At 47.8% G+C, this 133683-nt stretch overlaps 20 protein-coding genes, 1 long non-coding RNA gene, 2 other non-coding genes and 1 pseudogene across 29 annotated transcripts; 13 read left to right on the forward strand and 11 right to left on the reverse strand.

Moving 5' to 3' along the window:
* Positions 1-2473: 2473 nt before the first annotated feature.
* Positions 2474-6287, forward strand: LOC112884126 (receptor-like protein kinase HSL1). The gene is made up of 2 exons (XM_025949466.1): positions 2474-5365; positions 5456-6287. Exons 1-2 carry the CDS (start codon positions 2668-2670, stop codon positions 5908-5910), a joined length of 3153 nt encoding a protein of 1050 aa, XP_025805251.1. The 5' UTR covers positions 2474-2667; the 3' UTR covers positions 5911-6287.
* Positions 6288-6307: 20 nt separating this feature from the next.
* Positions 6308-10925, reverse strand: LOC112884127 (hexokinase-5). Its single transcript, XM_025949467.1, has 9 exons — positions 10627-10925; positions 9610-9760; positions 9340-9522; positions 8641-8715; positions 8317-8472; positions 8065-8163; positions 7847-7977; positions 7095-7176; positions 6308-7010 (listed from the first exon to the last, which is right to left on the reverse strand). The coding sequence occupies exons 1-9, from the start codon at positions 10923-10925 to the stop codon at positions 6663-6665; spliced, it is 1524 nt and encodes a 507-aa protein (XP_025805252.1). The 3' UTR covers positions 6308-6662.
* A 12131-nt stretch (positions 10926-23056) lies between these two features.
* Positions 23057-25820, forward strand: LOC112887115. The gene is made up of 4 exons (XM_025953210.1): positions 23057-23765; positions 23852-24173; positions 24679-24837; positions 24942-25820. The coding sequence occupies exons 2-4, from the start codon at positions 23871-23873 to the stop codon at positions 25554-25556; spliced, it is 1077 nt and encodes a 358-aa protein (XP_025808995.1). The 5' UTR covers positions 23057-23765; positions 23852-23870; the 3' UTR covers positions 25557-25820.
* A 1470-nt stretch (positions 25821-27290) lies between these two features.
* On the reverse strand, positions 27291-29802 carry LOC112885239 (probable pectinesterase 53). Its single transcript, XM_025950885.1, has 5 exons — positions 29378-29802; positions 29113-29302; positions 28794-29000; positions 27643-27878; positions 27291-27549 (listed from the first exon to the last, which is right to left on the reverse strand). The coding sequence occupies exons 1-5, from the start codon at positions 29800-29802 to the stop codon at positions 27402-27404; spliced, it is 1206 nt and encodes a 401-aa protein (XP_025806670.1). The 3' UTR covers positions 27291-27401.
* Positions 29803-32232: 2430 nt separating this feature from the next.
* On the reverse strand, positions 32233-35004 carry LOC112887012 (annotated as a pseudogene).
* A 310-nt stretch (positions 35005-35314) lies between these two features.
* LOC112884787 (protein cereblon) lies at positions 35315-40153 on the reverse strand. Its single transcript, XM_025950346.1, has 10 exons — positions 39612-40153; positions 38863-38948; positions 38709-38786; positions 38023-38135; positions 37871-37936; positions 37458-37559; positions 36804-37359; positions 36445-36650; positions 35858-36021; positions 35315-35724 (listed from the first exon to the last, which is right to left on the reverse strand). Exons 1-10 carry the CDS (start codon positions 39779-39781, stop codon positions 35541-35543), a joined length of 1725 nt encoding a protein of 574 aa, XP_025806131.1. The 5' UTR covers positions 39782-40153; the 3' UTR covers positions 35315-35540.
* Positions 40154-40697: 544 nt separating this feature from the next.
* On the forward strand, positions 40698-46843 carry LOC112884788 (pseudo histidine-containing phosphotransfer protein 5-like). 4 transcript variants are annotated; one of them, XM_025950350.1, is made up of 7 exons: positions 40698-40911; positions 41031-41213; positions 44544-44674; positions 44744-44812; positions 45631-45702; positions 46172-46244; positions 46342-46713. In XM_025950350.1, exons 3-7 carry the CDS (start codon positions 44652-44654, stop codon positions 46393-46395), a joined length of 291 nt encoding a protein of 96 aa, XP_025806135.1. In that variant the 5' UTR covers positions 40698-40911; positions 41031-41213; positions 44544-44651; the 3' UTR covers positions 46396-46713. The 4 variants fall into 4 exon arrangements, 3 of the variants coding, with proteins under 3 accessions (XP_025806135.1, XP_025806133.1, XP_025806134.1); XR_003227173.1 differs by lacking the exons at positions 40698-40911; positions 41031-41213 and adding exons at positions 42650-44049; positions 46731-46843 and having other exon boundaries at positions 46342-46648; XM_025950348.1 differs by lacking the exons at positions 40698-40911; positions 41031-41213 and adding an exon at positions 42630-44049.
* Positions 46844-48911: 2068 nt separating this feature from the next.
* Positions 48912-56290, forward strand: LOC112886583 (kinesin-like protein KIN-14K). The gene is made up of 21 exons (XM_025952531.1): positions 48912-49169; positions 49552-49706; positions 49809-49922; positions 50515-50752; positions 51007-51104; positions 51196-51279; positions 51359-51436; positions 51517-51609; positions 51705-51734; positions 52062-52403; positions 52482-52563; positions 52653-52748; positions 52834-53013; positions 53121-53227; positions 53319-53494; positions 53618-53782; positions 53858-54111; positions 54229-54392; positions 55181-55548; positions 55697-55797; positions 55884-56290. Exons 1-21 carry the CDS (start codon positions 49130-49132, stop codon positions 55952-55954), a joined length of 3036 nt encoding a protein of 1011 aa, XP_025808316.1. The 5' UTR covers positions 48912-49129; the 3' UTR covers positions 55955-56290.
* A 324-nt stretch (positions 56291-56614) lies between these two features.
* TRNAF-GAA lies at positions 56615-56687 on the reverse strand. Its single transcript has one exon. It is a non-coding gene; the product is annotated as a tRNA-Phe (tRNA).
* A 418-nt stretch (positions 56688-57105) lies between these two features.
* On the forward strand, positions 57106-57178 carry TRNAK-CUU. Its single transcript has one exon. It is a non-coding gene; the product is annotated as a tRNA-Lys (tRNA).
* A 4067-nt stretch (positions 57179-61245) lies between these two features.
* On the reverse strand, positions 61246-62499 carry LOC112883987. The gene has a single exon (XM_025949268.1). It carries the CDS (start codon positions 62349-62351, stop codon positions 61482-61484), a length of 870 nt encoding a protein of 289 aa, XP_025805053.1. The 5' UTR covers positions 62352-62499; the 3' UTR covers positions 61246-61481.
* A 3051-nt stretch (positions 62500-65550) lies between these two features.
* Positions 65551-66139, reverse strand: LOC112885240. The gene is made up of 2 exons (XM_025950886.1): positions 66101-66139; positions 65551-65973 (listed from the first exon to the last, which is right to left on the reverse strand). The coding sequence occupies exons 1-2, from the start codon at positions 66137-66139 to the stop codon at positions 65551-65553; spliced, it is 462 nt and encodes a 153-aa protein (XP_025806671.1).
* A 253-nt stretch (positions 66140-66392) lies between these two features.
* On the forward strand, positions 66393-67740 carry LOC112887930. The gene is made up of 3 exons (XR_003227660.1): positions 66393-66520; positions 66948-67383; positions 67459-67740. It is a non-coding gene; the product is annotated as an uncharacterized LOC112887930 (long non-coding RNA).
* A 4591-nt stretch (positions 67741-72331) lies between these two features.
* Positions 72332-74414, reverse strand: LOC112884142 (GATA transcription factor 12-like). Its single transcript, XM_025949492.1, has 2 exons — positions 73900-74414; positions 72332-73569 (listed from the first exon to the last, which is right to left on the reverse strand). The coding sequence occupies exons 1-2, from the start codon at positions 74209-74211 to the stop codon at positions 72703-72705; spliced, it is 1179 nt and encodes a 392-aa protein (XP_025805277.1). The 5' UTR covers positions 74212-74414; the 3' UTR covers positions 72332-72702.
* A 4206-nt stretch (positions 74415-78620) lies between these two features.
* Positions 78621-87610, forward strand: LOC112886127 (probable peptidyl-tRNA hydrolase 2). 3 transcript variants are annotated; one of them, XM_025951918.1, is made up of 10 exons: positions 78621-78767; positions 78846-79061; positions 79343-79403; positions 79646-79682; positions 80294-80371; positions 80484-80556; positions 80927-80966; positions 81141-81186; positions 83279-83390; positions 86986-87610. In XM_025951918.1, the coding sequence occupies exons 1-10, from the start codon at positions 78717-78719 to the stop codon at positions 87322-87324; spliced, it is 1053 nt and encodes a 350-aa protein (XP_025807703.1). In that variant the 5' UTR covers positions 78621-78716; the 3' UTR covers positions 87325-87610. The 3 variants fall into 3 exon arrangements, with proteins under 3 accessions (XP_025807703.1, XP_025807702.1, XP_025807701.1); XM_025951917.1 differs by lacking the exons at positions 78621-78767; positions 78846-79061; positions 79343-79403; ... (3 more) ...; positions 80927-80966; positions 81141-81186 and adding an exon at positions 82169-83029 and having other exon boundaries at positions 83279-83359; positions 86986-87119; XM_025951916.1 differs by lacking the exons at positions 78621-78767; positions 78846-79061; positions 79343-79403; ... (3 more) ...; positions 80927-80966; positions 81141-81186 and adding an exon at positions 82188-83029.
* A 656-nt stretch (positions 87611-88266) lies between these two features.
* On the forward strand, positions 88267-94324 carry LOC112886126 (dolichyl-diphosphooligosaccharide--protein glycosyltransferase subunit STT3A). The gene is made up of 23 exons (XM_025951915.1): positions 88267-88468; positions 88569-88631; positions 88906-88961; positions 89067-89138; positions 89226-89331; positions 89414-89464; positions 89993-90088; positions 90169-90228; positions 90297-90410; positions 90503-90589; positions 90999-91102; positions 91282-91377; positions 91638-91758; positions 91839-91919; positions 92009-92149; positions 92235-92468; positions 92555-92698; positions 92793-92979; positions 93060-93157; positions 93293-93372; positions 93521-93608; positions 93715-93804; positions 93897-94324. The coding sequence occupies exons 1-23, from the start codon at positions 88337-88339 to the stop codon at positions 93951-93953; spliced, it is 2358 nt and encodes a 785-aa protein (XP_025807700.1). The 5' UTR covers positions 88267-88336; the 3' UTR covers positions 93954-94324.
* Positions 94325-94600: 276 nt separating this feature from the next.
* Positions 94601-97836, reverse strand: LOC112886129 (probable transcriptional regulatory protein At2g25830). The gene is made up of 7 exons (XM_025951919.1): positions 97653-97836; positions 97428-97543; positions 97050-97111; positions 96454-96610; positions 95946-96226; positions 95435-95555; positions 94601-95103 (listed from the first exon to the last, which is right to left on the reverse strand). Exons 1-7 carry the CDS (start codon positions 97747-97749, stop codon positions 95011-95013), a joined length of 927 nt encoding a protein of 308 aa, XP_025807704.1. The 5' UTR covers positions 97750-97836; the 3' UTR covers positions 94601-95010.
* A 527-nt stretch (positions 97837-98363) lies between these two features.
* LOC112886125 (chaperone protein ClpB1) lies at positions 98364-102033 on the forward strand. Its single transcript, XM_025951914.1, has 6 exons — positions 98364-99870; positions 99998-100279; positions 100374-100714; positions 100812-101091; positions 101190-101387; positions 101484-102033. Exons 1-6 carry the CDS (start codon positions 98533-98535, stop codon positions 101784-101786), a joined length of 2742 nt encoding a protein of 913 aa, XP_025807699.1. The 5' UTR covers positions 98364-98532; the 3' UTR covers positions 101787-102033.
* Positions 102034-102411: 378 nt separating this feature from the next.
* LOC112888025 (glucan endo-1,3-beta-glucosidase GIV-like) lies at positions 102412-103042 on the forward strand. The gene has a single exon (XM_025954362.1). It carries the CDS (start codon positions 102646-102648, stop codon positions 102895-102897), a length of 252 nt encoding a protein of 83 aa, XP_025810147.1. The 5' UTR covers positions 102412-102645; the 3' UTR covers positions 102898-103042.
* A 190-nt stretch (positions 103043-103232) lies between these two features.
* Positions 103233-107606, forward strand: LOC112887295 (periodic tryptophan protein 2). 2 transcript variants are annotated; one of them, XR_003227545.1, is made up of 8 exons: positions 103233-104506; positions 104858-105109; positions 105194-105286; positions 105451-105822; positions 106222-106566; positions 106651-106878; positions 106982-107281; positions 107354-107606. XR_003227545.1 is itself a non-coding variant. In XM_025953435.1 (7 exons), exons 1-7 carry the CDS (start codon positions 103313-103315, stop codon positions 107150-107152), a joined length of 2655 nt encoding a protein of 884 aa, XP_025809220.1. In that variant the 5' UTR covers positions 103233-103312; the 3' UTR covers positions 107153-107606. The 2 variants fall into 2 exon arrangements, 1 of the variants encoding a protein (XP_025809220.1); XM_025953435.1 differs by having other exon boundaries at positions 106982-107606.
* Positions 107607-107871: 265 nt separating this feature from the next.
* Positions 107872-115361, forward strand: LOC112886334 (vesicle-fusing ATPase-like). The gene is made up of 21 exons (XM_025952205.1): positions 107872-108177; positions 108867-108962; positions 109048-109132; positions 109210-109260; positions 109439-109609; positions 109703-109857; positions 109936-110044; positions 110542-110641; positions 110723-110778; positions 111360-111425; positions 111522-111604; positions 112186-112319; positions 112595-112805; positions 113389-113520; positions 113603-113663; positions 113748-113807; positions 114013-114071; positions 114177-114264; positions 114416-114538; positions 114756-114821; positions 114904-115361. The coding sequence occupies exons 1-21, from the start codon at positions 108002-108004 to the stop codon at positions 115045-115047; spliced, it is 2226 nt and encodes a 741-aa protein (XP_025807990.1). The 5' UTR covers positions 107872-108001; the 3' UTR covers positions 115048-115361.
* A 738-nt stretch (positions 115362-116099) lies between these two features.
* LOC112885241 (metalloendoproteinase 4-MMP-like) lies at positions 116100-117191 on the reverse strand. The gene has a single exon (XM_025950888.1). It carries the CDS (start codon positions 117189-117191, stop codon positions 116100-116102), a length of 1092 nt encoding a protein of 363 aa, XP_025806673.1.
* Positions 117192-125720: 8529 nt separating this feature from the next.
* Positions 125721-131596, reverse strand: LOC112884132. The gene is made up of 11 exons (XM_025949474.1): positions 131273-131596; positions 130973-131130; positions 129837-130313; positions 128096-128386; positions 127802-128015; positions 127593-127702; positions 127323-127522; positions 126978-127081; positions 126664-126851; positions 126383-126582; positions 125721-126172 (listed from the first exon to the last, which is right to left on the reverse strand). The coding sequence occupies exons 2-11, from the start codon at positions 130992-130994 to the stop codon at positions 125933-125935; spliced, it is 2046 nt and encodes a 681-aa protein (XP_025805259.1). The 5' UTR covers positions 130995-131130; positions 131273-131596; the 3' UTR covers positions 125721-125932.
* Positions 131597-131908: 312 nt separating this feature from the next.
* Positions 131909-133503, forward strand: LOC112887175. The gene is made up of 3 exons (XM_025953282.1): positions 131909-132214; positions 132468-132699; positions 132941-133503. The coding sequence occupies exons 1-3, from the start codon at positions 131963-131965 to the stop codon at positions 133354-133356; spliced, it is 900 nt and encodes a 299-aa protein (XP_025809067.1). The 5' UTR covers positions 131909-131962; the 3' UTR covers positions 133357-133503.
* Positions 133504-133683: the final 180 nt, after the last annotated feature.

The following is a 133683-nucleotide window of genomic DNA, read 5'->3' on the forward strand; positions in this document are numbered from 1 at the left end:
CCCGGTAGACCTCCGAAGCTCGACTGCTATCCACGACCCCTTTTTTACAAAGAGTAAAGTATATTGGGTAAAAATGTAAAATTAGCGGCAAAAGGTCATCAATTGCTGCGGTGGTGACGGCCTCTTGACGTCCTGAGTGAAAATCACACAATGATATTAATATCAAATTTTGATGACTCCTTACGGTGTTCTAGTTTTTCTCCTTTTGCAGTTAGGTTGCTATACTGCAAAGCTTCTAGATGGCGACAATGTTTCATAGACCTTTGGACTAAAACCAGAGACTAAGCACAAGCTTAAAGCTCAGTTTGCGCGGAAATCAGTTCGTTACAGAATTACTCAGTAGAGGTTTGCATTCTAGAAGCTGTCTGTTTTTTTTTTCAGCCATGGTCCCTTATCCGAAGTGCGTCCCATCTCGACATCCTGTCCGCTATCCTTCTAGACGCCAGAGAATACGGCAGCTTGACGCTTGAGGTGGACAGATCGATTCGTGGACGTACTCGTACCTCTCCTCTGTGTAGCCTCGCGCCGTCGTGCGTGCGTGCGGGTGGCTGTCTCTTCACTTCTGCAATCTAACGAGAGAGAGAGAGAGAGAGAGAGAGAGAGAGAGAGAGAGAGAGAGAGAGAGAGAGAGAGAGAGAGAGAGATGTACTCTTCCTCTTCGTCTCTCGAAGCAAATTAACTTTTCAGTCCATGGAATGGATGGACAGTGTGGACTTGCACTGGCACTGGCACCATATTTCCATACCGCTTTGTCGCTTTCCAGAAAGATAGAACAAAAGAATGGTCAGGATTGTCGGATTCGCTGTGAAACCGCATTTACTTGCTTCTGCGGTGCAGAAATTTAGTGTGTATTGCTGCAAACCATACCAGTGGTGGCCATTGCTGCATAATAAGTGTTATCAGAGAGACAGAGACATGGTTCAGAGACTGTTCCATGCTGAAAATTTTGACCCCAAATACAGTAGCTCACAGGCCAAGAAGGCGTGGCAGCCTGTACAGTCAGTTCAGTTGCGATCGAGAACAAGGCAGAGACGCAGAGTTGGTAGGTGCGCTGAGAACAGCGGGCGCTAGCTAGTGATGAGACCTTTTTGTTCCCGTGGAAAGCCAGTATAGCTCTGCGAAGCCGGTCCACGCACGGCGACCTCGTGATGGTCAGCAAAGGCGAGCCCGCCTTGGAAATTTTCTTCGGCACCTGACGTTGCGCGGCGACGCTTCCCACCCCTTTCCTTCCCTACCCTACCCTCCTGCACCACCAGCTCACCTCCGGATCACGGGACGTCTGGTGGGATCGGCACTTGGCCATCTCTGTGGGAGGGAGACCAGTCAATGGGCGCCAGCGATCGATCAATCATTTGGTGGTAGCGTTCTAGAAGCGGGGCAGTTAATCGGCGTGGAAAACTATTCCGCCGCTGCGCCGCCGTCCTACACACTTTGTGTCGACTTCTAGAAGATGAGAACAGGAGAGCTGCACAGAAACTGTAAGCATATCTCGGTACGTACTCGATTCCTTGTTCTCGGAATTGTTTGATCCGCCAGGACCGCCACGGTGAACATCGACCTGAACCTAAGGGCACAATCGCCTCGAGTCCAGCCAGGAAAGGTGCCCGGCCAATAAAAGAACTGGAGAAAGTGATCGATCGTGAATGCTAGTACGCATGTATTTGCCATGAAGCACGTGTGGTATGTGTGCGGTCCGTTCGATTTTCGCTTTCTGTTTGTCGACGACCGACCGTGTAGTATGCCCAGTCAAAGTGTCAGACAACCAAACATGGGGGCCCGCCGCGATCTTATCTTGGACTTTCCCGTTTGACTCGCTTTGGCCGGACCGACCAGGTGGGGCTGACGTGGGAGGCCCACTCACAGTGGGTGCAAATGTCCAATCTCTGCGGCGGTAGCTTGACAACGACTCGATTTGACACGTGCTGAGGACAATTTTACCAGTGAGTGAGCCAACTAGAAAATTGGCACGAGGAATTTGCAACGCTGATTGGACTGACAGCTACCTGCATGATCGTTTGAGTTTCAGACCATCCTTCGTTGTCGCAAGTGATCGACCACCACCTAGCTGCAGCGGAATAGTTTGACCACTCCGCTTTCAGACAGGCAGCGAGCCGCCACGCCCTCCTTTTCTTACAGTAGTATAGCTCAAAGAGCAAGAGCATATCGTACTCAAGATCACCAAAAAATCAACGATGTTTATCAAACAGTACACGGTACTTGAAAGTTGCCACAAGGCCACGTAGCTAAGTTTGGTCCGTAATTTAGCCGCCACATCGAATAAAATCATTCCCGGACATGTCCCTTTCAAACTAAGCTAAAATTTGACCCGTCCAAACTCCAAACCCGGGAAGGAAACAGCTCGCAACCGCCAGTACCACATGATGACACCAGCGGAGCCGAACTCTGAAGCTTCCAAGCAACCATCACCCACCGATTTCCCCCAAAACGACAGGATAATTAACAGGGATAACGCAAAAGGGCCCGGCGCCACCGTTCCCACTGCTACATAACAACGCGCCCGCGCCCGCTCCAGGGTTCACACGGCCCAGGATGGCAGGCCACCACCACCAGCGCACCCGCCGGGCAAACTGAACGCACGCGCGGTCGGCGGCGGCGGCGGCGGGAAACCCCGCGGAACCAGAGCCCCCCAAAAGCCACGCCGAGACCATGGCACCCGGGCGACGCGGCCACGCCTGCCTCCGCGCCCTGCCCCTGGCGCTCGCCTTGGCGTTGGCGTGCCTCCTCCCGCGCCACGCCGCGGCGCAGCAGGCCGACGAGGCGGCGCTGCTGCTCCGGATCAAGCGGGCGTGGGGCGACCCGGAGGCGCTCGCCTCGTGGGGCGCCGCGGTGGGGGCCTCGCACTGCAACTGGACCTACGTGGCCTGCGACGCGGCGGGGCGGGTCGCGTCGCTGGCGCTCCCCAACGTGACGCTGGCGGGCGCCGTGCTGCCCGACGACATCGGCGGGCTCGCGGGCCTCACGGTGCTCGACCTCTCCAACACCAGCGTCGGCGGCGGCTTCCCGGCGTCCCTCTACAACTGCGCCGCCATCGCGCGCGTCGACCTCTCCAACAACCGGCTCGCCGGGGAGCTCCCGGCCGACATCGGCCGGCTCGGGGGCAGCCTCACCTACCTCGCCCTGGACCACAACAACTTCACCGGCGCGATTCCGGCGGCGCTGTCCAAGCTCACGAACCTGACGTACCTCGCCCTCAACGGAAACGAGCTCACCGGCACGATCCCGCCGGAGCTCGGTGAGCTGGTTAACCTTGAGACGATCAAGCTCGAGAATAATCTCTTCGGTGCCGGCACGCTGCCGGAGTCGTTCAAGAACCTGAAGAAGCTGACGACCGTCTGGCTGGCGAACTGCAGCCTCGGCGGCGAGTTCCCGACTTACGTCACGCGGATGACGGAGATGGAGTGGTTCGACCTGTCCACAAACAGATTCACCGGCAACATCCCGCCCGGCATTTGGAACCTCCGGAAGCTGCAGTACTTGTATCTTTACACCAACCTCCTCTCCGGCGAGATCACCATCAACGGCCCGATTGGAGCAGCAAGTTTGATAGAGGTTGACCTGTCGATGAACCAGCTGATCGGAACCATCCCAGAAAGTTTCGGGAGCTTGCTGCAACTAAAGCTCTTGAACTTGCAACAGAACAATCTCACCGGCGGGATACCGCCGAGCATTGCCCGGCTGCCATCCTTGGTGTTCCTGTGGCTGTGGGACAACTACCTCAGCGGAGAGCTCCCGGCGGAGCTCGGGAAGGAGACGCCGCTGCTAAGAGACATCCAGATCGACAGCAACTACTTTGTCGGGCCGATACCGGAGGGGATTTGCAGCCACCAACAGTTGTGGGTGCTCACCGCCTCCGGTAACCGGCTGAACGGTTCGATCCCGACCGGTCTCGCCAGCTGCTCTGCTCTCATATTTCTCCAGCTCCAAGATAACGAGTTGTCCGGCGAGGTGCCGGCCGCTCTGTGGACGGTGCCGAAGCTTCTGACCTTGTCTCTGCAAAACAATGGGCAGCTGAGCGGAAGCCTGCCGGAGAAGCTGTATTGGAACACGACGAGCATATACATCGACAACAACCGATTCACCGGACGGATTCCGGCATTGGCCACTCGTCTCCTGAGGTTCCACGCCAGCAACAACTTGTTCTCCGGTGAAATACCGGCGGGGCTTGCCGCGCCCGATGGGATGCCACTGCTGCAGGAGCTGGACCTGTCGGCGAACCAGCTCTCTGGGCCAATCCCAGAGAGCATTGCGTCGCTCACTGGCGTCGCGCAGATGAACCTCAGCCATAACCAGCTCACCGGCGAGATTCCGGCAGGATTGAGCTCCATACCGGTGCTCAACGTGCTGGACCTTTCGTCGAACCAGCTTTCCGGTGCCATACCGCCGTCTCTGGGATCGCTGAGGTCTAGCCAGCTTAACTTGTCGTCCAACCAGCTCACCGGCGAGATCCCGGCGGCGCTGGCCAACCCCGCCAACGACCAAAGCTTTTTGCGCAACCCGGGGCTCTGCGCCGCCGCATCGTTGGTTGGGAACCTCAAGGGCGTGCGCTCGTGCGCGGCCCGGCCAACCGACCATGTCTCGCCGCGTCTCCGCGCGGGCCTCTTCGCCGCGGGCGTCGCGCTCATCGTCGTCATCGCGGCGCTTGCCGTCTTCGTCGTCCGCGACATCAGGAGGCGGAAGCGGCGGCTCGCGCAGGCCGAGGAGCCCTGGAAGCTCACCCCTTTCCATCCCCTGGACTTCGGCGAGACCTCCGTGGTGCGCGGGCTCGCCGACGAGAACCTCGTCGGCAAGGGCGGCTCGGGCCGCGTGTACCGCGTCACATACACCAGCCGGAGCAGCGGCGGCACGGGGGGCACCGTGGCCGTGAAGCGCATCTGGACCGGCGCGAAGCTGGACAGGAGCCTGGAGCGCGCGTTCGCGTCGGAGGTGGACGTCCTCGGCCACATCCGGCACAGCAACATCGTGAAGCTTCTATGCTGCCTCTCCCGCGCGGAAACCAAGCTCCTCGTCTACGAGTTCATGGACAACGGCAGCCTGGACAAGTGGCTGCACGGCCACAAATGGTTGGCCAGGGGCACGATGGCGAGGTCCCCGTCGGTCCGGCGGGCGCCGCTGGACTGGCCGACGAGGGTCAAGGTGGCCGTCGGCGCCGCGCGCGGGCTGTACTACATGCACCAGGAGTGCTCGCCGCCGATCGTGCACCGGGACGTCAAGTGCAGCAACATCCTGCTCGACTCGGAGCTCAACGCCAAGGTCGCCGACTTCGGCCTCGCAAGGATGCTGGTCGAGGCCGGCAGAGCTGATACGGTGACCGCCGTCGCCGGATCGTTCGGTTACATGGCTCCCGGTACGTGCCTCGTCGTGATCGTCTTGCTGATCCTAGATGCCAATTTCTAGCGGCACATCGACTTAATTTTTGTCACGTTCCTCTGTGCAGAGTGCGCGTACACGAGGAAGGTGAACGAGAAGGTCGACGTGTACAGCTTCGGGGTTGTCCTCTTGGAGCTGACCACCGGCAGGGAGGCCAACGACGGCGGCGAGCACGGCTCCCTGGCCGACTGGGCGTGGCGGCACCTGCAGGCCGGTAAAAGCATCGCCGACGCCGCGGACAAGAGCATCAGGGACGCCGGGTACGGTGACGACGTCGAGGCCGTCTTCAAGCTCGGGATTATATGTACCGGCCGCCAGCCGTCCACGCGGCCGACGATGAAGGACGTGCTGCAGATACTGCAGCGCTGCGAGCAGGCGCACCGGAAGACCGCCGACGAGAAGGTCGCCGACCACGACGCCGCCCCGCTACTACAGGTGCGAGGAGGCAGCCGCCGGAAACAGCTCTCCGATACCAAAGTGAGCGACGATGGCGGGAAGGGCGGTTTCGACTGCAACGTCTGAAGAAAAGCAGAATGGGTAAATCAATGTCTGTAGGAACCCTGACCTCCTACTGAGGTTAGGATCTAGGACGGTACGGTAGCAGCCAGCCTTGTGCAGTGCTAGGTGATCCAAGCAAGTAAAGGATGGTCGCAGCTCACTATACCACTTCTTTTGGTTGCGGCCGACTGGGCGGCCCCTAAGATTTCCGAGTCTTAGAAGAGCAGAGCAAGGATAGTCACAGTTCAGTAGCTAACCTCAGCACCACTTCCTGCAACAACACTGATGGACAGACAATGCAACAGTGGCAGTTCCATCTTATAGGTGTGTGTATATGTACTGTAACTGCAACCATATAATTTTTGAAGCCATGAAACTAAATTCAGTGATATATATTTGAGGAAGCATTGAAGAGAACACATGGTTAAATTCGTTCGTGTCCTCCTCTTTATTGCCAACACAAAAAAGGTTAAAATTTTTGATTGGTTTACAACACCATACAAGGGGAAAAAATGGGCAGAACATGAATGGCATTGTTCAACCTCCAATTCTATGCTCCTGCCGTCCAAACATTTATGCCATCAGAGAACCTCCAAACTCATCGGTTCTATACTAGCTATATCCCGCTGCAGAGAACTTGGGTGCATCCAGAATAGCCAAGAAAGGAAGCTGAAAATTTCCCCGAGGAGAGCCCGGAATATAAGGAATGTTTGAAGGGAAAAAGGAAAAAAATGAGAAACTACACTCAAAAGTTTGATCCATGCTTGATTTCAAGACTAGTCGACATCGGCATATTGGGAGTGTGAGGCTGCAAGAAGAGCTGCTCCAATGCCAGAGCCATCGTTGGCCAGCTTGGCAACCACGGAGGATGAGGCCTCTTCACCGAGCAAGTCTGTAAGAGTAGTTTCTACACAACTGCTGAACTTTTTGTAATGTTCATACAGCCCACCATCCAAAGCAATGACGGTCCTCGGCATTTTACTGCCATTGCTTGGTACTTTGTCCCGGCCTATCTTCTTCAGGATGCTATATATACCAGCAGCGGCTAAGCGTGCCCCACGCTCAGCAACAAGGTCGCAGATGTGTCGAGTAATATATCTTACTTCCAGGGAAGTATCCGCAACCTAAACATGAGATTAAAATATGTCATAAGTGATCAATAGTCACTAAATCTTTGTGATAACCAAATTGGCACAAACAAGTAATACCCCAACAATATCCTTCAGCTTAGCTCCCAGAATTTTGAGGTCATGTGAGGAGTCATGATGCATGGCTGACATATCTGGTGTCCTGTGATACCACAATTAATGTATTCATAAAAATCGTTCTATAAAAACATAATATTCAGAAGTCTAACTTACTAAACATAATATAGAACAGGAGAAATGTCAAGACTATATTAGTATTGGCATGGGGACTTCAACTTCATCATGTCGCAAATAAACTATACAGCACATACCATTTATCTATCAAATTAGGAGTTCCAAGGTGTTTGTTTTTTGTCCCACACAAATAAATTATTAGCCTTCAAATACAATATAAAAATATCAATGAAGCAACACACAACTTCTCATGCCATCCAGCTAGTTAGTCAATATTTACAGTGTATCAGAGACTAATTTTAGAACTGCAACCACTTGAAACGAAACAGAGAGTTGACCAAAAATATTCTGAGATGTCACCTTCTTTGGATTACTTATTGATGTGACATGTAACTTTATAAGACACGCAACTTCCCTGTCTATTCATGTACGACTTTATTGCCACAAACTAAAAACTATCATGGGAAAAGACATCAAACTCTTGATGTCAGATGTGCTAACATTCAATGTAGATGATCATGGAAGTCGAGGAAACTTCTAACCAGCTGGGTAGCCAATGAAAGAAGAAGAAGAAACGACTTTGCCATACCAGCAAACAGGCATGAACAGCTCGGTGACAATAGATCAAGAAAGCATACCTCAGTACAAATGGCTGCTCCAGCTTAGATGGAACAACATCCCCAAATAGAGAAGCATCATGTGCCAACTTCAGTAAAATTCTTCGCACAATCTCTCCTAGATACATGCCAGAAATCATTTTTTCGTATATCTGTAGGAAGGCGTACACAAGTTATCCACATATACTCATGCAGTTCACCTAAAGAAAAAAAAAATTAAACAACCACGGTGACAATACCTGTTCTCCAGGGTTCAAACTTTCAAAGTCCATGGCTTTATCGTATTCTGAAAGAGGAAGCTTGTCGGATTTGAAGCTCCCCCATTCCGTATTAATTACCTAAAGCACCCAGAATGATTTCAAGGTTACACATTTCTCATGTGGACTGAATTCTACAACAGCGAAAATATAGTGCTAACTGCGTAAGACCATACAATGGTTCCATAACTTTGTTATTCCCATTAATAACTAATAAGGAGTTCGAGCACTAACCATGTTCCCAGATTTAGGCAGTAAACCAGTCCATTTAGGAATTGCATTTGCGTGCTCCACATATGCTGCATTTGTACCAGTGCCCAATATTACAGCTGCAACTACATCGTTATCCATATATCTCCCACCGGCCAATGTGCCAACTGTATCATTAACCTACAAAATATCAATACTCAGTCTAAATATTGGAGATATTTAACCATTTTGCATTATGTCAACATAAAAAAAAATCTGAAATAGACTTACTTGAGGCATTTACCATATGAAGAAACTGACAGTGTTTTCAATACTGTGCAAATTTGAATAAAACTGATAGTTACTTACCAACGCCGTAACTTTCATATCTAGCCCCTGCCTCTCCATGGCCTTGCTCAACTCAGATACAACATCTGCACCAACCTGATTCCGGGGAAATCAATTACCCGAATAAGAAAAATTGTTTTTTATTATAGAACACTTGACAACCAACATAGACATCATTCAACAGACAGACATGGTATTCTAATAGAGTCTAAGAAATGTGCTTCCAACGAAGATAACCTGAATTACTTTGAGATAAACAATTTGTTTGATCATAATCTTTAATATGGAAAACAAAAGAGCCGAGCAGGTAACTTTGTTTAAGGGTAAGTAATTCTACATGAATCACATTAACACAAAGACAACAATCAAAATTCAAACTGACATAACTGCTACAAAATTGTAGTGTAACTGAGAGCTTGTCCCTGAAGAAACGAGGAAATGCCAGAATCTCCACACTTTATATCAAACCAAATTCTATACTAGAAAAAAAAATGTAGGAAAAACTACATGTCATGTCTTTGTGGAAGGCCAATACATGGTAATGACTTGAAGCACTATAACCTGATAGTATACACAAAGATACATGTGTAGCCTTTAAATTGGGTCTGACAGGGAATATTTGACAGAAACTCATGTACTATCAAGAAATTTCGCTTCAATCCCAGCTTCCTGAACTACAGAAAGGAGTTCAATTGATGGGGTTATGTTAAAGTATTTTACCGTGCCGTTGACAGAAAATCCTTTTGTCCACTTGATGAGTGTTCCTGACGATATTGATATTTGGTTCACTGGGAAGGAAAAGGTGAAACCAAGTTCTCTCTGCCTACCCTCTGGGAGATGGAAATCTTCACCTTCAGTATCAACAAATTTGGCCAATGCAGCAGCAATAAAATCGAATAGTTCCTGTATCAACAATTCAAGATACATAAGGGGAACAGCATTGAAAACACGTACAACTTGAGAAAATAAAAGCAGAACATCGATACTCACCATGGAAGACCCGACCATCAGATGTGGTGGAATGGAAACCTCCTCATACTGTTGTTTGACAACACGTTTCTCCCTTCCTCCTAGCTGGACTCGCAGCACACGGAAGTTTGTGCCTCCAAGATCCAGTGCATAATACAGCCCATGTTCATCCCTGCAGAAGCAAGACCCAGATGATTAATGGATGAAGTGCAGCACAAGTGTTGGGGTTAATATTCTTCACTCATGAGTGGATTGCCTAAAACAAACTGTGGTGAAAGAATCATTACATTTAATAACCCTCATTTTACTGAACATCATTGTGACAATTTAACTACAGAATACAGATATTGCTTCTTAAGAGCACCATGATTCTACCAATTTAATGCACCAGATAAGTTCAGTTAGTGGATATAAAAATTGGTCAAACTGCTAAAAGAAATAACAAGGCAGACGGCCACATATTCACATTTCTACAGAATAATTACAGTCGGAGTGGGAGTAAATGTAATAAAAATATGTGCCATAAATTAACAGTTAAGCGTCAACGCCGAGAATTGCATTGCAAACACCATCCAGAGCTCGTCAGAATGCCTGCAAAATCGGTGCCATTCTCATGGATTTCTGTAACAGCAGGGCTATAGCTAGCTCGCTGCACGCGATCTACGATGTAACAGACATCGAAAGCTCATGCAACAACGATAATACCCATTTTAGCCCATGAGTCATGGAGAACCAAAGGAAGATAAGGTAGGAGTGGAGTACTCCCAATGCCGCTTAATCACGACAGGCGCAACCTCCCCATAAAAATCACAACAAATTCGTAGATCTCCACCCAACTTATCAAAAATCAGTCCATTCTAAGCAAAACAATAGAAAATCCCATACTTACGCGATCAGGAACGCACGTGCAGATCACGTCCGTATGCGACCTTTCCCCGAGAAGCCGGGCATCTCTCGGATCACAAAGCTCACAGCCCAGATCACAGCCCAAAGGGAATGAAAGGAGAAGCGAGATCAGATCGGAAGCGTAGCCTTTACCCGGTGGGGAGGTTGTCGACGTAGCTGATGAGCATCTTAAGCTGCGAGTGGATGTCCCCGCGCAGGCCGCGCTCCATCTCAGACACCATGGCGTCCGCGATGCTCCGCAGCAGCGCGGTGGGCGTGGAGAGGCTGCGCTCCACCTCCTCGATCACGGCGGCCGCCCGCCTCTTCCTATCCGCCTCTGCGGACCCCTGCAGCTCGGCCTCCCGCCGGCGCCGCCTGCGCGCCACCACGACCGCCACCCCGACGGCCGCGCACACCACCACCGCCGTGCCCACCGCCGCGGCCTTCCCCATCACTGCCGATCCCGGTCCCTACCTCGCGCCCGCGCCCTCACAGCGACCGATCCGAGCGCCGCAGTAGCTCCGCGTTCCGGATCCGAGGGCCAAACACCAGTGGATCACCTTTCCCGTCCTGCCCCGGCCGCGTAGGAGAAGAGGAGGACGGGGAGCCACTGGCACGGGCGTTTTAACCGGTAGCCAACCACCCCTCGGCATTCCGCATTTCACGGGTCCACCCTCGGGTTCGGACGGCTGGGATGCCTCCGTGGTCGGGCTGGACGGGCCGGATCGGAGCGTGGGGTAAACGGATCTGGGGGGCCTGGCTGGTAATATAGCTTCCGGGACGAGAGGATATGTGCTAATTACCGTATGGGTACGAGATTAGTTTGAGGATGGAAACAGATAAGCGTTTGTTCCCGCAAGAAATGTCTCACCAAACAAATCGGGTGAACTGTCGTGCTAGCCAGTGGGAACTGACGTGTGGTCCCAGTGAGCAGAGGCCCACGCTCCAGCGAGAGAAGTGGAGGTTGCGTTTGGCCGCGGATCCCAAATCGGAACGTAATTAGATAGGGATACGGGCATTGAAAGCGGGGAGCTCATCCCACGTGGACTGCCGGGCCCGGGCCCAGCGGAGATTCCTGACCTGACCTGAGGACGGGATGTCTCGCGGGCCTCTCGGAGATTCGTGCAGGACGGAGCCATCCGAGCGGCAGTTGCAGGGTCAACCGCCAGCAACTGTCCGCGGAGGTGGAACAGCTCCTCTTTCACCTCTCGAACGATCGCTCACGGGGAAACGGGAAGCCTAGTATCGTCCACCACCGACACCACACCGTGCAGCTCTCTGAGGTTGACATATACGGTGACTTTTTTTCAGATTCCCTATCCATGTGTTTGATTATGGGTCGAAGTGGGTTGGGATAGATTCGATCCACTTCGAATTTGGTTGCAATTTTATATAGGTTGGGATAAATTCAGATGAGAATTATATGGTTGCGGGTTGGGATGATCCCATCAAAACGGAAGGGACCATTCTAACCCACTTCGTCCCCGTCTTCTTCCGTCAACGCAAGCGAGCGGGCAGTACGGGCGGGCGGCGCGAGCAGGGGCACGGGGAGCAGTTGCTGGCCGCGAGTGGGCGGGGCGAGCAGGGGCGCGGGGGGAGCAGCGGGCGGGGCGAGGTCCGTGGCGGCGCTGTGCGATGCGCTGCGAGCCTCAGAAGTGGATTTTGCCGCACGCTCCCTAGCACGGACAGAACATGTGCACGTCTCGTCGACTTGGTGGCTTGCCGCTCACCACGGCCATATCCAGCCGGCGCAGTACTATCCCCTTGCAATAATGCATCGTCATGCGGCTGCCAGCGGGGACGGCGTGGAGTGAGGAGAGGAGGCCGAGATGCATGAGCGCGACGAGTGTGCAGCTCAGCCAGCATAGGCCGGGGCAGTCCGGGGGCACGTGGCAGGCGGCGGAGCCTTGGCGCGCAGGCCGGCGGCGCATGGCGGGCAAGGACAGATGCGTTTCCTGAAGAAGGAAGAGCGGAGGAAGAAGACGAGAATGACTACATGAGATATTGATATGCGGGTTCCACATGCTTATGGTGAGATATTGACATGCGGGTTCCACGTACTAACGGTGTGAAAACGGTCATCTCAACCTGGATTCATGTTCCTTGAACCAAATAAAAAATTAGGTTGGATCCAATCTCTCTACCAAACACTAGTAGGTTGAACCTAACTAAAAAATAGGGATGGACATGACGCATCTCCAAACTAAATACATACTAATTTATTATACTATACATACTCTCTCCAGTTCAAAATGTAGGTCATTTTAGTATTTCTAGATTCATATATTTTGCTACGTGTCTAAATATATATATATTATATCTAAATATATAGCAAATACTATAAATCTAGAAAAGTTTTTTCTACAAATTTTTCTTAGCGGATAAGTGCAGGAGTAGAGACATGACAACGCATCGATAGGGAATTAGAAATAAAAAAGAAGAAAAGATTGACACGGAATGAATAGAGAAGAAAAAATGAAACAAAAAGGAAGAATTGTATCTTGCATAATTTGAAAGTGGCTTGGACATAGCATTTTGTTGATTGGAAAAATCGATTTGGCCTACATTTTATTCAATAGATTGAAAAATTGCTGCATGTTCTATACCAATATATACTCTTATATATCCAATGGTTTACTTTTCCCTCATCATACATGCAGGTTAGACACCCCGTATATTTCAATCTAATTTTAAACAGATTACTTATTTCTCTTTCTAATAAAAAAATATTTTTTAATAGATTTTGGTAATAGGATATGCTCCAGCAGATTACCAATTCCATCGTTAATATAAAAAAAAATTGATGGTCGCCAAAACACACCTCCCTCTTGCTCAAATGTAGGGAGATTATTTTCAGCATCCTATCTTCCTATTTGTTGAGTAATCTGCTATGGCACTCACTATCAAAAATATAAAAAATGTTATTAGTAATGGAGAGAGAAAATATACAGGATACGAGAGATAAGTAATCTGTTGGAGATGCTCTAAGCATTTATTTTTAGTGTTGTCTTCCAAACAGCGTAGGTATACTCCTCGTTATAACTATGTTTCCGTTCCTGTGAGTGCTTTCAGACATGCTGTGACATGTGCTTGATAGAATACTTGGGAACCGTAAACTGCCGGCTATTAGTAGTATTTTGTGCTGAGCACGCAATGCAACATTTCTGTAGTTGCATGTATTGGTGTGTTCTGAATCATCTGTCATTTTATTGATATAGTACTCCTACAGACAGTTGGCAGGAATTTTAGGTCACATAAAACACCCATAGTTGACAGCCATTTTGACTTAACAACTGAAATAAAGAAGATGATATTATTAGAGAACAAAAGCAAGCAGCAGACAAGGTAACCTTTTTCACTATAGCTACAGTGTCGTAATTTCATAGCATACATACCATGTAACTGGGGTACTCTCTATTTCTTAATGATCATGTTGTGCGGTGCTCTCATTGCTCTACCGCTCGGATGGATTTGGATCTTGGAGGAAGAAAGAGAGGAGCCGCATCTTTCTTTGGAGTAGAAGCAGAGGAAGGATTTGCATGTATGTAAGGCCGGCAGGGTGCCCTGCAGATAGGGCTGGATCCCGAGCCGGCGGTTTGGCTCGGTTCAGCTTGGTCTAGCTCGCTAGCCTAACGAGTCAGCTCATCTCGGCTTATTAATAAAATGAGCAAAAATAGCGGCTCAGCTAGGCTCGTTAATAGCTCGAGCCAGCTCGTTAGGCTCGCGAGCCAAATAAAAAATAAGGGATTACTACCTTGAGATAGGTGAAATATAAAAGGTATATCAATTATAAAGTTTCAAACTTCCAAAATGCACCACGCATGGAGCATGTGCAAACCGCAACCGAAATAGTTTTCTAATTATATTTGTTCTAATTATTAGACTTCAATGATATAATGACAAAATTATAGAAAAAGAGCCAATACATAAATTTTAACCAAAAACTTTAGACAGATGGTACTTTGAAAGCCGGGCGGATTGAGTCGTTTCGGCTCGGCTTCCTTGGCCCCTCCAACTTGGTTAGCTCGTGAGCAGCTTGCGAGCTGGCTCGAGCCTACTCGTTAACACAACGAGAAAAACAGCTGTTCGGCTCGTTAAAAATCCATCCAGCCGAGTCAAATTGAGCCGAACAACAACCGAGCCGAGCCAGCTCGCTAGTTTTGAGCTCGTCGTCCAGCCCTACCCTGCAAGGAGCTGCTGTACCTGGACTAGGCAAGAATCGATTGACAAGGAGAGAGAGGCCTGGGCTGCTCTTTTCTGTTCCTGGCCCACTTAGCCCAACTAACGCACGGCCAAGCCCATTCAGCAACTAACTTATGGGCTTCTGGCTGTCGTCAGGGAGGCCGGCCGAGCTTGTTGCTCGCTCAACTGACGCCCGTCCCAGACTGGCTGTCGTCGTCTCGCTCGGAACCGAAAGCCAAGCCGCCGCCGCCGCCGAATACACGTCTCCGATCCGACTCCGATTCCGCCTCCGCCACCTATATATACATGGAGAATACACAGGTGGGCTATTGATCATATCGATCCGTTTGATCTGTGCCGTGGTTTCGTTCTTCTCATAAATGCTGCTGCCGAATCCTCATGTGATGCAGCAGATGAATGCTGAGGATTTGATGCAGCAGATGAATGCTGCTGCTGCTTCCCGCAGGCCAGGCTATGGGCTCCTGATTTTCCTTGGCCCGGGGGGCTCCGTCTCGCCGATGCTGCAGATGCCTGTGTACATGTTCGGTGAAGATCTAGCCGCCGGCACCGGTTTTTTTCGAGGAGGACTATGCTTACCTCCCACGCCGCAGCAAGCGTGCTCGCGTCGCCGCCACCAGCGAGGCCATCCTCGGCCTGCAGGAGGTGACACCTCGCGAGGGGGAGCAGTACGCCGTGTGCCTGCAGGACTTCCGCGCCGACGAGAAGCTCCGGGCGATGCCACCAACACTGCATCTCTGAGTGGCTCCGCCGTAGCGTCGTCTGCCCTCTCTGCCGCCACCAGCTGCCCACCGAGGAGGACGAGGAGCAGATTGCTAGCTAGTTGAGCAAGCATGCTTGCATGTGCTGGTGGTGGGGCCTTTTGCTGCTTCTGGCAATTTCTCTTGTACGGTTGTACCCGGCCGCCAGAGGAGAATTATGTAATATTACCAAATACGTTGAAACTGTCTATCCCTCCCCACCTGATGAACTATCCTGGATACTACACTACGCGGTTAATAAATCGCGGTCAATCCGTCCATAGCTTTAACTTCAATGAGTCGAGATTACATAGTAGGATTAGAATGCCACACAAGTAGATCCTAGCTGTTTGTTAGGTTCAGTGTGCTGGTACGTGATTTACCTTGGCGTCTTTAAGGAAAAAAAATAATATAGGCGAAGGTAGTACGACATGTTTCACGTGTGCTTATAAAAGAAAGAAATGTAATAAGAAGACACGTGCACGCCATACATCATCACTGGGTGTGAAACTTGTGACGAATTTGTGATGAAGGTCCAAGCCTATACTCCGTATTAAGCTCAGGTAGTGCCGGGTGCCCCCCGTCTTCATTTCTGCGTACGTGAAGCTGGAGCAGGCCCAAGTCGGTTAGAAACATGATGGGATATGAATCTCATGTTTTCACCAGCCCAGTGGGCCTTCCACCGCCCGGTTCCGTCTTGTCGCAACGAATCGATCGAATCCTCCGAGCGTGGATCAACGTTTGTTGATACCTGTGGCGTGGCGTGCGTACGGAACGGAACTACGCTTGCCTACTTACTGCTGCCCCTTCGTTTTTACACCTTCCCCTTCGTGGTGAAAAAAAAAACGGCGCAACGAAGCGCCGTCCGCCCGCAGGGAGAGCTGGAGCACTGCCGCCGCCGCGGAAAGGTTGCGAGTGCAGCGCTTGCTTCGCCTTGCTGCCGACCACAGTGAGCGCGTGCATCGTAGTAGCCCGACACTAGCAGCCTAGTAGGAATAGTACCGTTCTGTTATCTGCATGCGTCTTGAATGCGGCTCCAATGTTACCGCGCGCGGCGGCCGCACCGCCCGCTCATGGCTTCATGCGACGCGCATGCATGGCCATGGCAGCCGCAGCGCTGCACGTCTGCTCTGCCTCTGCGTGCGCTCTACCAAACGGATGGCCTGCACGGTGCAGGGGGCGCTCGCTGCACAGCTCGTCGCATCGCAGGGCCCCCCTCCTCCCCCCCCCCGTTAGCGTGTTTGGATCCCTCGACTTTAACCCTATCACATTAAATATTTAATTGCTAATTAGAAGTGATAAAAATAACTGCATAACTTTAAGACTAATTCGCAAGATAAAATCTATTAATACTAATTAATCTATGATTAGCTCTGCTACAATAAATATATGTTAATTATGGATTAATTAAGTTTAATAGATTCGTCTGGCGAATTAGCTTTAGGCTACCGCAATTAGTTTAATAATTAGCTCGTGCCTTTTGGGAACCAAACACTCCCTGAACTGAATTGAACACGACGCACTTATAGTTGTCCAGAAAGCCCGGAGCTCGACAGCCCGCCTATAAGAACGACTTTTTCGCCCGGCCCGGCCCAACCTCCAACATGCCCGAGCTAGCTCAGCCCGCTAGCTAATGCCGGGTATGGGCCGTTACCCCACACGCCGGGCGGCCCGGCCTGGCATGCCGGTAACCGGCCAACCCGGCTAAGGCCCGCCTGCCCCCAATGGTCGGGAGCCTAGGAGGGGGGCATATATAATCTGCCCCTCTCCCTCGCAACCGTTCCCCACGCCACACGCACCCAATCCTAATCCCTTTCCCAGCCACCTCCTCGCCTCTCCGGCTCTCTGCGACTCTGCATCTCTCTTGGCTCCTCCGCAGCGGCTTCTCGTCTCCAGTTCGGCCTTCCCCCTCATCTCCAGTGAGTAGATGTAGATCATGTAGGCCTCGCCGTGTAATACCCTAGGTATTTAAAATTCTAAGCAAGAAAATTTAACCATAGCATCATGCATAATAAATAAGAATCATCGAAACAATGCATTTAATTATGTGTGTGCATATGCATGTGTATGTGTGTGTATATGTGACTTTTTCCTTTTATGTTTATAATCCTTCATGTTCCACTTTTTATGATAAATGTAGTATAAAAATATATTTATATTTTAGTGCCTTACAAATTTACTTAAACAGCCTTTTGCAAATTCAAAATTTAAACGTAGAAAAAGACCAGAAATTCAAATTCTAGTTGTCTTAAATTTAAAATAACTTTTAAACCATGGCTCTAATGAAATTTTGCCTGAAAGCAAATTTGTAGGGTTATAAATTCTCAAAAACTTTTGTGTTCATAGTTTTTTGATTTTTTATATAAAAGTTTAAGAAAAATTGAATTTAAAATTGGCTTATTTTGTTTCTCTCTTTCTCTTCCCTCCCCTCCCCTGCTCTGCTCCAACAGCAACAGAGGCCGCCGGCCAGGTGGTCGGCGATTCCTGCCACCACGCCTCGCCAAGCTAACCACAGCCCAGCTTCCCAACCAACAGCGCCATCTTCCCCTCGCCCATGCCAAAATCTCCGGCACCCAGCCAGCCGTGTCCACGTGGTGTCGGATTCTCGACGTCTGCGCCGTGACACCGCCTCTGCTCGTCTCGCTGGTGCTTGTCCACCGCCCCGGCCATCCAATGGGTGGCAGCTCCTTCGCCAAGACGCCCCACCCTCTCCCCTCCTCATCCCGTGCTTACAAAAGCAATACCCAGGTCTCCCCTGCCTCGCGCACGAGCTCTGCACGGCGGCACCATTGCCACTACTCGACCACCTCACGCCAAGCTCCTGCCTCCGACCTCCCTCCACCAACATCAACCCCCAGGATTGGTTCCCCTCGACCCACTGAATTTCCCCGGCCCGGGCTCCCTCACCAGCATCACCGCAGCACCGCCGCCCGCCACCTCTGCCTGCCGGCGAGCAAGGTTCCCGCAGCCAACTACCCTCCCACCATCCTAGCCCCAACCAAGACCACCGAAAGGTAGCCCTTGTCCCCCCCTGCTTATCCACCCCTTTCCCATCGCCGCCGACGAGCGAGCTCGCCGGATTTCGGCCGGACAGAGCTTCCCCCACCATGAACAGTGCCTAACGACCCATTTGCTTTGATTGCAAAAGTTCTAGGATCCTTTCTGCAAGAACTAGAGATCTATCCGCGAAGCCTTAGTTTCAAATCTTGAAATCAAACAGTGAACTTGTAAATTCAATTAAAAATTATATAAAAATCTTAAAATGCAAACTAAATTTTGTTGAGATCCTCTTGATGAACTCTACAACTTTCGCAGATGACCAGTTGCGAACTAAAATTTGATCTAAATTAAATCTCGTGATAAATGACTCATAAATATATCTTCTGTTTCAGATAGTACTATGAATGATTTTTGGATAGTAGGTTAGTTTCTTGACCTTGAGTCTTGTGTAAAACTTTCAAGGCCAGAAACAATCTCTAAGGTAGTTCTGTTTAGATCTTGTTTGATGCATATTTTAATAGATTTATTTGTTAATGTTGTTCTGCTGAAACAATAAAGTTGAAACTTCTCCAGTAGGGTTATCGTGTTGCATAGATATTTTAGAAAAAGTTTAGAACTTTATTCTTCTGTCTAACATGCTCATATGTTTTAGTTAGGAATAAAATTATTAAATAAGTATAATAGTCCCTGTGCTTTGAAAAATATGAAATTGTCAACATAGTCTATTTTTGATAAGTTAATCATGCTAGAAAAGTTTGAGGATATGGTTCGTGGTACATGCTGGTGTAGGTGTGAATGTATGTTCGCGGTGATGCCCTTATCACTGTTGTTTTATATTCGAGGCCACTGTTGTTTTATATTCGAGGCCACGGTCGTCGACTCGTCCTCCGATGATGCTGTAGATGCTCCGCGTCGTCATTCTTGATTGATGCAAGGTCATCGAGGCTCTTTTCTTTTTACTGTGTTAGTTCGTGTTCTCTTGTTGGCCATAGCATCAAACATTCCTGCATGTTGTCCATTAGCGATGCAACAGCAGAAGTGACAGGAAATATAAAGAAATAGATTGAACTCAAGTGAGTTCGTGTCCAACGCAGCATTCCTCAATGCCGGTGAAGAACACTAAGGTCCCTTCAAATTCCAACTTTTTACACTCTTTCTCCATCACATCAATTTTAAGACACATGCATGGAGCAGTAAATGTATGTAAAAAAATAACTAATTGTACAGTTTAATTGTACATCACGAGACGAATCTTTTTAGCCTAGTTAGTCTATGATTAGATAAAATTTGTCAAATACAAACGAAAGCGCTACAGTATCACCGCTTGTAAAAATTTGCAATCTAAACAAGATCCAAGTGGATGATTACGGCGAGGAGAACGGATAAATCGCATCTGCCCGCTGAACGCTGATGACACCTGACGACGGCAAAGGCATCGCCGCCGAGTGCAGAAGCAATGCCGCTTCTCTTGTAGTCTTGTTCCCACTTCGCCTCTTCTTGCAGATGATGCCGATGGCTTCGCAGCGAGCGCACGCGTCGTGGAAGATCACAGTGTATCACCGCTGGCGTCTACAACTTATTTTTCTCGTAGTCGGTGCTAGATTGTTGAAGAATATGGTCGTGATAGAAGCGTGTGCCATCGTTGTCGTCGCTGGCGAGCGGCCGCGGTTCTTTCGAATTTCTTCTTGGGAAGTAGAGAACGACGTGAAGATTTGATTTTGCTGCCTGTTTTCTCGATGGTCAGTGAGTGGCCGGCGCGGCGGCTTTTGTTCCTGGCGTGAATTCCCCGGCAGATCTGCCACCGCCGTGACGTGAGGCCTGGAACTGGAAGGAAGCCGATTTCGTCGTCCTCGCCGAGACCTGGTGAATGGTGCCTCATCTCTTCTCGTCTATTTCTTGTTGCAGATGAATTTGTTGTTCGGCCGCCGATCTTGCTTTTCTCTCTGTTCTTGCAATGGATGCCGGTGGCCTCCCGTTCTTATAGCTGTTCTCTGCTAGTCTGTTTGTGACCGAACTCAGAGATTCTGAGCATGCGTGGCTGTCGGCGAGGCGAGCGGCACTCCGGCAACGATGAAGCCTCGCCGTGGCTGATATTCATGCGGTGATGGCAACTGGCAGCGTGCCGTCGGTAACACATGATGCGGTAGGACCGATTCTTCTCTTCTTCTCTTCTCCTGCCCTTAGGGAAGAGCGTGCTCATGAAGTGTTAAAAGTGAAGGTAGAGACTAAAATAGAATGAACAAGTAATTCATTAATTGATTGAACAAATAATTTATTAAATGATTGACTGAACAGTGTGATTACATATTTATACATGATGAAAGAGTGTCCAAAGAATATATCCTTCGAAAGTTTATGCACTTTCCTGAACAATTATACGTATCTACTAAGAGGTATCTTTCTAAAAAAATGCAAAGTAATTGATCACTGATATAAATTTAATTCTAATAAAATCGAAGCGGGTGCGCAGGATCGGGACTTGATGACGGCGATCGTGTTCGTGGTGCCGTTCCGGCCTGCCTCGACCTTTATGGCCGGGCCGGGCAGGGGCAGAGCAGGGATCTCGTAGCTTTTATCGTATCGTATCGCGGCCTTGACTGCACCTTCAGTTCCGCTCCTCTTTTTTTTTTCTTTTGGCGAAAGAAAAGCCGTGCTGGTGATCTTGTTGGCCCTTCAATCTTTCTGCGGCCCCTCGTAGTGCTTCCCGGCCGGGGCGGGTACCACGCGCGCGTACAGAGCAACGTACGTTGGTACTGTAGTAGTAGGCACTACTTCTCTTCGCGTACATGGCGTCGTGGGCGTAACTGCTTGCGCTGCCACGCCATGAATCCCGAGCGAGATCCCACCGGTCCCCGGCGGGACGGCGAGAAAGGGCACCGCATCACCGGCCGGGCGACAGGCGTAGTGTACCGACTGGGGGCACGGATCAGATCGCTGCGCGGCTGCGCGCGACCGGGGGGCGCACGCGACGCGAGCCAGTGATCCTCTGGGCCCCATGTCTCGTGCTGCGACCTGTACGCCCGGCCGCGAGCTCCATCCAGGACGGGCACGCGCACATACGGTAGGGTAGACGCCTATACAGTGTGCCGTCGGCAGAGCTGTGCCGCTACACGCCGGCAGCCAGCGGGGCCCGCCGTACAGAGCCCCAGGTCCTGCTCTCCGAAGCCCTGGACCCTCTCGGCCCCTCCTCTCCCTCACCAGGTCGCAAGTACGGCGAGCCCACGCTGCGGCCGCAGTCTGGAACCTTATTCCTCGTCGGGATGACATCACCCGCCGTCCGGTCGCCTCGGCAACCGTGCCGAGATAAGTTTCGGCGAGTATTTTTTTTTTGTCCGGCGAGGCCGTGGCTTGTTTAAAAAGCTCCTTTCTACTGCGCCGCACGCGCCCGCCGCGTCACGCGTTTCGCGTCGCGGCGAGGGACGCGAACTAGGGAGGGGAGGGACCACGTGCCCGTTGTGGTTGCGACTACTCGAGGACGGAGGGCCATTATGTCCGTTTGGGTTACGGACACGGGCGGAGGGACCACGTGACCCTTCGGGCATCGGCTGCTGAAGATTTGTGGAATCTGAAGCAGCTAAAATGGCCAGCAACCATACTAGCGACGTGATTTCAAATTCGTTAGTAAAACATGGCAGCACTATACCTGTTTTCAAATTCGTTCGTGCAGTGCTGTGAGCAACCGGCAAAGAGACCACACCGCATCACAACAGGCTACTACGAGTAGTACATGATACGTCAACAACCGGCCATTAAACCTCCCGTCCGAGGGTCCCCGTCGCCCGTCGGCGATGCTACCACACGGAGGACGGAAGCCACGAGCCATCGTTCTCGCATTGGCCAGTGGATTCGGCAACAGGCAGGCTTTCCCAACAATGCTCATGTACTCCGCGGCATTTATGGACGGCAGTACCGCGACGGGCTCCCTCGTACGTGCGTCCGGCCTGCAGCATGGTCCAGCCCCGGTATCCGCGACTGCAATCGAACCGAGCCCCCAGCCCTATATAGCGCGCTCCCCGCCGGCCGCTGCCGCACCCGTCGACGGCGCAACCGCACAAGGGCGATCCGGCTGCTCGCACATTTACTCGGCCGGATCGGCGAGTACCCAGTACCGGCCCGCGCCGCGCGCCGTGCTGCTGGTACACGCCTACACGGTTCAGTGAACTCCCAGCTATCAGAGCATCATCCCCCGGTGCGCCTCCAGTGTAGAAAGGGGTGGGGTTTCAGCCGGGGAAGGCCCGAACAGCCGCAGCTCGGCCTCGTGGGCTCGTGGCCTCCCAGAAAGAAAATCATTTGCCGGATCGGATCTTGGCACGGCCCCTTGGCAGGACGCGGCCGCGCCAGCCAGGGCCGGCCGGCTCCCTCCAAAAGCCGCGCCCCGGGGCCGCTCCGCTCCGCTCGCGGCGGCTGCCTACCGCGCCCGCGCCTCGCCGCCATCGTCGTCCCTTTTGAGGTGCGAATGATTGCTGGCCTCGCGTCCCCACGACGGCGGCGTCCTCCCCGCCTCGTGCCGCTCGTGCCGCGCGTGTTTTGAGCCCTGCCCTCGGTGGCCTTGGCTTGGCGTCGCCCGCCTTGTTGCCTTGCTCTCTCGCCCCTCGGGCGGCTGCCGGGCTCGTAGTCGTCGTAGCCTAGGCTAGGGGCGCGAGGCGAGCAAGCAGGGGGAATCTTTTTCCCTCCCCCCGCCGAGCCGGCTGCGCCTGCGCCGTGAGAACACACGGTGTGTTGCGTCGCCTCCTCTCTGCGTTGGAACAGTGGCTGGTCTCCAATTTCCATCTCCTCTGACCTCTGCTTGCTCGGTGGTTGTTGGCTGCGGCCTGCGGGAAAGGTTCTCGGGAAAAGGTTTCCTCTTCGGGGGCATCACGTAGGCCTCGCCGCTTCCCTTCCCTTCCCTTCCCTTCCACTACTGGCTGGCACCTCTGCGAGCTCCTGCTCCTGCTGCTACCACCCACTCCGCTCGTTCTCCTCCCTTGGCGCTACGCTTCTGCATTTACTCTGCCGGGCTCTGGCGAGGCCCTCCCGGTTTTGGCCTCTCTGCTCAGTCCCTCCCACGTTTCTTGGCTGCCTGCAGCAGGCCTCTGTAAAAAGCTTCTTCCCGTTTCTTCTGGTGAAGCTTCTTGCCCTCTTCGAGTTCCTCATCATCCCCCGTCCTTGTATTTCCAATTGCAAACCTTTTGTCTAGAAGTTCTTTTGGTTTTGAAAATATTAAAAATCTTGTTTCGACCAAGGGTTGAAAGTTGAAACTGCAAGTTTTGCCGTTTGGTCCTCTGCATCTGCACTTTGTAGCTTTCAGAAACTCCCGAGAGTTCCCATACTGTAGTCGAGCGGTCGAGCCTCTACTCCTGCAGAGACCTTTTTGTAATCTCGTTGCTTCCCAGCCAGTTCCTTTCCTGCATCCTTTAAGAAGCTTGCTTCTCTTTTTGAAGCATCTTCTCCCCCTGCAGGTGCAGCTAGACGCACGCCATGGGCCGCGCGTTGAGGTGGCTCAAGAAGGTGCTCACCGGCACCAAGAAGGAAGGGGAGAGGGGCCGCAAGGAGCACAATGCCGCGTGCGCCAGCGGCGGCCTCGGCCTCGGGCCGCCGCCGGTGGAGAAGAGGCGGTGGAGCTTCGCCAAGCCGAGGCACAGCGTGGCTGACGGCGGCCGGAGGCCCTCGGTGACCGCCGTCGCCGCCGGGGAGCTGTCGCAGGTGCGCCCGTGCAACTGCGGCCTGGAGCGTGAGGCGGAGGCCGCCGTCGTGATCCAGAAGGCCTTCAGAGGGTACTTGGTAAGTTGCTGTAACCCAATCCGGTTCTTCGTGTTCATGATTTGCTGCATTTTTCTCCGTTTCATAAAAAAAAAGTTTCCGCTGCGTATCTAGCACTGTTTAACTGAAGAGTTGGGGTGATTTTGGCCACTCTTTTCCTTTCCGTCGGTACGGTTCTTTCAGTTCTGGGCAACGAATCGATGAACTCTGGCCGATTCTTCTGCATTTGCATTGGACAAGAGATTTGACTCCACGAACTGCTGCCATGCCATCCATGGCTGCTTGCTGTTGTTCCTTTCCGTTGAGTCGTTAGCTACTGCCCATTGTTTAATCTGCTTTGATTATTCACAAACTTTTCGCGATATTCTTGTTATTGCTAGAGCAGTAGACCGCTTCGTGAACTGCACAGTGTGACGCACCTAGTCGTCATCGCAGCTGTTTAATGCCCAATTCTTTTCGGTTTCCGATGCATCCTGAGGCGTTCCGATGTGACTGTAAAAATTTGAATTTTGCAATGCATGTGCAGGCGAGGAAGGCGCTGCGTGCTCTCAAGTCGCTGGTGAAGCTGCAGGCTCTGGTGCGTGGCTACCTCGTGAGGAAGCAGGCGGCCACGACGCTGCGCAGGCTGCAGGCGCTCATGAGGCTCCAGGCCAAGACGGCGTCGTCGCGGAAATCCGTTGAACAAGTGAGGATTTTGATACTACGTGATGGCCTTGCACAAGTATCATTCATATTTCCCGGGATGAACGTAATGAAATTTTAAAATTTTTCATCGTTTTTTGTGCGTAGGAGCGGATTGTTGCGCCCACGAAGCCGCTGGCGCTGCCGATGGTGCACCGCCGCCGGCTGTCCGACGGCGGGGACACTGGGTTCGACCGCAGCCCGAGGATCGTGGAGATGGACACGTGCCAGCTCCGGTGCCGGTCGTCCCGCATCACGAGCCGGTACGCCGCCGACCCGCCGGGCGCCTCTCCGCTGCTCTACTTCCTCAAACCCGCGTCGCGCCTCCAGGGGCAGGAGCTGGACCCGCCGCACCCGAAGACGACCCACAACACGCCCCGTCTCGGCGCGTTCCCGGGCTACCTCGGCTCGCCGGCGGCGAAGCCCGGCCGCGGCGCCACGTGCCGGGACGCCGGGAGCAGCCCGCGGTACATGGCGGGCACGGCCTCGTCCGTGGCGCGCACCCGGTGCCAGAGCGCGCCGAGGCAGCGGCAGGGCGAGCACGCGGCGGCGCAAGCGCAGGCGGCCGAGCCGAGGCCCAGCGTCGGGTCCAGGAAGCAGGCGCGGCCGCAGCCGCAGGCGCTGGACAGCTTCAGCTTCAAGAGCTCGGAGGCCAGCCGCGTGGAGGACTCGGAGCTCAGCGACGAGGTCACCAGAGACTACTACCTGGACCGGCTCTGGTGATTCCGCTTCCGCCATGGCACCACGAGCTGGTTCGGGAGAAGAAAAGCTTTAACATTTTGGTACATACTAGCGTTAGGATTATTAGGATCAAGATGGCTTAGGCCACGGCAAGATCTGACTACTAATCTAGAAGGATCATTATGTAGCTCAACCGAGCATCATCATCAGATCGAGGGAAATAAATTCTGTTCTGCCTATGACCATCCGAATTCTGAAATGTGGAGAAGAAAACAGTGACGAAAATGCCACAGCTCGTGATTGCCGATTGCGTGCTCCAGTTCCGAACTTCTGACTCCGTATCCCCTGCAGCTTCAATACTGATTCGAAGGATCTGATGCGCCTATAGTAGCAGCACGAATGGCACGGAGCTTGGAGTTGGAGCGAAGGAAATGAAGGCTGTGGCTGGCTGCACGGATGAGTTCTTGGCATGGCACTGGCAGGGATCCCTTGCAGTGAAGACAAAGGTTGTGGCTGTCCGGTCAGTCCTCCCAACTGCATCGCGTTTATGGATCGCAGATGGCTTAAATGTTGACGTGCCGTGCTCTGGCGTGAAGTATCAGGCACGGATCGTGAAAAATTGAAAAGGTGTACGTCTGAAACTGGTACTGGAGCTTGGTTGCGCCTGCAGCTTTGCGTACGAAGGCGTCTGTTGAGCGTTGACACGGCGGAGCCGGTTTCGGCTGCAAGGGTTTGCGAAAAAAAATAAATCCAATGCCCCTTCACGTTTGGGAGTGGCCTGTAGCCGACTACTGCAGTGTACCAACGATGTACACAGTTTGGTGCTAGCAAAACTCCAAGATTTCGGCAATGGACGCCCGTAACGACAGGGTCAACATTACCAACATTTCGAGCAAAGCAAGGCAGAGAGCATTTCTGCATGCAAACTTTTTTTTGGGCTCCCATGCTTTTGAGGCGACGAGGCCCGACGCGACGCCGGAGGCACGCGACGAAACCAGAAGGACCTCCCCGTCGCAGACGGCATCACATGACCCCGCAGCTGTCGGTTTTGTCCGGGACGGCGGCGTGACCCGTCGGAGTTGGGATTTGTTCGCACCCGCACGCCGCGACGCCGTCGCCTCGATCTGGATCCCGCAGCTACCCGGGCCGCGACAGCCCAGCGTGGCCCGATCCGCCCGCGCCAGCTGCGTGCTGACGCGCTGTGAAGTAAGCGTGTACGCGAGCGCTTGACGGTGCCAGTGGGCGAGTGGCTCAGGTCAATGCGGGGGTCAAATGCCGTGGTGGCCTGTTGATGGGAGTAAATGCTGGTGCCGTCGCTGGGTCTGTGGAAGAAATGGGGTGAATTCTGGGGAGTCTTTTGTGTTTGAAAAGTTGGAACGTGTTGGGACTTGGAACGGACAAGGGGGTAGCTGACCGAGAGGACTGTAAATATGAATGCTCAGCTCGAGTACTTCTCTGTTCTCTCTGCGAAATGCTCAGTTTTTACTGTATTTTTTTGGTTGCGGACCTGCAGTGAAGTTTCGAAGAGGCCAGTGTTGGGCTGGGCTGCAAATGCTTTCTTACCGGCGGCTAAAGCTGTCGGGCCTGATGATAGTCGGACGAAGAAGGCTGGCAGCAGGCCCTTGCTGTGGGGGAGAGAGGGCCCAGACCAGGTCTTAGGCCTTCCGAGTCCACAAAGGCCCGCGAGTGTAGCCGCAGCACCGCTGCACAGCACAGGGGCAACCAAACGAGAAGTCGAGACCAAGGAGGGAGATTGCTGTGAACAACAATCAATCTCGTGCAATTGCAACAGTGTGGGATTAGTATTTGCGTTATGTTTTCTCTCTCTTCACAAATCACAACAATCCAAGTCATGGCGTGTCAATGAGCCCCCTAGCTCCCGTGCTGCTACAACCGGAGCCACTCGAGCCCGTCGATGAAGTCGAGCGAGATGAACGGCTTGGCCTCCTCGTCGGTGAGCTCCCGCGACCACTGCACCCGGCCGGCGTAGTTGGCGCCCGGCCCCGTGCACTTGTACTGCCCGTAGAACACCGTCCTGCAACCAAGAGGAGCAAGCAAAGCCAGACCGGCGTCAGCTATCGGCGACACGAGCAGGTTGGAGAAGAAGGAGAAGCAAGCAAGAACCGACATCTCCCGGGTTGGGTCGCCCCAGTTGTACCACCCGCGCGGGATGATGATGTTGTCCATGTAGGTGTAGGCGAAGACGACCCGGGAGAAGGTGCCCCAGGCGCGGCCCAGGTAGAGCGCGCCGGACCCCGTCACCCGGCAGTTGACGAACGAGAACCCGGTGTCCTCCAGCAGGCTCTGCCGGCTCTGCGCCGTCAGCGCGCCGTAGTTCCGCGCGATCGCGTGCACATGGCAACCCTGCATGTTGTCACAGAACAGCAGCCATGGGATCGGAACACAAGAAGAAAGCAAAAGGCGAAGCAGGCAGGTAGGGGGAGGCGACGAGCGCGTCCAGCTGCGGCGTCACGGGCGGCCGTGCCCCGTGGCGTGCTCGATCGGCCGGCACCCCGGGGCCAGGCCAGGCCGCCCAGAGGAACCTGGCAGGCCTCAGGAAACCGCATCGCCGCAACCGTGCCGGCGCCAACGACAAGGGAGCCACATGAAGGGGTGAGGGTTCACCTCACTCCACTGACTGTGCCCCATTAAAAACTGAGAGGCTTGTGCATTACTTAATGGGCATCGACGACATTCCGTTTGCACCTGCTTTTCAGCGACTCCTTGGCAGTAAACCTGGTGGTGGGAGCACAACACTGTTGCCTACATGCCATTAGCCTATAATAATGTGCCCGTACTATACCATCCTCTTGTGATCTTGTCCGTGGCTGGACGTGCTGTAGAATGTAGTGTTACCATGTAGGGCCGGGCAGTCACAAGGCCGGGCCAAACGAGGACAGAGCACGGGGGGGATGCGGATGTGATGCGGTGAGCGGCGCATCGGTGGCGCTGGGTGGTGCACGGGCATGGCGCTGCACGGGGCTAGTGGGAAGGCACTTTGTCCCTGGGGTTGGTGCTTTGCTGGGACAGGGTCACAGATTCACAGTCCCATGCCTGGGAAGGAGGAACTCCACTTCGCCCCCGGGTTTAACAGTGTCTCTTGTCCCGGAGAGACTGCGATGACGGCCTCCGTGACTTCTCGGACACTGCCTGCCACGCAGCCCACAAGAAGATGCTCCGCTGCGCGGAAGCTGTGGCTGCTGACATCGTGCCTTTGGTTTAAGCTGTAGCTCTGTCTGTCCGCGCAAGGCAATGGAAGTGGAAGGAACGTGCGCGTACCTCGTAGAGGGAGAGGGCGTTGCCGAAGATGAAGTCGACGGAGCCCTCGATGTAGCAGTCCCTGTAGTAGTGCCGGCCCAGGTGGTCGTACAGCGTGTCCTGCGCGCCCAGGAAGTTGCACCCCACGAACGCCGCGTTGTCCGCCGAGATTCGCAGCGCCACGCCCTGCTTGCCCAGCGCGCCGGGCCTCGGCACGGGGGCCGTGTTCTGGGCAACCGGGAAACGGATGTCAGGTCAGGCCAGGCCCTCGTCGTGCGTATGTACGTGCCATCCGTTTCCACAGGATAGCTAGACAGGCGCGTCGAGGAACGAGCGAGACCTTGAAGGTGATGTTCTTGGCGACGAAGAACATCGAGTTCACGGCGAACGTGGCGGAGCCGAACGTGCCCATGGGCCTGCCGAGGGACCCGACCGTCTCCGCCGTGTCGCCCCACTGCACCACCGTCCTGTCAGCGCCGGCGCCCTCCACGGTGATGAACGCGCGCATCGGCGATATGTTCACCTTCTCCCTGCAGCCACGCTAAGCGCTGACTACAAACCCAAGGAAGAGCAAGGGAAGCAAAGAGGCGGCGCAATGTACGTACGTGTAGGTGCCGGCATTGACCTTGATGACGACGCGGGCGAGGTTGATGAGCGGGAGCGAGTCGACGGCGGCCTGGATGGACGTGAAGTCGCCGGCGCCCGGGGTCCGGTCCACCACGAGCGTGCGCGTGGGAAGGAGCGCGCGGTTGAGCGCCCGGCTGTAGCTGCTGTGCCCCGGCGCGCCCATGAATCGCACCCACCGCGTGAACTGCCGCTCGATCGCCTCCACCCGCGTCGCGTTCACCGGATACGGCTTCGCGGCCGCCGCAGCCGCCGCGCCGTCCTTCCCCGGCCGCAGGCGCCTCGTGTGCGTGTGCCGCGGTTTCCCGTGCCCGTGCTTCCCCCCGGCCGCTGCCACGCCGGCGAGCAGCGCCGCGGCGACGCAGCAGCAGAGGAGCAAGAGCCGCGCCCGCGGCAGCGCGGCCATCGTCTCGTCGAACAATGGCAGCCGCGCGCGGTGGCGGTGGCGGTGGGGCTGTGGTCACCGGCGCGCGAGCTGCCTGCTGCGACACAATAACTAGCAAGCGTCCAGGGGGGCTATAAATTCCGGGACGGGGATAGCGCCGTGGGGGAATTTATGGGGATCACGGGCGTGGCGTGGCGCGGCGTGGCGAGGCGGAGGAGGGAGCGACGAGGAATGACTTGGCTCACGAGCCGCGCCGGGGGAGCCGGAGGGGGAGGGACGCCTCTGATATGTTGGTTGGTTGCGGCCGCGTGCGCGCGCATCTAGCCGGCGGCGGCGTGGCGCTCGCATGTGCCCTCGCGTCCTCTGCCCGCGAGGCGCCCTGGCCTTACTACTAGCAAAGATGGGCATCCTGAAAGGAAGGCCGCACGGCACAGTGCCGCCGCGCTGCCTCCGTGCCTCTCCTCGGCAGAATTTCTCGTGCAGGAGTTGTCTCGGAGGCCGTGACAACACCAGGAAAAGCCGCCGGAATAACTAGCTGCTGGGGGTTGGTGGTGTGTACGGACCCGAGCGTAATGCGTTTTACTTTTACCCCGTGATTGAATTTGTTTGGAGTACTGTTCCTTGCTACGTATATGTGCCTGCTGCGTCCAATCTTTTCTCTTGCGGCGTAGTCGTCACGGTGCCCGCCCAGCGGCTCAAAGATCACGGGCTCAATTCACATGAAACCGGCAGTAAAGCACGAGATCGCTGCCGGTTTCACTCCAAGACCAGTTGGATCGCTCAGACGTAGTGTCCTGGACAAAAAGATAGGTTGCCGCTTGGAACGTCTCCTCCACAATCAGAGACATCTGGTGTGCCCGCACATTCCTGCCACGCTTACTATTTTTTTCTCCTGGAGAGCCAATATAAGAAAAGAAAAGAAAAGAAATTATTTACAACCCGCGAAACAAAAGAGCTTACGGAACACATTAGGCACTAACCTGTGCTAAGAAGCAAACAATACCATGCTTACCACTGATCGGGTAAATCGACGCATTGCTGTTAAGCAAGCAGAGTCACAAATTTACTCCTGTAGCCTGTCGTGTTCTCAACACCTCTGAACATGTCCAGCGAATCGTGAAGGTTAGGTTAGGTAGATACGGACGCGGGGGGAAGTGCTTCCTCTTTAATTCCCCCCATCTGATGGATTCCTCTCCAGTCAGTGTTTCCATGGCCTTAACTTTCTGTTCGTTTCTTGCTGCGCGCTTGCTGCCACCCGTGACCGCGGGCTCGCTCCGTGCGATCGCTAGCGGCTCCATAGATTCTGCCTCAGGGGAAGAGGACAACGCGAGGAATCGCTATGTGCCATACGCGTTGGCTGCTGCTCGCGGGCTACCGAGGCTTTACGTGGGCGCCATCGGCTGGCCCCCAGCGCGAGGGCTAACATGGCATGGCGACGGCCCACAAGCACCAGCCGGTGGAATTGCCTACAGCACCAGTGCACCACCAGTGTACAAGCGCATTTTTTCTGTAGAGTGAGATTTGTACACATGCATGGCAGACACCTTGTTGGAGCAAACCAGGCCGAAAAACATTCTAACCACACGGATAGGCAGAATTGGGCTGGTCCCAGGAACAGAAAGATTTTTGTTTTTGCATCGCTGGATAATCGGTCCAATCCCTAACAAAGGCAGGTCGAAGAGACCACCACAAAGCTGGAGCTGGGAGCAAGAGTCCACAGACCACAACACTCACAACTCATCAACTTTCTAAAACAGCTACTCCTTGCAAACTCAGAATTGTGGTGCACGGCTGGTAAATCAGGTCATCAGAGAGCCGACCCGGCCGAGGGATCAAGTATGCAAAGCGTCAGCCCCCGCGACGCTCTAGGGGCGACTCGGGCGCCGCCGCCTCCCATTCCTCTCGGCCCTGCCTCCTCCTCTTGCAGGTGCGGGGTGGGGGGGGGGGGGGGAGGGTGAGCTGGCACGACGGCGGGATAGATGGTTCGCTGGAGGCTCGGCCGTTGGAGGTGGACCGTCGGCTGGCACTTCTGGTGGGTCGGCTGGTGCTCCTGGTAGGCGCAGGCATGCGGAGGTTGCTTCGGGGCGCCTAGGGAGAAATTCCAGTATGGTGTCACGCCGGCTGGCAATGGCGATGCTTCTTGCGCTGCTTTCTGCTACCGGAAACCGTTTGAGGGAATTCTTATCCGGCGTTAGGCTGGCGTTGACATTGGTGACATCTCGTGGTGCCACTCCCTTCCTGGAGGCAATATCAATATCTCCTCACACCCATGCTCTAGGTGGAGATTTACATAAAAAGATATAACAAGCAACATATGATCGAACATCAAGTTTGTAAGCAGACAAGAGATGTGATAAATTGGTGTTGCGTGAAAATATTGCAAGGTGGAAGCGGGAAGGAAGAAGATGGTTGAAGCTTATCTTCTAACGTTTTTCTTTATTGTATAGCTTTCTTTCTTATTTTTTTGAAATTTTTTATTTGAGATTTAGAGTCTAAAAATTCTTGTAACATTTGGCCGTGCGTATTTGCCTGTGAATGTTGAAGGCTAATTTTTCTTAATCTAAAAAAATAAAAAAATAAATCAGAGGCCGGCCCTCATGGAGCTCGGCTCCGTGGCCGCCTCCTCAGCCGCCTCCATGGAGTCAATTATTTCTTGGATCCTCTTCGCGTCAATCAGCTTGAATGGCTCAGCTGTGCCATCATCCTTTCGGCCAACGATGGCAACAGTGCACTCTCACCTTGCAGCGTTTCCTTTATGGCAGACAGGGCATCCTTGACGAGTTGCTCCGGGGTATAGTCCTCGTAGCCCTTGCCCCTTGAATCGAGAACCAAAAGCAAATGCCTGGTAGTCTGGTACTCAACGTAGTTCCCATTGGGGCAGTTATAATAGAGATGAGCTCCACTCTCGTCCAGTCCGGCGACAAGGAGCCCAACACCATAAGGCCTCTTCCATGAAACGCTGTGTGCAAACCTGCAACAGCATTAAAGAAATAAGGTAAAGCCGACATTAAACCAACTGAAGTGTAAAACAAAATTACAGGAGTAATATAGATGCATGATGAAGGTGATAAGGAATTCATCTTCTTGTTTGCATAAGATCAAAAAAAGAAAAAGAATCACACCAACAAACGTGTTCAGTACTGATAACAGCCTAAAATAATAGGCATCGTAACATGGTTTTGTTTACTCAGATATGAAAGTATGATAACAATTAAGTTTGAGGATGGTATGTAATGAATTAACTCAAAAATTTTATCACACCAAACATACGTAATACTGGGCACAACTTGACCCCCTCCAGTAGTCAAACTGATGATATCCTAAGCACCAGTTTTCCCAACTCCACGTCAATACATAATTAAAGTTCATGTACAACAGCATATGTGCAGGAAAAAAAATACTTAAGGGGACGGACAGTATGTGTTGAACTTGGAGCTACGTTTGTTTGAAGCAAAACATATGGATGAAGTTGCCAATTGGTGATCCAGATACTAGAGTCACAGTCCGGTAACATTATTAGACTCGCAGCAACTTTTGCAAATAATATTTCACAGCTTCGTCTAACCGTGATTGAATGTTCAATGTCCCCTTTAACAACTGAGCAGTAGTACCTCCATCCAACAACTAATTCAAAAATTTCACGAAGTCTAACACTATGCCTAGTAGACGTCCACGATTAGGGGCCTGTTTAGATCGACGCAAAAACGCAAAAAGATTTCGCGTTTAGGAATCTAAACGGGCCGGGACGTGTATTTTTGCGTTTGGGCATCGGGCCGCGTGCATTGTGTCCCGCAGCTCCCCTCGCCGCGCCCCGCGTCCATTTCCTCTCCCCGTCCCCCGCCGCCTGCTGCTCCCCCGCCGCCCCTCCCCCGCCGCCTGCTGCTCCCCCGCCCGCTGCTCCCCTGCCTGCTTGCTCCGCCCGAAGGCCCTCCCGCCGCCGCCCCTCCCCCGCCGCCTGCTGCTCCCCGCCTGCTGCTCCCCCGCCGGCCCTCCCCCCGCCGCCCCTCTCCCGCCGGCCCTCCCCCACCGCCTGCTGCTCCCCCGCCTGCTTGCTCCGCCCGCCGGCCCTCCCCCCGCCGGCCCTCCCCCGCCGCCTGCTGCTCCCCCGCCGGCCCTCCCCCGCCGCCTGCTGCTCCCCCGCCGCCTGCTGCTCCCCCGCCTGCTCTTCCCCCGCCGGCCCTCCCCCGCCGCCCATCCCCCGCCGGCAAAAACCTGGCTATCTAAACACCTGTAAATGCAAAAAGGTGTAAAGTTTTACGCATGCAATTTTGCATTTTGCCTTTTTGCCTTTACACCGGAACTAAACAGGCCCTAGATATCAACCTGAACACACAAGAGCATATCTAGGCAACATTCTGCCTTTGGAGTGAACTGTGTACACTGTACAGTAAGGACTTTTCACAGGGAACTCTGACAATGCTAAAATCAGTAAAATTCTTATAGATCCCAACAGAAGGAAGAAGGAATTCATCACCCCAATACGCTTTTCGAGAAAAATCACCCTAATACGCAATGCACACATTAATCCAAATACGATGTATAACTCAAATTTTAGTCTGGATTGCCGACCCGTACAGAACCAAACGATGGAAAGGCTAATTATCAGCTATGCGTGAGAGCTCCCGGCGATCCAACGGATCAAAACCCTAAAACCAAACTAAAATTCTGTACGAGATCGCGCACAAATTCGAGCTCCTGCAGCAGATCTGATCCCTCTACCTCATCAAAACCGTAAAACATATAGAGCAGATCGAACCATCGAGACGGACCTGCGCCTTGTCCGCGAGGCGTAGCGCGAGCCTGGACACCGGGAGCGGCGCTTCGTAGACGGAGGAGTGATTGATGCACTCGTTGCGGAGGAACCGGGAGAGGACGCGGCCGTCGGCGGTGAGCCCCGCTAGCGCGACCCCCGCGTGGTCGGCGACGCGCGGAAGACCTTGCGCTGGTGGGAGGAGAGCTCGGAGGCAGCTTTGTTGACGGAGGCAAGGACGACGTGGGTGAGGGACCAGAGGCCGACGCAGGCGGAGCCCTGCTTGACGGCCTCCATGGCGTACTCCACCTGGAAGAGCCGCCCCGCGGGGCTCCACGTCGTCACGTCGGTGTCGTACTGGTTCCGGAACATTCTCGAAGCTTCTACTCCTCCCCCAACTCCGATTTCTCCCTCGCAATTTGGGGCCCGGGCCGGTGGTCCCGTGGTGCTCGTGTGCGGCGTCGGGTGAGTTTTCTTCTTCTTGGGCGGCAAGACGGAGAGAGAGAGAGAGAGAGGACGAAGGGGCCAGGGGGACTGGGGAGGTTTATTGGGGCCCGCATGCCAGTGAGAGAAGGTAACGGAGTTTTTTAGCAAAGGAAATTGCTTGTCTGGGCCGTTCGACGTGAAATTGAGTTGGGCCTATTCGCCCACGGACCTTGAGCAATCCACCCGCTTAAAAAAAAGAGCTAGAGGAAACTAGCTCGTCTTGCTGCCAAAAGAAAAGATAATCCTCTGTCCATGCGACTTCGAAACATCAATTGAAAAGCTACGGAAAAAATACAGTTTACTCATGAAAAAGGATTATTATTTTACAACACGTAAAGACTATTTTACAACAACAAACACACCTGAGAAAGTGATTATTTTAAAGGAACTTCACCGTCCCGAATACAGAAATAAAAAAGGCAGCTAGCCAGGTACTATGGTGCGTCCGCTATAGATGAAAGGAAGAGATGGACTGGGACCACCAGGTCACATACATAATTTAGTGGTTCACAGCTACAATGGTCTATAACTCTATATATGCGTGGAAGCTTGGAGCATCATCGCTCTGATCTACTTGTGCGTCATCTGCTATTTGTGAGCTGCGGATACCCCAGAAGGACCTCGGCCGCAGGTTCTTCTTTGTGGCTCGGAATAGCCAGCCTATGTGGGACTCGCAGGCTGCGCACGATGCAATCGTCCATGAGTACCTGCGCAGCAAAAGTCGTGCTTACAAAGTTGAAACAGGCATATACGCCGACTTAATTTTCAGAGTCGAAGGTTGTATTACAGAAAGTAGGTAGGAGACTAAAAGAACAATGAACACCGGATACAAGTTCATACCCTGGAAACCAGCTGTGAACCGTGGAAGGACTGCCAGTCAGAGCAAGCCCAGTTGCATTGCTCACTGTAATCGTCTCATGGACAAAACCATGAGGGTTGACATAGGCACCGAGAGGCCCATCAGTAGACATCACTGCCATGTCACTACGCTTTGCTATATGAGACTGCAGATGTAATAAACATGTCAGCACACTGGAGTGATAAAAGCATTCTCGAAATTCTTAGATTCAATTATGCATTTTTAATCTGATGTAGTATGATGATGGCCAACATTTGCAATATGGAGTATGAACACCTTGATTTATTTGTTAATGTCTCTAAATCATCATTGCACCATGCAACAGCCAACCAATGGGACTTCTAGCCTCTGATTGCAACCATAAAGACAAATATAGAAGGGGACACAGAGAGAGAGAGGGGGGGGGGGGGGGGGGCGCAAAGAGGCTAATCTAACAGGATCATAAAACATAAGAAGTGCTGCTGTGATACCATTTGGCAAACCTTTTGTTATGGATAGAATCCAATCAAAAGATTCATTAATTAGGATACTTGTTGAAATAGCATTACCACTAACAGTAGATTGTTACCTGGCAATTTCTACATTTAATAAGATTAAAGGCCTTGAGAAGCTGGATTTCTTTCTGTAGACGATATGAAATTCCATCGATCTCTAGAAGTTTTTGCCTCACAGATTCTGAGACTGGAAGTTTGCTTCCGATGTGAAATGACAAGATATCTGGCTTCCTTACATGATCGTCCATGCTTGGTTTTGCAATTATCTGTCTCCACAACTCTACAACAAAGGTGATGATGTAAGCAAAACAATTGACGAAACATTCCAGCATACCTAAGGCTGCTTGCACTTAGCTTAGTCACAGGAAAGAAGTTACGGTTATCAAACAATGGACATACGAAATATCTTGATGAGATAGGAACATTTGTCTACCTGCAGCCTTACGAGCAAGTGTATATGAATCATACATTTCATACACCCACTGAGGCCAAAATGATAATGGGGCCTGAGAAGCCTGCTTTGAGTAAGCATGGTACTGTCGTCGCCGTTTAGTATCTCTTGTTCTTGCAGTTAGCAATGGTTTGAGAGGTGTCAAGCAAAGATCTTCCTCATTGCTGATGTTGGTCTTCTTGTCTAAATGACTTGATGCACCACTTTCCCTCACAGAACGTCGCTTCTGCCTCCACTGCTGGTGCATCAAATCTACCTCTTCATCTGAGAATGATTTCTTTGAATCACTCGACTGTGAACCTAGATGGCACAGCTTTGTATCCATTGATGAACGGCTGCTTGCATTACTGTTAGGTGATGGAGTACTGCACTCTAGTTCTGAATCTATATGATCTTGTTTGATAGGAGACATATCCAAACTGATGACTGACGAAGAAGAGTGCAGATTAAACCTATTAGATGCAGCTAGCTGAGCAAATGCATCTCTTGGAGTTCTCAAGGGAGTATCTTCTTCAATGATTTGGACTTCACCCCACACCTGTTGAGAAGAGTAAAAATGAAATGAAGCCATGTTCTTTCCTGTTCCGCTTTCAAAAGAATGAGAACATGTTACTCTCAATAAAATGGTGGACCTACCACCCGATCAACATCAATCCAATGCCTCCTCAGACGAAATCGTTGCTGGCCACGGGCAACAACATTTAATGAACCATCATCCAACCTTCCAAGTTGACGTATCTGTATGGTGACCAAAAAATTATCAGCTCATCTAGCCAGTGTATTCAGAAGAAGTTGTTGCAACTTGTGATGTCGACAACATAACCATAAGGAAATGAAGCCATGAGATACTATGTATGATATAATCTTGAAGCTAAATGCACGCAAGGTTAATAATATTTAGCCAGTGGACACATGACTGAGACATCGCAGTGCATGCAACTGATTCATGGTTCTCTAAACATTATCCGATCACAGGGAAGATTGGTGAACAATTGCTAACCGGTCTGCAAAATGCAACAGAAAGCACAACAGAAACAAGTGTGAGAGACCTCTGCTGTTGTTCCAACTGAAGCAGTAGCATAATGTCGATGATTTGAGTGTTGACGCATGAGAACCTGTAATAGGATCTTAATCATTAAAAACAAAATCCAGAAGTAAAAGTAGCAAGGTAGGAGCTAAATTTAACATGATTGGTACACACCACGCCAATTGTGCATGGAGCATCGACTAGTCCCAAAGCTTTATCAATAGTTACTACTAATTCAGACTGAATTACTCTGAGAGGCAAGGTAGCTCCAGGAAATAGAACAATGCCTGCAAAAAGAAAATGTATAGCACCATTACTTTTTAGACATTCAAGAAAGATATTATTTTTATATTATGGCTGCAATCTGTTAATGCATAGTCCCACATGAGTCAAGTGAAAGAATGGTGGAATGTGTCTCATCTCCAATGCACAGGCTTTGCAGTTAAGATGAAGTGTTTTTTTTTTCACACAGCTTATATTCAGTATCCATTCCAGGATCCACATGACTGGAAAATAATTGCTGAACACACACACATATCCTTCTGGACGTCCCTAGGCACCACGCAAAAGCATGTTGATTTTTGCACGGTTTATATTTGCTTCATGAATAAAGTTGTGACATGATAATAATATTACAAAACAAGACAAGTTTCTCCATACTAGCTAACAGTACCAACAGCTATATAGGGGAGGAAATGTAGCCAGATTGTATGAAAATAATTCAAACAGGTAAATGCAAGCCACAACTCAGAAGAACAGATAAAAAATGTTATAAAGGGCAGTAGGGTGGAAACTGGAGCAAATGTTATTTGTGTCCCATCATGAATGTAGGAGAGCGAATACAGACAATCAGACATTACCTTGAAGATAGAACATTGGTAAGTTGATGACTGTGCCACCATCTAAGAGAGGAACTCTACCCCGAGTATCATCAACCTCTGAGTGATACAAAAGAGAACTTCATGATTTGCAATCAGCATGATAAAATATATTAAGATTAGGAAGGGCATTTACCACCAAGGTAGGTGTGTAGTGAGGCTAGAGATGTATTAAATGTGAATGGTCCAGAGGTGCTAGCCACTCCATCTCCATCGTTAGCTCTGATAAATAGAAATGTTCGAATAATTAAATGAGTTGGGACAAATGTCTTGAAAATACTATGAAAAGTTTGCAGGCAGTCTTTGAAGGCACCAATCTCTATACACAGTGAAGAAGTGAATGAGAACAAAATATAAGGCTGAGCATCACTCTAAGCTACTACAATCTTCAGCAGCCACCACATTTGATCATGAACTACAAGTCTACGGTTGCAAAAAAACACAAGCACCACAAAAATGAATACTTAATTGCACAAGAGATCAAGAGTTCAGGATAGTCGAATTGAAATTTGGTCACGGATGCAAATGTAACATTGCCCCAGCTTTTCAGAGTTGTTTTTCCCTTATGCTGAAATCCGCAACTCCCCAACCAAGACAAATACATTAGTTCATCAAGACTAAATTGGGGCCTTTAAGATCTTCATAATCTTAACTATCACCGATAGCAGCCTCCATATCGTAACCTCGAAATGTTTCAGCACGTTGATTGCCACTGATTAGAGCCTTCAGCAAATCAACTCTACAAGAAATGCGTAAGGAGCGTCCGTACGACAAATACACTACAGCGCAGTGGGAACCCTTATATCGCAGAAGGAATATGAATAAAAATACAGGCACACGGAGTCGAAGGAAGGGTTGTGCTGTGGCTTGTGGCCTGCGGATCACCTGAGAAAAGCATCGACGTCGTCGTCGTCGCCGCCGCCGTCACCCTCATCTTCCTCCTCCGCCTCCTCGTCGTCTTCGACCACCTCGACGTTGAGCTCCTCCATGTCTAGCTGCAGGATCTCCTCCATCTGCCGCCGCTCCCGCTCCGGGATCCCGTCCCAGTCCGCCATCACGCCGCCGGAGCTGGGGACGGAGGGAGACACCACGCCAAAAACGCAAGCTAGATTTGGATCCTTCGGTTCGTCTCCTTGCCCTTCTGTTGGGCTGTATCGCGGCCCATTATTCTATAAACAGACACTTCTCGATTCCGGAGCTCTTCTTTCTCTTCCTCTCGCATGGGCCCAAATGTACACAGCCCATTCATCACTCATGGCCCACTCCTCTCAAAAGAAAGAGAAAATTCCCTATTTAGTCCTAATAAACTTACCTCTCCCTTTATTGATTTTTTTTTCAGAACTTCTGACACCACGACATTCATTCTTCCATAAACTGGTCGTTGCGTTAGTTTTGAGCGCTAATGATGTTAACCGCCACATGAAAAAATCATTTTACCTCTATTTGTATTTCTATAACTAAATTAATATTAGAAATTAATATTGGTAACCAGATCATGAGCCAGATCCTGACCCGTTACAAAACGCGTCGCCCGCGGCCAGGGACCAGGTGGCCGACGGCCAGCACGCGCCGCTCGCGGCCAGCGCCTGTCGCTGGAGGAGGAGGTGGTGTCCGCCGCGTGGGAGAGGTGGCGCAGCCGCGCAGACCTTGATCGCTGGGCTTGAGCAGCCGCTCGCGCGGACGCGCGGTGAGCTGCGGCGGGCGGTGCTGATGCTGTGCAGGCATGCGGCTAGTGAAATGTGGATGTTGTGTGCGGCGCGCGGCTGGTGGCTGCCAAGGTTGGTAGGGGTATGAAGGGGCATTTTGATCCGTTTCTAAAAATCTGACAAGTTTGCATTGGGAATTCACGGTATTATCTAACGGAGGTAATAGAAGGACCAGTAGGACCAGTTTAGTCAAGAATAAATGTTGTGGTGTTAAATAGGGAAGTTCCGTAAAAAAAGCTCAAAGAACAAAGAGGTAATTTTAGGCGGATCAAATAGGGAATTTTGTCAAACAAAAAAAAAAGAACTGCGGTCCACCTGGTCCTCCGCCCCGGCCCCCGGCGTCCACTCGCCGCCGTCGAGCCGGAGCCCCAGCGCCTCAAGAATCAAAGACGGTAACCAGTCCTCGGCGCGCTTCACCTTCCCAGCTCCGCTCTCCTGGAAGGGGGTGGGCACACTCAGTGCTCCTGATCCGGATTTGTGTTAGTTCAACTTCAACCGCGTCTGATTCCCCCCCCCCCCCCCCCGGGCATTTGTGTGTTGTTTTCTCGAGTTTTTGGTGCTAGATTGCGTCTACGCTGATCCGTATTGAACTGGGCAGGTGACGGAAGGATTGCTTCTCGAATCGGGGACCAATCGGTTGTGGAGGCCCCTGTCTAAGAATCATATGTTGCCTGTGTAGGCATCGGCTGCAGCTTTGCCCCCAATTTGGATGTCGGAGAATGCGTTGCTGGGTGCCTTCGGCCCTTCACATCAACCAAGGAATCAAGATATCTAAAAAGAGGTAGTGTATCACTCAACACATATTGCCAATACAAAGTGTCAAGGATTGCAAAACTCGGGTGTTAGTTTGTGTTTTTTGTCTCCCAACTAATAGAACGCCGAGCTAGCTTTGCAGTCCTGTTAGAAGCAATTTGTATGCACCACTGAGCTCTGAATTGTGTGCTATTTGGCTCCTATTGGTGATGCTTTGCCTCAATGAGTCTGAGTTCCTGCGGGAGTAATACAATTACACAAAAGTCTTCAAATGCTTAAGAGTACTACTGGTGATACAGTAATCCCTAGGATCTTCCAAAGGCAAAACAAACTAGAGTTTTTTTGCCTTTTTGGAGGGTAATTCTAACACCAACCATATAAATCTTATGTTGCACAAAGTGGTGGTTGTTTAAGTTACAGGAAGTTGTATTTGTGGTTGCTAGCCTGCTATAGTGCTATTAGGGGTATGCTGAATACCTATTATTTTCAGCTGGCACAAACCATTGGTATAGATAGACTTGGCACACGCATGCAAGAGGATATGTGTTCCATGTATGGTGCTTCTTAAGGCCACGATCAGAGAATCTCATCATATGACTGTGGTCCACCATCTATGATCTGCTGCTCATTGGATGTATCAAGTAACATCTCAGGTGAAGTGTGTTACACTTATCCACTTCGAGAAATGCCCAAATTTTCAGGAAACCATTCTCTTAGAATTTTCAGAAAAACGAAAGAAATAAAAGAAAAACTGAATACTGTTTCAATGGGTGTATAGTGATTATTGTTTTAATTAGCGGTAGCTAGCAAGCAATTACCACATGGTGTCATTCATTTCTTGCACAATACAATGACTGCAAGACTTCACATGCATTATGATTAATCGTATTTCTCATATAAGATCACAACATAAGTGACATGTTATGTACTACTCCAAGCCTGTACGTCACATCTATTTCTAGGTATAAATACGATCACTTGGTTAAACTTAAACATTCATCATAATGAGTTTTCTATTGCTGTTTTATGTTTTTGTTTCGAAACACAACAGGTGGACTATGCATTTGTCGTGTCTTCAGTGTGCTGTACAAAAAGATAGCTAATATTGTCTGCTTATGCAATTGCTACTGAGATATTTCATCACCTGTTGTATGTTGAGGTTGGTACATTCTTCTAATAAGGAATTAGGGATGTCGCCATGAGAATTTTCCATTGATAAAGTGAAAGCGATGCCGCTGTAGCGATGTAGTGAAAACATGCTATAGGATCTTTTATGAATGCATGCATCATTCAGGGACGGTGGCAACTGCTTAACTTGCATGTAGACTATTTTTGTCCATGCGTTTCAACTTTCATTGCCATGAAAGTTTGATCTACATAGAATACTAGAATTTACTTTATTGATCTGTTCCATCACTAGGCTTTCTGGTTGTTTCACTCCACGTCAGATTCTCTTATCAAGATGTGATGCTGATTGAAGGGGTGAAGGGCACTTGCCGGACCAATCATTGAGTGAATCTATTTTACCACTTCTGCCACGTGGTCCAGTGATTTGTGAGAGTCGTGGCTTGTAATTTGTGAGAGTAACCGCTGAAAGGAACTATTGAAGTCATTTTCTTTGTCGAACTTTTTCTGTCTGTGCAAAAAGTAGGCATCTCTTAGCACAATTCTAATTCTCCACCGTTGTCTTTGATTTTACCGCTACATTGTATCTATCAGACAACATATTCATTTCTACAAATGCTAGGATAAGTCATCAATTTAGATTTAACAATAGTAAACCCTTTGATTGTAAACAGACAACATCACATTAGACATGATAATGGATGAACCATTTTTTTTTTGCGATAGTTCTTTTGCTTATTCACATTTGTAGTAGACACTAAACCTAGACGCATGACTTTGTGTAAAAATTGCCCCGCTAACCACTGAAAGAAAATGCTGTTTTGCTTCACCATCCGACAACTGTCATTTACTTCTTTCTGATTCGAGTTTGACCCTTTGAATTCTTGAATGATCTGTACAGTGGTTTATCAAATTCTGTGATATATTGGTTTATCTGTTTTTCCTCCTTGCAATGGGGAGACTTAACTAACTTATGAAACTTTCCAATTTAGATACTTCATCGGGTTATCCCACACTCAACTAATTACTTTAAAGGAGTTAATATATTCTTCTTCTCAAATCGAGGAATATAAACCTCTTTTGGTAGCTGTAACCTGGGCCTCCTCCATTCCTTTGCATTATCTTCCATGAAAAACAGCTCATAAACATCAGAGTGTGTATGGAGCTCAAAGCTAGAGTTGATGAATAAAGTAATACTTGAGCTGTTCATGTAATATAAGCACCTATACCAACAATGGCAAAATGATAGCAATTTGTCATCACAAGTAATCATAAACATTGGTCAGGAGAATTGTCTATGGACATTGTGCCAAGTAAAACAAAATGGCAATCTTCTTAGTCACCGACCTGCATAGTTCAAGTAAGAGCTGATCCGCAGGCCATATGTGCACAACATGCACCTCAAAGGAGCATCAGAAATGCAGTTGTTTAAGTCATTGTCCAAAATGTGGATAGACGTTGCACACCTTGTGTACGGGGCATGCTAATAATTGCTGTGCATACTTTGAGATATCTTCACTTTCATCTATGTTGTATGATAGTAGCAACCTCCTCAGCTATATAAGTGAACCTCACGTCCAACTTTTTACAAGCAAAGTGATCAACCAGTTGTGTATGCATTTTGTGCCTACTCTACCTTGAAGACATTCATTTGCCTTCCCATCATTCAACACTTGTAAATGGAGTGTTATAATTTACAACGCCAGGCAGCATGCTTGAAAAGGAGCCTCTTTGATCAGGCTTGTGTTCTATTCTTCTCAAGCATTGTAGTTGAGAAAATTATGTGATTCCTATTTGTTCAAGTATTGCAGTATTCCTACCAATAAATCCTTTGTACTACAGGAGCAACTCACTTCTGAGGCTATGCAACTCTACTTTTCAATCCCTTCTGTCTATGATTTATTTGTGTTATCTTTTGTTCAGCTTTGAGCAAGGAGTAGAAAACAGTGTTTATGCAACTCTACTTTTCAATCCTTTCTGTCTATCATTTTGCAGTCATTTCATATTAGTTGACAGAAAGCTAAGAAAAACCTGAAACTCAAAATGCGGAATTAAGTGTGTTAATGATATTTATATAGAGTTCAGAATTCCACTGTGAACCTTCACTTGGCAAATTGATGCTAAGATTTTCATGGCCACTTCTGTTTTTTTTTAAATACTGCTAATTACCTTACTTTAATGTGTGCTGATAAATCATTTGCTACTTTTTCATATTATAAATTTATAATGACAGGGATACTTGGATGAGCAATTTTGTCAGATTGAGGACTTGCAGGATGAAGCAAGTCCTAATTTTACAGAAGAAGTTGTTTCCTTGTTCTTCAAGGACTCAGCCAGGCTAATGACAAATATTGAGCAAGCTATGTAAGTGCAAGCAATGTCATAAAGTAGTACGACTCTCTGTTCTCTTTACATGTTAGCGACACGTTGCAGGGAGAAGAACCCCAGAGATTTCAATAGATGGGATGCACACATGCAGCAATTAAAAGGAAGCTGCTATAGGTTGGTCCACCGATATAGTTTCTTCTGTGTTTGTTTGACTGCATATATGATGCATGCCTCTGTGACAACTATTGATGATGGACTTTTAGAGATTGTTTGAACTTCTTTCCCTTCTAGGCAAGTTCATGATAAATATTAGTTACCTGTTTGGTGGGGGAGAGAAATCCTGCTTTTTCCAACAACTGACCCAACTTAGTTTAGGAAAACTTTGCCAAGCGGAGGAGAGACGCATGCAGCCCAGGTCGTTTTCATGGGTTGGAAATGTAATGTTTAGGCTTTATACTGTTTTCATATGTTATCAGTGAACTTACTGTTAATTTTCGAATATTAACAAGTGTACAGCAAATTTATGATTGGACCTAATTTATTTTGCTAAGAAACCAATGCAAAAGACAAACTGGGGAATCTTCCATTAAAGGAAGAAAAATAAACTGCATTATAGACCGGCTTACCCTTTATATAGCCTGGATAGGCGAAGAACCTGAGCAATTCTTCATCCTCAATTGTTGGAAACAATGACTAACAGCTACTTTACATATGTTTTCCTGAACGCTTAAACATTTTTGGTTGATTTTGATATGCATCTATTGAATGCCTTGCTAAATGGTAGATAATGTGCATATTTTGTTTTGATGAGATCTGCTAACGCAAAGGCAAATATTGGTTTGACGCAGATACCAAGTTGTGTAGAAGCAACCCACGCCACGATATTACTGTTACTGCTTATTTCATATGATGCATATACATTTTGACATGTGTTTTTATTGTAGCAACTTTGTGTCTTTATGATCCATGCCTAACATAACACTTGTTCACAGCATTGGTGCTTCCAGGATGAAGAATGAGTGCACATCATTCAGGAATAACTGTGGGGACGAGAATGCGGAAGGGTCTCTCTCCCTTTCTCTGTCCTTCTCTGAAATTTGCAGTGTGATTTGTTTTTTGGAATTTGTAACTTTGGATAGTGAGTCTTAAGATGACTATTTAAGCCAAATTCCTTACACTCCCCTATAAAAAGGCATGCTAAAAGTACTTTAGTTCCCATATTGGTATTCGAGTTCTGAGTATCCAACCAGGCAACCAGTGGGCACTTTTGCAGAATGCAATAAGATGGCCAATGCCACCTTGATGGAGTAAGCATGGCTTTGGCCATGGCATGTGAAACTGTACTAGCTCCACATGCTCTTCTGTTACTCTTTCTTTTAACATTAACTCCAATTGGATCGGCTTTAGCCCTTCTTGGCTATTGATAGTTTAACAGGGTAGTTGCCCTTTTTTCTGTGGGGGCTAGTAACTTTTCTCTGTGATCGAGACTTGCTAATCGGTCATTACTGATACACCTGCGTTTTGTCTACCCAGCTGCATGAGGTCTTTCCAGAAGGTGAAGAGGGAGCATGGTGTCCTCAGGCAGAAGCTGGAGTCCTACATCCAGGTAATCTTTGTTGACTGAGCAGCACACCCAGCTTCATCTCTTGAGAACCATTCATCACCTTGCCCATCTCACCTTTCTACAATTGTACTGCGTGCAGCTGCTCCGACAAGCCGGTCCTGCTGAGACTGCAACCAGGCCTGGGTGCGCTTAAGGAACTGGCTGTGGCGTGATGGCATCCAGGGCAGGCGCTCCACCACGCGATCGTTGCACACCAGCAGTAAAGGCGGGCCACGAATAAGAATTTTCCCTAAGCTACTACAAGTTTTTGACTGTATATCCTACAAAAATCCAGGCTCTCAAGTCTCCAGAGAGTCCTTAAGCTGGTGTTTGCTGACTAGTTAGGCCCGGGAAATAAGAGCAAACCTGTTGGCGCCCCACGGCGATGTAGCCTGACAGACCATCAGGTGTGCCATGTCTACGTCTATGTCTCTATAATAAGCAGTTAATTAAGTATATATTGTCAAATAAACTGGATGGAGTCTGCAGTTTGCATCGTGAGACCTTTGCTTTGCCCACGCTGCCATCCGGATTGGGATGGCTCGACGCTGCTGCGGCCTGCAGCTGCCCAAAACTGTCGGTGACCGTCGATGTTGCGATGAATTGCAATCAGGACCTGATGTACATCACTGAACTAACAAGGATAAGGGCATGGCACGGCTATCCGCGTCGGTAAACCCTGATGGATGGATGCGGTCGAGATCTGTGTCATGGGGTGTGACTGAGCTATGATTAACCAGAACATGATATTCTCTCATCTGTAAAGCCTATACAGCCTATGGTTGCCCTGTTTTCCAACCTGACCGTGAAGTGGCAACCACTTGAAAAGTACTGCGCGTCAAGTGACTTGGCTCGGCACGGCCGGCTTCAGAATTATAATCTGCTTGTGAAGCTGAGAGCCTCCAAATTAAAAGCTCAGAGCTTCCCAAGCAGCCACGAGCCCACGAGTGGGCGAGGCGGGAGCACGATTGGAATTGTTTGACGCCGTCGACGGACTCAACTCTGCCGAATGTGCCGGCCACCAACTGGGGCCCGCGTCCCTGTCGCCGAGGAAAATCTCAGTTTACTCTTTTGGCACGGCGTATTTAGGGCGATGACTCGATGGATTTACTGAACTGCCACTGCGGCTGCTACGGGGGGAGGGATGAGGAGGGGTGTTCTCGTAATTCTTGGCGGAGACGGGGTCTTTGAAATTTGGGCTCCCCGAAGCTTCAAAAGAGTCTGGCGCGCACGTTGTATGGATGCTGGAGCCATTGGCGTACGTACCGTCACCGGAGCACTCTGACGCCGTCAGTTCCGGGAGCCGTCACTGGGCTCTTCGTCGTGACGTGGTAGCTTGTACGTGATTCTCCGTTCATAATTGTGATGCAGAGGGAATGTGATTATGAGCTACTCCATATAACCATGCGCCATGCCCAAATCACAATGTGCGCTAGCACGCTCACGTGTGTTGGATTTCATTTGGTGAAACTTATCCGCACACTTTTGGCTATTTAATTTAGCAAGGTTGTTTATATTTCTGTTAACCATTTTTCAGTGATGGATGATGATATATTTGTTAGCAATAAAACGGTTATGCTAACTAAATCCGTCGGTACACTTTGTTGGAGGCGTTATAGGGAAGATTCCTTTTCTTAACCCCTTATATAGGGAAGAATATTTGTGTGTATCAATGCGTCACTAAAATTGAATCTATTTCCCACCTCATCCTAATATACCCTTTCTACATTTCCATTCTCAACTCAAAACGCCATCGATTTTTCACCCTTTTTTGCATCCATCATCGCCGCCGGTTCGATTAACACTGCAAGTTTTCTCCAAGATCAGTTGGACTATGGAGCCTTAAGTCTAAAGTCACACTCTAATAGTTGCCGGAAGAGGAAAGATGAATTTTAGATGCCATACATCTAAACAATTAAGTATGTATGACATATATCAAAGCTATATATTTATAATTTTAACACATGCACATCAATATCACTCGTTTTAAAACCCAATATTTTTATGTTGGAATTTATCATTTTGCGTTTTTATGATTTAGGTGACTCGTCCTATATAACTACAAAAGTATTTTAATATATGTCCATTCATTGCCAATAAAAAAGGAGAATGACATCGCATCATTTTAGTAATCATCTCAAAAGCATTCACATCATGGTAACAATGATTTCACTCGATGGCACACCGAATGAAATTCAAACCTGTCTGTGGAACCATACCACTCAGCACTCATAGATTTCTTTTGGTGGATGCGGATCAGGATCAGGCTCTACTCTATTTTGAATGTTTTCTCTCGTAAATCCAAGAGAACTATAAATTGAATCCGCAGGCATAAAATGTCATAAAGATTCTTGGAAAACACAGGGAAAAAGAGACGGGTACCGAATAATATTTTTTAGATCAGTTAATTAATTACGATATTATTTTAATTTATTTCTCCTCTCAAATTATTTATGCATAATATCATTCTAATTTATATTATTAATTTTTAGATCGATCCAACAATCCAAAATAATACATGTAATCCTAGCTATCACTCTCGTCGGCCTCACTGTGAACTAACGGTAACGGCGACGGGGGCGCGAGTTCAGGAGGAGCGAGAGGCAATCCCGCAATTCAACTCGCGACGCGAGAAAAAAAATTCGAAAACCCCCGACCTACGCGAGAAAACAACAACCCATTCCGAAACGAAGCGAAACGAAACGAAACCAAGCGCTCAGGCTCAGAGGCCAAGGCGCAGCTCGGCGCCCGTGGCGGAGGAGGAGGCGGAGTCAAAAACCCCCGCGCCGCATTGCCCCCGGGACCCTCCGATTCGGCCCGCGCCGAGCTCGAATCCGCGCAACCTCGCCGACGGCGGGCTCGATCTGCCCCGGCGCGGGCGGAGGGGAATGGGGAGCGTGGACGGCGAGGTCGACGGGATCCACGCAGGTGAGCCGGCTGCTGATCCGGATGCGTTCGGGTTGTTGAATTCTGGACCTGGAGCTCGATATTTGGGTTGGGGAGAGGCTTTTCTCGTGATTTTGGGTGATTGTGCTGGCAAATGGTCAGCTATGGGAAGCCGGCTGATTTTAAGCACTTGTTTACTGTATGTTGAGCTGAATTTTAGCTAGGAGCCCTCGTTCCTAGGACTACTGTTGATTTTTTGTCAATATATTTACTGAAGTAGCAGCAGTTTGTAAGACCCTTGCTGTTTTGCTTTTGTTTGCTCTGAGATTTTTGTTTGGAGCTATTTGAGCCCGGAATTTTGATCTCGTCCCTCATTTGTATCATAATTATATCTATATCATACGGTGCTGTAAAATTCTTGTAGCTAATCGGCGTGCTGAGTTGGTCAAATGGCTCAATGCCTTATTCCCGGAATTCAATTTGCCATCGGATTCATCGGATGAAGAGCTGAGAGAGCTGCTAGGTGACGGTATGGTCCTGTGCCGTATTGCTAACACCCTCATCCCCGGTGTTCTTGAGGTCAGCCTTTGTTTCTCAGATAATATGATTTGCTTTCATTTTTGCTGCCCTGCAGAGATGCTGATGTTTTTGCTTTGAACGTGGGCATTTCATTTTTTTAAGGGGTCATGGGGCGGTTATGCATCGATGGATCAGAGGTCAGGCAATGTGAAGAAGTTCCTCTCAGTGGTTGCAGATATGGGGTTGCCAGGTTTCAGTGTGAAAGAACTTGATGAGGTGAGGGTTCCATTGTAAAAAAAAGTTGGTATTCATGCCAGAACTCTGAATTGCCATAATTGTTGAAGCCCACTTCATATTACATGATTGCTTTTTTTGGTACATTATTTCTCTTATTTCATAGTAGGGTGCTTATCATTGTCAGAAATTTTTTTGTAGTTTGGAGATGCGCCACTTCGCCAGTCGATACTCATTGGTGATCACAAAAAAATAAACGAGTAGAATGTATTTCTAGAGGCTATTTCTTTGTATTATTCGTGGTGATAAATACCCTCTTGATAATTTGTAGATATGATTGAACTACAATGATAACTTGCAGCTCTGGTTCACAATAAAAGATACTGTATTTTGTCGATTGCTTCTAAGAAGCAAGCCTACAAATATGGCTTTAGCTTTATATGTCACTATATAGTTGTACTGCCTTGTAACATGTTGTTGTACTCCAATATTTTTAAGTTGCTGAGGCTCATGAACAATGGGAACATGGGCTAAAATTCCACAGTTCTTGTATCTGTGTATTTAAAATGTGATGTACTAACTTTTATACCCCTGGTTGCTACATTCTATTAACTCATAGACTTGATGATTACAGGGATCAATGTCTTCGGTAGTGGAATGTCTCTTGGTTTTGAGGGACAGTGTTGATCCTAGATTAGGTGATGATAGTCCACCAGATGTTGCCAAAACTCCTTCGAGGAAACAATGGGGAGTTCCGGAAATGGACAGGCCTCAGGTTCCTGGTGCAGCACTAGGGAAAAGATCCCCTGGAGAGGACACGAGGAATGGTGTTCCAGAGTCCAAGGCCCATCAGAAAACTTCTGTCTTTTCTGGTATCCAGTTATTATTATTTCACACACAGTTTTCAAGAATTATCTAGAAAAGAAATATTCAGATCTGGATTACAGCTTAGATAGTTAGACTGTTTATGAAACTCAACTATCATTATTACTCTTATAGTATTGTTTCCAAGCTTCACATCCACAATATTAATACATTTTGCACTTTGTATTAAGTATCATCCATTATGATGGGGTGCTGATTCTATATCTGTTTGATCAACTGCGGATTGTTATATATCCTGCAGGGCAAAAGTTTCGAGAAGTTTTCCAATTAAAACGCGGATCCTATTCCGATCTTCCTGCCTCCAAGATTTCAGAAATGATGCACTCTAGTAGCTTAGATGTAAGTTCTTCAAGGATACTGCCCAAAATCGTTGAATTATGCTACCCTGCTATTTGGTATCCCTGTCTTAACAGTAGTAATCTTCTCACAGAATGCACCAACGCAGTCACTTATTAGTGTTGTTAATGGCATTCTGGATGAAAGCATAGAAAGGAAAAAGGGAGAAATACCACATGTATGTGTTTTCTTTAACTACATCACTCTCTGTTGATCACTGTTTACAACAATGCATTACTTTAACCTCCTCATCACAGCGTGTCGTTTACTTACTGAGGAAAGTCATTCAAGAGATTGAGCGCCGTCTCTGTATTCAAGCAGAGCATATAAGAAGTGTAAGAAAATCTTCCTAAAACGTGCATTTTCCATTTGGTTACACAATTTTTAGTCCTGAATTAGATATCATATTCTGCAGCAAAATATTATCATCAAGACAAGAGAAGAGAAGTACTCTTCAAAAATTAAAGCACTTGAAATATTGGTTAATGGCACAAATGAAGAAAATAAGGTAATGGTCATCCGTGGTTAGTTAGAAGTCAACATTATGACTGTTTAAAAGTTCTTTCGTCTTTTAATATTGACATATGTGTTTTTTCTTGTCAGATGGCCACAAACAGACTTCAGATACTCAAGGTTTGATCCTCATCCAATGGATTATAACTTCCTATAATTTCGAAAGCTTTCTCTTTATTATTCTTCATTTCAGTAAACATCACTGGCACTGCTTTACCACTTATATTGTTACTCTGTTAGTAGAATTTATGGTTGCAGATATAATAGAATAAAGATGACATATCTTCGAACTGTCAAATAAAAAATATCTGATGTCATAGAAAGGATGACTTAGTACACGGATGACTTAGTAAACATCACTGTTTTACCACTTATATTGGTAGAAGAAATTTTGGTAGCATATATGAATATCATTGACATATTAATATATCTTTTCTCATCTTTCAGGATGAGAAGTCAAAAATTGAAGAGAGAAGAAAAGTCAGTGAGCAAGATGTTCATCGATTAATGAAAGAGAAAGAACATTCTGAAAATATTATAGAAAGGCTGAAGAAAGATATGGAAGCCATGAATAGGATGCATAAGGAACAGCGTGAGCAAATTGAAAGAAAGGCAAAGCAGATGGAGGAACAGTTTACCACCAAAGTTAAAGAAGTTGAGTATCTTTTACTACAATCGAATAAGAAAGTTGAAGAAGTTGAGGCTGCCTCCAAGCTAAAGTCACAGTTGTGGGATAAGAAAGAGCACATTTTTCAGAGTTACATGGATAATCAACACTTATATTTCAAGGTTTTCTTATCTTTAGTTGTTACTAATCCATTTTCGCTCCTTTTATTTTCTTCACATGCTATCATTTAAAAATTGTAGGACATAAGGATATCATCACGATCAATTAAAAATGATATGTATGCTCTTCAAATGAAGTGGAGAGATGAGATTTCCAACTTAGGTATGTATTTATTGTTTTTGCTGTACAAAAGTTCATTGCAAATTTGATGTCTGATATCTTTGTTCTTTTTGCTGCTAAAATCCATGTAGGATCTGGGTTAAAATGTTTGGTTGATGCCGCCGAAAATTATCACAAAGTTCTGGCAGAGAACCAAAAGTTGTTTAATGAAGTGCAAGAACTAAAAGGTATTTTGGTTTCCAAATGTTCTTTGTCACCTTAAACTCTAGGTATAAATGTTTTAGTAATGGCCCGATCTATCATTTCTTTCAGGTAATATAAGAGTGTATTGTCGTGTTAGGCCATTTCTTCCTGGTCAAGATAAAAAATCTACCACAATTGATTATATGGGGGAAAATGGCGAGCTTCTTATTTCAAATCCATTTAAGCAAGGAAAGGATGGGCATAGAATGTTCAAGTTTAACAAAGTGTTTAATCCATTTGCTTCCCAAGGTATGTTTTCCCCAAATTTCAAACTCGCTGATTATTTCCTGCTTGTTGGGAAAAAAGGTTGTCACATAGATAGTTTTGTAGGCTGATTATTCTCTATAATTTCACAGCTGAGGTTTTCTCTGACATACAACCACTGATTCGATCAGTTCTTGATGGATTCAACGTTTGTATTTTTGCATATGGCCAGACTGGTTCTGGTAAAACTTACACAATGGTACTATTGTCTTAATCATAATCAATTGTCTATTACTACAAGGGTGATGTTACTGATTTAATCTTTGTTTTTGTTGTTATCTATTCTTTAGAGTGGGCCTAGCACATCGAAGCAAGACTGGGGTGTCAATTATCGCGCTTTAAATGATTTGTTTGATATTTCTCTAAGTAGGAGAAATGCCTTCTCGTATGAGGTGGGAGTACAGATGGTTGAGATATACAATGAGCAAGTTCGCGATCTTCTATCAAATGATATTGCACAGAGAAGATATCCTTTTTGAACTATCACTATGCCATTTCTCATCGCACTATAATTTTCAATCGTAGACATGTATGAACTTTTGATGGTATTGTTGCATCCAGAATAGTGTTTTTCTTGACATAAAGAAACACTTGGGATTTGGAGCACTTCTCAACCAAATGGGCTTGTTGTCCCGGATGCAAGCTTGCACCCAGTTAAGTCGACATCGGATGTATTAGACTTGATGGAAATTGGGCAAGCAAATAGAGCAGTTGGTTCAACAGCTCTAAATGAACGTAGTAGTCGGTCACACAGGTTAGTCGAATCAATTACTAAAGATTTTTCTTCCTGGACTTGAGGATTGCAGCTTATTTGAAAATTTGTTTGCAGTATTCTAACTGTACATGTTCGAGGGTTGGATTTGAAGAGTGGGTCCACCTCTAGGGGCTGTCTACATCTTATTGATCTTGCCGGGAGTGAGAGAGTGGAGAAGTCTGAAGTAACTGGGGATAGATTAAAAGAAGCTCAATACATTAACAAGTCACTCTCTGCTTTAGGTGATGTGATTTTTGCTTTGGCACAGAAAAGTGCTCATGTGCCATATAGAAACAGCAAGCTAACACAAGTTCTTCAAAGTTCTTTAGGTAACCAACTATTTACATTTTCTAGGGCAAGTATTTACTTAGTAGTATCATATCATAGATGTTTAAATGGGTTTATGTGAATCGTGTAAGTGTTTCTGTACAATTGTATTCTTGCAGGTGGACAAGCGAAGACGCTAATGTTTGTTCAAATAAATCCTGATGTTGAGTCATATTCAGAAACTATAAGCACTTTAAAGTTTGCTGAAAGGGTGTCTGGAGTAGAGCTAGGTGCTGCGAGAAGCAACAAGGAGGGAAAGGATATAAAAGAGCTATTGGAACAGGTTCTTATACTTCAACTTCTGTTTGTGTCTGTGCAATTTTAGTTTTGGAAAACTAGTATGCGGATAAAAAGGGCAAGCCTTTATCTGAATGTTCTGTTAGTTTGCTTCCCATCCTGTCTGAGCTATTTTAGTTTTAGAAAAATACCATGCTGAAGAAAAGGCAAGCCTTTATCTGAATTCTATGTTACTACTTACCAGAGTTCATCTTCCAAAGTGTGTTTCACATGCTACAATCACTTCTTGTCCCAACTTTTTAATGAACTTCAAAGGTCAAGTCGATGTGGTGATTGTATTAGCTAGTTACACAAAGGTATGGCATGTATGATCTGATTTTGATTAATCTTCGCATGATCAACCGATATTAGTACCAATCTTCACAATATTTGTGGAATGCGTCTGTCTTTTGTGAAATCGTAGTAGGTTCTTTGCAAGCTCGTGCTAGCTGAATTTTCTATAGTTCTTTTTCTAAGTATTTGTTCTGTCCTGCTTATGTTTAAGAATATGCCACAAATGGATAAAAGCAGTCATGATTCAGAATATTACAGTGCCATAGACTTACTCTTGGGTCAATCACACAATGGCAACTAAAAGGGAAAATATCAAGACTGAACCTTCTTAGTTCTTAGTGCAGTTTATAATCCAACCTGTTGGAGCTGTTGCATGAAAATTGTGTCTTTGTTTGTTTGTAAGGGTGTGACTTTTTTGTAATATATTCTGCTTGTGATGCCTCGATCCTTTTGTATGATTATCTCAGTTTGAAAAGGCAGCATTTTTCATATTTTATCCAGGTTGCGTCTTTGAAAGACACAATTTCACGCAAAGATATGGAAATCGAGCAGCTCCAGCTCATCAAAGACAAAGTAAAACCCCCAAATTTATCATCTGATAGAAATGGGGCTGGTTTGACAAAGAACACAGTAAACCAACCTAGCCAACTATTTTCTGGTGAACGAATGCTTAAGTCTAGTGACAGAGTTCTATCAGATCCTCTGAGTTATGCTGAGGCGAATGGAAATACTAACCATAATTCAACTGACATTGCACCTGGGGACTTAGATGAAGCAGAATATGAGGGCAATGCATCCGATGATGGTTTATCAGCAGGTGAAACCGAGAATTTCAACTCAGATAAAGCTGTTGAGATGACAGCAGAACGGTAAGTTATCTTGACTTGCTTCATTGCTTGATTATTTCTAACGAAATACCATTCGCTTGTTATTTCTATCTTTTTTCATTACATTGATTCTATCACCGCAATAGTAGCAAAGAATGACAACTTATCTGGTACTGTTAAAAAATTGCAGGCATAGAGTTCCATCAAGAATAACCAGATTCACTCTCACGAAGAATGGGCAACCATCTATGTCTAGGTCGAAACCAAAGGATGCTGTTTTGAAGACACCGAGTATGTATTCTAAGCCAATCAGGCATACAACTTCACCATGATATTCTACTGTTACTATTCTAATAAGAGTTATATTAATTGAATAGGTAATACAAAAGCTCCGTCAAGCCAATTGACAGGAGGCTCTTCAGCCAGGGGCTCTAAAAGATGGCAGTAGCGAAGCACGAATGCATGATTGTGTTGCTCGTTTGATATCCATTGTAATCCAAATGTGAATTCCTGGGGTAGCTGTAGGACCCATATATGATTGTAGCTTTAGAAATGGGGAGAAGTGAGACATTTCGATGGTCATGCTTGACCTTTTGCTTATGTGGATCAAACACCAAGCAATGCTCTATTGCGTGTGAAACATTCTGACTTGGGATCATTTGGAGAGGTTGGTGTGCCTCCGGGAGTTGTATATCAATGCACCAGTGTACCACTAATTTGTAGGCTGGAAACGCCAACTTTGATGGAGTCTGGAAGCATTGAGCTTTACAGCTTTACTCGTGTATTCTGCTTACCAACACATCACATGGAGTTTGGCAGTCACATGAGGGATCGTAAACTTGTCCTGTGTAATCATGATCGTTCAGACTGATGAGAGGAAATATCTGAAAAGTGCTAGCATTGATCTTTTCTCTAGTATGTTTCTGCTAAGGATTTTGGCAGTCACATGAGAAATGTAAACTTGTCCAAGATGTTTCTGCTAAGGATTTTGGCAGTCACATGAGAAATGTAAACGTGTCCTGTATAATCATGATCCTTCAGACTTAACGAGAGGAAATTGCTGAAAGTGCAAAAGAAAAAAAAAGAAAAGAAAAGAGTAAACATGGAGTGCGGTGAGCGTGGATCGAACACGCGACCTTCAGATCTTCAGTCTGACGCTCTCCCAACTGAGCTATCCCCGCTATGTTATTTTTTAAATTGATTATATAAATTGTTCTTTATTTTTTCTATTTTTTTCTTAACCTGTTCCGGAATCTGGAACCCCATATATTTGTATATTTAATGAAAACCTCTTTAATTTTCAGCTAAAAGTACATTTTATTGTATAACGCTACGAGCTTAACAGATATGCATGTTATTTGGTTGCTTTGATATGTTTTTGGCACATCCTGCAACCTTACAAAGTTACAAATGCTACTTGGTAGCATCCCACATGCATATAGATCCTAGGCAAGGTTGGCGGTTTAGTATCGCCATACATCACATATTTGATTCTTCGGTCTGCAACATAACACAGCTCGGGCCTCACTGGGGACTGAAAAAGAAAGTGTTCAGTAGAGTAACGGTTATAGAGCGTTGCACCTTATTTTGAACATCCAGGCCCGTCTAGCTCAGTCGGTAGAGCGCAAGGCTCTTAACCTTGTGGTCGTGGGTTCGAGCCCCACGGTGGGCGATGTTGTAATTTTTTTACTGTCCGGCGGCACCTTCAGCGAAGGTCCACTTCAGCTCCCTTCGGGAGAACGGGCAGCCACCATTTTCCTCCTGGATTCTGCGACGTCATTTCTCTGCCCCGTTTGACTATCTCTTTGTTCACAGCATCTGCGCGCTTCGAAAGTCTGAAGCGTCACCTGGTACCGGCGGAAGAAGCAGCCCTTCGGGCATCGCAGAAGTAAGATCAGTAGTCTGTTCAATTGTTCTATTTCCTGTCATCCTGTGGTTAGGCAATCGAAAACCATTGGTAATGGAATGCCAGTATGTCAGTGAGCTGGTTGTGGGTTGTTACGGCAGTGCTTACTCGGCACCAAGTGTCAAGACAATGTGCTGTTGCTGTTCTGTGCTGATGGCTTTTCAGTCTACTGTTGGCACCAAAAAGGTAGCAATGTATCGGATTTATTGGATTACCCCTAATGTTGGCAATCTCATTTAGGAGCACCAATATATAAGCAAGTGATGCATGCTATCACATCGCTGCAGTTGCGATAAATGGACTTCAAATGGACCTAAATGTCAACTCCTTAACTATCTTCCCTCTTTTTGGACCAGGGATGTCTTCTGTTTATACCCGAAGCTGCCTCCTTACCTTTGTGCAGTGATGATGCCCTCCAGTTTCAGACTTGACGCTGTAAGCAGCTTCAATCTGAGCTCCCTTGCAGAGTTAGGCGACAGCACCGGTTGGTGTTTGTTTGGTTTGGTTGCCGACGTTCCGACGAACTGTGCTGCAAGTTCTGCAACAGCCGCGGAACAACAAGGCATGCAGCCCGGCATGGCGGCCAGCCACGGGGCCCTAGTACATACCCCAGCATCAACACCATGGACGCTGCACATGAGCTCGTCATCAACAAAGAAACGCTACAGTTACAGCACTGTGGCCTGACAGGCGATCAAACAGACAGACACCATGGTGAGCGAGTGTGACTCGAGAGAACAGCCGACCGAGGAGACGCGTTCACGGCGGGCGTGTGACACGCGTGACGGACGACGGGCGCATGGCGAAGTTAGCTAGTACTACGTTCGATGGGGCGTTGGCAAGCGTAGCCACTGGTCTCATGGCGCGTGGTCGCCAGGCTACCGGTCTGATTCTGTCTGGAGCAGGGGATGGCTATACCGTCACCATCTCAAGAACATGGAGAAGATGTAATTGTAGGGGGGGTGCTGTTTGTCGAACAGGACTGGTTACTGTAAACCTATTAAGAAGGCGTACTTTCATTAATGTGTGACCTGAGAACCTTTGAAACGTAATCTGCGTGCAGGCAGCTTCCCGAGTATTTATTTGCAAACGAAAACAAAACACAAAAGATAAAATGTAATGTTTCCCTTCTTTTCGTTTAACGAAAATTACGCGAAATTCTTGCCGTTCCTTTTTCAAAAAGAAGTAATGTTTCGTAGAAAGACTCAACGCAAGGAAAAAAAACCACGCGAAAGGTCTGTCCAGACTAAATTTTAGATGACTGGACATTAGCTAACTAAATTTTAGTCCATAACTGTTTGGATTAATGGACTAAATTTTAGATGTAACACATGTAGAAATATCATTTTTACCCATGATTATACTGCTATTGTGCCTACATGCGCATAGTGAGCGGGTATGGTTTTTTCGTAGTTTGTACGTTAGTTTAGATCAAATTAGATGAGTTTCGAGGACTAATGGAATAAATTTTAGTTGGAGTGCAACAAAATTTTTAGTCTATATTTTAGTCCTTTTATTTGGATCATCTAATGGACTAAACTTTAAAGTTTAAAGTTTAGTTCATGGATCAAACGTGATGATCGCACCATCGTGTAAAAGACCTATAAGGATACCATCGACCTGCTGCGCTTTACGCTTTCCCGTCTCTCGAATTGATCGACGTCATCGACACCTCTCGCCTCATCAGGTGGTTTGCATTGGCCCGATCCAATGTTTGAGATCGCATTTCCTAATCATCACACTAACCACGTATCGTCCGTACCAAACCCACCCGGAGCAGCTCTCATCACGGTTCGCTTTTGCCTCCGAACGAACTGAGACCGCGCTACGCCGCAACGCCGAGCCGGCCGGCGCCCCGCGTGACCGCGACGCGCGCGACGCCGACGCCGACGGCAACGGCCCGGCCCTCCCGATCGCCCACGCCGCTCGCTTGGTCGTTCCACGCGCGCCGTGCCGATCCCTTTCCCTCTCATCAATCCCCGTCCAACTCCTGCAAGCGAAGCCAGGGCTGGTGGCGCGCGTGACCCCGACGCGCGCCGGCCGCCCCGCCCCGAGAGTGCGCATCACCGCGCGGCGAGAAAAGCAGTGGCGCGGAGGAACTCGTGGAGGGAGCCGCGCGCGGCCGCGGATGGGCTACCGGTTCCGTCCGCGCCAAGCTCCGGCGTCCGGCTCCCTTCCACCAACCCCACCCCCCCCCCCCCCCCCCCCGCGCCGGCTCTTTCGTGCGTTATTTCTCCGGCAACCCTGTCATGACATGTGCCGGGACGACGACGGCGGCGACGACGACGACCCGGAGGAACTCGCTTTCGGTGGCGAGGCTGGATGATGGTCAGTGGCGAGGCTTTCTGCCCGGAACTAATTGCGAGGCGAGCAGCTGATGGCGCTAGCTGCTCCTCCGCTGTGGTCCTGCCTGGCTTGAAAAGGTCTCTCGCCGTTTGCTTGCGCTGTGCAGGTGCGGCTGTAGGTCCGGCGGAACCATCAGAGTTAAAATCGCCTGCTTCGCGATAAGATCGGAATGAATTCTGACAGGTCCCTGAAGGAGGCCTCGCGATCAGCTTCAAAGCCAGAGACCGGTCCGGTACGCAGCTGAATGAGAGTGAGAACCCGGCCATGGAAGTTTCCTGAAGCAAATTTATCAGTAGAAACACAGCGTAGAATAGAGTATATACAGGTCAATTAGAAAGATCTGCCAGAGATCAAACACAGCTGAGGTGTCTGTTCATGTTCATCATCTGCGTGCGGTACGACAATGAGATGGGTAGCTCATCCTCTCTGCACTTTATTGAGTAAAAGGAAAAACAGCAGCCCACTCGAGCTGTGGAAATTAAGGCATATGGTTCAAAGCAGCTATCAGGTCCATCATTTCTTCTCTTCATGGAGGAGCAAATTAAAACTCGTAATGCACGGGCATTATGCCGTGAACTTTCAACTTGCCTGTCATGATTCAGCGAGAGCAACACATATAAACTTCTCGCGAAAAAGCACCAGAACTACTGTAATGATTAGGAATTACAGTGGAAAATACTCTAACAATACAGTGACCTTTTCTTTTCTTTTTAATGTCAGTGAATTTCTTTCAGCAGAAATACGACAAGTTCCATGATTTCACTTGATATACTTACTGACCGTGAAAGGGTATTTCATCCTATACTGATAGCTTCTGTCTCTTCCCATAGAACAAGATGATTCTCTTTTACCAAATAAGGTAGTGTTCATGAGAAAAGTTACCATATTATCCCCGTCCATGCATATGGTAACACCTGACAAAGTAGTTTTAGAGAATTTCAATAAGTGATAACAGGTCATATATAGCAGGATCTCCAGATGGGCGAGGATATGTGCAGCATGCTGATGCTAGCTTGGTAAATAGAAGTATGCATCACGTGATCACTAGGGCCTCTCTATATTATTATCTTGGTTATTTTGCGTTGCAGATCAGCGTACGTTGACACAAGTTCAGTGCAAATTTCGCGATGACTAATCGATGCAGTTAACCAACAAGAACTAATTCCGAAGCACGCTTTCATTCAGAAAAGATCAGAAGCTTCAGAGCATGCATCGACTGTCTACCTACTTCCTTTCCCTGATGCCACTGCTGTAATATCGAGATTTATAGGCGAAAACTGACTGCAAACCACAGCACTGGAAACAAGTGTAACCGTTCAGTCGTTCTACGGCAGTACGGCACACAGCACCTACCAGCAAGCTAGCCTTCTTATTAGCTCACTGAAATCCTTAGGAGAGTCTAAACACGCATGCATCAAGTTTCAACAAAAATTTAGCCCTCAACTAAGAACACCTAAAATTAAAATAGCCTAGTTTAAGACAGGAACTGAAAAGAAACGACGAACAAGTTCAGCAAGTATTGTGTTCAAGCCTCAAGGCCGGTAACAAAAATCAAGCACTGCAACTCACACATCAACTGTGAAAAAGGTAGGTAAAAGTATGATGAGCGCGCATCGATCGTCTAGGGATAATGTAACCTAACCCATGCATTGATGGATGCATGAACTATTCACAAGACTAAGAGGCAGAATCTGCTAGCTTCTGCACCCCCAACCCAACCTATCTATTTGGCCAAGTAGCGCGGCTGCTGCGTGCGCAGCTGCTCGTAGAAGCTCGTGATGAACTCGTCGGCGCGCCGGTCAACCGCGCCCCACCCCTCCTCGCTGTCGTCATCCCACAACAGGTAAGGAGAGTCCGTAATCCGCACCTGCCGCGGCGCCGGCCCCAGAGTCAGCGCCGGCCACGCCGCCTTCGCTTCGAGGTCGAGGTCGCCGCCCCCGTCGTAATTCGCGAGGTCCGTTGCCCTGGCCGCCTCCTCCTCGACGTCCATCAGCTCGAACAGCCTCGTCACCGCGACGGTCGAGCCGTAGTGGTACTCCGGCTCCGACGAGTGGTCGCGTCCCTGATCGGCGGCGGCGCGGTCCTGCAGGCGGAGGAGGCGCCGCTCGCGGCGCCGGCGCTTGTGCATTGGCGTGCTCTTGCAGCTGAACTCGACCTCGCGGGGGCGGTACTGGTAATGGCACACGGCGGCGGCGGGGTCCATGGACCGGCACGAGAGGGTAGGGGCCGCGGGCCTCGACGACGCGCGGCGGCGGCCGTGGCCGCGCCCGCGCGGGTACGGGTGCACCACCGCGGCGTCCGGGTCCATGGGCCGGCACGACAGCGAGGACAGGTACGTCAGCGCCGGGTGCTGCTCCCTCGCCGCGGCGAGGCTGCGGCGCCGGCGGCGGTCGCGCCTGCTGCTGGAGAGGAGGTGGTGCAGGTGGACGCCGAGCGCGGCGAGCTTGGGCTGGTGCTTCTTGACGACGACGAGGTAGACGGCTTGCATCGCGCGCCACAGCTTCTTGGCGCTGACCGCTGGGGCACCGTCGCCATTACGGCATTGGGGAGCACCGCTTGACTCCATCGGCGACGAATGGCCGCTGCTCATCATCGATCTCGCCTTGTTTCTTTTCTCGTCTTGGAAAAATCCCGGCGATCTTGGCCTTTGTCTTGCAGGAATGGTTGTCTTGTGTGTATGACAGGAAAGAGGAGAGGCGACGAGGTGACAGGTATTTAAAGGCAGGGGCGAAATTAGCGTTGGGCGTTGGGTTGGGCATCTGTCGTCTCCCTTTTCATTTCTTTTGGAATATCTGGATTTGATTGCTCAAAGAAGCAGCCACGCATGTAACACATCTGTCTCCCAGAACAGTAAGACATGTTTGTGCAAGTTTGTTACAACCAAATACCCTCTCACAACAACTCAAACTAAATAGCATAATTCAGATGCATTATCCCACCCAAAAACAAGAAAATTGTTAAATTTACAATTGCGGCAATTAATTATGAGCCTAAAATAACGCAGTTTTTATATCAGAATGCAATGTATATTTTTAAAGTCTTAATACCCATAATTGTCAATATAATGGTCTTCGTTATATTTTAACTAAAAAGTGCTAAATATGTTATAAAAATAGAACAATTATCAATATTGTAAATTGTTGTCAAAGTCACACGGAATAAGGTTACCTTATTTTTTTTGTCAGCCTGTCTTACAACGACATTTCAGAGCTCGCATTTTGATGAAATAACAGCTTGCCATTTTGATTTTGAATACCATCAATTTACGAAACTAATACCTTCTATTTAGTTTTTATTATATTATTAAATATTGAAAAATATAGTCATATTAATTATGAGCATCAATCCGATCCACACTGTTGAGTGGAGGACAGTGAGATGGTCAGATCGATCAATTTTGGCATTAATGCTGGCCAAATAGTTAGTGCAATAGTATAAAATGTCCTTTTGTATTATTCCTTTTTGTGTTCAATTTGTTTGATTCGTGATTGAGATAGGATCCGGCAAGGCTATCGCTGGAGCTTGCGTATCTGTTCAAATGAAGATATTCAGGAGCCATTAGGTTCTTAACCAGCATTCATTTCGAGATGTGGGCCCAAGCAACATATTTTTGTGCTAACGCAATGCTATCAAAATGTATCAGTTTGATCGAATATTTGAGCAATATGTTCAACTAACAATGAATAACGTGTTTGTAATGTTATAACTTTCTTGCACATGTTATCTAGTAAAGTTAATTGTCGAAATATTAAATACTATTTTTTAAAAAAAATTAACACTGATAGGCCAAACATATGTAGTTTCAAACAAAAACAAATGATGTTGCTAGATTTTTTTTCGTAAGAAGTACTTTAATATGACTATATCTTTTGTATTCGGTATATTTTTAGATACAGGATAAATCGACCTTTATATCTATTTGGTGGATATATATATATACGTGTGGTGTCATATGATTTGGATGTGTTCGTTCGTCGGTGTCCATATCCAAAACGTGACGGGAGCAGAGCTAGTAGCGTATCCCATCGATTTTCTAACGACAAATTAAGCAATCCTGTTCTGACTAGATGCTTCCAAATATTCTAGAGGTTGATCCAAAGAAATAGAAAACTACTATATATGAGCCCTCCGATCCCATGGTTAATTTCGATCGGTTTCTCCACCATCTTACTTGGGGTCGAGACAATGAGTGTATTGCTGAGTTCTCATCGAGCGAGCACCGGGAGCATAGGATCAAGGTGTGGAGTGGCTAGAAAGAAAGTCATCAACCATCTGGTCTTGCTTGGGCCCGTTGATAGGAATGTGGCGAAAAGGGCTTTTGAACTTTTTCATTGCTACTAGTGTGATTAGTCCATGCGGTCGAGATCACCGTGATGAATGTTCATGGTTAAACCCTATACAGACCTAGTATGAGAATGAGGACACTCCCCAGGAGACATACATAGCGATAAGCATTTCTATGAGGATCTTAATAGTTGAAGGATATCAATGCCAAAACGACGACACCAGGGTCCCACTGGATCTTTAAACCCAATTTATATTTAAAAATACTCATAAAGAAAAAAAGAAAAACTAATAAGAGTAAGCGAGTAACAGAAGGGTATAATTAATGGTGAACATAGTGTATTAACACACCCCGCACACCCACTTCGACCACTTTGATCCCTTTTCCGTGGGTATCTGTACGCTTCAGCTGGATGTTTCCGAATCGGCTCCATTCAAGTCTATCTCGATCTAGACCCATAACGGCGGCTGGGTGCCCCGGTGCTGACTGATCAACTGCAGATTGTTCAGGAGGCTTCGTTCAGTATTGCCAAAAACAAGCCAAGTTCGGCTACATGTGATGTGCCTAATCTCGATCTTTTTATTGGGCAGCTAATTTTGTTAAACTTGTCTTTGCCAACCTCTTAAGGATTCTTAACATGAGCTCGAACTTTGTGTCATTTTCCCTGCGAAAAGTTTGATGTACTCGCCCCCCTTATCTCTCCTTCCTTTTTTTGTGACACCTTTTTTTCCCCACGAGGACTTTGTGGACACCTGTTGCCCTCTGAAAATTTATGCGTCATTTCGTGCATGTGCACGACAAATGTTTAGCGCCTTAAATTACTAACCAGACCGCGGAAAAAGACACCATCTTCAACACTTCTTTGCCGGAGAGAGAAAAAAGAATCTAGGCCACCGGAGGAAATTTTTTTTTGGCCCAATAGTAGCCCGACCCAGTTAGACGTTTCGAACCCAGACTCTTAAGATGGGCCGCATGCAGAGCCGGGCTTGATTCCGTACCAACAGCGAGTCAACGCAACCTGACTGACAGCTGAACGACAGGGACACACAGATACCGCAGGTATCATGTGTGGTGGAGTACGTACAAAGCCACAGACACCTGATGGATGTGAACCAAACTGAGCTAGCATAGGTTTTTCATATACAAGTATACAACAGTATGGACGGATGTGAGCGTGCTACCTACTACAGCTAACCTGGCGCTGGCAGCATGCATGCCACACGATCGATCCTAGTACTGCACGTACAACTACAACGTATACATGCGCCATGTATAAAGACCTCTCAGAGCAACAGTGTACTCACCAGCTACTACATGCATGGCAACCCATACACTACATATACACATGCACATGCATGTTGCGTGCCAGTTGGTAGTACGTACACACACACACACAATATATATATATATATATATATATGTATATATATATGTATGTATATATATCACGGCAAGCGCAGGAGGCCGAGACCGAGCGGGCGCGCCCGTCGACCGTGCTCCTGCGTCGTCACACGAAGGGCAGCGCGCAGCTGGCTGCGCGGGCCAGCTTGTCGCCGCCGCATGCGGACGGCGTGGCGGCGGCGCCGTCCATGCTCCTCCTCCGGTGCTGGCCGCTCTTGCGCGCGATGTCGCGCATGGAGCTGGCGAGGGACAGCTTGGGGTTGAGGCGGACGGTGGAGTTGAAGCGCTCGCACATGGCCGCGTGCGCCTCCACGGCGCCGGCCACGGACAGCGCGGGCTCCCGCGCCTGCCGCTCCGTGACGGCCGCGGCGCACAGCCCGCACACCCACTTCCCCTGGAACCGCTCCCGGACGCGCCCGATGTACGTGGGCGTGCAATCCTCCGCCATCCCGCAGCACTCGCACCGCACGCTCCGCGCCTCCGCGCCGCCGTCCGCCCCCGGGTCACCGCCCTCCGACGAGCCCCACCGCTGCAACACAAAGCAAGCACACACCTCGTCCAGGTCAGTACACGTACGTGCAAATTATTATTCGCATCAATTCATCAGGATCTCTCGATCCAGCGCGACATGGCAGGTGACGAAGAGGGATCGTTACCGTGGGGGTCTCGGTCTGCCTCGCTAGGCGCCACGGCATTACGGCGGCCAACGACGGAACGGAATGGACCCGACCTCTCGAAGCTTCTTTAACCAACTGTTACACGGCCTGCTACCGCGAGGTAGTTAGTTAGCCTGGCCGACCAGTCACCTCACCTCTGCACACGGGCGGGCGGGCAGCTTGCACTTGCACTGTTGCGCACACGGGCTGGCCGGCTGCGGCTGGCGACGTCTCCCCGGGGGGCCTATTTATAGGCGCGCGCGGCGGCGGCGGCGGGGGCTGGCCCGGCCCCGCCCACAGCATCGCAGGCAGGCAGATCCATCCCCGGAAAGCGGAAATCCTGTGCGGCGCAAAAGGGGAGGAGGAACCTCTCCTGGCGATCTCGAGCAACTTGGGCCGGGCAATTGTTACCCGAAAAGCGTACGTCTCTTTTCCACGGGATCAGAAAATATCCTGTTCATCCAGCCGTCTTTGCTATGTTCATCCTCCTCCTCTAACAGAGAGAGAGAATTTCTTTCAAAAAAACAGAGAGTGAGAAAAAAAAAGTGCACGGTGGCCACGGTGTGCTAGCAGCTAGTAGATCTTTTCGATCGAGCTCTCGCTCGGACTGATCAGCTAGCTAGCTAGCTAGCTATAGGAGTATAGGCCACTGTTTGCTTGGAACCTGCTTGCTTCAATCTCTGTCGCGTCAGTTGCGGCCACTGTTTAGTGGAGTAAGCCTCAGGCTAAGAGCCGATCCACTGTCTCTCCGCCCATCATTATTTACCTGGGATTCTGATGATTAATCCGCCGAGTCCACTCTTAATCGTGAGGTTAAGGTTGTGCTCATTGGCTTTCCCATTTGCAGGCATGGCGGATGCGTGGATCGAGCAGCATACAAGCAGGACGGGGTGTCGAGATCGCGCGCCTGTGACTGCAGCAAGCGCCTCACGGGATGCGCGGATGCTCATTGGCTTGCCATGACAGAGCTTCATCGCCTAACCTGCTGATCTCCCGCCGGACGATGAGCGCCTTTTCCCCGCCCCGTTCCTTTTCTTTTCCTTTTCTTTTCCTTTTCTGATCGTCACTCTTGTCGTCCTCGCTCATCCGTGCTACTGTGCCTGGCCGAGACGAAGCTTTCGCCGGTGCCATGGTGACGACTGACCTACGATAGATACCCGAACGGAGCAGGCTGGCAGGAGGAGCTGGCGTGGGTTTCAGAGCAAGTGACCAAGTGGAGCTCTGAGTCTCTCACCTCCTGCTGTCTCGGTGTCTCCTGCAATTTGTAATAACTACTGTAGCAGGTGATCGATGGTTCATTGATTATTTCCTGGCCGCGGTGTGTCCATCGCAGCATGATGAGTGCTTGTTTTACGCAGATCACGCCATCGAGCAAGGAGCAACAGGGAAAGCACACACATCATCTACAGCCTCAAACAGCATCCGTCCTTTGGAATCACATGGCAACAAGGCATGCGAAATGAGAAAAACACGAGGAAAACCGAGCGCACGGGAGGCTAGCTAACTGTACATGCATGCACGAGCAGCAACGATGTCGTCATATATACACCAGCCATATCACAGTTACTAAGCTTGTATGATGACATCGTTCCGTCTTTTAAGAACGAATAGCCACTTGCATCCCAGGTTTGGATGCAGATACCGAGAGCCTCAGAATTTGGAATTAACATTGATAGCTCCGAATATCGGCTATTTAGATATCCTAGAATTCAGAATTGGAAATGAACCTTAATACCAAACAGCATTCACCCCACCCTCATGCAACCCTTCGCTTACAATACCAAGCCAACCCCCTCTGTATTAGGGGGGAATCATTTTCCCGTCCATCTCTGCGTCTTCTCCCTTTCTCTTTCTCCTCCATGACCCCGATCCCCTCCCTCTCGTGGTCCTCCGCCGTGACCCTCCGCCGCCGCGCACGGATCCTTGCGCTGCCCTTCCGCTGTCGAGCGCAGACTCGCACCGCCGAGACCCTCCGCCGTGCCATCCTCGGCCCCTCCTCTGCAGCTCCGCCCAGCCGAACTCCTCCCCAGCGCTGCCCTCCCTACTCGTATCGTGTTGGCCCGGAGCTTCACAAGGGGGAAGAAGAGGAGACGACAGCGGGCAATTGTTGCGGGCTGATTCCAATTTCACAGCATGTACATCCAAACGTGAATCAGTATTCGTCTATAGTTGAATTCTGTCTAGCAATTTCATGTCCAAACAATAGCTTTGGTATTACTGCCCACTTCCAAAGCTAGTCTGATTTGGTATCCAATCCAATTCAATGCCAAACTCTTCAATATCGACATCCAAACGGACCCTAAACATATTTCTCGTCATAACTTGAATCCATCCAGATACTCATGTATTAGGCATTATTAGGCATTACCTTAGTTGGTACTATTATAACATTTGCATAAGTTTGAAGCAGCTCCACGGCTATTTTGCCAGTGGTGAACGTTTGTTCTTACCTTTGCATAGTTTTTTGGTAAAGAAGACGTGAAGCAATCCTCAATGACATGGAGCTCGAGAGAAAATTTTGAAGGGAAATTGACAGTCTGATAGATATCGCTAACGCTATCTCTGTCTATGAGAAGCACTCCTTAGTGTGGAGGGGAAACAATCAATAAAATGAGTTTAAAGAGATGTTGATTGTAGTATATAGCATTCTTTGACGTTTCTCTAACAAATTTAAGTGGCTAGGAAAGTTATAAGGCAGGACTGATCTTGAACAATAGCAATGGACAGCAATAGTTAGCAGAAATTAGACAGCTACCAATGTGTACTGGAAATTAAAACATATAGGTGATCAGTCCATTATTCACCAACAGCTTTGCAATTCCTTTATTGAGGTAAACAGAAAGTGTCCACTTGACTACAGTAGTTTGAATTAATATGCTATATATATAAAGTATACAGATCCGTACTTAAAAATGCAAATATTGAGTGCAGTTTCCTTTAGTTTTGTGTCTGCATATTTAAACAGTTTTCTAGCACTCAGAGAGCCTTCAAGTTTGTTCCATTTCCATATCTCATTATCTAAGACCTGTTAATTATTTAGTGATGTGGACTTATATCCAAGTTAATAAGATTATAAGAGAGTTGTGAACAGATTAAACACAACATCTGCCACATGTAAACATCGAAATGTACATAAGTGGAAAGGAAAACCACTTCTATAAAGCTTACAATCTTTCTCGCGTACCGCCCATAGTATCTCCATATCCTTAAAAGTAGTTGTACTAGACTCCTATTAGCTGTGAAAGCATGACAAAAGTGGACAAGATGGTGTCGAATCTTGATGGTCCTAGAAGTAGTTGTCCTAGGCTCCTAGCAGTTATAACAAGCATGAGAAAAGTGGTCAAGATTGTATTGAACCAATGATCAAGATACGAGTGAGTCGGTCTTAGATCCTACACAAGTAACATAATGTAGTTCTATGAGAACTTCTTCAACCAAATAGTCACGTGACACACACTTATGACACATAGGATAGGTACTTGCGACAAGATGTAAATATTTCAGGTTCATGTATCATAAATATGTGTCCTTATGCTATATGCATGGATACGCAACATGTTCTTGCTTCGACGTACAACTTATAATAAAGTGCAGGAGAAGACTCACGAGATGTATCTGGCGATAAATATGATCCTCTTTACACTCGCTTTTTTCACTTTATTTGGAGCGTCATGAGATATCTTCTGCTTCACCCACCTACACCGATGCTACAACTCCACTGTAGAAGGAAAAAAACCGTTGTCAGTGAAACTGCGTGCTCTGCTCACCCCTTCAGTCCCGCACACATCACATACATAAAAACCACCAAGATAATTCACTAACGGGCCTTTTCTCCTGGGCCGAAAGTAGCGCCCGGCGCGTAGGCTGCTGTATGAACAACAACACACAGCTAGCAACATTGCGTTTCCTTTTAGCCCCTTCATGAACCAAAAAGTTCAGAATTGTAATATGGGACTTTTTTTGCATATTTGCAAATTAGAAGCTATTTCTACACCAAACTTATGCTCATCTCTCCATAAAAACAGTGGAAACCGATTCCACTCCTGACAATCGCAACGAGCTTACGAAACTGCTGAGAACGTTCCCGCTAGAGTAACCTTGCCTGGTTTTCAGGCTTTGCTCGGTTTCCTGCTCCCGCTGAAGTAACCGAAAGAATTCAGCGGCTGGCCATTCACGCACGCGGTGGGCAGCGCGGTAGCTCCCGGTTTCAGTGAACACACGTCGCAGATCCGCAGGTGTCTTGGATACGTACACAGGCACGGGACCGGTTAAAGGCGTCGTCACGGACGCGCGGCACGGGAAAGCTGCCGGCGCGACGCCATGGAACTATGGATGGAAGGCCGCCTGGGGCCGCTGGCTCCTGCAACTCGCGTCGCCCTGTTGGTGATACCTGCTGCTAGGCGCGGCGCTGGTCGCGTGCGTAACTCATGGGGTTCTCGCTCGCGCTGGTGGGCAGCGCGGTGCGGGTGCTTCCGCCGGCCCCACCGCCGCCGACGAGGTGCGGGGCCGTGCGCGTCGTCACGTGCCCGCACGTGCTCAGGGTCGTCGGGCTCCTCGCAAAGCTGCTGCGTTGCCGGTGGGAGGAATTTTTCCTCGTCCGGCCGGGACCAAAAGTTGGACGCGGGCGCCTGGCTCGCGTCGCGTGCCGGCCGCGCGGCCGACCTGCCGTCTCCCGGAACCAACAAGGGCGCCGCGGCGCTGGCTCCCAATGCATGTGAGGCCCCCCCGTCCCGGGCTCGCCCGTGCCGGTGCCTTCGGCTTCACAAAAAGCAGGGCTCCATCTTTCGTCGCCGCGGTCTGACCATAACGTCGCGCCTGGTGTCACATCGATCAGGGCATCAGCCATCTTCCGTTGCTGGAACGAGAAACCCGGCCGTGGTGTTCCCCTCCCAACTGTGCTGACTAAATTTGGGTCACACTCAGTGACTCTCCTAGCTAGCCTCCCCCGGACGTAGCTATCTATCGGCCTGTTTGCTGCATACAGCTATCATCATACCTGCATCACGGCATGGCAACGATGGTTACCGGAAATTCAGATGGCACATACTACTTGTGGTAGCAACTTCAATACTTCACCCAACTATCTGAACTCTGAACCCTGACGAATATGGTGGCATCGAACTTCTGAAAGCTCTGCGCATTTTTGGCCATAGGGTGAGAGCACCCACCATCGATTTCCGGAAACCGATGTTGCTGCACGTATGCCATTAAGGTATACCCAGGACACCCGCTAGGGTTTCTTCGTTTGCACGATAAGGACTAAGGAGCTATCGTTTTTCCTAACATGTACCGGGTGTACAATCATACCGTGGCAGACCATCTTTACTAACTACTCTCAGGTCCGCCATGTCCTGCTGCTTGTATCTATCTTGAACTGAGCAAAGGAAATTCTCTTCTTTTTTTGGGAAAAAAAAGCAAAGCAAATTCTCACATAAAAGCAGTAGAGTAGAGTGATGAGCGCCTTTGCTTCAGGCGAAATCCATCAGACGTCGACCCCTCGGCGTCAGGACATGCATGTCCTGGGCAGCTGGCGCTTTGCCATGGCCCTGTGGCATTTACCGGTGGGCGCTCTGCGCACAAGTGTCAGGCCCTTGGCAGAGCAGGTAGAGCACATCGTCAGCGCGTCGAGGGGGTAGATAGCAATGCAGCATCCACCCAGCAGGTAATTCGAAGCTTTCGGTGGTCAGGTACGTACCGGCCGATCACCCCAAAAATGGGCCCAAACGAGGAGGATCGATCCAACGGAGGCCGACCAAACTTTTTTCACAGCCAAGTGGTTAGAGTTGGATCCAATGCTGAATGGCGAATGCTCTGCCCTGCAACCGTATCCAGCCCCACAATAGCACACTCTGCACACTGCTACAGGTACAGCGACGCTTCTTTCACCATCGCGTATGCAGCTGGCTGACATGTGGGCCCTAGCTAAATGCCGGCGGTCGCGGTGTGATGATTTTCGTGAAAGAAAGGCTGAGCAAAGGGGAGAAAACTTGACCATTCAGAATGAGATGAGATGTCTTTTGTGTTCTCTGCAAGATTCTGATGATCATGTGCGCCTTTCTCACCCTAGCCAGCTGCTAGGAGTGCTTCGTACTTTGGTTCGGCTGCACACACCACACCTGTGAATTGTGACAGTTTGTGCGAACCTTATCATGCCAGTTACCACCGGCCGGTTCACCGGCGCGAGCGAATCATCTTGCTCGCCGAAATGCAGACAAGATTGGGATTCACATAAACAAGTAGAAGTCTCACGCTAGCTTTGGAGTTTGAACTTAAAACTGCTTGTTTACTCTTCCTCTAGGAGCTCTGCATTATACAAATCAAAAGATGCTAGCAAAGAGAGAAAAAAGAAGAAAAAAAGGCTAAGAAACTAGTAACTCCCTAGAATTATTTTCTAAGGGGTCAGAAACTCAAAATCTGAGAAGAGTCTAAAAAGCTCGAAAAAGCCGAGAAATGGAGAGAAACAAAAATAAGGGTTCCAAAAAAGGCTGGCAGATAATTAAAACTGGAGAAAAACCCTCCTAAAAAAAGATCTGTTTTTGGTTTTGCTGCATTATTCCTGGGCTATTGGATCAACTCTAGAGCAAACAAAGGCGGCGACGTCCCTAGATGAGCTGACGGAAGTCCGGCCCTATGCGGTTGTGGATCAAGAAGTCGTCGCCGATGAGCGGCCCCGCCGGCCCGTCGAGCAGCAGCGGGCCAGGCGCGTGCATTAGCCCGGCGGCGGCCCCCGCGCCAACGTGCCCCAGCGCCTGCGGCTGCGGCTGGTACTGGTGGTGCGGGTGCGGGTGCGGGTGCGGGTGCGGGTACGACTCCTTCTGGCGGCGCAGCTCGAGCACCTTGCGGTGGGAGTTGGAGTGCTTCGACACCACGAAGGTCGGGCTCGCCGCCGGGCGGTACTCCGGCACGAGGCGCCCAGACTTGTACCGGACGCCGCACGCGTTGCACAGCGTCTTGGGGCCCAGTGGCCCCGTCCTCCACTGCGGCGTCTTGTCGGTCTCGCAGTGCAGGCACCTCCTACCCTCGCCGGCCGACGCCGCGGCGGCGGCGGCGGTGTTCGGCGCCGAGGTCGTCGGCGCTTCCTTCTTCTTGGTGGGCTTCGACGGTTTCTTGGCCGGGAACGCCGGCGCCGCAGTGCCGGACTCGGACGGCGAGATGGCCGCGGACGCCGGGGACGGCGGCGAGGCGGGAGTGGGCGGGAGCACGAGCAGGCGGGAGGCCCAGCTGCATGGAGCCACGCGGGAGCGCTTGCTGCGCGCCTTGCCTGGCACGGGCGCCTCCGGTGACAACACGCCGCCGCCGGGCTGCGTTGCTGCGGCCGCGGGAGCGGGAGCGGGAACGGATGCCGTGGCGGCGGAGGCGGAGGCCGGCGGGATGCCGGTGATGAGCTGCAACTTCTTGAGGTCCTCCGTCGGGAAGTTGTCCTCCCCCATGTAGTTGGACAGCCATTCCAACTCCGCCAATTGGTCGTACTGCGCAGAGATTCAGAGCAAGAAACGAGTCAGCAATGGCGCCGCTAAACTCATTGAATCATCAGTGCCAAACTATTTTCGGCGCCTGCAGACTGCAGCAGATAGAGTGCGGGGAGCGTTTAGGATTCTGCTATTTTTGGCTGCAGGCTCCATCAGTTACTATTCACGGGACGTTTCCTCCATTCAAGGAGAACTTTAATGGGTGCCGGTGATAGTTGGACGGATTATCGGAACCGTTAATTCTTCAAAGAAATCGCGGAGAAATTCGAGCAATTCGCCGGAATTCATGCAAACATACGCGACATTCAGGGCGAGAGGCGAGGAATTTACCGGCTCGCACAGCCCGCCGGAGAAGTCCCCGTCGGCGAGACCGGAGATGGAGTTGCTGCAGCTGTCTAGCGCAGTCACCGTCGACGAATCGTTCGAAGCGTTCCCGGCGGCACCGTCCTCACCGCCACCCCCGCCGGCGCCGGTGCCACAATCCCCCGCCTTACTACCCTCGCCCCCGCCCCCCTCCACCACCGCCTCCTGCACCTCCTCCTCCTCGTCGTCGCACGGCAGGTCCAGTAGGTCGTCGACGAGGAAGAGGTCCGCCTCCTTCTTGACCCTCCCGCCGCCCGCGCACTCGGCTGGCACCTCCATTCACCGCAGAGAATTCTGTCTGATTTTGTTTCCTTGTTCCTCTCCCTTCCCCTCCGCTTATTCTGTCTGATTTTTTCTGCGAGAGGCAGGCGGAAATAACGAGAGAGAGAGAGAGAGAGAGAGGAGTAGGGTTTAATTGGGACGCGTCGTGGCGTTGGAGAGCGGAGTGGAGGAGGACGACGAGGGAGGTCAGCAGAGATGAACGATTCTTGAGGAGTAAATAAAGCCACAGCCGCCCACAGCCACTCCCTCCCCCGGCTGGAAACTACTATAGGCAGCTTTAATGGCCGGTTAAAAATGAGAATATCTCTTTTTATAGCAGTAAAAAAATCTATAAATTAATGGTGGAATCAAACAGGGCACAAGAAAATAAATGAATATTTGGAGGCTTCTCGGTCAGTTGGAGGATGACAACTGTAGTGGTACTATTCGAGAGAAGAAAAAACAAGGAGAAATTGATGGCAGATGGAAGCAAAGTGTCGTCTCAATTTCTTCTGGATACCACATGGCCAAAACGGCTACAATTTGCTGAGGTACATATACTGTTTCGTACCTTAAAGCTTGCATTCCTCCCGTCACAAATACAAATCTATTAAAACATGGATATGGTTTTTTATATAATGCTTTTGCTAGCAATATCTATAAAAAAATATAGTATTTTAATTGAAAGAGTTTATAGTATGAGAATATTTTTCATGATAAATCTAACAAAGTAATTCTTGTTTTGTTGATATGTATAGAGTGCTAGGTATTGATTGTGTCAAAGACAAATAAAACTTGCCTTATGACAAACTAGGTTGCTACCCTCAGTGTTGTCAATCTGCACATGTTCATATTACTTAAGTCTCTAAAAATTTATAATGTCTGCATGTGATGTTTATGTATACTCTCTCAATCCTACAAAAGAATGCAGTTCTACGAATTTTAGTACAGATTAGTGGTGGGAAAAATAACTTTGGTACCCCTATTTATCAGCAATTCACATTTCTCGATGGTGAACCATATATAAATGTAGCAAAAAAATATTAGGGATTTTTATTCTTCTGCAAAAGTTTTGTATGGAAGTTAGATGCATAATCAGCAAGAGGTCCAATTGGTACTATTTCTACTGATGTTAAACTTGGAATTCGGATTTTGATTGACATGTGGAGATGGCAGACACATTTGAGGATATCAAAGCCACTGTGTTTGTGCACTTGAGAAGAGAGCACCATCATATAAAAGTAACATCACATGTTGTGCCATCATAGCATTGCACATCATGTTAAATTATCATGGACTTTGTCTACACAAAAATGCAGCTACGATGGTAATCAAACCTAACATCGTGTGCTACTGTGCTATGCTACATTGACCGATCATTTTTTATTGTAAAAATGTAAAAAAAAAAACTATCTCCTAAGATACATCTACCACACGGTCCACGGTGAATCATCAGCCCACATCGGCGCTTGAGCAAGTGTATAAGTTAACACGGCGTTAAAAAGATGTTATCACCCACGTTATTAGCACCATCATTAGAGGATGAGGGTGACTAACCGACGTCGGTGATTGCGCCACGTCGAGCGCGCCGGGGTCTGAGCGCGTCACTGGCCCCTCCTCGTGCTACCACGTAACCACCACGTGGGCGAGCCGGCCGCTTCTCGCTCTTGGGCCGTCGGGTGACGCTTCGCCAGACACGTGTGAGACATCGGGCGGGGGGTGGGGTGGTGATAAATAACGCGGGCTGCGTGACTGCGTCAGATAAGGTCCGGCCCCGCAAGGTCTCCGATCCCGAGGTGGATTGGCCTCGAAAGGCGTGACAGTGCTGGGGCCACTTTTTTAGTTTAGTTATCTCAGCGACGGGAATCACGAGGCACCACCAGTTGAGCACCCACGCCGCTTCAAACTTCATCTAATGATTCGATAAAACATCTATAAGTACACAAATAACCATAGTAAGAACTCTGCTATTCGTTGCGGAGAAAAAGATAGGCTAAGCACAGTAGGCACTGCTACAGGAAAAAAATCTAATAGCACCTCTAGCAGCCTAGCACTAACATGCAAGCGGCATGATCTTTCTAGTCTACAGACTACAATTATAAATTGGAGGATTTTATCTAAAAGCTTGGGAGTGGGGGGTGGGGGAATCGAGCTTGAGATAGCAATTTGTTTTTTCTTGCATTATCTTTTTGGAAGACATGATATTAAGAGCATTGTCGGATCAGGCTACACCATATAAAAAAAGTGTCCTTGAGGACGACATGTCTATACTTCAATAAGATTTATTATGTCTGGTTAACAAGCATTGTTATTGCTATTATTCGGTTCAATGTGATCAAAGGTTTATTTGTAACATAGAAAAGAAAAAAAAATAGAGTATTCAGTTATAGTGACAAAAAAAATTGTGACACTTCCTAAACCCTGGTTACATCCCTGGTTGCATGTAAATGAGAGGTTTCCTTACTCGGCGCCATCATTTTCCTTTCCTTTGATGGCCAACATTGCGGATGAGGTTTTTTCGAGGCTGGGAACTCGGGCTTGGAGATGTCTGGGAGGTTTCGGCCATGATAATATGACAAAGTGTTTTTTCTTTCCCGAAAATAGGACAAAGTATTGATAGTGGGATTAGCATCACATCCAACGGATGGGGTTCTTCTGTTGGTGACTAGGGTATAAAAGGTGGATAGTTTTGGTGGTGTCGGGTTATGAGAGCGAATCTAGCGGTAGGGTGCCACTGGTAATTGAAGGAGCATGATGAGGGCACGAAAGCAAAACCTAGGTGGTTAAGTGTCTATCACAAGGAAGGAGGAAACAACCGGTACGCTGGATCTTAATTTGATGATCAATGTTCACCAACCAAGAGGAGTTACCTAATTACACGGAGCTAAGAGTTAACATAATCCATATATTATTTAGAGCTTGAAAAATTACAGTGTTATGTATTTTTTTCGCAACATAGTACATATGTAGATACTAACATACATGGATACACATTCACCCTCGTGAACCCTTGTGAACGTACACCTAGCTCATATTAGCATCTCTAGAAAGCTATATCGACATATCTTATGATTGGCGAGGTCGGTGTATACATCCGACTATTAACCCGGGCTAAGTTTATGATTCAGATCTGGTAGATAGATTTTACCACTACTCTCGGTTTATTGATAGCATATAATTTGAAGCGTAAATATCACTTTACTTTATTTAGAAACATAGTACCCACGCAGATAATTGTATGTGCACAATCCGATTAATAACTTAGTTACGTGAAAAAGTTAATAAACTAACGACAACGGGAAAACGTCACAAAATACAAAGTTTGGAATTGCCCCTATCTCAGCCTTGCCCGTTTCTCCGGTAACAGCCACACGGGCCAAACACTCCAATTTCCCACAGCTGCAACCCCACGTTCACCACGGCCCGGCCAGTAAAGCGAGGCGACGACGGGCCGCGGCTCCCACCGGCCACGTGAGCGCGAGCTGGCGGCGATGTCAGGCGTCATGTGAGGCGGGGTCGCCGCGGACGTGACCCCCGCCTCGGCGCCTCCTCCCCGTCCCCGTCCCGTCCGCCCGCGGTGGTGGTGGTGGGCAGGCAGGCAGGCCGCGCTGGGCTGGGCGGTCAATGCGCGAGCTAGCGTGGCGCCGCCCGTCCTCGCGCCTGGCTCCACGCCCGCGCCGCGAGCGCGTACGTGCGCGCGGGCGCGGCGAGCCCATGCCGGGACTCATCGCCGCGCTTGCTGCCTGTTCCGCCACGCCGCGGCGAGCTAGAGCAGCAGCGGTGCGCGCCTCCTCGATTATTAATCCTCCGTGCAATGATTGGGAACGAGACGGGCTACGCGCAGGTCGAGTAGCAGAGCAGTGATGATGAGTGCTCGAGAGGATGGAGAGAGAAAAGACGATTAGGGGCAGCCCTGCTAATTTCGTTTGTGTTTTGCCCACGTCGCTCTAATCTCTTGTTGGTACAGAGCGCGTAATGCGCTTCGGTATCTTTCACGGAGGGAGTACTCTGTTTCGCCTTGCCTCGTCACGTACGGGGGGCCGGGGCCGTGGAGGTTGACACCGACACGCACCGCAGAAAATTTGGCAACAAAAAGGCGAGAGAAAAGGAGGCCTTATGGTTTGGTCAACGGGCACCAAAATTCGCTTGACGATCGGACACGGAGCTCCGCATCCGCTTTTCTTACGACGATCGATCGATCGATCGATCGGCGAGCGCTTTCACGTTTGAAATTGAAAACGAAGCTTAGCACCGCGGAATTGCAACAAATTAGGCGAAGAGAGAAGATAGATGTATGTAATCTGCTGTCCGCCTCCCTTTCACTAGTGTTCTTCGACGCCATGCCATAAAATTCGGCCCTCATACTGACCGAGCCCATACGGCCCAAGTGAGCACAGCCGTTGTGTCAGCCCGATGGTCCGCTGCGCACATCGCAGCCATCCGGCCCATGCAGCGACCAGTGTTATCGACAAGCGCATCTCTCCTCTTTTCCTTCTCCCCGGAACACGAGAGCTCCATCCTCCATGGCTCCTCCGCCGCGGCGAAACTCGCCGCAAAACCCCACCCGGAGGAAGGTACGCGCCACCCAGCGGGACCCCCGTACTCTCCATAGGTTCCTAAACCCTAACTTCTCAGCTACTCCCATGTCGCAGGGCGAGGAGCCGTGGCTGGCGGCGAGCCTCCGCCCCGCGAACTTCCTCCCGGGCCTCGCCATCGGGTTCCTCCTCGGCCTCCTCCTCGATCTGTCCTCGTCGTGGAAACCCAAAGGAAGACCCGCCCCGGCTCCGGCCGCGGCGCCCGCGCGCGGCTCCAGCTCGAAGCGGGCGTCGAAGGGTTCATCCGGCTCCGGCGGCGAAGAGCTTAAGATGGTAAGTCGAGCTGCGAGTGTACGGCGTAAGTAGACACGCGGAGGTCTCTGTTGTTGCAGGTAGTTCGGCACGCGCTATATGCAGCCCACATTCGATTGATTGGACTCTGGTCCTGAAATCTTATCGTTCGCCATGCGCCGTATGGTTTTTTACACGATTATGTACTGCTGAGGATTGTCGATGTTGATCTTCCGAGTTGTGTTTCGGTGTAATAATGCTTTGTTAGAGTCCCACAACAATAGAGTTGGATTTGTTCTCAGTAATGGCAGTGCGATTTGCAGGTTTTGGTCGTGCGTCAGGACCTCAAGATGGGGGCTGGGAAAATAGCGTCTCAATGTGCTCGTAAGTTCATCTCCTAGTGGACGCATGCCGTTTGTTTTTGGATGCACCACTGTTTGATCATCCATAGGCAATTGTATGTACCTTGCTAAAATAAAATACATAAACTGCATCTGTTCTGCAGTGACCAAATTTTAGCCAGAGCAGCGCCATTTCTGGGGCCAATAGGGATAGTTGTTGATTTAGTTTTATGTAAAAAACCTTTTAAGACAATTTACATATCTTTCATTGCTAATCACTTGCAGATGCAGCGACTGGCTTGTATGCAGAGTTGATGTCAAGGTGCTAATGCGGTTTGCAATCTTGCCTCATTAGGTAGTTTTAGTTGAAGGATGTCCCAATCTACACCTTTCTCTTCAGAAACATAAATCTTCCTTAGTGTTACACGTCTGTAGGGTTGAATTTGCATAGGTACGCACATGATTGATACTGACAAGTTTTCACTGAATAAATGCTGTTGGATCACAACAATGTTTAGTTTATTTCTGCAAAGGTATTGACATTTCTTTATTGTATATTTGTTAAAGGCTCACAAACTAATCTATCCTCTCTAAGTAGCCACTGAGTTTTAAGCACTGAATAGTTGCGCCATTGTGTTGGCCACATGGCGTTAACTATTGCATCATCCATCTGTGGAATCTCCAGAGATGAGGCCTTAGCTATTGCATCACCCATATGTGGCCTTAACTGTAGTGTTAGCCCTTTTGCTGTTTGCTATGTTGTCGACTAAACACTTCATAGGAAAAGGTAACTTTTCAAATAATTTGTGATGTGGACATGTGGTAAATGTAGAGACTGAAATTGATGGTCGGTCCTCTATTTGTCTACCTTGTTCTCTTCAGTATTTTGTGAAAACTAGTTCTTTTTTCCATTATCTGATATATCATTTGCAGCAATCGAGGTCTTTTGAGACAGTGGGAGCAACTTGGACAAGCTAAGATTGTTTTGACATGCAAGAATCAACAGGAAATGTTAGTACTACCTACGTTCCCGTTGAGCATATTTACATGATGGCGATGCATACATTTCAATTTTACTTTAACATACCCCCCCCCCCCCCCCCGGCACGTGCTCTATCATCAGGAACAGGCTAAAGGAAACTGCAGAACATCGAGGTATCCCTACGTTTATTGTGGCTGATGCAGGCCGCACACAGGTTCATTCCTTAAATTTCGTGGTTCTACCTATTTTGATCTGTAAAATTAGCCCTCTTGGTAGCCACCGCAAACATCAAGAAAGCACCATCCTTTTGGATTTCTGAGATTCAACATATTCAAGTGATTCATAGTCTAAAATTTACTTGATTTATCATGATTTGGGTAATTTTCTTACTAAAATGATATACTTCAACTATTAGTTCTGCACAGGGCTTTTCCTTCCGGATGCTTATTTTTTTAAACTTATATGCCATTTTTGATTTTATGACGTGATGTTTCCATCCTCCATGCATAAGAAACAGGGTGGCAGCAATATTATCAAATGGAGGTGGTTCCATCTACCCTAACCATCGCTTATTTTCTTTGTAGGTGTTGGCTGGATCTAAAACAGTTCTTGCAATAGGGCCAGGTTAGATTCTCAATCAGAAGTTCAGAATTCAATGCTTTTTATCTCTCTATCTATCTTTCAATTTGCAAGCTTAAACTGTATGTCTGAATTTGAGAAATCCTTAGATTTCTTTTGTGCCAATGCAACACGAATTTTTCATGACCTGGGGATGTGTGCTGCAATTAACTTGTGCAGGGAGGAAAGCTGACATCGATTCAGTTACTGGGAAATTGCGTTTGCTGTGATCTGCTTCCCTGAGATGGTCAGTCCTCTATTCTTGTGATTGTTTTGCATCTTGCCAACATAGTACTACTTTGAGAATCCTTTTGAAATTATAGAAACAGCAGTACTTGTTGACGCAAATTGTATCTTCATGCAGCTTCCATCATACATTTGACTATTACTTTCTGGGCATAACCAGTGCTAAATTTGGACATTATGTTTTGTCTCTCTCCAGAATATTGCCTACGAAGAGCTCACTGTGTTTCTGATTAGCTCCAAAACATTTGCTCGTTTGAGATTCAAACCAATTGCTGGGTTGAGGTAATGGAGCAATATTATGATCCAATTGTTGTTTGAGGCATTACAATTAACCAATTGCTGTAATTCTGTATGCAATTGGATGCCAGAATGTTTCAGGGTGATGCCAGCTGTAGCCATTTGTAGGTTAACCTGGAGTGATTCGTGAAGATTAGTTTCAGGGTGGTCGATATGAAATGTTATTGTTCGTAATCTTGTATGCTTCATCCTGATGCACTTTTGTGACGCTGGAAAGGTATTTGCAGTTAGGAGTAGGTATCGTACTATAGTTCCTCGCTGAAAAGTAACGTATCACTTATTTACCTGTACCGTGTGTCAAGAGTAAACGTGAAACTTCAGTAATTCTCACGGATTGGGCATGGTAGCCTTTCTCGTCAAGCATTCATAGCATATGTAGCTGCGTTTCTGTTGGCTATTCTGCGTGCCTTCCTGGTTCCTTCAAAACGGTAGATCACACGGGATTCCTGAACTATCATGAAGTGTTCCTGCTGATTCTTTCCTCGAACATGCAAGTTGCCCCGAACGGCGAACGGCACTTGTAATGGTAATGCCTTCTTAAGTTTCCATTTTAGAACAGTTCACAAGCTAAGCCGAGGAAAGAACTACGACGATCATACGCTACATCGCGAAAGTTCGCATTAAGTTCATACGTGCAAGTATAGTTCAGAATTGGAAAACTGGAATGTACGCAGTAGTTACAAGAGCTAGTTTGAAATTTCTGCCAAGATTTCTATTCTCGACACTGTGAATTCGGGCTGGCCCATGCCAATTGGGCAAGTGCCAGCGTCACAAGGCACCGCGGACCGGCCCAATAAAAGCGAGCAACCAGGCAGAGGAGGCTTCCGCGCCCCGCCCCCGCCGCAACGAGCACGGCGCACCTACCCAGGCAACAACCAGCTCGGCCGCCTCCCCCGCTCCTCCACCGCAGGCCCCGCTCACTGCAGGAGGGCAAGGGCGCACCAACTCCGGAGCCCAAACCCTCAACCCCCAACCGCGCCGCTCCGCCCCGCGCCCATGGCCTCCCCCTCCCGCTCCCCCGCCGCCTCGCGCCGCGGCCGCAGCGCGCGGCAGTCCCCCTTCTTCCGCGACCTCGCCTCCCCGATCCCGTCCCACCGCGGCGTCTCCCGCTTCGCGTCGGCCACGTCCCCCGCCGCGGCCCCCTCCGCCACGCCGCCGCCGCCGCCCATCTTCACCCTCGACGACCGCTACGCCTGCGAGGACTTCTCCCCGGACCCCACCGCCTCCGACCTCCTTCCCCTGGCCTCGTCCCCTTCCCCCCGCGCCGCCGCCAGCCGCTCGCCGTCATGGGACCGGTCCCGGGGCGGGGTGTCGCTCTCGGCACCGGGATCCCCCATGGATGGGGTCGTGGAGCCGGCCCGGAAGGAGGTGCTCGCTTTGCCTCCGCCCGCGAGCCCTAGCAGCCCACCTCCTGCTACGACAGCGGAGGCGCAGTCGCCGGTGACCCCAGCGCAAGCACCGGTTAGGACGGAGCCGGTGGCTAACGGAGGGGAGGCTGAACGGGAGGAGTGGGTCACCGTATTCGGGTGAGAATATGATGCTCATGCTTTTTTTGTGTGTGTTGTATTAGCTTAGAAATGTGTGTTGGCGTATGCACATGGTAGATTTGGTTCTCGAAATAGCTTTGGTGTCTCTTCGTCATGACTAATGAGTTGACCGTCCTGGCATTTGGTTGCTCCTGTTTTGATTTTCCAGGATAGTAATTTGGTAACCCCAAATTGTAGGCCTTATATGATAATAAATTGATTTCTTTTCGTCTGTACTCTTTTATACAGATTCTCTACTGGAGATACCAACCTTGTTCTCCGGGAATTCGAGAAATGCGGAGTAATATTGAGACATCACTCTGGTCCAAGGTATGGTAACTGGATCCACATATTGTACCAGGTAATGATACATTCGACCACTGGCGTGCTTCCATTTTGTGTTACCGTTTGATTTCTTGTATATTTGTTATCTGAAACAGTTCTAACTCAGGTTGCTCTGTTGCTTACCAGCGTTTTTTAGTTGCTAGTGAACTGTAACAACACCATAAATCATTTATGCTTCCACGTCTCCATAAGGTTGAATAAATGTTCGTCATATCACTTTCAGTTAATAGGATGGTGTTTTGAGCTGAGCCACCATGAACACCTAGTTTTTTCTGCGTGTGTCTAAATGCGAATATGGATTGGTTATCCTTTGAACATGAGGCATATTGACCTGTTATGTTTTCATAATCACATCCTCAAGTATAGCGCACAAGGATTTTGGAACTATTATGCGTGCAGGAGACTAAATGGAAGGGCCAGAAGGCGAAGGAAGTGGAGGGTTCTGGTTTCAAGCTTTGGTACACGGGGATAACCTCGGGTAGGAATGGTGTAGGCATCTTGATCGATAAGAGCCTTAAGGATGGAGTTGTAGATGTTAGGAGGCAAGGCGACCGGATTATCCTAGTGCGGTTGGTTATTGGAGATTTGGCTCTGAATGTGATCAGTGCCTATGCCCCTCAGGTAGGTCTTAGTGAGAGCTCCAAGAGTCAGTTCTGGGAAGACCTTGATAGCATGGTTAGTACCGTGCCTATCAGTGAGAAGCTCTTCATAGGAGGAGACCTCAATGGCCATGTGGGTGCGACTAATGTAGGATATGAGCGAGTACACGGGGGTTTCGGGTATGGTAGTAGGAACGAGGGGGGGGAGGATGTTTTGAATTTTGCGTTGGCCTACGACCTGCTGTTAGCGAATACCCTCTTTAGAAAGAGGGAGTCCCATCTAGTGACCTTCCATAGTGGACAATACTCGAGCCAAATCGATTTTATCCTTGCTAGGAGAGAGGATAGACGTGCCTGCTTAGATTGTAAGGTGATATCTGGGGAGTGTGTTGTCCCCCAACACAAGCTTGTGGTGGCGGATTTTCGTTTTCGGGTACGTGCCCACCGGGACAAACGTGCCAAGATTGCGAGAACGAAGTGGTGGAAGCTTAGAGGGGAAGAGGCTCAGACGTTTAAGGAGAGGATGCTAGGCGAGGGGCCTTGGGAAGAAGGAGCAGATGTAGATGATATGTGGCTAAAGATGGCGACATGTGTTCGGAAGGTGGCCTTAGAAGTGTTTGGTGTGAGTAGGGGGGGCAAGCAGGAAGTGAAAGAGACTTGGTGGTGGAATGACGAGGTGCAAAGGGCTATTAAGGAGAAGAAGGAGTGTTTCAAACGCCTTCACCTCGACAAGAGCACAACCAACATCGAGGGATATAGATTAGCGAAAAGGTCTGCAAAGCGAGCTGTAAGTGTAGCGAAAGGTCAGTCTTTTGATGACCTGTATCAACGGCTAGGTACGAAGGAAGGAGAGAAGGACATTTATAGGATAGCTAGGACCCGCGAGAGGAAGACAAGGGACATAAACCAAATCAAATGCATCAAGGATGGGACAGGTCGACTTCTGGTGAAGGATGAGGAGATCAAGGACAGATGGCGAGAATACTTCGACAAGTTGTTTAATGGGGAAAATGAGGGTCCTACCTTCGAGTTGGACGACTCATTTGATGATACCAACAGACGCTTTGTGAGGAGGATTCAGGAGGCAGAGATCGGGGAGGCTTTGAAGAGGATGAAGGGAGGTAAAGCGATGGGTCCCGATGGCATCCCCATTGAGGTGTGGAGATGCCTGGGCGAGAGGGCGGTAGTATGGTTAACTAAGCTTTTTAACCTAATTTTCCAGTCAAACAAGATGCCGGAGGAATGGAGGAGAAGTATATTAGTACCGATCTTCAAGAATAAGGGAGATGTTCAAAGTTGTACTAACTACCGGGGGATTAAGCTGATGAGCCATACGATGAAACTTTGGGAGAGGGTTATCGAGCATCGCCTAAGAGGATTGACAAGGGTGACCCAAAACCAGTTTGGGTTCATGCCTGGGAGGTCGACCATGGAGGCGATTTTCTTAGTACGACAGTTGATGGAGAGATATAGAGAGGAGAAGAAGGACTTACACATGGTCTTTATTGACCTAGAGAAGGCGTATGATAAAGTACCGAGAGACGTCATGTGGTGGGCCTTGGAAAAACACAAAGTTCCAACTAAGTATATTACCCTCATCAAGGATATGTACAAGGATGCGATGACTTGTGTTCGGACATGTGATGGCGATACCAGTGACTTTCCAATTAAAATAGGACTACATCAGGGGTCAGCATTGAGCCCTTATCTATTTGCTTTGGTGATGGATGAGGTCACAAGGGACATACAGGGTGATATCCCTTGGTGTATGCTCTTTGCTGATGATGTGGTGCTAGTTGATGAGAGTAGGGTAGGGGTTAATATGAAGTTAGAGCTGTGGAGACACACGTTAGAGTCGAGGGGGTTCAGACTGAGTAGGACCAAGACCGAGTATATGATGTGCAACTTTAGCCCGACTAGGCATGAGGATGGGGACGTTAGCCTCGAAGGTCAAGTGGTGGCCAAGAAGGATACTTTCCGGTATCTAGGATCAATGCTTCAGAAAGATGGAGACATTGATGAAGATGTTAGACATAGAATTTCAGCCGGGTGGTTGAAGTGGCGGCAGGCTTCGGGCGTCCTCTGTGACAAGAAGGTGCCACAGAGGCTAAAAGGTAAGTTCTATAGGACGGCGATTCGCCCAGCGATGCTATACGGTGCTGAATGTTGGCCTACAAAAAGGCGACATGTCCAGCAACTGAGTGTAGCAGAGATGCGTATGCTGCGTTGGTTCTGCGGGCATACAAGAAGGGATAGAATCCGGAACGAAGAGATTCGAGATAGGGTCGGGGTGGCACCTATCGATGAGAAGTTGATTCAACATCGGTTGAGATGGTTTGGACATGTACAACGGAGGCCTCCCGAGGCGCCGGTGCGTAATGGAGTTCTAAAGCGGGGCGATAATGTAAAGAGAGGTAGAGGTAGACCTAGACTAACTTGGGACGAGACGGTTAAGAGAGACCTTAAGGAGTGGAATATCGCTAAGGAATTAGCTATGGATAGGAGCGCTTGGAGATTAGCAATTAATGTACCTGAACCGTGACCTTTGTTACTTTTTGTTTAACCCCTAACCCTTCCTTTGGCTTGTGTACTTTTGTGTTTCTTATTCTTGTTTTCTGTGGGTTTCATCTCTAGCCTACCCCAACTTGCTTGGGACAAAAGGCTAAGTTGTTGTTTGTTTGTTTGTTAGCTACTGATGATGGGTCTGTGGGGATCTATGCATTCTGTTGGTAGATGTTGGAAGAACAAAAAACAAAAGACGTAGCTAGTGAGGCTTGCTAAATAACCTTGGCACAATCGAGCTATTAGGCTTATTCACATAGCAATTCTCTGAACCCTTTACCATCAAGTAGTTCTGTTGTTGGTAGCAATGTTTTTTTTGGTATGTATTTAAATTAAGAACATTTTACTATCAATTTTACCTTTCTAGATGGATTTTCTCTTCATTAAAGTTCAAAAGTTTCAGATGAATTTAAACTGACTGCGTTCACCATTGTATATTTGTTCTTGAAGCGCTCATATGACGCTCGGAAGGCCCTTCAGAAAAATGGTATCCAACTAAGCAGTGGGCTCATAGTTGGAGTGAAGTCCATTGATCCAGTGCACCGTCAGCAGTTAGATGAGAGGTTAATTGGAAGCAATCAAGGAGGTTTCATGGTGTCCTTGCCTTCAAAGTCACTTACCCTGAAGAGTGCAGGTGCATCCAACCAGCTAGGAGCTTTGCCCCGGCCATATGACCCGAAGGCTAACACAAATGTTAACCGAGATGCAGGCCGTCGTGCAACCGGCAGCGTTGCTGCACCAGCAAAATCAATTGTAACCAATGTCATGGATTTGATATTTGGCATTTGATATGCCAGTGGTGACCTATGAATCGTTAGCATTCTCTGTTTATTCTGTCTACTCATTTGAGAATGCCAGTGTGCCAAAGAATGGGCAACAAATTTTGCTGAAATCGAGATTACAGAGAGCAAACTTCTTTCTTTTGGTGATGTAACATCCATATTGTGCAATTTTCACGTTTAGTTGCACTTCTGTTGTCTTATGTAACATTCATATTGAGGGCAGCTGTGGGATGTTGGCGGCTTATGATATACCGTTTGGAGTGGGAAATTTTGATATTTTTTAACTGGCCCTAGTCTTCTGTTACCTGCTTGAAAGTGGTGAAATTCTGGGAAAATTGTGTTGCCCTGTAAAATATGGGATTGAGACCGATCAGGTTAAAACCGAAGTTCGGATTTTATATTTGGGTTCTAAGTTCACACGAGTCCAGCTGGAGATTTCACTTTTCTGTTTTGTACAACAATATTTCCTGTGGGCCCAAGCTACTGTTGCCTGCTTGCTTTCCTTTTTTTTTGGCGAGAGAGAGAGCTGCTGCTGCTTTCTGATTGGCTAGTTTCCTGGAAAACATGTCATCAAACCAAATCAACGACCTAGATTGTTCGCTCCCCTCGAATTTTCACATTAGTCCTTGGGCTTTATCAACGTGGCACATTCTTCATTATTTCCAATTTATCACTCCAAAAACCATCTATTCCATCATTTGGACTGGCGACCATGCTCATTTTCTGCAAGATAATTTCCCCATCCAAACATGGAATCTATTAACTCGAGATTAACCTTCCTATAACTATAACCAATAAAAAAGCAACAGGCTTTATAATGGGTAGAGAGGAGTTGAGAACCTTTCAGCGGGGGTACCGTTACATGAATGACACTATGTCAGGGGTTTACTAGCAAAAGCGCAATAAATCCCGAGTCCCCTGTCCCCGGAGCTGGACTGGTGCTCGGTTCGCGATCGCGAGGTCTTCGTCTCCGCGCTGGGATTTCCGCGCCCTCCACCCACAACCAACGAGCGGCTGCAATGGCGGAGCCCGAGGTCTCCTCCGCGACGGCCGGCGGCGGCGGACGACTCCGCAACGCCTTCGGCGGCGTGCTCTGCGCCTTCACGCTCCTCCTCATCGGCGTCGTCGCGTTCTCGATCCGCCTCTTCTCTGTGAGATCCGTTTTGCCCCCGAGGCTCCAGATCCAGTTCGGTGCTCGCAAACCGCTCCCGGAATTGTGAGTGCTCATCCTTTATCTCTGTTGGCGCGCAGGTAATCAAGTACGAGAGCGTGATCCACGAGTTCGACCCCTACTTCAACTTCCGCGTCACTCAGGTGGGATTGCTGGTTCCGTTCATTTCACTTTTTCGTTTCGTTCTGGAGTATGTGAAATTGAGCTCAGGCCATAGGATATTACTGTGCTGTATTGATTTCGAGCTTGGGTGTTGGGAGTGTTCTGGGTTTTGGAAATTGACTGTTGTCTGGTAGATTTAGTTTACTAAGAGATGATTAGTGAAAGGATAAAGCAAGCGAAGGTCACAGAGGGGCATAAATTGTTGGCTCAGCCAGGTATATGTCCATATCTGGTCTAAATTTTCCCTTGTTACAGTTTTTGTCGAAGAATGGAATTTACGAGTTCTGGAACTGGTTTGATGATAGGACATGGTAAGAGAGCTCCAACCCCAATTGTTCAATACTGCGCGACTACTATGTACAATGGAATATGCCACACGAATAGTTGGCTGATTTTTGCTGTTGTTGCTGTTTTAGGTACCCTCTTGGCCGTGTGATTGGTGGCACTGTGTATCCTGGTTTGACATTGACTGCTGGAACTATTTGGTGGTATGTCATCAAAGGGACACACTCTAGTGTCTTGCATTCTGTCTGATTACTGCAAAATGTGCCTAAAGTATTTGTTTGTTCCTCTAGGTTGGTGAACTCTCTTAACATCCCATTGTCTGTGGAGACAGTTTGTGTGTTCACAGCTCCAATTTTCTCGGCAAATGCTGCTTGGGCTACTTACCTGTTAACAAAGGTTGTTTTTTCAAGGAATTATGGTCTCTCAGACTATTCTTAACCATCTGCAAATTATGTGCTTACTTTGACTTTTGCTATAGGAAGCAAAGGGCACTGGAGCTGGATTAATGGCAGCAGCCATTTTGGCAATGGTAAATTGCACCAACAACTTACCTACCACTTTTGGCCATGATAAAAGAAAAGGCTAAATTGGTACAAATAAACGTATTTGCTTGATTTGTTGATATCTAGCCATATTCATGTCATGGTTGAAATGGCAATAAGAATTTTCTTTGATTAAGTTAGAGGTATTGTTAGTTAATAACTTAATATCATCTTAAACATTCAAGTAGGTATAAAAAGAAGAGTGCTATACTTATGATTGCTGATTTGTTTATCCTAAATTGATATTTCTAAACTCGTTGCGAGTTACTGAATGGCTGACTGAATCTGTGTTATGTTGATACTTGCGTACTTGACAATTTGAATTTCTTGCAATACATTTTTACAGGATTTTGTTTACGTTGTGAAATTGTAACGCATTCAGATAGCAGCACAACGTTTAATTTCTATCTACTCTCCTAGTTCATAGAATACTGCATTATCAAAGCATTTATTCTTCCATACCCTAACAATACTGCATCGTTAATTGGAGTGTTGTTCTCTTGACATCATCACAGGTCCCCTCGTACATCTCAAGATCTGTTGCAGGCAGCTATGATAATGAAGCTGTAGCAATATTCGCCTTGATATTTACATTTTATCTGTATGTAAAGGTAATGGTCCTCAAGATGTGTCTTTCATTTTGCTTCTTTTGACATAATTCAATTCTGACCTGTATGCAAATGATATACAGACACTGAACACAGGGTCGCTCTTTTATGCAACACTCAATGCTCTCTCGTATTTCTACATGGTAAACTTTTTGAATTTTGATCCATGTTTTCCAAATGTATTTTATAATCATATACTAGTCTTTTCCAGGTGTGCTCTTGGGGAGGCTACACATTCATTATCAACCTTATCCCAATGCATGTTCTCTTGTGCATTGTAACTGGTCGTTATTCTTCGCGGCTCTACATTGCATATGCTCCCCTTGTAAGTGCATAAGCTTCCTCCTGTAGGTTTGCTCTTCTTGCCAGAGTGCTTGTCCAGAACTATGGCTTATCATATCAATGTTTGTTTTGCAGGTTATACTTGGAACACTTCTGGCAGCCTTAGTACCTGTGGTTGGTTTTAATGCAGTAATGACCTCGGAGCACTTCGCATCATTTCTGGTACCTAGATGTCTTCTCTCCTTTCTTGATTTTTCTCCATCCCACAGAACACTTTCCTTGCCGACTCTTGCAAATGTTTTGCATCTTGAGTTTGGGTTTCAAATTTTAGTATTCCTGATTTCTCAAGTATGAGAGGATGTTGGAGTAAGATAAAATGCATTTCCTAAATGTTGAGACCAGATGCAAGCATGCATTGACATTCTTCATTGCAGTTCATATATAGTATATGCACAATAAATAATTCCCATATTTCACAATATTTGTGCAACTACATTGACAGTGCAGACATACTAATAGAATCTGTGTAGAAGTAACAAGGCCATATCATTGCTAGTTTGGTACCACTACCATATTAAACAAATGCAAAATTGCACTTTCAATATTGTTGATGACAGTGTACTTATTGCAGGTGTTCATAATCCTTCATGTGGTTGCTCTTGTGTATTACATCAAAGGGCTTTTGTCTCCTAGGCTGTTCAAAGTTGCTATGACTCTTGTCATTTCTGTTGGCTTGTAAGTCTCTAACCTTACCAATCTTTCATAATACACAATAAACGTTTAGCCATCTAGCTATATCTTTGGACCTGAAACCAACAAACACCTCATCCTCAAAATATAGATACGACTGTTTCTCTTAGTCAATCTACCATCATCTCAACCTCCAAATGCTGATTGCAAGATCATTCCTGCAGAGCTGTTTGTTTTGCAGTAGTAGCTGTGCTCGTCGCGCTGGTGGCATCTAGTCCAACAAAAGGCTGGAGTGGCCGCAGTTTGAGTCTACTTGACCCGTAAGTTCTTCTAAAATGAATACTTAATTATAACCTGAACTGACCTGGGAACTGATAGACATGTAATAATACTTAAATATAACCTGCTGTTAATGGTTTTATTATTTTATTGTGGCTGGCAAAATAATGTCATCCTTTGATTCTTAGCCTCTGAGACAAAAAAGTGGTGTATATAGATATTGCCACATCTTAAAGTGTCCTGTTGTGTTTGTTCTGCTTCTCTTGTATTAATTGCCCCTTCATTCTTGCTTTTCTGACAGAACTTATGCAAGCAAGTATATCCCGATCATTGCCAGTGTCAGTGAACACCAACCTCCTACCTGGCCCTCTTATTTTATGGATATCAATGTGCTGGCCTTCCTGATTCCTGCTGGGATTATTGTAAGAAATACACCTTTTAAATTGAAATTGTACCAGCAACAGTCTTAGTTCTGAATAATCAATATCTACATGATCTACAGTCATGCTTCTTGCCTTTGTCCGACGCAAGCTCCTTCATGGTCTTGTACTTAGTCACTGCAGTTTATTTTTCTGGAGTAATGGTAAGAATCCTTGCAGTAGGAAAACTCTTATAATATCATATGTTTTCAATTTTATTTGTTAACTTTCTGGTGCATCCATGCTTTGATAGGTGCGGCTTATGCTTGTCCTTGCTCCTGCTGCATGCATTCTATCTGGGATTGCTCTCTCTGAAGTTTTCGGGGTCCTCACACGATCCATTAAATTTCAGCTGTCAAAATTATTTGATGATACCTCTGCTGCCGTTTCTGCTGTACGGTTGCTTCTTCATTTTCTTTGTAATAATTGATGTACCCTTCCCATCACTTGTTGACAATATGTTTCTTCTGGAACTAAAGTCAGGTGACAGTAGCACAGAGAGTTCTACAAATTCAACAAAAAGTGAAAATAGGAACGAAAAATCTGAAACAGCTCCAAAGGAAAAAACATCAAAGAAGAACCGAAAGAAGGAAAAAGAAGTGGCAGAGAGTGTTCCTGTAAAGACTAAAAAGGAAAAGAGGCTTGTGGTTCTACCTTTTGAATTATCTATTATGGGTATTTTGTTGCTGATTGTGTTAGGTGGTTTCTATGTGGTAAGTCCTCAGTTCTGTCTTATCCAAAAGATTGTGTCTTCATAGAAAGAGTGGCATCTTTACTGTTGTTGATGCCACTTTTGCAGGTCCATTGTGTATGGGCAGCAGCTGAAGCGTACTCTGCGCCTTCAATTGTTCTGACATCTCGCTCACGTGATGGATTGCATGTTTTTGATGATTTCCGTGAAGCTTATGCATGGCTGAGCCATAACACAGATGTTGACGACAAGGTATGCTCACAACTCATCCCTTGGCTTACTCTAAGGTTGAACTGGCTTACTCTTGAACTGGCTTTTATCCTTACAGTAAGATGTTTTACTCCAGGTTGCTTCCTGGTGGGACTATGGTTACCAAACAACTGCAATGGCCAACAGAACTGTGATTGTAGACAATAATACCTGGAACAACACTCACATAGCTACAGTTGGTACAGCAATGTCATCCCCGGAAAAAGCAGCTTGGGAAATCTTCAATTCTTTAGATGTCAAATATGTGCTTGTTGTCTTTGGAGGTTGGTGCTTGGTGGCGCATAGGGGGAAGATTCAATTTACCTTTTGTCCCAAATCCTGACATTGGATGTTTCCTTTACAGGGCTTGTTGGCTATCCTAGTGATGATATCAATAAGTTCCTTTGGATGGTTCGCATAGGAGGTGGTGTATTCCCTCACATCAAGGAGCCAGATTATCTTGTGAGTTGTAAACTCCTATATTTCATGAATATCTTATACACACCCTTTTGGTAGCATAAGAAAAAAATAGTAAAATATACACGCATTTGCTTCCTTCTTCCTTTATTCTGATTTCTGAGTTAATATTATCAACAGCGGGATGGCAATTACCGTGTCGATGCTCAAGCCACTCCAACTATGCTGAATTGCCTCATGTACAAGCTTTGCTATTACAGGTTTGGTACACTGATGTAGTAAACATTATTGTTTCCTTGAACATGCAGGAGATCTGCGTATCTTTGTCCTCAGCAAACCAATTTTAGTTGGAAAATCCAATCACCATTCATGCCCCCTGTTGACATTTACTTCCTTTGTGCCTTCTAGGTTTGTGGAGACTGATGGAAAAGGCTTTGACAGAGTAAGAGGATATGAAATAGGAAAGAAGCATTTCAGGCTAACACATTTTGAGGAGGTATTATGATGCTACTCTCTGTTCCAATTCGTAACTGTTTGAAATTTCACCTATTTTCTAACTCGACCCTTTGCTTGATGTTTACCCATCTTGGTGCTGAATAAAGGTATTCACAACTCACCATTGGATGGTCCGTATTTACAAACTGAAGCCCCAAAAGAACAGGGTTCGAGGCAAGTTGAAGAAGTTGAAATCTGTAAGGACGACAACCTACCATTATGACTTGTCCTTATTTGTGACTTGTGTGCCCATCCTAAACACATTTTATGGCTATTTTTGTACCTGCAGAACGCCAAAACTAGTTCCACCCTTGCGGCAGGCCGAAAGAAGAACCCATGGCAATAGATGAAGTTAACTATAGTGTCATTTACTTGATACTTGCTGTTGCTAGGTCAACTGCACTAAGCTTGTGAACCAGAAAACCACAGAACTAGATTAGAGATATCTGCACTGTTGTTGTATTCGACCCTTGTTATGTTCTTGGAACCGGCCAGGGTGCTGATGAAATTTTTGATAGACCCGAGCAAGTTTTTCGCGACCTTATCTGGCAATACATTTTAGTGTCACGTGCACCGAAGGTGTCAAGGTTGTCATACGGTGAAAGGTGTCGTTTAGAACGATGTCATTATGGTTGTTGGTATATTCGGTTTCATTAGAGATTTGAGGGTGAATCAAGCGCCTTGAAGTTTCAATGCAACTATTTTATTGGCCAAAAATATAATTATGAGTTGCTTTGTTATTTCTTTTATTGGATGTTGCTTGCTATTTTGTGCTGAGCTGACAAGTTCTTCCCTCATCTCATGCAAGCATTGATGCATGCACTATGCAAGAAGTGCATAAGATTGTGTGTAGCGGTTAGTTTTACAAATTTCGGATCCCAAGCAAACACTGAGTGCTAGGGTCTAGCTGCATAATTTCCGATGTGATCTAGCACTGAATCCAGTGCATATGAAACCGATCAAGAGGATCTGTATATGTTCAGCATTTCTAGATTCTCCACAAACCTGAGCACATTGCCATTCATTTCAGTGTGCCAAAGCATTTTCATTACAACGTTCATCACGACCAACAAGTGGGTCAGTGTTATCATATTATTTTACAATGACTTCTCAAATTTGCTATCTGAACAAAAAAATTTCCCGAAACGGAATGAATGGGCAAAAATCCAAGGTAAAGATATGAGTTTGAGACTATGCTAGTATGCAGATGTATTAAAATATGTTGTTTCATCAACTCCAGTTTTCAGGAACTGTAAAATTGGTAATGCCCAACTGTCATTCTGTCAAGCATCACAAGCTCAACTATCAATATTTATCCCGTAAATGGATGAGAAGTGAACACGCTCTACAAAGGGTCATCGAGTGTCTTGAATTGAAAGCTAGACTGTAGCTCATCAATTCACTCACTTTTGGTCTGTATAGACAGCATCAACGTCATCAAGCTCCAGCAATTTTGATACAAGCTCCTTGTTTAGTTCCATGGCCTCATCATCCACCTACAACAACAATATGGAAAATGTCAGATACTATGATGCTTGCAACAAAAGAATCCAAATGTGCAACATGATTATGGTCTACATTATAAAGAATTAGAAAAATTGGTCTTTATAGATTCAATTGTCATTTGTTTACACACTAATCTTGGTTGTCTTGTAATACCGATAACAAAATAAATAGCCAAAATATAATTACTAAGAAGGTTTTTGCATGTATTAAACCGTTTATTCAAGTATGGCGGCAACCTTCTCTCAGAGAAAAACTATTATAGCATTAATTCCCTATCTTGTAACTCTGCAGGCTTGACCATAGAAAGGGAAAACAGCATACCTCAACTGGGTTCACAGGAAGAAGTTCGTAGCCATTATCAGTTTCAAACTTCACTCCTTCCTCTTGTAGCTTCGATAGCACAACTGGATAGTTTTCTGATGTAGTAACTATCTTGTAAAACCTAGGACAGAAAGGGGAAGTTTTCAGATGAAAGGAGAATTTCTACGAAGGAATTTTGTGGCTAAATGCACTAAACAAGAAAGTAAAAGTACCAGGAATCTCGCATGAAATTTGTATAGTAGCTATAGAGCCACCTTAAATATGGTCCCGAAATTAAAGCATGCTAAGTGCCTAAGTACAGAAATTGTTGAGTTCATTTTGTTCTCTGACTTTGAACAAAACATTTCTGTATGCCTTTGAAAAAGCGACCACATAACCTAATTTGGTTTAACTGGTACTTAAAAGGAAAATGGACAGACAAACAAATGTATTGTAACTTAAATTTTCATTGATGTTCTAGTAAACACTGTCACGTCAAGCAAAAATGCATGCACTTTATATGAATAAGTACCTTTCTATTCCTTCTTCAGAGTCATCATCATCATCATCAAAATTTGGTTCAAGGACATCATCAGCACCAGCATCTAACGCAACGGAGAGCAGTTGATCCTTATCAGCATCAGTAACTTTTATGTTCACCACTCGAGCTTGTTTGAATCTGAAGGTAACAGACCCAGGATCAGCCAATTTCGCTCCGCAGTCTTTTACCACATTTCTAATGTCAGCAACTGATCTTGTAATTTTGTCAGTTAGGACCTCGACGATCATACCTACTCCACCAAAACCATAGACCTGTGAAAATGCTTCATATATTTAAAAACATATGTAAAACACATAAGAAAAGAATATCTGCACTCTGAATAACTCCTAACAGACAAGCCTATTCTATATATGGACCGACCAATTTTATTTTGCGCATACAAATATAGTATATTGCCACTAGACAAGCGATATCTATGTCATAAAATGAGAATCTGTTAACAAAGTATCACATCAGACTAGCAGCAGAGAAAGATTACCTCATAAACCTTTTCTGTGTAAGTATCTTGGTCCTTTTCTGATGCCCTTTTGATGTTACGCTCCAAAATTTCTCTGGGGATATCAAGTTCCCTAGCTTTCTCCAATATTGCTGCTAAAGCTGCGTTGGACGAAGGGCTTGGGCCACCCTTCTTAATGCTGTATGATGCCCATAAAAAGAGACAGATTAATTTATATGAATGGCACCTTGCGCTATAATGCTTGGTCTTGACATGCCATTTTAACAAGGCCTACCTCTTGCTAGGATTCAATGACACTCACTCTACTAGGTACTAATTAGGTAATTATTAATCATCGAACACAACAGCAATGCCCTAAACAGACATATGTAAGTAAAAACAGGTAAGCTACTCATGGATAATGTATAGCAGACATGTATTGTGTCATATCCGGGTTATTTAAAACAACAAAAAAGAAAATGACATCCAGGTTATTCAAAGAGATGGTGGCAATAGATGTCAGCAGGCAACAACGTAATGAATTAACATATGCTCAAAACAGTTCAAATTACAAAATCAATTGGAATACCAAGCTGTGATGAAGATAATGCAAGATCACAGGGTCCAGCAGCACCTACGCAGCAACAATTTCTTTTCCAATTTTGCTGTTGCGCTTCATCTTTTTCAAATTCTGGGCATCCTGAACCGAAGAAAATTTGGTGTGAAAATACACATTGAGAAGTTAAAGCTAGCTAAACTAAACAAGCAACGGATGTTTATTCCTGTTATTTGTTTATCTGTACGCATTTATCCTTATGCAAAATAAATTGATACTACTTAGCAGCAAAGCTTGCTCAGAGACATGGAAAATACTAAACATATGACATTTGTTGCTACATCTGCGTCCACTTCCATTATTCCAGACAGAGGCTTGCCAACCAAAATATGCATAGCGAGTCGTCAAATTTCGAACTACCGTAACATTGTGCAAGAATATCATGCCAAGAGCCCATCACCTTCCTTCCGGCGATCTTGCAGGAGCGTCGTCCCATGCAGAGCGGCTGGAACGTCGAAATCCTTCGCCTCGCCTCATGCCTCCGGAACAGGCCGGCGTTGCCAGTAGCTTCATTCCCTGACGACACCAACCAAACAATCAAAACACCAAACATTTCGACAGCCCAAGAGAACTAGATCCGCGGCGGAGGTGAGAACGGGCGCGCGAGCGGGGACGGGCGGGTTACCGCGGAGGAGAGAGGCTCTCCGGAGAGCGGACGCGGAGGAGGACAGAGACGAGGCCCTGTGGAGGAGCGCCCCAAGAGCCCGCGCGGCGGACGCCATGGTGCCTGGTGGGCTGGTGGCCGCGGGAGACGAAGCGCGCGCGGCAACTGTTCGACGATTGCGGCGCCCGGAGAGAGTAGTCGGCTGGGCGGAACCGGATCTGATGGGGATTGGAGGGGAACGGTTCAGATTTCACGCTTGCCATGCCCTACGGCAAATCTGAACCGTTGGATCCACCGTGCGCTGCCAGTCTGCAGCGTTGACACCTGGACTGGCTGTCCGAGACATGTCATCACCGCATACCAAAGTTGTCAGTTGTCACGTGCCTACTCCGCTAGTCTCTCTATACTGGAGGCGTGTGGGTGTGGATGACTCGTGGGCCCACGCACACGACTCACAAGGACCCGCTACGCCGTGCCCCACCTGCCAGAGACTACTGGAACGGCATCAAAGCCGACACCGACCAGCCGCGTCCGGAAGCGCCCCAAGCGTCGCGCATCGGAGGCACTCCCGTTAACGATCCAACGGCCCGCAGGCGCGAGGGCCCGCATGTCATAGAAGGCTCTCGCGCCCTCCAGCTGCTTCGCTCCCTGTCCCGTCCCTTCCTTCCGGGCTTCCACGCTCTTCTGGACTCCCGCGGAACTCTCCACTCCGCCTTCTTATGCTCACCGCTCTCCGACGCCGAGGCACAGTTCAAGCAGACACGCTAGCTGAAGCAAAGCAATTTCCGCAAGCACCTGGTGATCATATCTCGCTCAGATCAGAAACCAAGAGAGAGGTAGAGAGATTTCATTGCCGCTTGCTGTAGCAGAGTGTGAGGAGTAGCAGAGAGTGGCAGCAGCCATGAATCCCGACAACTTCACGCACAAGACCAACGAGGCGCTGGTGGCGGCGCACGAGATGGCGTCGGAGGCTGGCCACGCGCAGCTCACGCCGCTGCACCTGGCGGCGGCGCTGGCGGCGGACAAGGGCGGCATCCTGCGCCAGGCCATCACGGGGGCGTCGGGCGGCGACGGGGCCGCCGGGGACTCGTTCGAGCGCGTGCTGGCCAACGCGCTCAAGAAGCTGCCGTCGCAGTCACCGCCGCCGGACTCGGTCCCAGCGTCCACGGCGCTGATCAAGGTCATCCGCCGCGCGCAGTCCGCCCAGAAGAAGCGCGGGGACTCCCACCTCGCCGTCGACCAGCTGCTGCTAGGCCTGCTTGAGGACTCGCAGATCTCCGACTGCCTCAAGGAGGCCGGCGTGTCCGCGGCGCGGGTGCGCGCCGAGCTCGAGAAGCTCCGCGGCGGGGAGGGCCGCCGCGTCGAGTCCGCGTCCGGGGACACCAACTTCCAGGCGCTCAAGACCTACGGCCGCGACCTCGTCGAGCAGGCTGGGAAGCTGGACCCCGTCATCGGCCGCGACGAGGAGATCCGCCGCGTGGTGCGCATCCTCTCGCGCCGCACCAAGAACAACCCGGTCCTCATCGGCGAGCCCGGAGTGGGAAAGACGGCCGTCGTTGAAGGCCTCGCGCAGCGCATCGTCCGCGGCGACGTGCCCAGCAACCTCCTCGACGTCCGCCTCATCGCGCTCGACATGGGCGCGCTCGTCGCCGGCGCCAAGTACCGTGGCGAGTTCGAGGAGCGGCTCAAGGCCGTGCTCAAGGAGGTTGAGGAGGCCGAGGGGAAGGTCATCCTCTTCATCGATGAGATTCACCTCGTCCTCGGCGCGGGCAGGACGGAGGGGTCCATGGACGCGGCCAACCTGTTCAAGCCTATGCTAGCGAGGGGTCAGCTCCGGTGCATCGGCGCCACCACGCTGGAGGAGTACCGCAAGTACGTGGAGAAGGACGCCGCGTTCGAGCGGCGGTTCCAGCAGGTGTTCGTCGCCGAACCGAGCGTGGTCGACACCGTCAGCATTCTGAGGGGGCTCAAGGAGAAGTATGAGGGGCACCATGGTGTGAGGATCCAGGACCGCGCCCTCGTCGTCGCCGCGCAGCTCTCCGCGAGGTACATCATGGGTCGGCACCTGCCTGACAAAGCCATAGACTTGGTGGACGAGGCCTGCGCCAATGTCAGGGTGCAGCTCGACAGCCAGCCGGAGGAGATTGATAACCTCGAGAGGAAGAGGATTCAGCTTGAAGTTGAGCTCCACGCGCTCGAGAAGGAGAAGGACAAGGCCAGCAAAGCCCGGCTGGTTGAGGTGCGTATCTGAATTACTGAATTTTCTTGTCATCTGAATTACTGATTTTTCAAGTAATGTCTCGAGTAAACAAATCCTCTTGTGTTCTGTTTCGTACTGATGTTGCTTAACTGTGGCAATCCTTCAGGTCAAGAAGGAATTGGACGATTTGAGGGACAAGCTGCAGCCCCTGACCATGAAGTACAGGAAGGAGAAGGAGAGGATCGACGAGATCAGGAAGCTGAAGCAGCGCCGCGAGGAGCTGATGTTCAGCCTGCAGGAGGCCGAGCGCCGGATGGACTTGGCTCGTGTGGCCGACCTCAAGTACGGCGCCCTCCAGGAGCTCGACGCCGCTATCGCCAAGCTCGAGGGCGAAACAGGGGAGAACCTGATGCTCACTGAAACCGTCGGCCCTGAACAAATTGCAGAGGTACGATTGCAACTACAGAAATTTCCAGAGCATTACTGATTCTCTTGGCATGCATTGTGCATCGTGCTGAAATGGTGATCTTTCTTGTGAGCAGGTGGTGAGCCGATGGACCGGCATTCCGGTGACCCGGCTTGGGCAGAACGACAAGGAGAGGCTGGTTGGCCTGGCTGATAGGCTGCACCAGAGGGTTGTCGGCCAGACGGAAGCCGTGAACGCTGTTGCAGAGGCGGTGCTGAGGTCGAGGGCCGGTCTCGGCCGGCCGCAGCAGCCCACAGGCTCCTTCCTCTTCCTGGGTCCGACTGGTGTGGGCAAAACCGAGCTCGCCAAGGCCCTCGCCGAGCAGCTGTTCGACGACGAGAACCTGCTTGTTCGCATTGACATGTCCGAGTACATGGAGCAGCACTCGGTTGCTCGTCTGATCGGAGCACCACCTGGGTATAGCAAATGCAGTCCTCATTTTTATTTCAGTGACATCAAGCTTGCAAACAACTGAATTTTAGATGCTGACTTGGGATTTCTATCGTGGCTGAAGCTATGTTGGCCATGAGGAGGGTGGACAGCTGACTGAGCAAGTGAGGAGGAGGCCGTACAGCGTGATCCTCTTCGATGAGGTGGAGAAGGCGCACGTTTCAGTGTTCAACACCCTGCTCCAGGTGCTCGACGACGGAAGGCTCACCGATGGGCAAGGCAGGACGGTGGACTTCAGGAACACCGTGATCATCATGACATCCAACCTCGGCGCCGAGCACCTTCTCGCCGGGATGGTGGGCAAGAACTCCATGAAGGTCGCTCGCGATCTCGTCATGCAGGAGGTATGCACTCGAACCATCCAGAACCATCTATATGCATTCAGAATTTCTCTTTTTTCTCTGCAGTGTGATGCTCAATTCTTGTGGTTTTGTGTGTGCAGGTGAGGAGGCACTTCCGCCCTGAGCTGCTGAACCGGCTCGACGAGATCGTGATCTTCGATCCCCTGTCCCACGAGCAGCTGAGGAAGGTCGCTCGCCTTCAGATGAAGGACGTGGCCGTCCGTCTTGCAGAGAGGGGCATCGCGCTGGCCGTCACCGACGCTGCCCTGGACGTCATCCTTTCACTGTCTTACGATCCGGTACGTGATCATAGCATCCATCGGAGTTCAGAAAACTTATCGTGCGTTTCGATTGCTTTGATGCTGACTCCGTTCTGTGGTGTTCATCAACAACAGGTCTATGGCGCGCGGCCCATCAGGAGGTGGATCGAGAAGAGGGTAGTGACGCAGCTGTCGAAGATGCTGATCCAGGAGGAGATCGACGAGAACTGCACGGTGTACATCGACGCCGCGCCCGCCAAGGACGAGCTGGCCTACAAGGTGGACCGGAGCGGCGGGCTGGTGAACGCCGAGACGGGCCAGAAGTCGGACATCCTGATCCAGGTCCCAAGCGGCGCCGGCAGGAGCGACGCCTCGCAGGCCGTGAAGAAGATGCGGATCATGGAGGAGGACGACGAGGACGGCATGGACGAGGAGTAGAGGCCCGGCGTGCCGAGGAGCGCCCCGCCCTGCTCCGGCGGCGTCCTCGACTGTTCGCCAAATAAGCGTGTAGATAAGTCGTGTTGCGAAGGCACAATGTGACGCTTGTGAAGATGATGTTTTTCTGAAGTCTGATGCTTTTTGTAAGGTGGTGTTTGTCAAAACATCTCTAGCGGAATCCATGGATGAGTGATGCTTTTGTAAGTTGCAAGTACGTTTGACGCCGCAAAAAAGTGTCTCGAGTACATTTGTGAAGGGCCAAACTGATTTTGATACTCCCTCATCTAAAAAAAAAAGATGGAACTCTCATGAGGAGTCAAACAATTTAAAATTTAACTAAATTTATAAAAATAGTATTAATATTTATATTACAAGACAAGTACCACAAGATTAATCATATAATATATTTTTATACTAATGATACAAATGTTAGTTTTTTTATATAAATATGATCAAACTAAATTTGATCAAACTGAAGTTGTTTTGAATTTTTTTTCTTCATGGGATGGAGGGAGTATCAAAATCAGAATAACACCTCGGAATAATATGGAGTTCTGAAGCAAACTTTGTTCAATTTCTTTGATAATCTGATCTTTTGCAATCTGGGTTTCAGAGTTATCTGAAATCAAAATGGTAGGTACGCAAGCCTGAAACTCCGAGGAGCGTGTTCGGTGGCAACTGGCAACGGGGGAATCTGGCAAGAGGCGGGCGCACGCCGCACAAACCGTAGCTTGTTTTCTGAATGCACGCGCTGCGGCATCAGCAGCCGGAGCTCGGAGGGCCATGGTGAGCTGCCGCACGTCTTGGAAGAGGATGAGGGTTGGATGGTCTTGGTCATCACTCCGCCGCTGCGGCTGCAATGATGGGCGCCATCCACGCCGCGCTTGAGAAGGCCGGGGCGCCGGGCGTGAGCAGGGTCGTCGTGTCGGAGAGCGGGTGGCCGTCGGCCGGCGGTTTCGCGGCGACCGTGGAGAATGCGCGGAGGGAACGCCTGATGGACCAGGCCTACCGGGGCACGCCCAAGAAGCCCGGGCGTGCTGGAGACGTACGTGTTCGCCACTTCGCCATGATCAACGAGAACCAGAAGGCTGAAGGCCGGGGATCCGACTGAGAGGAACTTTGGGCTCTTCTACCCAAACATGCAGCCTGTCTACCCGATTAACTTCCCCAGTTAGCATGGTTTCCTGCCATGATTGCGGAATAATAGAGCTGAAGCCAACTTTTCCCAATATATAGAGATCTTAAAATGCTTTCAATTCATGTCACTGAGTCGATTTTTTTTTTGTAAAATCCAACAAAAGTTCAGCACTGAAACGAAATGTACAATTTGTGAAACGGCTGCTAACTTGGGCCAAATTGTTTCGGTCCAACCAAACAATAAGGCCCATCAGAAGCTACAAACCCAAGTCAATCAAAAATCAAAATCCACTAAAACCCTCTCGTCGTCGTCGAGCCGGTTCCCCTCCGCCAAAACCCTAGCCGGCCGCCCACCGCCCCGCCTCCCCCTCCTCTGCTCTTCTCCCGCCATGAACTACCGCTTCCAGAACCTCCTCGGCGCGCCGTACCGCGGCGGCGACGCCGTATTCGCAGGCGATTCCCCCGTCCTACTCTCCGCGGTCGGCAACCGCGTCGCCTCCACCGACCTCGCCGCCTCCTCCTCCCTCACCCTCCCCTTCGAGTCCTCCTCCAACGTCACCCGTCTCGCCGTCTCTCCCTCGGGCGACTTCCTCCTCGCGGCCGATGACAACGGCCGCGCGCTCTACGCCAACCTCCGCCGCCGCGCCGTCCTCCACCGCGTCTCCTTCAAGGGTGCGCCGTCAGCCGTCCGCTTCAGCCCCGACGGACAGCTCATTGCGGTGGCCGTCGGGAAGGTCGTGCAGATCTGGCGGTCGCCGGGGTTCCGCAAGGAGTTCTTCCCCTTCCACCTCCTCCGCACCTTCCCAGGCTTCGCCGCCGGCGTGACAGCATTCGACTGGTCCCCGGACTCCGCTTTCCTCCTCGCGTCCTGCAAGGACCTGACAGCTCGGCTCTTGCCCGTCAAGAGTGGACTAAGAGGCAAGCCCTTCCTCTTCCTTGGCCACCGCGCGGCTGTCGTTGGGGCCTTCTTTGCCACGGATAAGAAGACAGGGAGAGTCAGGGGGGTTTATACAGTCTCCAAGGATGGAGCTATCTTTACATGGAATTTAGTGGAAGGAAATGAAGACAGTGATACTTCACCTCCACCATCACCAGGGACGCCCGAGCAGGGGTCGGAACAGAATGATGCCATGGAACTGGATGGCGGGAGCAGGAAAAGGAAGAGTTTGGGAGAATCGGGAAAATCGGACACTACTTTGCTGCATTTGGCAAAATGGGAGCTGCAGGAAAAGCACTTCTTTATGCAGTCACCAGCCAAGTTAACAGCATGCGATTACCACCGGGAGCTTGACATGGTGGTTGTAGGATTCTCTAATGGAGTATTTGGCCTGTACCAGATGCCAGACTTCGTGTGCCTCCACTTGCTGTCAATATCAAGGGAAAAGATCACCACTGCTATTTTCAATAGTTTGGGGAATTGGCTTGTTTTTGGATGTGCCAAACTTGGGCAGCTGCTGGTATGGGAGTGGCGATCGGAGAGCTACATTTTGAAGCAGCAGGGACACTACTTTGATGTGAACTGCATCACATACTCGCCAGATTCTCAGTTATTGGCCACTGGAGCTGATGATAACAAAGTCAAGGTTTGTGCTAAGCAAAGCATTTACAATCTCTATTATTGCCTGCACTTGTTTTTTGCTTTGCGCGATCTCAATATATGTGAGAAAGTAGAATCTCATTACACATGATTTTTTGTTATTTTGTTATGCATTCTTTTTTTGCCGAATCGTTGAAACTTAATGTTTCTTATGATGACCTTTTGCCTGATCACCCAACTACACAAGCAAATGTTGCATAATACGGCCAGAGAAACCTTGCTTCATATTTTAGCCCAAACTACGAATCTGATTCTTCAGCTTCATATGATTAGAATGGAATCCTGTGCTTGTCTCATTGAGCTGCTACTCATACCAAGCTTATTCAATGTGTTGCAGGTCTGGACAGTTTCTTCTGGGTTCTGTTTCATAACATTTTCAGAGCATACAAATGCTGTTACTGCAGTTCATTTTATGGCTAATAACCATTCTCTTCTAAGTGCCTCCCTTGATGGGACAATCCGAGCATGGGATTTGTTTCGCTATCGCAATTTCAGGACATTTACCACCCCTTCGCCTAGGCAGTTTGTTTCTTTAACTGCAGACCAGAGTGGCGAAGTAATATGTGCTGGAACACTTGATTCATTTGAGGTGTGTGTAAGCTGCGACCCTTTCCCCTCCACAATTTCAGTTCAAGTTTCCTGTTTCCTTGACAACCAAAACATCTTCATGCAGATATTTGTTTGGTCAATGAAAACTGGTCGATTGTTGGATGTACTCAGTGGCCATGAAGGACCAGTGCATGGTCTAATGTTTTCACCAATCAATGTAAGAGATAATGCTTTGCTGTATTTTGTTAAATTTTCTGGTTTTCACAACTACAGTTAGTTAGAAAAAGGCAATACTTTTTGACTCCCATTTGTTGCATTACATTTTCTGTTCTCTGTGCTCTGTAACTTCATTGAAACAATAAACTTGGCTTTGTTTGGTAGGCTATTCTAGCTTCATCATCATGGGACAAAACTGTTCGCCTTTGGGATGTATTTGAGAGCAAGGGTGCAGTGGAGACTTTTCAACACTCACATGATGTTCTTACTCTGGCTTATCGACCCGATGGAAGGCAGATAGCATGCAGTACTTTAGATGGCCTAATCCATTTCTGGGACCCATCTGATGGTTTGCTGATGTATACAATTGAGGGTCGCAGGGATATTGCTGGGGGTCGCCTCATGACTGACAGGAGATCTGCAGCTAATACAAGCATAGGGAAGTACTTCACTACATTGTGCTATTCTGCTGATGGAAGTTATATTTTAGCTGGAGGAAACACCAAATATATCTGCATGTATGATGTTGGAGAACAGGTCAGCAAATCTTTCTTGTGAGAATTGTAACTTTGAGGCATAATTTTATATCAACAATATTAAAAGTGTCCCCAAATCTTACCTTTGAGGCATTGTGGTTATGCATTTTGCATATTCTCTACAAACTTGCTGGACATTATCTATTACTGTTTTCTATCCAATGTTGTGTCGTGCAACTTGGTATCAGAAATATTGGTGTCATTGTAAGGCATTGACATTTAGTTAGCAACCCGGATCTTAAGCCACTTTCTGAATTTTCTCCTTATAAAATAATTTTTTATTGTGTGAGCCTAATTGTTTGTCACACATTACAAGGTTTGAATTTCGAAATGCGCGTGCCTTATATTTTGGGAAGTTAGATAGGGAATCACCCTTGTTTTTATGTTTTTCTTTGAGCAGGTGCTGTTGCGCAGATTCCAGATCACTCGCAATCTCTCATTGGATGGAGTTCTTGATTTTCTAAACTCAAAGAAGATGACAGATGCTGGTGCATTAGATCTCATTGATGATGAAGACAGTGATGTTGAAGAAGGAATTGATCAACATACAAGAGGAAATTTAGGGCTTGGTTTACCTGGATCAATGGCAAATCGTGGAAGACCCATAGCTCGGACAAAATGTGTCAAGTTCGCTCCAACTGGAAGATCTTTTGCTGCAGCTACCACTGATGGTGTTCTGTTGTACTCAGTTGATGAATCCTTTATTTTTGATCCAACAGACCTTGACATTGACGTTACACCTGAGGTATTTACTTCATCATGCCCTTTCTTGCGGTGTGTTGCCTCATAACGTTATACTGATCAATTTGCAAATTTCTGTAATTTGTAGAAAGTTGAGGAAGCGCTTGCAGAAAACCAACACCAGAGAGCCCTTATACTTAGCCTTCGGCTAAACGAGGACTCCTTAATTAAGAAGTGCATATTTGCTGTGGAACCATCCAATGTAAGAGCAATTTGTTCTGCAATTCCTTACAAGTATCTCCAAAGATTGATCGATGCATTTGCTGATCTTTTGGAAAGTTGCCCTCATCTGGAATTTATCCTCCTGTGGTCTCAGGTACCATCCTCATTTTCTTCTCGCTCCCCTCTACTGAAGCTGTAGATTTAGTTTAGCATACCATTTTTTATCTAATTCTTCCCCACTTTCTTTTTAATCACAGGAGCTATGTAAGGTTCATGGTCACTATATTCAACAGAACTCCAGAACCTTGCTTCCTGCTCTGAAATCGTTGCAGAAGTCTATAACAAGGCTGCATCAGGATTTGGCAGACACTTGCTCTTCTAACGAGTACTTGTTGAAGTATCTGTGCTCTGCTGGTACAAAGAAATAAGTTGTGTTGAGAAATGCCAAGTCCAGTGAGTACAATTTTGCCGGTCAATATGACTGCAATTTCCACAGAAGGTTGATGTGTTTGCAATCACAAAGAAGGATGTGAGCGCACTGAACTTCCACAGATGAGGTTCATTCTTGAATCCTGCTTGTGCTTGATGGGCATTCTTGCTTAATGACATGGGTGGTGTCTGTTCTGCAGTAATGCTCAACATAGTGAAGCAACATGATTGATCCTCAGGATGAATTTGTGCCAAGTCCAGCAGGAATTTGGGTGGTTTTGTCGTAGTGGTCGTGGACCGTGGATAGTTGGTGTTTTTTTTAATGTATTTTCCATCGTTGTATCAGGATGCAATGTGCATCCCCAATTGAAAAAAATCTTGCCCAATTTTGTTAAAAAAAACGAGATACAAATTGCTAAAGGCATGCAAAATGATAACTTATGTGATCTCAAATACCAGTTGCCGGAGTCTTAAAACGGAATTTGATAACTTATGTTCAGAGGCCAAAGTGGACTTGACTATTATTCACAACTATTATCGTTTCTGCTGTGATGTTTCTGATCGACAGATGTACATCTGAAATGTTATGCGCTGGCATAGTTTGTCTGCAACGTGGATTTTCCAGAGCCTGGCAAAAATGTCGTGTAAAATATAAAGGCCCATTTGGCCCGTGAGCCCAATGGAATATATCTAATGGGGCCCAAAGGCCCTTCCTTCAGACCGAAGCGAGAGCACACGCACGCCAGCGGGCTCAGAACACAACCGCGGAGTCTTTCCTCTTCGCGAGCAGCGCGTCATCACGCGCTTGCACGATCTCCTCCCGCGAGCGAGATCTCACCACCGCAGCCATGGCGGGGAGGTACAACCAGGGGTACGGCGGCGGCGGTGGCGCGTCCATGGAGGTGGTCAGCACGCCGAACCAGGAGCTCGCCCTCACCAACTGCGCCTACGTCTCCCCAGGCGACCTCCGCCGCTTCCCCAACGCGCTCGCCCTCGTCGCCGACGTCTGGGTCTTCACCCTACGATATCCTTTTCTAGATGAATCTCGTAATCGATCCATGCTGTTCTGAGATCTCTCTCGCACGAGCCTGCCTGGCGCTTTAATCTGGTCTGGTAGCTTCAGTTCGAATCCCCGGTGTAGAGAATTCCGCGTTGATGTTTTGATTTCTGTAGCATATTTAAACTTCTGGCCATCTCGTGGTGATGAGTCGGATATTCGATTGCATTGAAATTTCGGTCGTCGTGGAATTTATCTCAGCATCGATGCCCCGTTTGGCTTAAGTATAGACTTGTAGTGGACTCCACTAATTATGGCCCTTCAGATAAGGGAATTGGTAACTGTTACTGAAACTTTTGATCTGGTCCATGCCATTTGCTTGCCCTGAAAAAGCCTTGAATTGTGAACCAACTTCGAAATCTACCATCATTTTGAAAGCATGGATGACTATTGATCTGTTTTCTTAGCATATTAGCATGTTAGTGTTGTACTGTTATTTATCATTTTAATGTTGTGCTCAAGTTTTGTAGTCAGTTCACCAGTGTGACTGTTGGTGTTGTCGCCCCAAAATCTAGTTATTTCAAAAATAACATAACCTTGCTTCAATTTTGAGAAGATTTGGCAGAATCCTGTGCGAATTTGATAATATTGTGTGTTGTCCTTCCTAAGGATTTTTACCTTTTCCCTCTCATGTTTGATTCTTAACGAATGTCCACTGCCCATGATGCTGTTACAAGTGGGCGCATTGCTCTGAATGCTATTCAGCGTAGGCAGGCGAAGGTTTCAACTGGGGATTCTGTTACTGTTAGCAGGTAGGAAGTTTTGACTGTCCACTGAAATGAATATCTTTATGGTGTTGTGTTGCTTTACTGTTTAACATGATAATGTTTTGTCCAGTTTTGCCCCCCCTGATGATTTCAAGTTGGCATTGCTCACTTTAGAACTAGAGTATGCCAAGGCAAGAGCCAACAGAAATGACGAGGTAAGCTATAACTGTTTATGATGCAGATCTTGCTAGTGCTTGATCAATGTGGTCTCATGCTTTATCTTGGCTCTCAGCTGGATGCTGTTGTGCTTGCCCAACAACTTCGGAAGAGGTTTCTGGATCAGGTATGGCACAATCAGTTGCCGTAATTTCTTCAAGTAGAGTTCTTTTTCATTGGGTTAATTTAATGTGAATGCTATTCATGATATGTCATTTGTGCGTTATTGGATTATGGATTGCTGTAGTTTATTACTGTCTACTTATTATATGCCCTAAATGTTGATCTGCTGGTTTTGTTTACAGGTCATGACCTCAGGGCAAAGGGTGCCATTTGAATTTTATGGAACAAACTATTTATTCACTGTCAATCAAGCTTTGCTAGAGGGTCAAGAGAGTTCCACACAATTGGACAGAGGATTCCTATCAAGTGATACATACATCATATTTGAGGCTGCTCCTAATTCAGGAATTAAGGTTCTCCCAAACATTCTCTATGATTATTAGTACTCATTTTAGTGGCGGATGTGGCACAAGCATGATCTACACCCTGTTTTTATTATATTGTAGGTGATCAACCAAAAGGAAGCTGCTAGCAGCAAGCTTTTCAAGCATAAAGAGTTTAACCTCGAAAAGTTGGGGATTGGTGGGCTAAGCGCTGAATTCACTGACATATTTCGTCGGGCATTTGCTTCAAGAGTATTTCCTCCTCACGTTGTTAGTAAGTAAGTATGGTATATGGATCACTACTTTTGCTACTTTTTGTAACTGGATGACCTTTCGCTAACTACCAAATTCTGCAGATTGGGCATCAAACATGTAAAGGGTATATTGCTATATGGACCTCCTGGTACTGGCAAGACTCTTATGGCCCGGCAAATTGGAAAGTTGTTGAATGGAAAAGATCCCAAGGTATGGATTACAAGTCTGCCATTTACCTAACTATTTGTGCGATGCCTGTTGTACCATCCACTTTCTACACTTATTTGAAGGACATTTTACTATATTTGAACCTTAGATTCAAAACTTGGATTGTGGAAGTTTGTTTATCCACAATTTTTAATGGATCAGAACTGAAAATAACTTTTCAGGTACTCTCAGTTTTGTTATTGTAAATACCGATCAAACGAAAAAGCTATAATCCTAGTCCATGTCGTGTCAATAAATTGCTGTGCACTATTAATAGTATACTTGAATGTAGGTCAGGTAGCCAGTGGCCATTGGGTCTTTACTTGTTTGATTTGTCAAAACTAACACCATAATCCCAGAGGCAAAGCTAGAAAATTTAGCCTGCCGGCTCAAGTATATGTTAGTCATATTGTCCATATGTAAGAGGGTTTGTAAAACCTGTGGACTTTCAAAAAAAAAAACTGTGCAGTCAACTTTGAATATCTTTTTTCCAAGCTCAGATTGTGAATGGACCTGAAGTTCTGAGCAAGTTTGTTGGAGAAACAGAGAAGAACGTGAGAGATTTGTTTGCTGATGCTGAAAATGAGCAGAAGACACGAGGTATGTTACCTCATCAGGAAAAGCCTTCACATATTTATTTGTGGAATGGACCCTTTTCAAAACATCATTCTTTTGACACAGGTGATCAGAGTGACCTCCATGTTATCATATTTGATGAAATTGATGCCATCTGCAAGGTGAAGTTCTGTTCCCTTTACTTTACGTCATCATCTGTATTCTTCTATTTCATTTGCCTACAGCTTTCACAAAATTCCATATTTCTCAAATACAACATGGTGCCAGATCAAAAACTTAGATTTCAACTATCATATCACTAGTCCACTAGACAAGCACAGGGTGTTCTTATCAGTTTAGATCTCAGTGGAGTCTGCAAGGGTACTAGTGCTTTTTTCCCTTGTACTTGTTGCGTTTGAGAAACAAATTCGTTTTAATTTGTTACATGAGTTATCCTTTAAACTGTGTTGCTACGGTGGGTGATCATGTATTGTAGGAAACATGTTGGCAAGGATACCTTGTATTAAGAAGCATATTGTCTTTTGGATACCATTGTTTCCATGAAACCATAACCTATGATATACTGTCCCTTAATATTTTCTTAACTCCCACATTGAGCTCTTTCATCTCTGTAGATCTTCTGTAGTTTGCAATTTTTGTCTATTGGATGCATCACTGCACTGCATAATTCGATCACTACAGCATCATCCATTTTCATTTAATACAATAGCCAAGTTTGCCTAAATGAAATCTAATTGTGCAGTCTAGAGGATCAACCCGTGATGGTACAGGTGTACATGATAGCATTGTAAACCAGCTCCTGACAAAGGTGCGTTCTCTAGAATCTGCAGTTTACATTTCTTTTTCTTTTACGTTCTATACATTTATATAATACTGAGTTATGATCAAAATTTGTACCTTTTAGATAGATGGTGTTGAGGCATTGAATAATGTGTTGCTTATTGGGATGACAAATCGTAAGGATTTGCTTGATGAAGCTTTATTGAGGTAATTTCTGTTTCTCTTTGCTTCATTTTTCTAGTTATTTCGTGAAGTCATCAGTTTAGTAGTTTAGGACCTGTTTGGATGTTGTTGTTCTATAAAACTGTGGTATGAAGAAACTGTAACTTTACAGACTAGAGGGGTGCACAGACACTGTTCAGAAAGAAAAGATGTCCTGGGTGGAGTTTCTAAAACTAACAAATAATACTATACAGTTTTTGCAATGCTGTGGTTTTCAAATACAACATTTGTTGCACTCAAACACCTTATAGCTTTCCAAAACCATAGTGTTAACTTTGTATCCAAACAGGCCCAGTAGCCCGATATGTGTCATACTGAAACAGTGGAGTTGCTTGATGAGACAAATAGGTATATCAATTGCGTCTATCAATGAATTCAAACTAGATCCTGAAAAACATACTAGATCATTGGATCGAATCCATGCAGTGCCAGTTTATCATTTATTTTGCACCTTCGATCACTCGCTCGTGTTGATTGCTTTATGAATTCTGCACCTTAACAGCAGTTACTTTACTTTTGTTTTTCTATATGCATAAGTCATTGCCCTTTGATACATTGTGTTGCAGACCTGGACGATTGGAAGTTCACATCGAGATAAACTTGCCTGACGAAAATGGTCGTTTGCAAATCCTTCAAATTCATACAAATAAGATGAAAGAGAATTCTTTCCTATCTCCGGATATTAATCTTCATGAGCTAGGTCTGTCTTTTTTTGGTGAATTCATATACTTTCAGGCATTGCATTCACAATAGCAGAGGTTTCTAATGTTTTTCATAGCATGTACTGCTTAGTTGGCTGAATCATGCTAGTGCTATTGTTGAACTTGTAATATTTGAATTTTTCTTTTCAAATATTTATTGCAACATTACTTCTGTACATTAGCACTCAGTTTATCATTGCAAATTATTTATTTATCGAATGGATTAATGACCATTAAAACTATATCCAAATGACACCTGATCTTCTGAATGAAGCTGCAAGGACAAAGAACTACAGTGGAGCAGAGTTGGAAGGTGTTGTCAAAAGTGCTGTCTCGTTTGCTTTGAACCGGCAGATAACCATGGATGACCTCACTAAACCTTTGGATGAGGAAAGCATTAAGGTCACTATGGATGATTTTGTGAACGCACTTCATGAAATTACTCCTGCATTTGGTGCTTCTACTGATAACCTCGAAAGATGCAGGTGTGTGCTGTAATATCTTTGAAAATTAATTTAACAATATGACATTTATACATATGTCAAATGCAAAACGGTTGGATTCTTTAAAGGGTATTGCTGGGATCCCCTCTCGTTGCATACCATATATCTTCTTTCAATGAGTCTATTGGGTCTTTTTTTTTTCTGTGTAGATTTAGGTCTCCTTCTGTCCATGTTCTATAGAGCTCTGCACACACTGTTAAATATTTGAAATTTTATGGATTTTTTCTATCTTTTAGCTAGCTTAGTAGGACGTTCTCTCTTTTTTTTATTTGGGTAAATATTTTTTTGTGCTGTCATGGACAATTTAATTTGACATTAACCGATTGCATGTTGTAGCATTTTCAGCAGCTCGGCCTATGACAGTTATTTGTTTTTGGATGCTCTTTCACACATATATGTGTTTTTGTAGTTAGTATCCTGTGTACTTATTCAATAACTACTGTTTGCTTAGTTTCCTGTCATCCTGTGTGTCTTCTTTAATAACTACTGTTTGCCTCCATGTTTAGTAGAACAAAGTTATTTTTTGGTTTTATCGACAGCTTCATCTTTATTTGAAAATATGCAGATTGCGTGGTATTGTTGACTGTGGCAAGGCACATAAGCACATTTACCAAAGAGCTATGCTTCTTGTGGAGCAAGTTAAAGTAAGCAAAGGTAGCCCACTTGTGACTTGCCTCTTGGAAGGTCCTGCTGGAAGGTACAGTATCTAAAGGCTAAAAGCATGTCCTTGTTGTCTTTAAACACTTTGGTGGAAACTTATGTCACGTTTACTGCTTCAGTGGTAAATCAGCTATGGCAGCCAGTGTTGGCATTGACAGTGATTTTGCATATGTCAAAATTGTAAGTTTCCTTTATTTCTGGTTTTCCTACATACTCTATATTAAGTTATAGGACTAAATTTCTGAATTGTGCTTTTCACTATAGATATCAGCAGAAACAATGATTGGTTTCAGTGAAAGCAGCAAATGTGCACAGATTAGCAAGGTCAGTGATATTTTGCATAACACATTTGGTAGCTTATTCCAGTTAGTTAATGCAAGTATGTTGAAGAATCTATTTGAAACTTTATCCCATTTACTGTTCCAGTGTTCTTTTGCACTATTTTCTTGTTTATTTTCTCTTGCCTGGTTTGTTTTTTGTGTGCTTTCTCACAATATATTAAGTTTTATGTATCTTGTTGTAAATACAGGTTTTTGAGGATGCATACAAATCTCAATTCAGCATCATAATTCTTGATGATATCGAAAGGTACTTGAGCTCTTGATTCTAAAAGAGAACTCACTGCCATGCAACATATGTACTTCCCATTTTGCTTGTTACTGTTGTTATGAATATTCTGATATGATCTTGTAGGTTACTGGAGTATGTGGCCATTGGACCACGCTTCTCAAACTTGATCTCACAAACTCTTCTGGTTCTCCTCAAGAGGGTCCCTCCTAAGGTTTGCACAATTGCACTCTAGTATTATCCTTGAGTGCTGCAAACATGTTGGAAATTGATGCTACCTGCTCTTCCTTTTCCTTTTCTTAAAATAAGGTCAGATCCCCCTTTCCTAATCTCATTTCACCTGCATACCTCTTTGTATTTTGCAGGGAAAAAACTTGCTTGTTATTGGAACAACAAGCGAGGTAGGATTCCTAGAATCTGTTGGAATGTGTGACGTGTTCTCTGTGACCTACCATGTTCCCAAACTGAAAAAGGAAGATGCCAAAAAGGTAAGAAAAGTACCATAACGGGTTTGTTGTCTCATGAGTAGTTGGAATGCTACATTTAACGGATTTGTAAGATTGTGGCAACATGAGCACGTGGCAGGGATACTATGGAATAGAATATACTGCTTTATTGCTGCTCTCTGCATATTTGATGGTCACAGCATAGTTTAAATTTTTTGCCTAGGATTTGTTAGGTGAACATTTTCTGTTTTCTGTGCAGGTGCTGCAGCATCTTAATGTGTTTGATGAAGGAGATCTTGATGCGGCAGCAGAAGCACTGGACGATGTAACCTTCTTTCTAGAATTCTTAGTAGCTGTTCAATCAGAACCCTGAATGATCAAATACTGATAATGCTTCCTTGCTGCAGATGCCAATCAAGAAGTTGTACACACTTGTTGAGATGGCTGCACAGGGGCCAACAGGGGGAAGCGCCGAAGCAATTTATGCTGGAGAGGAGAAGATAGATATCAACCATTTATTTAGCATCTTGAGTGATATTATCCGTTATTAAGCATGCTTGGAACGGAAATGGACTATTAGGTGTCCAACTAGGAATTTGTTTGCACCTTTACTTCATCACTCCTATCATCCTCACAGCGTGTAGAGTGGTTTGGTGAGTTGTGTTTCTTTGATGCGCCTACTCGAGCTGTTGCTGTTGTGCTGATTGGATCATAGTTGAATTTCACGATGTAGCATTTTTGTATTTTTTTTCCAAAAGAGAGACCATTTTTGTATTGTATGCTGATGTGTATACAGTTGATGTGGATCCAGCTATACACCACATAATAGAACTGAATTTGATGCTCTTTCTAGAGTAAAATGCCAGTCCTCGAACTTAGTGTCATTCCGGTCCTCAAACATTTAAAATGCATATTCAGATCTTTAAACTTGCTAATTGCATCATGTGAAGTTCAAATGGCTAATCGCATCATGTGAAGTTTAAATCATCATTTTTTAAGGACACATGATATGATTAGCATGACACACTCACCTTTGTTGATGTCAGATACGAACAATCTGTCATCTTAAAAGGTTGTACAATTTACAGTGATAATCGCGTGGCTTAGTGGCTATAATTTTTTTTGAGATCCGTATGTCTATAATTTTGACAAGCCATATATGAATGCTGATGCTTGCTGGAAGTACAAGGATTGTGCTGAATATTGAGCAGTGGGCACCTTACAAGCTTTGATTATGGCTAAATTTAATTAAAAACTCACCAAAAAAAATAAAAACTCAACGCATCCTATACATGTATTTCTATTCTTCTTATTTGATAGTCTATCCTTTGCTTTGGCTTGGTCCGGATCTTCTTTTAGAAAATAAAAATGTGGACATCATAACGTAATCCTATGAAATTAGGATAGGAAAAACATGGGGACAGAAATATCAAAGAAATTTGTTAGGAATGTGTATAAAATGGAGAATTGTGGAAGTGAAACACAAGACCAGAAAGAAACTTCTCTCTATACTAGAATCACGCTAAGGTGTGCACTATATTGCTTAGTTATACTCCCTCATAAAAAATGTTGCTTAATAGTACACTTGGATATTGAAAGATGTCTATTTTACATGTGTCACTAGCATGACCAAGACTACACAAACAAAGCTAACTGAACCAAGCCAGTTTCTCCTTCCCGGTGACACGGAGGGAGAGGGGTCGTGTTGCTCGTGCCTGAACCGCGGGTTGGACCCGTACAGCAGCTGAACGCCCTCGATATCGTCTACGCTCAGCTCCACCTTCCTTTCCCCGAAGTTGATGTACGGGTACATGACCGCCTCCGGGGACGACGAGTGCCCGAGCCCGAGGGTGTGCCCGATCTCATGTGTCGCCACGGATTCCAGGTCCAAGGCCGAGCCCTCCGTTTCGCTGTCCACGTCCAGTGTCCAATGCTCCGCCGCGTCCAAATGGAGCCGCCCGTCCTCCGGGCCGTAGGCGTGGGCGACGACGCCTTTCTCCCCGTCGAACGGCGAGCCGTCCCCGTGGTCGCCCTCGTAGAATCCCACCCTGACGTCGGCCTCGTGGTACGAGTAGTCCTCGTCGATCTCGACGAACTCCACGGGGATGACCTTCGCCCACCGGGCGAACGCGCTCCGAAACGCGGCGCGCACGGCCTCGGGCGGTAGGTAGCTGACGGTGGCTGCCGACGAGACGGAGTACGTCAGCACGATAGGGCCCGGCCCGGTCCACCGCGGCTCGCCGTCGAAGAACGTGAACCGGCTGGCCGCTGAATCCGACATGACCACGGCCCCGCGGCCATCGGAGACGCCGCAGCGCGGCGAGGTGATCCGGCCGAGCGTGGCGGGGTCGAGCCGGCTGGTGACCGGCAGGCCGAGCCTGGACTGGTACCGCTTCACGGCGGCCTCCGTGTGGTCGTCGAACGCGTCGTCGTGCTCCGCCCCGGGACGCATGTACCCGAACCTCCCCATGTGCCTCTTCAGCTCGGCGACGCCCGCGACGCGGCTGCCCCGCCCCGCGCCCTGCAGGTGCTTCAGCGAGCGCAACGCCGGCGCCGCGCCGTCCGGGTGCCGGTGCAGCCCCGCGGCGGCCGCCGGCGTGGGGAGTGCGGCGTTGGCCACGTGGCGGCACGGGAGGATGCCAACCAGCAGCGCCACCAGCAGGAGGCACGCCGCCGGCTGGCGCCACGGGAGCATCGGAGCCAGGCTGCTGAGGTGGCTGTCAGCTCGACTCGTCGAGGTCAACGCGCAGTCAACTAACTGTTTTGCTTCTATTGCGCCGTGAAAAGTACGCTGCTCATTTATGATCATACAGATCTACAGAAGTCACGGCTTTGTTGAGGTATTGTCGGATTCGGATTCCTAACGCCAGCTGGCCGGCAGCACTTCCGACTTCGACTCGACGGCGACCTCAGTTCCGAACTCGAAGAGGGAGCAGGTCGTCCATAAAACGTCGCGATCCTTCTCAGAATGGCCGCCCCGATCCAGTGAAGCTCAAACCGCATCCGCGCAATGGCATGCCCCACCTCCCTCCTCCCCGCGGCGGCGCCGTTCTTTCCGGGCCCGTGCCACCGCGCGCCGCAGCTGTCACCGTCGGCGCGGCCGTTCCAGCCGTCGTCCCGCGTCGTGCTGGTCCAGTGGGTGCCGCCGCCTCGCGGCTGGTTCAAGATCAACTTCGACGGATCCGTCTACCACGACGGCTCCGGGCGGGCCAGCATCGGCGGCGCGATCCGCGACAGCGCCGGCCGCGTCGTGCTTGCTTTCGCCGAGCCGACGGAGCACTCGACGGTCGGGATCGTCGAGGCGCGCGCCATGATCCGCGGGCTTCGCCTCGCGCTCGGGCTGGGCCTGCGGCGGGTGGTGGTCGAGGGCGACGACCTCGTGCTGGTGCAGCTGCTGCGCGGCGAGGAGACGCAGACGCGGATCCCCGTCGCGATGCAGGAAGAGCTCCAAGGGCTGCTGCGGTGCTTCGCCAGCTGCGACGTCAGGCACGTCTACAGGGAGGGAAACGCGGTGGCGCACACCCTCTGCCGGCAGGCCTACCACTGCCCGGGGGTGTGGGTAGGGATCGTGCCGTCTGCCGTGCTTGAGAAGGCTGAGGACGACCGGCGTGGCGTGCTGCACGAGCGCGAGGTGGTCCGGCGACCGGCGTAGGAGGTTCTCTGACTTGTTGGAGACCAAGACTAGAAGACCGACGAACGACATGGCGGCATGGCTGGGCGGTGGATCTGAATTCTGAGGCAGCAGAGACCAGAGAGGGCGGCGGGGCTGGCCGGTGCATCTGAGGCAACAGAAACCAGAGAGGGAGGCGGCGGAGGGCCAGCCGGTCGACCGGGCCAAGGACGTGAGAGCAAGCGTTGCAGAAGTGGCCAAACCCCACGCAGATCAAGAATGGCCCGAGCAAGCGCTGGATCGAGCGAGACTGATTCGGATATTTCATTACATCTTTATTTTTTCCCGTTCTGATGAATTTTATCCCTACGATTAGCAGTCTTTTTTTTTGCGAGTAAAGATAGTGCTTTATTAACTAGGAGGAGGTGTTTTTACAGTCATTAAGGATGAGGGTCGAAACACACACAGGCGCTTGCCTCATCCAAACATAAGAGTGTGTATTCCTTCTAGCTAACAAAGCTAACTCATTTGCAACTTGATTGCTTTCTCTCTTTACTTGAACTATCCTTCAATCATGGAGCGCCAATGACAGTTTGGATTTAAGGGCTGTTTGGCTTCCAGATGCTTAGAATAAATCCTGTATATTCGATACTAATTAGAAAGACTAAACATAAACTAATTATAAAACTAACTGCATAAGTCTAGGGTTTATTCGCGAGACGAATCTATTAAGTCTACTTAATTCATGATTAGCACATGTTTACCGTAGCATCACATGGGCTAATCATGGACTAATTTGGCTTAATAGATTTGTCTAAAAAAAGTCTAGGGGTTATAGAATTTATTTTATCATTAATCTATGTTTAATACTTCTAATTAGCATCAAATATCCGATATGATGGGACTTATAATAAATCCTATAGTAAGCAAACATAGCCTTATCCATCTTCTTACTTCTAAAGGCATTAACAACTCGGGCACAATCTGACTCAATTATGATCGGTTCATCACACCATTGTGTGCAAGGCGTATGCCTTCTGCACACGCAAGAGCTTCTGCTTCTGCCGCCCCTGCGCATCTAAATAGTACCACGCGCCATGCCGTGAATACCACTGAGCCAGTGCAGTCGACTGCGTGCGATGACACCAACCCCTGCAGCCCCACAAAAGAGCCATCCATATTCATTTTCATCCACCCCTCCGGAGGCGCCTGCCAAGCTAGGGCACCAGTCCAGTCGTCCTCTGATCAGGTCGACGAGTCTTTGCTTGCACCTTGCTCTGCTGCCAGTCTCTTTCCTTTCCAATCATCAGGATCCGGCCGGTGTCGGATTTCCGTCAGGCTTTCTTGATAGCACAGCAACAAGTGTACCGATTCAGAAACCGATACAGGTCCGGACAGATGGACTATATTATTGTGGACCGTCCAGGCTCTGGCTCTCCACAGTAATAGCAAGATTAGTTCCTTTTGGTCAGTCCGACTGTCATGTGGGGCCGGCACTACACGCGCCGGGCCCGCCGCGGGGCCGCGCACGACGTCGCCGCCGCCGCGCCGTAGGCGCGCGTGATGGCTGCGATCGCAGCTAGTCAGTTAGCCGGCCATATCAGGGCCTTAAATTTAGTGTTTGCCTTCCAAATTTGTTAGAGGAAAGACTATTTACTTGCTGTAATCGGGATGATCTAGGGTAAGCAATAATAAAATATTCCCAATCTCCCTTCTCTCTCTCTCTCTCAATCTCACCTCCTTCACCATTGGGCGTTCCGAGGAATTTCCGACGCCATTACCGACCGAGGCTACGAACTCCGTAGCCGAGGGTCATCTACTCTCGGACCCAACGCCCTTGACACCGCAGCTATCCAACAGCAATAAGAGCCAATCTGGCCCTGTATAAGTGAAATGTTCCTCATCTGGCAAATTCAAGTGTTCCCTCACTGCCTATCATAGCTCGTTGGCAAACCTTTTAACCTGTTTACACTCCTAGAAATGTATCATCTGCAAAAAGGAGGTGAGAGATACCCGAGGCTGCTCTTCATATTGCCAGCTCACTGATCTCCCTATTAGCCGTTCTCCAGTTAATTAACTGAGACAAACCATCAGCCACAAATAGAAATAAATATGGCAATAAAGGATCACCTTGGCGTAGACCTCGCGATGGGGAAATGGGCTGCGTTAGCACCCTATTGAAGCGAACTGGGTAGTGCACCGATGTCACACAAGATATAATTCATTGCACCCATTCACTTTGAAAGCCCAGCTTCATAAGGGAAGCTCCAGTGTGCTCCCAAAACTAACAGAGAAAAAGCACGGTTCGACTAAACCGAACTGAGCATGCTGGGGCAGTCGACTGCTCAATGTCAGAACAAAAATCGAAGCCTGCAGACGATTCGAACCATGGGCTACTATCTCAATTAAAATACTCCACGTATACGACTGGATGGGCGTTATACGTAGCGCAGGTGCTCAACCACCATCCAGTTCTGAATTTTTTATTGTTTCATTTGGAGCAGCAGTCGAATGCAGCAGTAGAGCATGCGAACCATACTTTTGTTCGGCTTAGGTGGATTTCAAAGGTCGAACCAGCACTGGAGGTGCCCTAAGAACACTGTTCAGAAATCCCCAGCTGTCATAGGCCTTGGACAAATCCAGCTTATAAGCACAAAATTTACTTCTCTCGTTTGTGTTAGAGTTAATAGCATGTATGCATTCACAAGCAATCAAAGCATTATCAGTTATCATTCTACCCGGAATAAAAGCACTTTGATTTGGAGAGATGATATTATGAAGCAAAGGTCCAAGTCTGTTCACCAGACATTTAGAAAACTACCTTATAGAGGATATTGCAGAGGCTGATCGGTCTGAAATCCTTTAAAGAGTCTGGGTAATTTACCTTTGGTATAAGAACAATGCTGGTATCATTTACACATTCCGGCATTATACATGTTTCAAAGAATTTTGGCACTACCGGGATGATATATTCCTTCGGTAACCCCCAATTCCTCTGAAAAAAACGAGCTGGAAGTCCATCCGGCCCTGGTGCCTTCAAAGGGCCTATCTGAAAGAGGGTATAGCTGATTTCCTCTTCTGTGTACGGCTTGCACAACGCCGTATTCATTTCATCCGTTACTTTGGCTTCGAATAAGTTCACCAAGTCATCTGGGGCAATAGTAGGATCATTAGTAAAAAGATCATTGAAATATTGCAGCGCCATACCTTTCATTTCCTCCTGGTTGGCACACCAGGTTCCATCATTCCTTTTCAGCTTTCTAATTGTGTTCTTTTTTGCTCTCTGCTTTGCGATGAAAATATTTTGTGTTCCTATCCCCTTCCTTCAACCATGTAATGCGTGATCTTTGAAGCCACATCATCTCTTCTCTATACAATAATTCATCTAGTTCCTTCTTAGTATGTAGTGTTTCATCTCTGTTACGAATTGCATCATCACTTTCCAGCAGTTCTAGCTCTTTCCTGAGCTCATTTATTTTCCTTGTGACATGGCCGAACCTCTCAATGCTCCAGCATTTTAAGGCAGCGGTCATGGATTTCAAATTGTCTGCTACACTACCCAGATCACTACCAGGATTCCTACGCAGCCAGGATTTTTCAATTTCTGCACTTAGGCTCGGCTCCCTTTCCCACATAATTTCATAGTGGAAGGGCTTGTGTCCTCGGATTTGGTTCTCCTCTTCTGCGAGGGACAGAAGCAACATCTTATGATCTGAACAGACACAACCTAAATGTTTAGTTCCGGCATCCGGGAAAAGAAGTGACCATTCAGAATAGGCCACACCTCTATCAAGTCGCACACGCACATTACGATTCCCCGGCTGGTTATTGTTGTAAGTCCAAGGAAGCCCACTAAACCCCAGATCATGTAGATCACAATGGCTCAGGATTTCTCGGAAGTCAAACATTTGCCACTCCGCACGAGGCATTTTCGAGAAGTGCTCGTATTGCCACATTGCTTAATTAAAATCGCCAATAAGCATCCAAAGGCCCATCCCACGCGCCACAAAGATCCCTCATCAAGTTCCACATGCACCTCCTATTTTCGACACGAGGCTCTCCATAAACAAACGTGACCCTCCATGGGGCCTGATCGGGATCCTCTTTTATTAAGACATCAATGTAACGTTCACCTTGCGACAAGAGGGAGACATCAACAGATTCGTCCCGAAACAAGGCAAGACCACCACTTAAACCAACACTAGCTTCAGCTAAACAATTACGCAAACCTAACCTCCAACACAAATTTCTAACTCTAGAAGTACTCATACGAGTATCTGATAAAAAGACAAATTTGGGGTTATGCGCCTTAACAAAGCCGCAAAGTTCACGAACTGTCCGGGAGTTCCCCGACCCCCGGCACTTCCAGGCTAGCGCATTCATTGCGCCTGGTGGGGCTCGCCATGAGCTCCCACCAGGTTGCTTGTCGCTTGATAATTGTCACCATCTCCCTTCCCGGCTGGTGGGAATTCTTCACCCACCTCCTTAGCTTCATGTCCAGTGCTGTTCACCCCACCTTGTCCAGGAGCTTGAACATCTACTGTCAACCCGTTGTTCTGCATGCCCCGGATAGACTCCAGGATCCCCGCCTCAGAGCTTTCTTTGATCTTTTCTGCTTCTCAATTTTCTTGACAGGACTAGAGCCCTTCAGGCCCGATTTCTTCTCTTTTGCCCTTGCTGCTTTAATAGCTTTCAGGTGGTCATGAATACTCCGAGGCTTTTCCTGCATCCCTTCTGTTAATGAGTTTGTCATAGAGATTGTAGGTGTATTTGTAAAGTTAATAAATAATAATGGTTCTTGAAACACAGTTTTAGTATCATCCTGCAAAGCGTGTACAATCATTTTCATTCAGCTAACACTGACCCACGAGTTCAAACTAGAGTCAGATCACAACGGATAAATAGTCGTTCAACGAGCGAGTGGGATGAACATGTAGCTTTGTCCTTCACACCTTAGCTTTTTTTCAAGAACTTGCCTGAGCAATCATTTGATTAGGAAGGAGCAACAGTAAGTTTACCCCACACTCGATCTCAAACCAAAATAGAAAGAAAAAATACAATGAAAGAAAGTAGAAAAAAATGACCTACTACTAGAATTTTTTTCCCGAAGAAGCAAGAGTAAGTTTCACAAAATCCCTAGTAAACAGAGTCTTCCATGTTCAATTTACCTTTGATTTGTGTACTAAAATTAACCGCTTGGAATATGATGTTCAATCCTATCGCGATGCCGGATGCCTTGGTCCGATCGCAACGTAATGGCGTAATTGTGGCGCAATCCTGATAGCCTCACAACTCAACTTCCTGCTAGTTATAAATATAACTTCCACTCGTCAAAGGCCTCATCGTCCAGAACGGATGGCTTGTTCGCTCCTCCCCACGGCAGCGCCATTGTTCCCGAGCTCCTGCTACCGCGCGTCGCAGCTGTCGCCGGCGGTGCAGCCGTTCCATCCATCGTCTCGCGTCGTGCTGGTGCGGTGGACGCCGCCGCCTCGCGGCTGGTTCAAGATCAACTTCGATGGATCCGTCTATCACGACGGCTCCGGGCAGGCCAGCATCGGCGGCGCGATCCACGACAGCGCCGGCCGTGTCCTGCTCGCCTTTGCTGAGCCGACGGAGCACTCGACGGTGCAAGAATGGAGGTAGAAGGACGTGGCAAAACAAGGCCAGAGCCCAGAACGGCATGACGGCGGGGCTCGCCGGTGCAAAAACAGCGGAAGGACATGGAGGAACAAAGCTGGAGTCCAGAACGACAAGGCGGCGGGGGCTGGCCGGTGCAAGAACAGAGTCGGAAGGACATGGAGGAACAAAGCTGGAGCCCAGAACGGCATGGCGGCGCAGGCTGGCCGGCACGCAGAGGGCCAACCGGCGCCGGGGCCAAGAACGCGAGAGCAAACGTGGCAGAAGGATCAAGAACGGCCCGGCAAGCTAGAATTGTTCTGGTTCTGATGAATCGTATTAACAGTCGTAATGTATCTGTAAAGTTGATCATGGTTTCTTGAAATACAATTTTGATGATCATTTCTTCAATGCCTATGTGTACATTGAGCTGACAGTGACCCACGTGCTCAAATTAGAGTTGGCTCTTACAATCCAATTGCAACAGATAAACACTCGTTCAGCGAGCGGATGAGAATGGTATGTAGCTTTCTTGTTCAATTTACCTTTGATAGCAAATATACCCGTGCGTGGCAACGGGAGAAACAAAATTCTTACATAACTCTTGCCCAACAAACATGGCTAAAATTCAGATGACTACTTGATTTATGGTTCACCTCAATTACTTTCAAAATGGATTTGAAATTCGTGGGCAAACCAGCAGGCTTATTAATTTTAGCTAAACACAACGGTAAAAATAGAATCCAAAGTTGTCACGATCAGAATTCTTAGTAGTAGCATTTGTCTTTGAGCAATATTAGATTGTAAGATCACACACCATAGAATCATAACTTGTATAGACATAGTTAGATGAAACAAATATTCTCGATCTCACATCACACTCTAACACTTAAGAACATTGACACCGAACATATTCTCTAGAATTCCTTTCAATTTGAATTTGATGAGTTATACAAAGGATTCTCCATGGCGATGGAATTCTTACTCAAAGTGTTACGTCGCATCGCAAGACGTGCTTTTTCATGATTCTTCTTTGTATATTTTTGCTCAAATGTCATATTTGCATATAGCAACCTCTGACGATCATGTATCGCTTTTGTGCTCTGGTTTTAAATTTACATAACGTGCCCTAGCATTTGCATGCCTTGCTTCAATTTGCTCGGATGTGCGTTGTATTTTATCTTGCACAAATTGCCCTAACCCCATGTGTTCATAGTGTACTACATCAAGTTCAGCTAGAACTTTCTTTTGTTGACGAGCTTCACGACGTTTTTTAGTAATTTATCCTTTTTGCTGACCAGATAGTTGTCCATAGTTGTCCATACCGTTTCTTTCTCGTTGTCTCTTACGTTCTTTAGGATCATTGAGTAGCTGCTGATCACTGGATGTTGTGAAGCTTCTCAGCCATAATCTTTTGCTTACAAAATTTGACGCTGGATTTACTTATAAATCTAAGAAATTTGCGAAGTTTTCAGCTTCTTTCGGAACAAAAGTTATGTGCAAATTGTATAGCACTTTCCCGTCACGCTCTTCTTGCAGCAGAAAACAAATAAACAATAAAATTTTTGCAGCTAAGCAAAGTTGAACCCTGTCAGCAGGTGGCCCTACCCATTACAACTACACAAGCCAGTCAATCTATCAATGCCGCAGAAATTTTTAATCGTTTTCGTGAGGCCGAGCGGCAGAAACTTTTAATCGTTTTCGTGAGGCTGAGCGACACGACGCCAGGCAGCAAACCACACGGCACCCAGCCACCCAGACCCAGCACCAAACCCAAAGGCCAAAGCGAACCATCAGTCCATCACCAGCCATATCCACATCCGGCACGGCCGCCACAGACCAGAACACACACCTAGCCTGCTCCTGTAGTCTCGTAGCCACCTGCGGCTCCTCCCCTCTTTCCATCCGGCGGCAAGAGACTACCTCCACTTGAAAAATGATACCGATCATCAGGAATACATGTACTATTTAACACCTGCCCCAAGACTACCTCCAAGATGAACTGAGCTGAATCAGCCGCTAGTTGAATCCATCTCTGATCTAAAAAAAATGTTTATTTACAACAAAGAATTTCAGTTCTCTATCAACACTTCCTGACAAAATTTTCGAGCCTTTGGGAGGGGAGCGTGAATACAAGTTAAATAGTAAAACCATGTTGGAATGCTGTTCGTCAGATCCGCAATTGTATAGGAGCAAAACTGCCAGGAGATTTACAGTTGAATTGCCTCCTTCCCACCAATTACTTTAGTTCGATGACTTCGTTTCGAGCTTGATTTCTTATCACGTGTACGCTTCCCTGGTAACTTCTTGGCTGATGAAGCCTTCCCAGGTTCCTTTGCTGCATTGTCTGGAAGCATCTTTCTTGGCTGTATCTGCACCATAGGAGGCCACAGGGGAGGCCGACCTCTTAAGGTAGCCTGCCGCTGTTCCAACAGTTCTCGGTGGTATGACTGTAAAGTAAGAGTGATGTAAGAAAAGAAGTGATCGGTAGTGAGCAAATGGAACTTTAGGCTTTCTGATCAGAAAGAATGTGTTGTTTCCCTACTTCATTTATCACTAAAGCAAAAATCCTAGTTCTATGATCTATCGATAATGTATATCACAGCAAAAGTGTACAGAAAAACAGTGGCAATAAACCAAACAAAAAAAACTGAAAATACCTGAACAACAAAATCACGCCTTTCACAATCCAGGAACATGTCTGCAGTCCAATTAACTCTCGACCTTATTTTATCCCTAACCGTGCTGAAGCTTAGCTGATCTCTGGAGGTGAAGCGGTCAACTTCATTGAACCAAAGGCATGTAAACAGGTTTGTTATGGGGATGTGTTCCCTAATTATCACACAGCCCTCAGGGACATCTGTTAATCAGAGTATACTGATATCAGGAAGACATAATGTAAATATTAATAGGTCAGGAATCAGGGGGGAGAAGCAATTACCGCTCGTTATAGGAAGTTTAGCTGATGAATAATGGGTTAAACCCTCTCTTTTATAGAACTCTATTTGGTAATCAATTGAAGCATTATCATATTTTCCACCAGCCTTGTTGGCCTCAGCTTCCTCAAAGACATCAAAGCGCCTGTAATGCCTGGAAATAGCAAAGCTAACATTCTTCCTCCACAAGAATCTGTAACATAAGGGCAAACAAATGGAACATTAGTGGCACTTGCAACTAGAGAACTTACTTTCTAACACCATATCCAAATGTTCCCTGAGCTATGTGAAAAGTAAATAGTGCAGTTAAAATATTTACCTTTCTAATACCTGATAAGGATCCCTCACTAGCTTAAGTTTCCCATCAATCCAAATTGAATATCGCACATTAGGAAAAAGCCGATGAAGTAGTAATTTTGGAACCTGTACAAGGAAAAGATCACGGGGTCCATAAATGATAAAAGCAAACCCAACAAAATTGTTGATGCTGATTCGCATTAATAAATTTCAAGTCAGGAGAATATTAAGAATGGAATAACAACTACTAATATATGGAATCCACAGTCTTCCATATTCACTTCATGGAAAGAAACTAAAAACAAAATGGTACATTGCATAAACCACAGGTTTGACTGGGAAAAATCAAAATCGCCAACTGTACTACCTTTCCATTGCGCCTTGCATCTGAATATGGTAGGTTGCGGACAACAACTACACGCCAAAGCCCGATTCTTTTGGTATGGTCAATAGTAGTGGAGTTCTTTAGTGCAGCTTCTGTTTCTTCATCCAGAAACATAAAGAAGCAAACAGTATCCTTCGAAGATTCACTGATGTTTTCTGGTTGTTGCAGTATATCATAGTTTCCTGAGGAAATACATGTAAGCAAGTGTGCAAGAAGTTGGTAACAAGAACTGGAGTACATGGTAGTAGTTACCAAAAATAGCAGAGGCAACAACAGTCCTCTGGCACTGCTGCATCTCAGAACGATCAGCTTCATCAATATCGAACCCGGTATTAAGACCAGGTATCGTCCCTCTTACAAATCTGATGATAAACAGTAGGTTAGCTACAAAAGAAAACGATAATGGTCATTGTATACAGTCATCACATGGTCTTTAAAGCATATGAGATGTATGGACCTACCCACAATGTACTTTCATCAAATCTTTTATGTCGTAAGATTTATCTCGTTCCTCCAGGGATGGATAACCTCCAAACAAAGAACCACCATTTGAATCTTTGGAAACTAAATTCTCTTCAGACATATAATTTAAGCTTTGAAGGACAGGTGATGTGGATGGCTGAGCTGGTCTCAGTGCCAGTGCTTGCTCAACAGGCAAATAACAAACTGGACAGGCTATACAAGTTTAAAATACATCAGTTTAGATTCAGAACTAATGAAGCGTTGAATTGGAATAGTCAAGACTATAAACTTACGTCGTGGTCCAGTACGTTTTCTATCAATAGGTGGAGGAGACAAAGAGAAATTTTCACAAGGATGGTGATTCAGAACAACAGCTGGTGGAAAACTCCGTATGAGACCCTGAACTTGTTTTTGACTACTATCAGATTGTCTTTCCATCTGTGATCCTGTAACCAGACCATTCGCAGTCAGTGAATCTCTCTGGGCTACTGATCTGCCAGATGATGTCCAAACAGGGTTCACAAAGCTCCGGACATGATCAGAAAATACAAGCATCGTCTCAACACCAGGTGATGCATCTTCATCTAAACAAGGCAAAAGGAAAACCTTGCAGTTCAGTATATTGCAACAGTGCAACACACATACGATGGTGAAAAAAAAAGATAAGAAAAAACAAATACTTACAGCTAAAGGTTACATCTTACTTTAGTACAGAATTTTTTACAACAGATTTGTTCAATCCGGTTATTGTTCAAAATAATAATGTATAGAACACAACATTGGGCATGAAAAATGAGGTCACACTTTACAATTATAGTTGCACAACATATATACAGTAGAATCACCAGCATGGACAGATGCATGTGAAAAATGTGCTTTTAGCTGTGGCTGCAAGCTCAATAATAGTTGTTTGACAAACACATATTGCTAGGGAAACATTACATTACACCAAATAAGTGGCAGTGAAATCCTTTCCTTATTTTCTCAATAAAGTTTAACGGTGAATTGGTGATGGAATAGGCTAATCAACACTGGAGGCAAAGGCAAGAAGAAAGTGTGCATATATGAGTTACCACAATGTACATTTTGAAATCCCTCCTCTAAAGTTTGTCAAATGTTAACTTGGCATTACATAGGATAGTTTGGGTGTTAGGACCTTGATAAAAAATTTGAAAACCTTTAGCTCCCCACTTTTCCAGGAGGGGGATAAGATCTTAAGTCCCAAATAAGACTCCGGAGAACCAAACCAACTTTTTGGTATTGTAAGGTCTAACAATAAAAAGGAATCCAGATTGACTGCTTGACAAAATGGACCAAAGTATTCTAATGAATTGTTAAATGTCAAATTGCCAAATGGTCAGCAGAAGTCATATGAGTTGCATATTGAAATAGGAAAGCACCAGGCACAAACACTCTCATCCAGTTGATCAAATAATTTAAAACGAACAATTCTAGTAAGATGAACCCATCTACAAAGCTGGCACCGCAAAGGCAAACTTTGACAGCATCATCATCAGGTATCAACTTTAGAAATGACTAAGGCACATCAGCTAGATCAAACACAATATTTCCCAACAAGTGTCTACTTCAGTTCTAGAAAATTGGCTGATCCGTAGTCATAACCAAAGAACTGAAAACTTCGGATGCACTCCCAATATTATTGTTTAATCACACAGTGCTGATCGGAGTAACCTGAATTGCTACAGTATACTATTATAATCCCATTTGCATCATATATCAGTCAGCTAGAATCAAAGTTGGTGGGGAATAAAAAATGTGCATTAACACTCGCTAACATCCTAAAGCCCATGTCTAAGTAAACTTGCAATGCATGTAAGGTACAAACAAAAATTAATGTGAATGTTAGAATAATATTACTTTCAAGTTGCATTGCATCATTACTTTGAACTTACCGAGTAGACTACACAACCGCATGACAGAAAGAAAATAACAATACATTTTCACGATATCTAATCTAGTGACTGAAACAGCCTCACGGATTAGAAGTGGAGCACGAGGCGAGACAACCACCACCTTTACTGACAAGTGATGAGAAGAGGAAGCAGAAGGCCACCGCGACGGCGACGAGGAGGAGGAGCAGCATCCGCTGGCGGCGGCCGGCGAGCTTGCAGATCCGCGCGAACACGCGCGGGCCGCCGCCGCCGCCCGCCCCGCCGAGCGACATCTTGGCGGGCTTCCGCGCGGCGACCGGCGGGGACACCGACGGCGCGGGCGACGGCGACGAATGGCAGCCGCCTGGCTGCTGCTGCTGCTGCGGCAGCGATCCATAGCTCCCCGACGGCCTGAGCCCCAGCGACGCCCCGCCGCTCATGCCGCCACCGCGGGGGCGGATCCAGCTGACGGTGCTGGGATGCACGGGCGCACCCCGAAATTTTCCAACTTCCACATATACCCCTCGCGGCAACTCTTGACTGAATCCGGCTCGTGATGAGTCGTGATCATGGACAGTGTCACGGTGAGGTGAAAATGGTGGTCCGAGAAATTTGGTTTCTGGATAAAAGTAGAAATATTCAGCGAGAATACTGCAATTTGTGGTTTTACTGCACTCTCAGTACCTCACTTTTTTGAAATTTCAGAAATCTGCACTCCCGTTTCCTAATCGAATGCATGAACTTCATAAGAATTCTGCAGATAAAAATCCGATGCAGACGGTGCATTTTAACCTCAGCGTCCAAGTCTTATCCCCCTTTTGCGGGTAAAATAAATGCATCCTTTTTCTCTTGATGATTCCTATTTCATTCCAATAGGCAAATACATCTATCTGCACGCCTGGGGCGTGACGTGAAAGCTGGAGCACAAGCAATCATCAACCCGTAGGCTTTCTATTCTGAAGAAAGCTGAACTCTCCACAAATCGTGCCAATGATGCAGCAACCTACAAATTTTGACGAGCACAAAGTTATGGGCTACTAGTGCGTGACAACGTCAGGTGCACATGCGTGCAGGCATCTGGCGGAGGCAGTGTGCCGCTTGGCTTGTTTCGAAATTCCAGGAATTTTGAGTTCCCTTTGTCCGTCTCTCTGGCTCATTTTTGGAGACAACTTGTACAAAACTTTTAGACAGGCGTCCCCCCAGCTCGGTAACAGAGCAAAATGTTTGCTTGGTTTCTGTATGCTCTATGGCTAGCAGGCAACAGAGCACGTGGCGCACCTTTGTTGGATTCAAATCTCATCGAGCCAGATTTGCTGCCGCACCTGTGTGGGCTTCGTGACGCCGGGGGGGTGTTCTTGGTTGCGATGTCAGCCCATATGTTGCCCAGCCCACTCTTGGATTTCACAGCCCGCCACGCACCCTTCACTTCTGCTGTTCTGCTCATGGCTCCTAATCGGACCCTTCATACGCGGCCAACCCGTGCATCCCACGAAAGCAAAGCCCTACCAGACTCCTGCTCTCTCGCTCTCTACGCGAGAAACGTGCAAGGAACGGAGCGTTTTGGAAGGGAAACGATACCAGCCAGAAGCCAGCCAGGCATGTGCCGTCTCGGCGACATGTCTCTTGATCGGTCCCCAGCTCGATCCGTCTGCCGGCTGCTGCTGCGCGCGCCCACCCAGTTCGACGGCCCGACACACCCCGGACCGGAGGGCGGAGACGCCGAGCCCATCATCCTTGGAAGCGTCCGGACTCGTCCCGTCCGCTCTGCCGTGGCGCCGCGCCGCTCGCGGCGGCGTGCACGGTGTCGCATCTTCTGGAGCGCTCGGCCGGCGGCAGCGTCGCGTGGCCGGTCGGGTCGGGCAGGTGGGCGAGCACAGCACGGGAGCGGGCCGGCAGGAGGACGAGAGGGAGAGGCTGTCTCCACAGCACGGGCGCGGACAGCGTGGCGCGGGGAGACATACATACATACACACACACCCGTCCCATCCACCAAACCAGCAGTCAGCAGGCGATCACCCGACGTGGATCCGTGCTGTTCTCGAACCCATTCCAACCAACCTGGGCTGTCCCCGTCTCTGAAATCGCCTCTATCCGTTCCACGCGGGGCCCACAGCTACCGCGCCAACCAGTGCCGCCTCGCCACGTCCCCCACACATCCCCGGATATAAAAACCGGCGGGAAGCAACAGGCTGCGGCCACAGAAGAAGCGGCGATCAAGGAGCCCAGCGCAGCACACGGAGCCTGATCCCGCGGAAAGCTTCGGCGGGAATGGTTGTCGCGGAGGCCGCCACCGCCGCGGGCAACGAGATGAGCCTGTCCAACATGGTGCTGGGCTTCTACGAGGAGGCCGAGAGGGAGAGGTGGGCGACGGAGGAGGCCGCCGCCGGCGGCGGCGATGGCAGCGACGATGAGGGGTCCAGCGGCGGCGGAGGCGCCGAGAGCAGCGCGTTCTGGCAGGAGCAGTTCTCGCTGTTGCATTTAAGTCACTTCCCTTTCTCGGCGATCCGGAAACAAATCAGTGTATGTCTTTTTTGTGTTTATGGCTGCTGCTGCTGCTGAATGAACCTGACAGTTTGAGGTTCATCCGCTTGCCTATTTGGCAAGCTGTTAGCAGAATCACAATCATCTAGTATGATCTAACTAATGAAGAACAAGATCATGTCTTTTTTATTTTCAAGCCAATTGATTTGTGCGTTCTTGCTGCATCTGGACTCGTGCGCGCCATGGTGTCTAGTCGTGACAAACGCGCGCGTTGATTGATGCGGACGTGCAGGAAGCGCTTGCCAAGAGGAGCTCCGCGGAGAGACGGATCCAGGAGGACGCGGAGGAGGCTGTCAGGCAGATGCGCGCCACGCCCGGCGGCGTCTGCTCCTGCGCGAGCCGCGCGGCCGCGGGAGGCTGCCGGGGCTGCTCGCTTCACTTCGTGGCGGAGCGCCTGCGCGACGCCGCGTACAACAGCGCCATCTGCAGGACCAAGTGGTGTCGCAACCCAGAAATCCCATCAGGTAACGATCACTCTGCATTTTTTTTTTTGGCGCTTGCAGAACACAAAAAGGCTGGAGCCCAAATGGGACGAACAAGTGGAATGGTCCATCTGTTCTTTCTTGTCTGGTCACTAGAAGAAATCGTTGTCTGAAATGTGTAACGCCATGACCGTGCAAAACTCACATGATGACGCACATGGTCACTTGAGCCACCACCAACCATGATTCGCCCGAGCCCGAGCCCATCTGTGTGTGTGAGCAGGGGAGCACAGCTACGTGGACGTGGTGGTGCCGACGAGGAGCGGCAAGGCGGTGCGCGTGGTGATCGAGCCCAGCTTCCGCGCCGAGTTCGAGATGGCGCGGGGCGGCGCGGAGTACAGGGCGCTGGTGACCGCGCTGCCGGAGGTGTTCGTGGGCCGCTCGGAGAGGCTGCGGGCCGTGGTCCGGGTCATGTGCGACGCGGGCAGGCAGTGCGCGCGCGAGAGCGGCATGCACATGGCACCCTGGAGGAAGCACCGGTACATGGAGGCCAAGTGGCTGGGCACGCCGGAGCGGGTCGCGCCGGGGCCCGGGGGAGCGGCGGCGGTGGCCGTCGGCTCGCCCGAGAAGCCGCCCAGGTTCAGGGCGTCCATGCTCACGCTCGACTTCGGCGGCCGCACCGCGGTGGAGGTCGTGTGATGATCGCTGTCGATTCCCACCCTGGCGACGACGACTGAAAAGTCCCATGTTCATTTCGGGGCACATTACCTGTGAGGTTGTGAGTTTTCAGTTTACATCCACTATATCAGGTTGCTTGAATGCCCACGTGCCACTATGTAATGTGTATACTATACGTACACGTAGTCGTGAAGAAGCTGACGAGAAGAAGTCGGAATTGAGAGATTTTTGCAATTTAACCTATGACTTTTCTGACCATATTTCTAAATTTTTTGGCTCAAGATCCGAATCAAACGCGTTCATGTATCATCAATCCCAGTTTTCAGCTTGAAAAGAGGCCGGACTTTC

Source organism: Panicum hallii, chromosome 3, assembly GCF_002211085.1.
Source record: "Panicum hallii strain FIL2 chromosome 3, PHallii_v3.1, whole genome shotgun sequence".
Lineage (NCBI taxonomy): Eukaryota > Viridiplantae > Streptophyta > Magnoliopsida > Poales > Poaceae > Panicum > Panicum hallii.

Coding starts and splice junctions, on each gene's coding strand:
- LOC112884126 (XM_025949466.1), top strand. CDS start 2,668: ATGGCACCCGGGCGACGCGGCCACGCCTGCCTCCGCGCCCTGCCCCTG. Junction 5,366..5,455: donor GTTCGGTTACATGGCTCCCG/GTACGTGCCTCG, acceptor TCCTCTGTGCAG/AGTGCGCGTACACGAGGAAG.
- LOC112884127 (XM_025949467.1), bottom strand. CDS start 10,925: ATGGGGAAGGCCGCGGCGGTGGGCACGGCGGTGGTGGTGTGCGCGGCC. Junction 8,164..8,316: donor TGCCTAAATCTGGGAACATG/GTTAGTGCTCGA, acceptor TGGGTGCTTTAG/GTAATTAATACGGAATGGGG. Junction 7,978..8,064: donor GTTTGAACCCTGGAGAACAG/GTATTGTCACCG, acceptor GCCTTCCTACAG/ATATACGAAAAAATGATTTC.
- LOC112887115 (XM_025953210.1), top strand. CDS start 23,871: ATGGGCCGCGCGTTGAGGTGGCTCAAGAAGGTGCTCACCGGCACCAAG. Junction 24,174..24,678: donor AGGCCTTCAGAGGGTACTTG/GTAAGTTGCTGT, acceptor ATGCATGTGCAG/GCGAGGAAGGCGCTGCGTGC. Junction 24,838..24,941: donor CGCGGAAATCCGTTGAACAA/GTGAGGATTTTG, acceptor TTTTGTGCGTAG/GAGCGGATTGTTGCGCCCAC.
- LOC112885239 (XM_025950885.1), bottom strand. CDS start 29,802: ATGGCCGCGCTGCCGCGGGCGCGGCTCTTGCTCCTCTGCTGCTGCGTC. Junction 29,303..29,377: donor GTCAATGCCGGCACCTACAC/GTACGTACATTG, acceptor GCGTGGCTGCAG/GGAGAAGGTGAACATATCGC. Junction 27,879..28,793: donor ACGCCCTCTCCCTCTACGAG/GTACGCGCACGT, acceptor GACAACATGCAG/GGTTGCCATGTGCACGCGAT.
- LOC112884787 (XM_025950346.1), bottom strand. CDS start 39,781: ATGGCGGACTGGGACGGGATCCCGGAGCGGGAGCGGCGGCAGATGGAG. Junction 36,651..36,803: donor ACTTGCTCGTAAGGCTGCAG/GTAGACAAATGT, acceptor CCTTTGTTGTAG/AGTTGTGGAGACAGATAATT. Junction 35,725..35,857: donor GTTCACAGCTGGTTTCCAGG/GTATGAACTTGT, acceptor TTTGCTGCGCAG/GTACTCATGGACGATTGCAT.
- LOC112884788 (XM_025950348.1), top strand. CDS start 43,990: ATGGAGTGTTATAATTTACAACGCCAGGCAGCATGCTTGAAAAGGAGC. Junction 44,050..44,543: donor AAAGGAGCCTCTTTGATCAG/GCTTGTGTTCTA, acceptor TTATAATGACAG/GGATACTTGGATGAGCAATT. Junction 46,245..46,341: donor AGCTGGAGTCCTACATCCAG/GTAATCTTTGTT, acceptor TACTGCGTGCAG/CTGCTCCGACAAGCCGGTCC.
- LOC112886583 (XM_025952531.1), top strand. CDS start 49,130: ATGGGGAGCGTGGACGGCGAGGTCGACGGGATCCACGCAG. Junction 51,105..51,195: donor TGCACTCTAGTAGCTTAGAT/GTAAGTTCTTCA, acceptor ATCTTCTCACAG/AATGCACCAACGCAGTCACT. Junction 53,495..53,617: donor AATGATATTGCACAGAGAAG/ATATCCTTTTTG, acceptor ACATAAAGAAAC/ACTTGGGATTTGGAGCACTT.
- LOC112883987 (XM_025949268.1), bottom strand. CDS start 62,351: ATGATGAGCAGCGGCCATTCGTCGCCGATGGAGTCAAGCGGTGCTCCC.
- LOC112885240 (XM_025950886.1), bottom strand. CDS start 66,139: ATGCCGTGGCGCCTAGCGAGGCAGACCGAGACCCCCACG. Junction 65,974..66,100: donor GGCAGACCGAGACCCCCACG/GTAACGATCCCT, acceptor TTTGTGTTGCAG/CGGTGGGGCTCGTCGGAGGG.
- LOC112884142 (XM_025949492.1), bottom strand. CDS start 74,211: ATGGAGGTGCCAGCCGAGTGCGCGGGCGGCGGGAGGGTCAAGAAGGAG. Junction 73,570..73,899: donor CCGGCGGGCTGTGCGAGCCG/GTAAATTCCTCG, acceptor ATCTCTGCGCAG/TACGACCAATTGGCGGAGTT.
- LOC112886127 (XM_025951916.1), top strand. CDS start 82,248: ATGCCAATTGGGCAAGTGCCAGCGTCACAAGGCACCGCGGACCGGCCC. Junction 83,030..83,278: donor GAGTGGGTCACCGTATTCGG/GTGAGAATATGA, acceptor TCTTTTATACAG/ATTCTCTACTGGAGATACCA. Junction 83,391..86,985: donor GGATCCACATATTGTACCAG/GTAATGATACAT, acceptor TTGTTCTTGAAG/CGCTCATATGACGCTCGGAA.
- LOC112886126 (XM_025951915.1), top strand. CDS start 88,337: ATGGCGGAGCCCGAGGTCTCCTCCGCGACGGCCGGCGGCGGCGGACGA. Junction 89,139..89,225: donor ACTGCTGGAACTATTTGGTG/GTATGTCATCAA, acceptor TTGTTCCTCTAG/GTTGGTGAACTCTCTTAACA. Junction 91,759..91,838: donor TGATTCCTGCTGGGATTATT/GTAAGAAATACA, acceptor CATGATCTACAG/TCATGCTTCTTGCCTTTGTC.
- LOC112886129 (XM_025951919.1), bottom strand. CDS start 97,749: ATGGCGTCCGCCGCGCGGGCTCTTGGGGCGCTCCTCCACAGGGCCTCG. Junction 97,544..97,652: donor GAGAGCCTCTCTCCTCCGCG/GTAACCCGCCCG, acceptor TGGTGTCGTCAG/GGAATGAAGCTACTGGCAAC. Junction 96,227..96,453: donor ACACAGAAAAGGTTTATGAG/GTAATCTTTCTC, acceptor GCATTTTCACAG/GTCTATGGTTTTGGTGGAGT.
- LOC112886125 (XM_025951914.1), top strand. CDS start 98,533: ATGAATCCCGACAACTTCACGCACAAGACCAACGAGGCGCTGGTGGCG. Junction 100,280..100,373: donor GCCCTGAACAAATTGCAGAG/GTACGATTGCAA, acceptor TCTTGTGAGCAG/GTGGTGAGCCGATGGACCGG. Junction 101,388..101,483: donor TTTCACTGTCTTACGATCCG/GTACGTGATCAT, acceptor CATCAACAACAG/GTCTATGGCGCGCGGCCCAT.
- LOC112888025 (XM_025954362.1), top strand. CDS start 102,646: ATGATGGGCGCCATCCACGCCGCGCTTGAGAAGGCCGGGGCGCCGGGC.
- LOC112887295 (XM_025953435.1), top strand. CDS start 103,313: ATGAACTACCGCTTCCAGAACCTCCTCGGCGCGCCGTACCGCGGCGGC. Junction 104,507..104,857: donor CTGATGATAACAAAGTCAAG/GTTTGTGCTAAG, acceptor AATGTGTTGCAG/GTCTGGACAGTTTCTTCTGG. Junction 106,567..106,650: donor ACATTGACGTTACACCTGAG/GTATTTACTTCA, acceptor TGTAATTTGTAG/AAAGTTGAGGAAGCGCTTGC.
- LOC112886334 (XM_025952205.1), top strand. CDS start 108,002: ATGGCGGGGAGGTACAACCAGGGGTACGGCGGCGGCGGTGGCGCGTCC. Junction 109,261..109,438: donor GGAAGAGGTTTCTGGATCAG/GTATGGCACAAT, acceptor TTTTGTTTACAG/GTCATGACCTCAGGGCAAAG. Junction 114,822..114,903: donor CAGCAGAAGCACTGGACGAT/GTAACCTTCTTT, acceptor TCCTTGCTGCAG/ATGCCAATCAAGAAGTTGTA.
- LOC112885241 (XM_025950888.1), bottom strand. CDS start 117,191: ATGCTCCCGTGGCGCCAGCCGGCGGCGTGCCTCCTGCTGGTGGCGCTG.
- LOC112884132 (XM_025949474.1), bottom strand. CDS start 130,994: ATGAGATTTGAATCCAACAAAG. Junction 130,314..130,972: donor GAGATTTGAATCCAACAAAG/GTGCGCCACGTG, acceptor ACTTTTATCCAG/AAACCAAATTTCTCGGACCA. Junction 126,173..126,382: donor GGCGTGATTTTGTTGTTCAG/GTATTTTCAGTT, acceptor CTTACTTTACAG/TCATACCACCGAGAACTGTT.
- LOC112887175 (XM_025953282.1), top strand. CDS start 131,963: ATGGTTGTCGCGGAGGCCGCCACCGCCGCGGGCAACGAGATGAGCCTG. Junction 132,215..132,467: donor CGATCCGGAAACAAATCAGT/GTATGTCTTTTT, acceptor GCGGACGTGCAG/GAAGCGCTTGCCAAGAGGAG. Junction 132,700..132,940: donor CAACCCAGAAATCCCATCAG/GTAACGATCACT, acceptor GTGTGTGAGCAG/GGGAGCACAGCTACGTGGAC.